General features: G+C 40.9%; 1 protein-coding gene across 3 annotated transcripts; it reads left to right on the forward strand.

Annotated features, from left to right (window-relative positions):
• The first annotated feature begins 9,863 nt into the window (after positions 1-9,863).
• MPPED2 (metallophosphoesterase domain containing 2) lies at positions 9,864-119,915 on the forward strand. 3 transcript variants are annotated; one of them, XM_049821128.1, is made up of 7 exons: positions 9,864-10,209; positions 15,332-15,575; positions 49,284-49,465; positions 70,510-70,735; positions 112,440-112,555; positions 115,253-115,366; positions 118,507-119,915. In XM_049821128.1, the coding sequence occupies exons 2-7, from the start codon at positions 15,448-15,450 to the stop codon at positions 118,623-118,625; spliced, it is 885 nt and encodes a 294-aa protein (XP_049677085.1). In that variant the 5' UTR covers positions 9,864-10,209; positions 15,332-15,447; the 3' UTR covers positions 118,626-119,915. The 3 variants fall into 3 exon arrangements, with proteins under 3 accessions (XP_049677085.1, XP_049677086.1, XP_049677087.1); XM_049821129.1 differs by lacking the exon at positions 9,864-10,209 and adding an exon at positions 11,467-11,488; XM_049821130.1 differs by lacking the exon at positions 9,864-10,209 and adding an exon at positions 12,516-12,575.
• Positions 119,916-138,652: the final 18,737 nt, after the last annotated feature.

Here is a 138,652-nt window from a genome sequence, read left to right on the forward strand (position 1 = left end):
ATCAAAAGATACATATCACAAGTCGGTGGAGCTCCCTGTGGGTGCAGTGCTCAGGTCACACTGATCTCTGGGAGACCAAAGCGCATTCAGCAACAATGCCACAGAAGTGTTCTATAAGTACACATGCTGTATGTACACATGTTCTAATATAAATATAGAATAACAGCATAGGGACTCTTACGACAATGTAACAAGAACAAAGTATTAAAAAAAAAAAAAAAGGAAATAAAGCAGTTTGCAGACTACGGCAATCTTGTGGCTTGTGGGCTTTAATCATTGATTTTTGCTTTGTTAATTTGGCAGTATTGAACCTAGGTAACTGTAGCATTCTGATGGGACAAATATGTGGAAAAAAGCACACTGAAAATCCATCAGAAGATAAGTGAATGTTTCAAAGTAACATGAGTGTGCATAGCTAGTCAGATTCTGAACTGAAAGTACTGAAGTGTGGACTGACAGCGGTGATCTCTTCCTTTACTGTTCATTGGCTAACACTATTCATTTTAATAGAGACCTCCAGATAGGAAGAAGTAATTTACCCATTAGAACTCCCATGTGTGGTAAATTTTCTTTTTAAGCTTACAGACTGCTTTATGATAGGCTAAATGTGAAAGAATAGAAAGAAACAAACAACAGTAGATGAAATAATAGGGTTTAATAGTTTTTGCATATGAAATAGCTGTCTAAAAAATCATGTATACTTAAAAAAAAAGCTTTTAGATCAACAGCTAATGTCTCAACTCAAATACAAGGGTCTGATCTCAAGGCAGGGCAGAACATCTGCTCCTTTCAATTCTATCAATTTAGCTAGAAGTGAAGCCAAGGATTTCAGTGGGATGAAGGTGATTCTGTAGCTTCTCCTCTCTAACCCAACAACAAGAAGTGCAGCCTTTAGTCTGAAGCTTGGGCAGAAGCTTAAATATACATTTGTCCAGGTTTATTCTGGATTTTGACCATCTTAAGGTTACCAGCTTGTTCTAAATGGGAAAGAGTCATTGTCAGACTATTAGTTTATCTTGCAACTGGGTAGAGACATCAGCTAATCTGGGGAAGTTTTGTGTCTGGATTTGTTTTAGAAGCTATAGAGTTTTGTAGGCTTAGCCCCGTACTGGATGTGCCACTGTGCTTGTAGAAGGTTGGGATCTAAGCCCATACTTTTTCCTTTGTCTTTTGCATTGCCATTTTTGTAGTTTTAATTTTTTTCCTTTTCACTTCTCCTTTCCAGAGGCGAGACATCTCAATGGACAGGTCACTGTGACAATGAGGCTGCTACAAACGGGCACTGTGACTCTGCTGCTCTCAGCTACTGCCAAAGGCTACGCTGTGTGCAAATCTGACTGCACAATAGGAATCCACGGGAACCCTAGGTGGACAGAAAGGTACCCTGGTTAAATTCTAACTGAGATTTATGAACTGATTTTGTAAACTGGTTTTCTTTTAGAAGGCATTTTTTACAATAAGATCACAGTTTTGAATTTGCAGTAATAACATCACAACAGATGGAATTGTGGTCAACAGGTCTGAGGAGGGGCAAGAACACTGATAGAAGGCTCCTCAAGTGCATAGTTTGGGTTAACAGTAACTGAGAGAGAAGAATGACTTTTTAAGACATAGGTTTTGAGATCACCTCATGGGAAAAGATGATATCAAAATCCATGGAAATCATGCCTAGATTAGTTTAGAAACTTGAATGTATTACCAGAAAATGCTCTCAGGATTCCACTTACCCTTTTTCCACTAAGCCTCCTATCTGTGTATTCCCTAATAGAAAGAAGTCTTCCAGATATTTGTTAGCACAACTTTCTAATTAGGCTTATTGATAATTAATCTGGATAAATCCATGTGCAGAAACTTCTCATTATCATTCTTCTAAAGCATGATATAGGACCTTCAAGAGATGTTTGTTTACAGACATCTTCCATTTCATAGTTTCTGCTATGTGCATGCCATGGTGAGATTGTGGGTATAGTTCAGTTAAATTTCCAAATCAGACTACACTTCAGAGAAATTAGTGCTTGGTATCCACTGCTTAATCTTGATGATTGCCTTTTGTACATGAAAATGTTGATGTGACTGTAATAAATGTCCTGACATAAATATTTTCATTTACAATAGCACGCTTTCTATCATTCCTGGGTCTTTTTGTTTTGTTTTGTTGTTTATTTGTTTGATTTGGGCTTTTTTTGTTACTTCCCGTTCTTGTTCAGCTCTACAAACACACTGCTAAGTGGCAGGAGGAATAACGTATAGCTTGCAGTCTATCATCTGCATTCCCTTTGCATTAGGTGTAACACTGGCATGAAAATCAGAGCCCCTGCTCCAATTTTTCCAGCTGTCTCTGTCTCCCTGTGATCTTTTAGTACAAATTTTCTGGCAAGTCTTTGAATATGCAAGCTTATATCCCTTTCTTGAGCATACATACACATGTTGCTATCTCAAAACATGGGCACAACTGAACAGAATCATTAATGGGGTTTTTTTCAGTAATTTGAGTGTTTACTGATGTAGGCAAACCCTCAAAACATACAATATCTTCTTCCTTTGTCCTCGTGCTCTCAGATTTCTGTGTAAGTTTGTTTTGTTTTCATTCAAAATGTATGAATAAAGCAATATCAGGATCTTTTCACTGCCATCTTCAGGTCTTATTTATAGAGTACTATTACAGCTTCAGGAATTGTTAACTTTTAGGCAATAAATGTCATCTTACTTCTGAGGTTACATTTGTTTTATTTTCCTTAGCAATATTATTGCTCTAAAACTGTAATATGTTTTCTATTTTGGTCTTTTTCTATTGCCCCAAGGGACTTGAGCTATAACTAGGATTTGCATTGGCCACGGTGCTGTTCTTATTCTGCACATGGTTACGGGTAGACAGGCGAGAGTGCCAGGGCCAAACGTGGTATTCTATTGGAAGAGCTTATGCCAAGATTTGGGCTTGAACTGTTTGGAGGAGACATGATGTCACTGTCTCCGTAAAGTGAATTTGGACAGGAATGTTGTATTGTATTTTGGGCATGTGTTTAAAAAATAACAATTAAAATAATACCTTGTAGGTTTCCTTAATTTTTGTATTTACTCCCTGGTTTCACAGTCCTCGCCCTACATTTCTCATGTCCTAGTAGTATTTCCGTTTCATTATTTTTCAAGCAGAGTTTGATGACACTGATTTAGCAGGTTCTCACAGTTCACTGCTTCAGTTTTCATCAAATTATACTTCTAGTTATACTAGACACTTTCATCATCAATTTCCATATGCCTCAAAGACATGCAGGGACCAGTTTGCCAACACTGAACTCAAATGCTAGACAATAACTGGAATACAGGATTTTTTTTCCTAGGGTGTCTGAAACAAAGAGTGTAGAATCCCTCAGTTCTTAGCGAGTGTTTTCAGCCTGGATGCACTAAAAATCTAGACAATAGCTGCTACGGAACATTGATTTTAAAACATCAAATCAAGGGATAAAAATTAACATTAACCAGAGATTATACCGCAAGACCGTATCCATTTCTTTCCAGAAGCCTATCTTACATTAGAGAGCACTGTATTCGAATTCAAGCTTTGCTCTTTCACCACAGAATGGGAGGATTCATAAGCACTCTGAGCTGTATTTTCAGTACAACAGAGTTTGATAATTATGATAGTTAACACATAATAAAGGTTTTGACTTCAGGCTCTAGGTTTACAAGTACCTTCAGCTCAGCCGTGTTCCTGGGGATATTCAAAGTGACAAGACTCCTGAGAATGACTGCGAAAGTCTTTTCCTTCCTTTAGGGAGTCTTGTTCTTAGCTTCATGCTCGAATTGGAAAGATCTCCATGTTGGAACACCTGACCCTTTTAAAGTGCTCATCCTACAATTCCCTACAATTTTCTATAAAGGGACCACACTCCTGACCCAAAGGTCATTTGCAGTCCATAAACTGGAACTAGATGTAGATGTGCTGGAGACCAGGGTTCTTAAGGTCTGTCAAAAGCGTAAAGTTAATTATGCAAGGCATGAAGTGAAGCTCTATTTGTTTGGATGTAAATAGGTTAATTCTGAGTAACTGTTGACAACAGTCATTATCATCAGATGAATTTGCTATTATAAATCGGTAGTCTTCAAAAAAATCTTCAAGATAGCATAGGAGTAATATTCTCTCTTCTGCACCACCATGTAAATTGCTTTACTTGAACTGTGAGCTCTGATCTATTTCAGTTCTGCAATTTGTTTTCCATGTGGAATTTTGACTGATGTTGAGAATTTCATACATAACTTTCAGTGCAATAGGGACCTTCTCTCAGGAATAGAGAGAATTTTTCTCTGTCTGCAGGAATTTCAGTTCGTGGAGTCTGTCATTAGCAGAATGCACTCAATGTGATATAAACCCACTTCACTGAATCCTCGCTCTACAATCAGAAGGACATGGGTAGAGGGAGAGTGTGGACGGGAAGCTGTCTGGCATCACTGTGACTTCTCAAAACTCATGGGGACACATTTCATCTTACAGCCAGGAACAGAAAGGTAGTATGGACAGAGTCTGCCACAGGATGAGATAATCTATGTGATCAAGAGGGAAGGGAGTTGTTGAATAAGTTAAAGGAAAAGGAGAAGAGGGGTTTGTAATACTCTTTACTGTAGTACCAAATGCCTGTTTCCTGACAGACCTTCAAGTTTTGGAGTTATTTGGTACAATGAGCTTTTGAGTGCCTGAACTGCAGCTGAATTAAATGGCTGGTTTTCTCAGGCATTGGCTTTCACTCAATGCACTGTAGATCACTTAAATGATAAAATGATCACTTGAGGAAAAAGACATCCACCGTCTCCTAAACAGATAAATTGATATGCAATAAATAGGATGTTTGAACACCTCACATTACTCCCACAGTTGTGTATTCCCTGCCACAGCTCATTGACCAGAAGGTGACCACCAAAAACCCTTCCTTGTACGGTGCCCTGAACCTTCGGTATCTGGGAGTTCCTGCAGTAATGTCTTTGCAATAACTGCTGTGCATCAAACAATACTTGCATCTTTATGGACATAAAAAACTGAAGTTACTGCCTGCTCTATTATGAAGGAGTAAATCACCCATACATCCTTCTTAATTTTCGAAAAGAAGGTTTGGTGGAATGTTCGAAACAAACAAAATTAATAGGAATGGTTTCTTCTCTAGGTACCTTGGCTAGCAGTTACACTGGGAGTTTTCAGAAGGGCAAATGATTCACCCACAGCTTTTTTGCATCATTTTTTATTTCTACAGAGGGTGAGTAGGAAAGTTCCAATCAGATATTTAATTTAATTTAATTTAACTTAATAGGGGCAAGGCAGCAGACAACCATTATCCTGTGACAATGTTCTGGTCCATCGAATATAAAAAGAATGCCCAGAAGACAACTAGTGATATTTCCTTCAGTAGTCTTAACTGATGGTCTATCAGCATTATGGTGATGTGCTTCTCTCTGTCTGCAGATTCTGACAGAAGGCTCACTTCGCTTTGAGAGTTGTCCTTTTTCTCTGAAGGCTGGTGCGCTTATACTGAGAGGCCATGGATTCTTCCTGAAGATGTAGTGTTTGCTGGAGTGTTGAAAAGGTTAGCGTGTGGGCCCATGTGTGTGACAGAAACAGATAAAAAATTGTAGAGATTACAAAAATCAAAAGCCAAGAGGCTTTTTTTTTTTTTTTTTTTTTTAGGATTTTTTTTAGGATTTAATTAGCTGCTAGTTCCAGTCTGTGATTTTCTTAAGGGAAAGAAGCTCTAAGAGCTAAAACACCAGTTTGTATCTTCAAAATTGGAATCCTGTTTTTTTTTTCTGTTTGTTTGTTTGTTCTTTGTATCTAATACCATGTTCTTCTGTTGTTTTCATGTTGTTGGCCAGCATGCACACCAAATGCTCCGTGACTTACAGGCTACAAATGGAGGAAGAGAGCAATGGAGAAGTCTTAATCTATGCAACTATATTCTGCAAATTTGGAATGTAGTATCTGCTCAGTGGGGCATGAAGCCTAAACTAATGCAGTTTTCTCCTGTTGTCTTCTGTTCCACAGTTACTGAAGAATTTCTGCTTTAATGAGGGGAACAAGCCTGTTAAGATTTGGCAGAATCGCAGTGGTCTATATTTAAATATGGTGAGTCCAGTGACTTTCAGTGTAGATTGCTACCAGTGGTTGTCCACTGGATCAAACTCTACATTCTTAAAATGTTAACAAATCAAAATATGTGTTGTCTAGTGCTGTACCAGCATGCCTCGGTCTCTGCAGGCTGAAACTGAATTCTCTCTCCAATACAAATGAGAACCCTTGATGCTCTGGTCTTAAAATGGCTAACCATCCACGAATAACATGTGTTCAAACAAACCAACCAACCCCTTCTGATACTGTGTCCAAACTAAAAGATAGTGTGAAACACAGTTCTGAAACTGTAGCATACCCTGTGCTGGTCTTGGACCTGCACTACAGTCTGTGGCAGTATCTATTATGCCAGCATAAGCATCCCAGAGTCTGTGCTGTGGACTAGTCTGGGGAAGTGATATGCCTTAAACCCCTTTTTGCCTTTTTGGAAGGAAGCTTTCTTTAAAACTGAGTTTGTTCTTATATGGTTTGTATCCCTGAAGCATGGGAGCAGAAGTAAGTGGCACGGTCGTGGGGCAGTTGTGGAAACACCCTTGAAATAACATCATTGATCATTTTATACAGTGACATCTGGCCTTGTAATCAGGTCTTCCTTCCTTTGGTCAGACGATGGAATATTCTTGAGCTTACTGTGAGACTACTCTCAACAAGCAACATGCAACAAACTGTGGAGCACAGTAATGCACCGCATGAGGTAGTACGTCCTGACCAGGTAAGGTCTGTATCAGGACAGTACTGTAACCACAGACCAATGTCATGGTATACACTTTGAAAGGTTTTTAGGTTTTTTTTTTATTTAATTCCTTTCTGTGTAAAAGGTCACTCAAAAAGTCTTATTATTTAAGGAATGAGTTCTCAGAGGTGGACTTTAAATGATACTTTCTTGTATTCCTTCACAGATACTTAGGGAAGATTTTTCTCAAAGTAAGAAAGAACAAAGTGAGATGGGTGCCCGTGGTTTACTCTGGACTACCCTATGTGTGTCTCAAAAGCTGTTAGCTCTGTCTTGTGCTTGGCAGAAACTGGAGACAGTGGTACCTATGAAGTGTGTTAGAGATGACACAACAGACTTTGAAGAATCTGTATGCTTTTTGTGATACTGTAGTGTTTTATAATTTTTAACATGCATCTGCTGCATCTGTACCTTTGATGATACTTTGGATTTGTAAAAGTGAAAACCAAAATCCAGCGCAATCTCTGAACTTGACTAAGATTTCATGTATAACATACACCTTTAACGTTACAAATAGGAAGTATTAAACAAAAGCTGCTTGTTCACTGTTTTGAATTTCACCTGACTAGAAAAATCAGTCCTGTGACACTCACAATAAGTTTTCAAATTTCTCTCTGAGCCCTTCTTGTTAAGTGTCTATTAATAAATACACATGGCAGCCAAAATAGAGATGTTTTCTTTTTCTGTGCTTACAGACTTGCATTTTGATGCTGCGCTTGTGAGTTAGAAAAAGAAGGCAACAAAATGCAACTCTTTCCCTCAGAAAACCCTTTAATCAATTTAAGAAAAATCCTTTTTCCTTCTTTTAGCAACTCCAGGGCCAGCAGGTTTCTAAAGCGGTTACATCTTTGGAAAGCATACTGTTCTCTGGGAAACAGAAAACGAGTAGTCTGTAAAAAGGAAGAGTTTTGTTATGTGCTCTTGACAGAAAGCGTTTCAGAGTTTGTCAAGTCATGTATTAAAAACAGTGGTCCTGATGACTGTATTACAGCTTGGTGTTGTTGCTGAACATTTAGTATTGCAAAAAAGACGTGACCTTCGAATCGGGTCCTACTCTGGATTCATATGAGCAAAACCCAAGTACCGCTAACTTTCAGGCCACATACCTTGCTTCGTATAAAGACTAGTGAATTAGGCAAGTGCTTATTTCAGTACTACGACTAGGGGTAATGTCTGATTTGTCTCGCACCTTACAAGGTGTCAGAGAGAAGGTCTTTAGGCTTTCCGATTCCTAGTCCAGTCACCTTACCCGGGCTTCTTCTACCCTGTTTCTCCCTCTGTGCTAGAAGCTCATTCCTGTAGTGCTGGGAGGTCTAGATGTATAAGGACACAAGCACAGGAAAAGTCCTGCTGCTGCAACTGCAGAGAAGAGATGCAGCAGGTTCAGGATCAAACCCACTCCTCCTCACCTCCCCCTGCTTCCCCCATGTTTTTATATTTAAGCTTGGCAGGGGTACCAATGAAGCTCTCCTGTTCTCTTTGTGTCCCCAGTTGCTCATCTCGCTCCCTGCCTTGTTCCAGCAGAAGCATTTGTGCCGTCATGAAGTGACCCACATCCAAACAGGCCGCTGGGGCTGACTGGATTGGTTTCCCAGGTGGGACTCCCTGTTCTCACATGAGGGCTAGCGCAGGGACGAAAGTGGGGTAAGGGGGCTGAATGCTGGATTGCTTATTTTACAGCTGTCAGATTAAGTCAGCTAAAAATGTTTGTGGAACTATGGCCTCGGACTCCATTCCAGGCAAAGATTCCCTGGAAATGTTGCTTTGATTTGTCGAGGAGGGTGACTCATCTGTGGGCCATTTTGTCTTGAAACAGGAATTCTCCTTTGGTGGTTCACAGCGCTTTACTCCCGTTAAAAGGAAAAATGACAATAGTAAAAAAAATCAGACCTAAAGGTCTAATATGGAATTTGGAAAAAACCTCACGCCGTTTAGTCTTTTTTTTCAGGTTGATCTTTCTTAATTTGCCATGCTTCTAAACAGGACAATCCATCCTAGTGGATTTCTCTTTGGCAATACTGGGGACCCTTTTCATTGTTTTCAACAACAAAGAAAAACCTGCCTAGTTGCCGTGCATATCGGAAGGTTGGCCGGTGTCAAAATGACTTATTTTAGATATGTAGGACACTACTTACTCTTAGAGGCCTGTTAGAAGCTTGTATTTTCTGTCGCCTCGATTATTCCAAATTATTTGGAATTTTTTGCTTTTCTTCTCTTTTTCCTTTTTTCTCCCCATTGTAAAGGTATGACTGCGGAAGTCCCCCCTTCCGTTTGCTGTCTGGAAAGTAAAAGAACAAACCCCTCTAATCTTTACTTTGTTACTGTCGTGGCCGTTGACACAATTGCTGTGGGTTTTGGAAAAAAAACCAAACCAAAACAAAAGACGAACAGTAACCTCCCTGATTCTACCTCCGCATAGAAAAGCCCCAGTCACCCTAAGACAACGTTCAGCCTCAAAGGCTAACCCTACAGTAGTGTTTCTTTATGTTTGTTTTTTTTTTTTTTTTCTTCTGCTTGCTGAGGTTAGCTTATCTACCGAAGGAGCAGAGCGCTGCATTAATACCTAACGATGAAAGGTGCGGAAGATGTGAAAACCTGTTTCGAGGATTTTTATTATTTTTTTTTTTTAAATTGTTGTTATTTATTTCTTTTATTATTTATTTAGGCAGAGGGAGAGCCCAGCAGCGATGCCTACTGCCGGGCCGGCTGTCTGTAAGGGGTGAGAGCCTGACGGGCTCCTGCCGCGGCCTCCCGGGCGCTGCCCCGCCGCGGTGGCGGCGGCGGGGGGGGGGGGGGGGTCCCGGAGGTCTCCGGGCACAGCCCTCCCCGCTCCCCCGGGGCTGTGGCAGCCGTCCCCCCCACACCCCCCCCCCCCCCCTTGACCCCGGCTGGGCGGCAGAGCCGCTGCTCCCTGCCGGCCTCTCCTGCCGGCTCGGCAGCGGGGGGGGGGGGGGGGGGAGGCTGTGCCGCACTTGGGAAATGCAGCAGCGATTCCTCCCTCCCTCCCTCCCTGCCCGGGGGGGTGAAGTGCGAGGCAGCGGGAGGAGCTGTGCGTGTGTGTGTGTGCGTGTGCGAGCAGCGCTCCGTGGCCGCCGTGTTTCCTGGTGCCTGCTCCCTGACCCCAGTGGCAGTCCCGCTCACTGCACCGCGCCCGCCCTCGCCGCCGCCGCCCCGCACCCGGAGCCCGAGCCGGAGCCAGACGCGGACCCGGACCCGGACCCGGACCCAGGCCGCCGCCGCCGGGCACCGCCGCGGGGTCGGGCGCAGGCTCTGCCCCGGCCGCGCCCCCGCAGCCCCATGGAGCGGCCCCGCTGCCCGCGCTGAAGGCATCCCCGACCCGCCCGCAGCGGCAGCCGGCGGAGGGAAGGTGAGCAGCCCCGGGTCGGTGTCTGCCTGCCGGGGGCGGGGGGGGGGGGGGGGCGGCGGGGGGCAGCGGCGCACAAAGCGGCGGGTTAGAGGTGCCGTGTCATGGACGAGAGCGGCGGCGGCGGCGGGGGGGGGGGGGGGGCGGCGAGGGGAGGGCGGGCAGGAGCTCCGGCGGCGGCGCCGGGGCCAGCCCTTCTGCAAACAATACTAAGGATAAAACTGGCCGCCGGTTCTCCCTTGCCTGCCCGCTGGGTCGGGTCGGGTCGGGTCGGTGCGGCCGCCCTTTCCCCGCAGCCCAAGCGGCTTTTTTTTTTCGGCGGCCGGCGCTGAGCGAGCCCGCCCTGCCCTCCTCCCCCAGGCCGTGCCCCCGCTGCCCTCCGCCGCCGCCTTGCGCCTCGGCCGGGGTGGGTTGGGGGAGCCGGGGGGCGGTGGTGGCTGCAGCCCTGGAAGTGGCCTGGGGGGCGGGAGGCGGTGTGGCGGCTCCTGGCTGGGGGTCGGGGGCGCCGCGGCGGGGCCGGGAGGGTAGGCCGGGGAGCATTGTGCTGGCTGGGGCCAGCGAGGGCGGGCGGCAGCGCCGAGCAGCCGGCGGGAGGACGGGGGACTCCGGGGCTCCTGGGGCGGAGGGAGCCGGGGGTTGCGGGTGAGGGGACGGGGACGGGGGGGGACACACACACACACGCAGACACACGCCGCAAAAGTAAGGAGGGTAAAGCGGGTTGCTTTGCCGTTCCCCGGCGGAGTTTCCCCTTCTGCCTTTCGCCGGCGGGAGAACCCGCTTCGAAACCCTGAGCCCGGAGGCCTCAAGCACTTGGAAACCTTCCGGGGGTGGGGGCGAGGGGCGGCGGACGGCGGCGTTGGCACTGCCGGAATAAAAAGCAGCCGGGCATCCCCCCCGCCCCGGCTCGCTGTGGAGTTTATTGCATATCCCCCCCCCCGAGCATCCTCCCACCCCCCCCAACCCAAATCATTTCGGTTCTGTGGCAGTGTGTGTGGGGGGGTGCGATGTGAACTTTGCGCGCCACGGCACGTAACGCACAAAAATTGCAAGAAATGCCCCCCCCCGCCCCCGGTGGCAAAGCCGGGGTTGGGGGGGGCGGGTAGGGCAGGGGGCGCGGGGCGGGGGCTGCGGCACACGCCGGGACGGGGCCGCGCCGGAGCCATTGGCCACCCAGAGCCATCAATCACCGGGGGGGGGGGGGGGGGGGGGCGAGCCCGGCGCCCCGCGGGGCCGCGGCCGGGGCGGCCCGTGAGGTGGAGGCGGGGAGCGGCGGGGAGCCCAGGTACCGGGGGGCGGCGGGGGGAAGGAGTCGGGGTCCGGGTGCGGGCCACCCCGCCCCCGGCCGGTGCCACCGCCTGGGACTCGGCGGGGAGGCTGGATGGAGCCCGGAGTTGGCCGCCAAGTGCGGCGCAGCCTGGCGGGGGCGGGGGGGGGGGGGGGGGGGCTGTCGGGGCAGGGGGTGGATAAGCCCCGGGGGGGGTGCGGGGGCGGGCGCCGGTGTTCGGGGGGGAGGTTGTTGCGGCGGCAGGTGCCCGCGCTCCGGGTGGGTGTAGCGCGTGTTGTGGCTGTAACGGTGTCGGGATGGTGGATGTATCTATCGCCAGAAGGTGCCGAGACGGGATTAACCCTTGCCGTCCCCTGCCTGTCGAAATTCTCTTTTGCAACCCGAGAGCAGCCGGAAGGCAAATTTTTGAAATTCAGATGAGGAAGGCGTAAATATTTTATTTGGGGGAAATGCGTTTTCCGCGTGCCCGTGCGCTTGGACGTGCGGGCGTGGAGCTGGTGCGCGTAGCCCGCCGTGAAATGCAACGTTGCCTCTTCACGTTACTTATCTGTGCGTGTTTTGTGGTAGCTTTTTTGACGCGGCGGTAGTATGCCGGTTTAAAATTAGCTGCGCTTGAGTTTGTGTCAGCCCTTTTATGAAAAAGTGCCGGTTTGTACCTGTAAAACCCAGCAGATGTATACAATAGCACATCTCCCGTCTCACGGTCGGTACAAATCCACGCTGGAAAAGGTTTGTTGCTCCCAGGACAACGGCTGTATGTGGGAAAACCCCAAATCTTCATTTAGTTTTTTAATATAGTCGTTCGTACTTAAAACTGCTACATAAGGTGTGGAAGATACCGCGCATTGCTTTACTTGACAGATGTGAAAAATAAGGCAACTTTTATTCTTTTGTACTCATCTCCTGTATGCGATCTTCAAAGAGTGATTGCTGTTGGGGGAAGGAAGGAGAACGGTAGTGATTCAAAGTAGACTTTTTAATTTTTTTTTTCTTTTTCTTGGGCCCCAAATAAATTTGTTCTTAAGGTTCTGAAGTGTTCAGCTTCTTTTTGATATTTTCTTCAGAGAAGTTCGCAGTAAAGAAGGTAATAATTAGATACTTCTGGTAGGCGAGCTGTAGTAGGTACTCTGTGGGGCACTAAATGGAAATGAGAGGATTGACACAGAAGCCAGCTTCAAATGTTACTGTTTTTCCAGTCCGGCATTTGTTGTTGAATTCCATTTTAGAAGAAGGCTTTGTCGGGCTTTGTCTTAATTTAAGTATAGAGATTTATTTTTAAGATTAAAGATTGGAACAATGGGAAGCAATTGCAGCTTATATACTTATGATCTTACTGAAAGTCAACTTTAAAGTATTTAATACAGCTATTCAAGTATCCCCTTATCATTTGTTTTATGCCAGTTAGTTGTAATTTCTTTCTGTAACATGGATTGTTATAAACCTTGTAAAAAATGCTTATTATCTTTATGTATAATTCACTCTCATGAACAAATGGGATTGTTTTTCCATGAGTGAACTATAATACGAAATTTAATGTTCTGACCTTTCTTATGCTAGATTACTGAAAATAGTGTGATTTAGCTTTTCTGAAAGCCCAAGCATATTTTTGTTGTTGGTTTAACGTGTTGTTTTATATTGTAGCTTTTAATTGCGAAAAAAATAACATTAGACATGTAATTTTCACACTACTTCTTAATTTATGCAGGCGTTAAAGTTCTTGCTGTGTAAAAGAAAAACTTAGTTGTTTTTTTTTTTTTTTTTTCCCTGGGAGCTTTGATGGCTAGCATTCTTGTTAATGACAGTCATTTCTCTAACAGGAAGATGTTTTCATTTGTATTTACTTTTCAGTGCAGGGCAATTATGCTGCTCTGTGTTGCACACTCTTCGTAGTTTCTATCTCAAAAGAATTACAGTACTTGGAACAGGACTGCAATTTGAAGCAGGTGTTGTGTTTTACTGTTATGCAAAATAACACTAAAATATAATTGTAAGGGAAATTAAGGAAACAGCTGCAAACTTGGTGGGGTAACCACTACATTATGGTTCGTGAGCAGTTGTTCCACGTTGCACGCATCTTGCATCATGTCTAACGCAGTAAAGATTTGGTTTAGTAAAGCTCACCTTGCTGATTTTTACTCCTGAAACTGTTGCGTTTATTCTTATGAGAGGGGATTAGTGCAAAGACCAGACCATAATCTTAGTTACAGAGATGTGCTGCCTCACTAGTGACTCAGTTTTAAAATGGGAACTTTATGGTTTAGTTTCATCTTCATCTTCCCCCCCCCCGCCAATGCTAAAGAAGATGAAGGATAGAACCCAATTACTGGAATGAAGGTTGCAGAATGTCTTAACCCAACTAACATATGGAAGCCTACACAGGCCTGAGGTTGTAAAATAGTAAAATAAATGGCCTATAGCAGGCCATCTGCCATTTGCAGGGCATTTTTATCGTGCTTCATGCCAAAGTGGAAATTAGTCTTTGTATTAAAAATATATTTTGAATACAAATCAAAGATTCCAAATGTTTAACGTTACACATGGCAAACACATTTCTATCGGGGAGCGAAGAGAAGTCCAGGAATATCACACTGGAAAAATATTGCTCGGTTTGATGCTCAGGGCTCAAGTCATTCTCTTTGCTTTCCTATCTCTTTGTCTTCCCAGTAAGCACTGGTGTACTTTTGTAAATTACACACCAGATACAAAAAATCCACTGTTGCGTATGGCAGCTAAAGGTAGTGGTGTGTGTGTGGGGGGTGTGATCAACTGATGCAAAGTGTCATGATTTCATATAAGTCCTTGCAGCTAGCTAGGTAGCGTGCTCCAGCTGAGGATCTGCCTCGTAAACAGGGCTTTTATAGAGTTGCTCATCTTGAAAATATTCTTCGAACATCAGCTGATCAATTTTCACAAATTCCCTCTGAAAGGAAGGCAGCTGAGGTATCCTCAGTGTATTGATTGAAGAAATTGAAGCTCAGATTCTGTGCAGGGAACTCAACAGAGAGGAGGTTTGCGAAGTTTCTGGCTGTTGGACCTGCACTCGTATTGTAGAATGCTTCCAGTCTTAACGCAAAATGTGTTTAAGAGCACTTTGAAGAAGTGAAAGATGGGGATGCGTAGAGAGGGAAGAGCATATTTCTTTCATCTTACATAGAAATATTTATACATAAAATCGCACTTAAATCTGTCAGATAAATCATTACTGTCTGGTGATGAATCCAAACCAGTTTCATTGCTAGTGCACTGTAACAGGGATATTTTGTTAACGTTGTCGAGATACTAGCCTTTCTCTGGACGAGTAAATACTTTGATTCAAAGGTATTTGGGTGTACCTTTTGCTATGCCATTTTAACATTTTCTGCTTTGCATCAGCTTCTCCTAAGTCTCTCAGATGTAACTTATTTTGTAAAGCTAAAACAGGGCCTTGAAAACAAGCCTGCGTATTTGTGGAAAGCCATTTGTCCTTCAGGAAACTGGGTCCACTTGTTAATTTTCATGGTTGCAATTAGCACAAGATGTTACTTCAAATAAAGAATAGTAAAGTAAATGCGGAGTATTTAACTGGAGCTTTCAACGCAGATTTTTTTTTTTTTTTTCCTGAAGATGAAGCCTTACTTTAAGCATTCATCCTTCAGATGTATTTAATGATGATGGAGTGAAATGATGAGGTAATTAAAAAAAATGGGAATAGTAATGCTTTGAGAGTTAGGTGATGGGTACATCAAAAATATAGAAAAGGGTCTTTGAATGGAAATCGGGAGAGGATAGAGTAATACGTCTGCATATGTTTACATCTCCTCTGAGTTTATAGCAGCGTGTGCTGTCTTTCTCTCCTGGCAGAGGTCCACGGAGTTGATGAGGAGCTGCTGGGAGTCGGGAGCTGCCTGGAACACAATGCCCTACCCCGCTCCTGGCCTTGGGAAGTTGTGAGCTGCTCATGTCCATAAGGAGGAAGGATGGCTCATGGAATTCCTTCACAAGGCAAAGTTACCATCACGGTGGATGAATACAGCTCCAACCCAACGCAGGCGTTTACACACTACAACATTAATCAGAGCAGGTTCCAGCCTCCGCATGTGCATATGTGAGTATTCCCGACACTGCCTTTGTGTGCGTGCGTGCGTGTGTGCGTCTGCGTGTGCCTTGAAAGTGAGAACTGCTGCTGGAGGGCTGGGTTGAAAGCTGGAGAAATTGGTTAGGCGCATCAGCTGATAGGCAAAACGGTTATGGGCTGTCTTCCGCGGGGTGTCTGAGAAAGACTGCTCCATCGTCTCCTGGAGATAGCTCTTTGCCACCGACTTTGAGAACCTTGCCCCGGCGATGGGCAATGGGGCACGTTTTCTGAAACTTGTCACTGTACTGATCTCACTTTGACTCGCCTGAGGGACCCGTCGCTTTAAAATTTAAGCTCCCTTCCCCCAGCCCTTACACTCAGCTGCGAAATAGGCCTAATTGGGACTAATTGTCCCCCCTGATCACTGAATCTTTTGTCCTCCTGGTTGCGAGTGGAACGTGTGCCGCATGCTGCATTCCACTCGCAACCCGCAGCACAAAGGACTCGGGGGGCTGCCCAGTAGTTCCTCCCAAGAAATACAAATAACGGCGTTAAAACAACGTCCCTGGCCCGAGCTTAAACCACCAAAAGCATGGGAAGTGGGGAGCTGAAGGCTTCTTGCCTCACCTTGTTATTCCTGGGTATTGTATGAGGCGCAGGATCGTTCTGCTGCGCAGCACCTAGCACAATGGTTTGTGTTAAGAGCTAAGTACCAGTTTTAACTCTGAATTTCCTTTCCATTGTTTAGTTAGGGTTGATCTTTATCTGTCGGTTATTTCTGTGAACGGTTCTTTTTCTTTTAACATTAATAGACTGAAAAGCACGTGAAACTAAAACAAAGACGACATCTCTTGACCTCCTGCGTGCCATTGTTAGTCAGGATTTTGAACGATGCCACACTATTGAATTTGATAAGGATTTTGCATAATAAGGGGGGAAAAGTTGTATGGTACTTCATTGCATTTTTGTTATGTAGAAGCCTGCCGGAAGAGTCACAATGTAGGAGTTCAGCACCTTCTAATAGGATTTCTTGTCCTTACAATCTTCCTAAAGCCAACTTCAGGAAGGATGCTGAAGAGTGTCTGTCCTGCATGTGACTTTTCAAGGTGGAAAAAGTTTTCATGAATTACGTTTGATGTATTACTACAACGATGATGTAACTCTTTTAGAAATATTTCCATTTCTCGATTCACTTTTCAGACCTTTCGTCAGGAAATTTCTGTTGCATGTTTTGCACTCCAGACTGCACTTCTGACTGACATTAAGTACAAATTGTATGTAGAGTATGAATTTGGAACAAACAGAAGAAATGCAGAAAGCAGTTTTAAAGAACCCCTTCTAACTGACGTTGATTTCAGTGGGAGCTGATTTTATAGGACTAAGTGTGGTGTTCAACATTGTAAAAATTGCCCATGCTTTGTTTCAACACTCCAAAACATTTATACAGCTACTTTTCTAATAATTTGTGTATCTCTTGAACGATAATGGACTTGACAGATGTCTTAAAAGATACATTACTTGTTTGGAGAAATTGTAATTGAAATAAATACTGAAACTACGAAGTACGGTATGATGACAGTATTTTAAAGAATTTTTAACTGAAAGACTGCAGCTTTCTTAAAACCAGTAATTTGGTTTCAAGGAAGGGTGTGGCATACTAAAAGGCAGATCAAAATTTAGAAAAATTAGGAAGGGCGTTAGTCTCAGATTTACAACGGAAGCAAAGAAAATTTGCAGTGCAGGAGGTGAGTTCAGGTGTCGGGCTGGATAGCAAATTATAGGGTTTAGAAAACCTGTTGAGGAAAAACTGACAGGATCCTACCAGGTGTCTAGAGTTGTGGGTAGAAGAAAGCAAGGAAGTGAAGATAGGACTATGGCTGTGGGTTGTGTGGTGGCAAGAACAGCAGAGTTATTTCTGGGGAGGAGAGACTAGATTGCATGGTAGCTTCAGAAGGGGTCCTTATTTGTCTTCCCAATGTTTTGTAATGGAAGCATGCATATTTCTGAAAGGAGATGTCATCAAGCGAGAAACCTGAACAAATAAATTGGTAAAAGCGGTATTAACAAAGAAACCATGATCTTTTTATCCTGTTGTATCTTTGCTAGGGCCACATTGCTGCAGCTGCCAGGATTGTTTGATGTGATTTGGTTTTACATTCCGTTTTGCTTTTTTGCCATCTTAAAGTAAAGCATCCATATTTTTTTTTTTTCTAAGAGGGAGTTCAAGGATGTTTTATTCTTCTCTAGTGAAAAATTATTTAAAAAATCATGGGAAGATGAGAAATGAGTGAAGCAACACGGGAGCTCAGCGTTATGAGGTGTATGTGAATAGCTGGGCAATACATTGTTACAGGGCCCTGCTGCATACCATAAATCAGTAGCTGGGTGCAGCTTAAGGACAATGTTCTTTTCAAAAGGAAATAATCTTTTTAAAAGCAATTTCTTCATGGATATGTGTCTTCATGTGCAAAGGTGAGGACTGGATTCTTGGTGTACACCAAGCTATTCTAGTATCCTTTGGGCCCAACTCTCGTCTCACATAGAGTGAATGGAGAGTCTGTGGAATATCACCAGCATAAACCTGGTGGTTAAGGCACTACTGGCGTTGCTCCGCCTGTTCTGTGGGACACGTGTCCCGCGCTTTTTCTTTGGCTTTCATTTTGTGCCTTTCACATGGCAGTGTCATGTAGTTTGATCAGCAGGGATACAGTTCTCTTTTGTCATCTTTATATGTATTTTTACACTAGCGCTGCTTGGTGAATCTGTTTAAGTGTACTGTCAGGTAAATAACAGTGAATTAAAGCTCCCTTTGCTTGGGCTGGCTGTGGCAGTAGTTTTGTCAGTTACTTAAGCTCTGGTCTAATTTAACTTTTGAATCAGTTTGTCCAGTCTTTGTATTTCTCTACTAATGAATGTTTGAACACGTGTTCTAAAGACAATTTTTACTGTACGATTATTTTGGATAAAGTGATATAATGTTAAATATTGTCATCTTGAAGCAATGCTCCCACCTACAGGTTTCACTTATTTTCTGAAGATGTTATAAAATGTTTGTATTTGAGTGCTTTCTACAAGTAGTGTTTACTTTCAGTTAGTTTTAATTAACTGCATCACCTTTGTTTGCTGCTTTAAAGGGCAGGTGCAAAATAATAACAATTATAATGTGCCTGCCTTTGCTTCTTAATGATTATTAATCTTTGGAAAGTCTTCGTACTTTCTTGGTTTTTGTCAGGAATTGTGACTTCAAAGAGGTAAATGCTTCTTGTTCTTTTTGGTGTAGTGCTGCCAAGTATTATAAAGTTTAAAAAAACCCCCAAAACTCGCAAGCCTGTTTAGACCCTTGAGATGTTCTGTACAAGGCTATGGTCAGTGGTGCCAACAATACCAGTGAGCAGCGGAGTAGGATGCAGCCTGGGGACAGGATGGGCACCCGCAGGAGGAGCTGGCAGCCTGGGGTGCAGGTATGCTTTAAGCTGTAGAAGGCTTCATCCTGTGAAACCGTGGCCTCAAAGTAGAGAGGATAGAGAAAATTTCCACTATTGTAAGCAAACAGTAGGAAAAAAGTAAAAATGACTAAACTTAAAAGATAATTGAATTCATCAGATATATTTGTCATTTGCTTAGGGTGATCTCTCTCTTTTTTTTTTTTTTTTTTTTGGTAAGACCATTTTTGGTTTTGTGGCTGGTGGTTTTTTTTCCCCCTTCTTTTAACTCAGCAGCTTTACAGCAGCCAACACAGTGGGTCTTCAAACTATTTTAATTTAACTGGAATTACTAAGGCTCAGTTTTGTGGAACCTTCCCATCTCACCTGGTGTTTTTCCTCAGTCCAGTGGAAAGGAGCTGAGAAGAAAGTGGGACAAATCCGAATGGAAAATTGTTCACTTAAGTTTTAACCAGAGGGAAGAATCTTTCTGTTTTGAGTACAACACACCATTTACTTTCACAGGGGAAAAAAAGGGGAGAGTGTAATAAACTTTGTGTATCTGTCATGGAAAAAGCCTTTTTGACAGGCCCAGCTGGTAAGAGTGAGGGGGTTTTGTGGAGATAAACTAGCTGTAGCCCAAGCTGCTGCAGGCTGAGCCTTTTAGAGGAGTTCTTCAGCTTTTTTCTGGTCTCACCAGAATGGCTTGGTGGCTTGTTTTTAGGATGCTTGGAGTACACATTAAGACTCTGGTATGGTTTAAATTCAGTAGTAGGGGAGTAAGAAAGACAGAGGTTTCTGTGCCAGAGCAAAAGTCTTCTAAATGAGTTTATGCATACCTGGAGATACATTGAACAATCTGTAACTGTATAATTTTACTGCCTTTTCTGTACTGGAGTAATTCCCCATGTGAGTATTCTTATTTTAAAACAAAGAGTCTAAACAGCGTTTTGTATTATTAGGACTATATATGTATGGTTGAATAAAGTATTTAAATGTATGAGTGTGTGTAAATGTGTATATATAATAATAATAGTAATATAAAAATATAGCTGTATAATCATGGAAGAAAAAACTTTCAACTGTGACGAAGCCTTAAATTGTTAAAACCCAGAGCTCTTATTAGACTACTAACCTTGAGAAATAGGATCTTGCATATTTTTTTTTCTTGGGGAAACCATCCTGCATTTAATGGGTTTTATAAACTCCCACTGAGATTAGTGGGAAATCATGCATTTGATTTGTAATACTCTCAACTTTTGTTTCATATAACGTGTGTGATATTTAGGGGGAGGGAGAAAAAGTTGGCATTAGTAGAATATGGACTCATTTGACATTTACAGAATAGTGGAGTTCGTGCATGTAATAATATCGGTTGAGAGAATACAGAGATTCAGTCTTAAGCTAGTTAGCTATACCTAGTGTGACTGGGCAGGCTATTTCAGCTGATACTGGTGTGACAGAGGATCACAGTTTTGGCGGAAATTGTTGCTTTGTCCGTTAATAACACTTCTTACAAAAGCATACATAGCTTGTGACCACCTGAGTTCCTTTTCACTACTTATTTTTCTAAATAAATTAAAAAAACCCAGTACTCCCTGAAACAATCAAGTCACATTTAAGCTTTAATTGTGAAAACATGAGTATATACTGAATGAGTGTAGTTAAAGCTTGAGCCTTACTTTTGGACACGGGGAATTTTACTGGGGTCGTGCCTCACCATCAGTCAGCTTACCTTTGTGCAGTTTCAGTCTCCTTTCCCTCTGTGGTCCCTCAATGGCTTGGGCTGCTACTGAAACACAGCAGCTTACAACCTGGTGCGTTACGTAAAACAAACCCGTTTTTCTGAAGCCAACAGCAGCAGCCCTTCAACAGCTGCCCCGAAGCAGCTGAGCTCTCCCTGCAGCAGCGTGGGGATTCCAGCAGAAAGGGGAGGAGGGCGACAGCTGTAGGTGAGAACCCTTACAGCTGTCCCAAAATAAATAGTCCCCACTCAAGAAGAGGGCCATTAACTGATTGCATCTTCTGATTCTCCTGCCATAGAACGATGGAAGCTGAGTTGCAAAGATGCTAATTTTAATCGTCATAAAGAAGACTCTTTTTACTGGAGTGTGTGCATATGTGTATGTCTGTGTGAGTTAAGATCTCTACTGATCTTAATGATTTTACATTATTTAAAGTTACTTATTTTGCCCAAATCTAAGCATAAGTTCTAAACTTGAATTTTACATGTAAAGTGAGAACAAAAAACTTTTTCATGAGGGTACACTTAATATTTAAAGACTTTTGAGATGCTGGACTGGAGCTTGCTGAAAGTGAAGTGTTCATACAGTGGTGATATAAGGCTCAGGGATTGCAGTTTCGTAGTTAAAACTCAAATTTAGGCCCCTTGTATTGTGTTTATGCTGTTCAGTCATAATATGCTAAACTCTCTTGAAAAATTGATTACGTTCCTCACCTCCCTTTTTGTCATTGTAAAAGGGAATTATACCAACCTACCTTTAAAAAAATGTTGGAAAATCCCTGGAAGGCAGATGCTGTAGAAGTGCCATTATTATAAATGTAGGACAGGTTTAAAATAATTTTTTTGGTCACCATTACCCTCTTAGTTACTATATATTTCCACATTGCCCTGTCCTAAGATGGAAGCCAGGTCTGGTTTAAATTGGTGATAAAACCTTTACCTCTAGTGGTGGTGGAAACAGGCTGCTAGAGCAGTCTCCATGCCCATCAAAATCAATCGGTCCCCTCCATATGAGCTATCGGCCTTGTGCAGTTACAGTTGTCTGAATGTAAAAGCGGTGCCTGTGGGTTACTTGCAGGGCTGGAAGGGGAGAAGTTCTTGATAGACAGACCTCAGCGCTGAACCTGGCGCATCCCAGCTGCTCGTTCCTGCCCCCGTGCCGCTCAGATTGCCACCTCCCCGGTAGCGTTGGCAGAGCCTTTTGCGAGGCTGCTGGGTAGATCGTACCACTGAAATGGTCTAGGTTAAAAACGGCCATTCAGTGGTGTGGTGGTGGTTTTTGTGTTTGTTTGCTTGTTTTTTCCAGTTAGATACTTTCAGCGGTCTCGTTTCAGTAACTGAGTACTGTAAGTGGAAGTTTTCATTACATGAGCTGATTCTACGTTATAGTATTGCCCATGTAGTTCATTTAGTGGTCAGTCATACTGAGTGACGGTTGACGTACAGTTTCATATCTATGTACAATATACAGTGTGTTCTCACCCTGTGGGAGGTGTGTGATGGGATCTGACCAGGAGCGCTTTCGGCAGCAGTGGTCCCTACCGCGGTACCTTGTGCTAGAGGGAGACTGCTCATCGAGGGAGTTCTTCTTTTCTCTGAAGTAGTTGGGCAAAAAAGGTCAATATACAGTACTGCCAGGATGTTGTACTGTCACTGGAAGTTTGTAGTTTCCTTTTTTAAAATATCAGGGCAGTAGGGATATTGTTGTGGGAAGCAGCAGATTCTTGCTTTTGAGTAATGCTTGAAGGGTGAGAGTGCGATCTGTCCTGTGAAACCACTTCTAGAGCCTAGATTTCCAAACAGGGAGTTAATACCTCACTAAATTTGCAGGCCCCACAGTGGGGGAATCCCATTGTAGAGTTTTTGGCTCATGGTTTTCTCCTAGTGGCAGAATGAGGCTGGTCCTCCCTGCCAGCAGTGATGAGAGGGCACGTTCCCTGTGACGGATGGCTATTCCAAACCCAAGGAAAGTGCTGCACCTACCTGGCGCGCATCTTGTTATTTTATTTTGCAAATCTTCGTTTGAATATCTCGTTGAACAAATAAGCAAAAGGAAAGCCCTGTAAACAATTCGGATTCAGAGGTCTGTGTTAAACTACTATATGCAGCTTCTTTCTTATGTTTGATGCAGCACTCTTTCAGAAGTACTGAAGTGTTGGTGATGAATGTCGATTTTGTCCTGAATGTTGCACGGTAACTTTTTGAGTTTACATTTCCAATCCTGAGCTAGCAGAGGTGGCTTAATTTCTGCGTCGGTTGACTGGCATGGGTATCTATGGAAAAATTTAGAAATGGAGGGCCAGCCTGTCTCCTTCCCAAAAGAGCATCTGACGAGTTTCGTTTTGAGTTCCGTAAGATGTCGCGGCATAGCTTGAGAAAATAAACGTGCTTAGGTGTAGTAGAAATACAGTGAGGCAGGGATATTTATTTAAAACGTGCATCTCTTACAGCAAGCTACGAAGTTACCTCTTTGAAGATGCAGTAAGTTTGGCGGAGGGGTCGGTTACTTGCGTTGCCCCAAGTGATGAATGGTAGCAGAGAAGGTGGAGTGCCAGTGTTGGACAGTAAGTCCCCTCAGTCTTGCATGGTAAAAACATTCACCTCTTAACTCATGCCAGGTTTTCCAAGTCCCTAGAAAGGATTCCATCAGGTTGTGAGTTTTGGTCCTTGAAGCAATGGCTTCTTGTTTCCAGTGGTTTGAATAGTATTTGGCATATGGAGTTGTAGCTTCATGGACTTCGTTGTGATTTTTTTCTGCTTGCGGAAGGCCTGATACTGGCTTTCTGATCTTTTCCGTAATGTGTACGTGCAGAGCAGTGCAAAATAGAGGAAGGAGGTAAGCATGTCTGCATATATACCTGCACATATTTCATAGAAGATACTTCAGAAGATATAAAGAGCTTGTTGTTTGATGGGATTTGGAAATTCAGGTCTTGCCTATTTACTTGCAGTTTTGATGTGGGCTGTTAAGATCGCAATTTTTAGGTCTTATGTTGCAGAGGGCAAGTTTTGTGATACTCTGTGTGGTTGTTCATATTATGAGGAAGCTGTGGCCAAAACGTGTGTGTTCAAAACACTGAAGTCAAACCGGTTCTATCCTGTAGTAAATGTGACGAGACTTCATTTAATGATTTTTATTCTGATGCCTTTTTCAAACAAAAAGACAGCCTATGATAGTCTTGTACCTAGTAACATGTACAGTAAACATGCCCAGAGCAGTATCAAGTGGTTAGAGCAGAAAACTGCAAGTCTGGATTCCAAACAATAAACTTTAGGTACCTGGAGTTGCAGTCGTTTTATTTATCTCCTGAAGAGTTGACCATAAAGCTTAGTCTTAACCTCCATAAACCTGGAGATTTCTCCTGGCACATCAGCTGTATGTGTCCTGCAGCATCTGCTGCATGAAGGTTGGCTGAAACAAAATGCTGGTGGATGAGCGTTGGTGTTGCATGCTGCTGCTGAAGCTTTCAGGCTGGGGGCAGAGAGGATGGCTAGAGAGCGAGTCAACGCGTAATCCCCAAATACAGTTGTCCTCTTCATAACTCTGATGGGTCAAGCCCATGTTACTTCTTTCTCTTGTCTCGAGGATCAGAATGCCATCAACAGTTCACCTGTGTACTCTTCACTGACAGGGAAGTGCTTGCCTCTATTTCTATACGCTCTATTTTATAATGGGCATATTTTCTAAATTTAAATCATTATGTTGAGGGGAGAGAGACAAATAAGAAAACCAGAAAATCCCAATTCTCTCCTCTTTTTACCAAAAGATTGTTTAAATGATTGTGCCGTGTGGTGTCTTGTGATTTTTTTTATTTTTTTATTTTTTTTTTTTTTGGTCACAGGTTGTGGATTTCATATTCCCAGACCCTCTCTTCCTTGCATGCTGCTTGACATTAGGGCTACAGAGATTCCACTGCATGTTGACAAGGAAAAAACAGTACTGGAGGCTTCCTTGCAGCAGAGTCCCCACTTACTGTACTGGGCATTAACTTACATCCAGCACATTAGACTTAAAAGCACACAGCCATTAAATGTAGCAGTCCCTTCCCAGGAGGGCAGCAGATGGAGAGAGAATGGGGGAGGGAAGGAGAAAGGAGTATGATAGAGGGACTTTATCTGATGTATTTGTAAGCCAGGAAACTTGCTATTTACCACGTTTACAATTTCTCTGGTATAAGGAATTGAGTGTAGTGACTGGGAGCATCAGGGTCAGCACATTACTTCTAAATGTTTAGCTATTGTATCAGTTTATGGGAAGGAAAAGGTGCTAGTCCAGTATATCTTCCCTCATGCTCCTTTTATATAGGGAGCACAAAGAAAAAAGTCATTACTTTTTAATTACTCTAGGCTTCTTTGTTTCTTAAAGCACATTCACTTTTGACCAGCAGTGAGAATTACCAAAGGGTTATTTTCTTTCCTGTGAATGGTAAAGTAGTAGTTTGGGGGAAAAGAATTGTTCAGAATTAAAATATCATGTGGTCCAGTATATTTAATAAATAGGAGCCTTGTCCTATACTTGTTAAATGCAGTGATCAGTGACAGTCTTAGTGCTTCCAGTGGGACAGGACTAGTCACTTAGAGATGCCACATTAAGTGACTCCCTCAATTTTAAGCTATCATTCTTTCAGGGACTTCTTTTCTTTGGTTGCTAACGAGGTACATATAAGATTATGGTAATTAACAGATATTAAAGAAGAGGGAAATTTCATCTTTGTGGTTTGTTTATATTGTAAATTTCAAGTCAGCCAGGCATTCGCTTTTCCTCCTGCTGGAAAGGAGTGAATAAATGAAAACTAAATAAATAGATAATTATTCATTAAAAAAATCATATAGAACTCGGGTGTAATTTTTGAAATTACTTGAAAAGTTTTAAAATAAATTGCTTTCATTTTGATTATATCTCTTGACATTAGTTTGATTTTCCATTGTCTTTTGTTTGTTAAACAGTGATGTTTGCAGCTCTGAAAGGAAGGCATGTTTACAAGAAGAACAAATTTTGTCCTGCTATCATTATTGTTCTATACCTTGAAAGCTTCCACTTAGGACACCCTCTTTGGGTTACTGAGGGAGAGTTATAAAGTTCTTAAGACAGTTTTTCTGGTAGAAATGTTGTGAGTATAATGAGGATGCACAGATCAAATACTGTAATACAAGTTTCAGAGAATTAAAATGATGATGACAGTCCTCTAGGGGTGGTATATGATTTTTTTTTTATTCCCCCCCCCCATGACCTTTGGTGGTGTTCTGCTTGGCTACTTTGCATTGCTGCTTTGTGAGAGTGCTGCTGCGTTAATGGAAGGATCACACATACTGTTCCTTTCAGAACCTGATAGATCATCTTGGCAGCAAAATGAAGACCTTTAACTCTTGGAGTTTTCATCATTTGTTGTTAGTTATCTATTACCATAAAATCTGTGCCTTCAAGAAAACAGGTTGTTTTTAAAATGTAGGTAAGTAGAGTAGAGCCTTCATTTTCTCTGAGCCAGAGGAGAAAGGAAATCCCTGGTATTGGTTTCAGGGAATTTTAAATGATCTCTGTATAGGGGGATTTTGTTTTGTTTTCAGGCTTATTCATTTTAGATATCATTAATACAGAGCTTATTTTCCTGAAAAGAATCCTTGCATTCAGTCTAGGTTGTCAAGAAGGATATTAATTTAAGTTGAAAATTAACTTTGGATCACCTGGCTTCCTTGATTATCTGTTCACACCATCGTTTAATAACTGTGATATGCAGAAGTCACTATTTTCAGTCAGTATTTCTCTTAGAAGGTTTTAAGACCTCATTTTACAGAAAGAGAAAGACCTTTTATGAATCATTTTATTCAGTGCAGAGTTAAAAGGTGTAAACTGAAACACATAGAGTCAGGAAGTTGGTAGAGGTTTTTTTTTAATTAATTAGTTAAAATTAAATGGGGCTATATAGAAGATTTGGTACAAGAAGTGGCAGTTTTCTGGATATCTCTTTATAAAGAGGCAATGGAATTTCTTTAGGGTCCAGACACTTGTCCAATAAAATAGAAGAGGAATGTACTGGAGGTGACTAATATGGAATAAATTGAAGATGAGAAATGGATAAATGCTCTCAAACACCCAGAAATAACTAGAGATAAGATGTTGGCCTAAACTATAGTTCTTAGCACACCTTGCACCTGCAGCTGTATTTCATTTGTTACGATTTTACTGTCTGCATATGTGTTTAAAGGCAATCTTGCTCTAGCATGAAGCGTGGCAGTAATATATGGCACATTATAGCTGCAGCAGTAGTATCACAGTCTGTCTTTCAGGTTTGTATGTGTTTTATTATTTTCCTAACAAAAGCTTTTTTGGATTTTGAGCTTCCAGACTTACGCCTTGTAGTTGTTCACAAGGGAATCTGGCAATGCTGACCAAGAGGTTATACGTTAACATACCGAGGCAAGGTCATCTGAACCTTTCAGTGCTGTGCCCAGAACCTAGCGGCTTTAAAGGCACACTTTTTTTTTTTTTTTTATTCTTTACAATTTTTCTTCTTTTGGGCTTAGTGTGCTTGTGAGCAGTGTCAGACAGTGCACTGGGAACAAATTCTCTTTTTCCACGTATGCACACAGAGCTATTGTAGTTACTGTTAGAGCTTCCCTCATAAGTTCCCCACAAATGACTGTCGTCTCTTACCTGTAGGGACTTCACGTGGAACCAGGAGGGTAGATTAGTCTCTGCCTCCATTCAAACTAGAGTTTCTTCAGAGAACACCAGTTGCTGTGGTGGTCTTTTTACGTGAATGTCTTTATAGGAACTAAAGCACAGTCCTTTGTGTTTTTTTTTAAGGCCCCAAACAGCTGTCGGGGGTAGAATTTCTGTTCATTTAGGGTCAGATTATTAGACAATGAGCTCTAAATGAAAAATCGGGTATACTGCTATCTATCCACTGATTCATCTAATCTTAAACAATATACTGTGCATTCATAGGGCATGAAGAGCGCTGACCAGTAGGTTCAAAGAATTTATGGATTTTAATTCCTCTCTATTTTCCAAGCAGAAAAAGGCAGAGAACTAGGAGTTAAAATGTTGGTTCCCTGATGGTGTAGCAAGTATATTATGTATCAGCTACATGGGTTTGCTGCTGGAGTTGCCAACCCCAGTGTTCTGATTTTAGGACTCTCCTGAAGGATGTTATCCTGCAGAAGGAACAGTGGAACGGAGCCTGAACTGCCTTAGTTTAAACTTCAGTACATTAGTCCAAATGAAAATCGGCTTCAGTTTACTTGAATTCTTTGACTTGAAACAGTGATAGTCAAGAACCATGGTATATGGGTGGCTATATCTGGGAGAAGGATGGAAGACAGAGTAAAACCTAGACTGTCCTTATTTAATTTGTTGCCAAACATGGGTCAACACCCTGGCTCAGAGTGGGCAATGACGCTTGTTAGCAGCAGTGCTCCAAGTACTCGCATACCAAAGTTACATTAGGCAGCATTTAAACAAATATTTTTAAATGTTTATCTGAATTTGCAGTTGGTTTTGGTCCAGTGCTGTAGAAGGGTTGTGTTACTATACATGTGACTACAGATGAGACTACCGGTGTTCTTCGAGCATGACGACGTTGAGGTCCGTTCTCCGTGAACATTGTCTGTTTCACCCGTTGCCAGTTTTCAGTAGTCATACCACAGTATCTCCTAGTTGCAAGAGGCGTTGTGGCTACTGCCGTTAGTTGCAACTTGAGATTTTGGTGATGTTGGTTCAATGGTCTTGCAGATCTCGTATCTGAAAGGGCTTTTAAAAACAGGTGGGGTATAGTATTAAAGCAGTGACTACATAGGGCCTAGCAAAAAATATTTTCTGTTTGTCTTACTGATGCTGCTGCCTGTGTTTTTGAAATAAAGTCTTCTGATCCATTACACAGCTACGCTTCTGCTTTCTCTGACGAGCCTTATGACTGTATTTTGGACATGTCTTCTGCAACGTGCGATACAGCTGCCAGTGACTTGGCAGCTTAATCAAGTTAGGAGTTCAACTGTACGAAGGAAAAAGAAACCTTATTCATTAACCTTCATGTATCTTTTGGTAATTAGTAAAGGTGGTATGGGTAATTACAAAAAAGACTTGAAGGTAAATTGAGACATTTTAGTAGGCATTTCCCCCACCGTGAGAATCTGACTGTGATGGTATGGGGGGACACCAGCCCACATGTGCAATTTAAATAGGTCTGGATTCTGCATTATAAATATGCACCGGATGCAGGGGAGAAAACCAGCACGTTCTCTCAGGATGCTGTTAGGGCCAGGCAGAATCTCATTAGGGACAACTTCAAAGATCAGTTCCTCATGTCCATAAAAACAAGTGTAAATTATCTTCTGTGAGCCTGCTGTTAGCAGTTGCACTGTTACATTATGCATGATTCTAGACTGCACATGGTATGAACAAACTGCACTATGTTTCATTAGTGTGTTTCATTTTTATGCTAAGCCTGGCAACTTTGCTATTTATTGGTGGTGTTTTGGCTAATACGCTATTTGACTTAGAATTTCCTGTTATATTAGCTGTCGGTAGTGACACAACACCTGAAAAGGACTTTTAAGGTTCTACAGTGCTTATGTTTTTACATAGCAGTAGCATGTAGACAACTCCCTGCATTGACACCTTTACTTGCTTTCTCATTCTTCTTGCTTCCTGCACTTAGTAAGAAGGTGGCTGGCTGCTCCTGACTCTCTTGGAGTGAGTCTTGAAGGAGCTTTCTGTGATGCTGCTTTGCAGCACTTGACCTAAATCTTTATGAAAATAATAAGACGGTAGAACTTCAATAACTTTTGCTTTCACTGAGCTACATACTCCATCATATAGATTTGAAAGGCCAGTTTGTAATGGTTGCTGGAGAAGTGTTTTGAAATAGTGACGTACAACCTCTGTGCCTGGAAGTTTTGTCACAGGTTTCAGCGAGATCAAGATTTTTCAAGTTTAAGTCTTCATTATCCTTGCAGGAACAGTAAGATGCTGTGGAATATTTTCCTGAACTGAGCTATAGTGCTAAAAAGGGAAAAAAAAAATGTAAATTTTTTTTTTTATTTGTGGCATTTCTGCCTTTTTTATATGGCTTAATCACTGATGAAACCACGCTAGGAAAGCATTCACTTGCACACTTAGTCAAGGCTCACCACTGCCTTCAGATGGGATGTTAAACTCCTGAACGGGTCAGCAATCCGATTTGCACTGTGGTTTCACAAAGACATGCAACCTGGGGCTGCTTTAAGCTGCTCAAACCAACATCCCTTGTAACATCCACTGTGGTTTGAGAGCTGGCTCAAGCCACTGCTTGTTAAATTCATAATGACAATGAGTGTGTGAAGCCACGGTTTTATGAGGGCTTTTTTGCTTCCTGTTTTTTTTGGGGTGGTGATACTGCCAACTTGAATAGCCCTCACTCCTTTGCACTGCTGTTCTGTTCTCCGACGTGTCTGTGTTGTACGTGTAACATAATTGGGAATTCAGAATAATCCCCTGGAGTGAGAGGGAGAGAAACTCTGTGTAGCCCGGTTGAGTTCTCCGGTCCTGTTCACCGTCCGTCCCTGCAGACAGTTGCTCTGGCACAAGAGGGGAGACTGCTGAAGCAGGAGCCAGCCACAGCGGGACAGGGCTGGGGGCTGCAGAGGCTGGCACTGCTGCTGGAAGGCAGGAGTATCAAACTGCGTACCCCCACTGGTTAGTAGTGGACTTGTGTTCAACCTACGGCTGACTTTGCATTTCGTTTGCAGAACTACTTCAAGGAGACGTAGCCATGAAATCGTTGGTTTGTGTGTCTTGTGGTGTCGGATGGTTTAGAGTTCACTGTGTAGGTGAATTGCAAAGCTGGAATGAACCCACGAGACTTTTGTGTAATTTCCAAACAAGATGTAAAGAATTCCCCGCTCTTGTTCAAAGCTACAAGAGTAATCTGAGGTAATTTCTACATCCTGAAGGGCCTGAGCGCCCCTATGGAGATCAGTGGGAATATGACTTTCTGCAGGGCCAGCGTAGTGCTTTAAAGCGTGGAGAGCGCTGAGCTGCCAACGGTCCTGCTGGGGTTGCCACAACGAAGGACGATGCAAGGCGCTGGTCGGTGCAAGGATTCAGAAGTAGTACCCCGTTTTGAACTGTAGGATAGCGTCTCTAGACCTTCCCTGGTACTGAGGCCTCTGGGGAGCTGCAGGCACTCAGTGTGGTCCCACTTGAGGCTGTGCTGATGGGATGGAATGAATGAAGAGTGGTCTTTGTCCTGTGCAGTCTTGGATAGGATGTTCTTCTCTCCTTGAAAACCTTAATCCTCGTTTAGAGCTCCTACCTGGGGCTCCCCTGGAGGAAAGGGCAGTTAGTCTGAACAGAGGCCAAATCTATTTCAGTGAAGTTTGTTAGTATAGTTCTAATGTTAATCATGTTAACAGATCCACCTAATGAGGACACAGATTATGCTGGTAAAAAAGGTTATACTCTTGACAGCAGGCAGCCAGATGGAGAAAAATTATGGAAGCAAAAGTTTTGCTCCTTCCTGGCTTTAGGGTTTTTTCTGTTTGTTTCATGTATATTGGATCTTTTACTGTTATAAAAACATTACAAAAATAATTTTCTCTAACTGACATCACTTTCTAGTGCAGAATTTTCTGAATTTTAATTAAATTAAAAAACGTTGAGTTCTTTACTCTGGAAAACTCCCAGCCACTTCAGCTGCCTTTGAAAATCTAATGAGCAAAAAAGCCTCCTTTAATTTTTATTTTTTTTTTTTCTGCTCACCAGGTGTAATAGAGGAGAATTTGAGCTTTTTTTCCCCCTGTGATTAAAAAACAAAGGAATCAAAAAACCCATGTGGTGTATATTTGTTTCTACATGTGTGTATCTATGTACATATACATATAGTTGCTGGCTTACCTGTTGCCCAGAGAGAATGTATACATGCAGTAATAGCTTTGCCGTTCTCTGGAAGCTTGCTTGCTTTCGACATTCTCTTGACTTCAGTTTTAAAGCACGTAAAACCCCAACGTGGTTTGTTATCTTGCTAAGGAGTGATCAGTTTCATTAGAAGTTCAAGACTGCATTGGGAGGAAGTCTTCATTTAACATCATTGTTTAGGTCTGGCTCTTTGTCTGACCATAGCAGACAATGTTTGAAACAGCGATAAGATAAGAAGTGGCAGTGATAGCCGTGCTGCAGGGTTACTGGAAGGGCATGAAACAGCATCTGGCCATAGGACTTTAGAGGTCTGATTCTTAGTTGTAATGGGTGATTGAAATGTTCTTCTCGTAGAGTTGGCAGTTAATGTGGCATTCATGTCAGGGTGTCCCTTAGGAAAAAATGAAGTGGTTGTAGGAAAACAAAAAAAAGCAAAGTCTGTAAAACTGAGCAGAGCATAACTGTTTTTCATATACAGCATGGTCACTTGCTGCTTGTAAAGTTCGAATAAATACATGAGAACATGTAAGGATACAGTTTTGTTCAAGGAAGTTACCAAAAAAAAAAAAAAGGAGTAACAAAAAAGTTTGGACGGTTAGGACTGAGATGCTGGGAAAGAAAGGTGTGAAGAAGGTTGTGAAATACAACCCCTTAGCACAATAAAGAAACTCCAGTCAGGGCTCTTATTATCTCAACATATTAAAGTTAATTGCTTTGCTTTTTTTTTTTTTTTCTTTTTTTCCTTCATTCATTTTGTTTGTTTGCTTTTAATTTGTCTGTTTAGGAAGTCTGTTTCCCATCCAACCCTAATACTATCTCTAACAAAAGGAGTCACCTAGAAGTCGAACATACGATGCGAGATCAAACTGTGTCTGGAAATAGAGAAAACTCTGATTAGACCAAGGAGATTCTTTTCTTTTGTCTTAATGGGAAGAAAAAACCCCCACTCAACATCTAGGAAAATTGCTCTGTTGGTCCAACACGCAGCTTCTGCTGAAAGGAGCGGCCAACTGCCTTCATTCCTGCTGTGCTCCAGTGCTCCTGTTGCTTCACTTGTGCTTGTACTCACCTGCCTGCCTGGTGAGCTGAATCGGCTTGTGGAGGGGCCACACACCTACCAGGGCAGCAGTCACACCGTGAGAAGTGGCAAGGTGGGCACAGGAGAACAGCTACATCTAGGTCTAGGTCTGCACAGCTGTCCTGTGAGGAGTTCCTCCTAGGCTGTGATGTTTTAAAGTCTTGACGTGTAGTACTGGCTCGAGACAGTGCAGCTGCACTGTGAGCGGGGTTGGAAAGAGGTTTGACTGAACACGTGCCTGGAAAGGAGGAGCGGCTGCGAGGACGTGGCCAGCCACCTGTCTGTAGGCTCACAGTATAGGTTCTGGGTTAGTGGAAGAGGAAGGTGGCCTTTTTTTCCCCTTTTTGGTGACAAGTACCTATGAAATAGTTCATGACTCGCGCTTCTACGCTCTGACTTTTAAGGAGGGCCAAGTCTGTGCTTGTGTATTTTACACTCTTAGCCTGCAAATAGTGGCCTTTACCAGATCTGTGGATGGTAAAGGCAATCGTCTTGATAGGCTTCCTGATACAAGTTGTTATCTCCCGTGAGTCAGAGCTTGGTGGGACACTCAAGAAAGAGAGAATCACAGGCTGGGAGCTATCAGGGAAAATCCAGGAGACAACAGGTCTTCATGGTTAACACTTTCTTAGTGGTGTGGAAAATCACAGCATAGTTTGTGCAGTCAACAGCACTTCCCTGCACTTACTTCAAGATAAAAAAGTTGGCTGTATGTTGTATTATCCTCAGTGAGCATCTCTGACATCTTGTTAAACTGGTGGCAGGCCATACGTAATGTCCCAGGGCTGAATTCCCTTTGTACCGTACTGCAATTGTCCCTCCACATACAAGCGTGTTCCTACCACGCTGGGACTGGAATTGCATTTTTGCCGTCAGGCTGGGAACTGAAAAATGAGTGGCACATGCTGTGAGTCAGAGACCTTGTTAAATTCCTGTGAGGTTAGACTCCCTTCGGATAGTTGGCTTGTCCCAGTGGAGCACAGATAGGCATACCCCTGCTTACTGAGGTCTTGGAGCTGATGGTACGTACACCTGGCAGGTCACCTCATACTGAGAAATAGTTCAATGGCAAGTCTGTAATTCAGGCTATTCTCTGGGCATGGTTATTTAGCAAAGGTCAAGGGCAGAGCGACTTACTGGATCATGTTTGGGGTGTGTGTTTGCACAGAGGGAGAGTGGCTTATAAGGAAGGGTATTGTCACACAGTGAATGTCACTGATCTACGTGGAAGTGATTGTCAGCCACTTTAATTAGCTGTTTTACAAAAAATATACACCTGTTGTATTTGCTGCTATCTTGGTGACACACTGTAAAGGGCATACAGGTATCAAATCATAGTAACAGCAAGGTATTACTTTGTTGAGAAACAGTCTTTGGGGAGATCGTGACGTTTCAGACAAGAAAAATGTCATTTGTGTGGGTGAGATGAGCATAGCTCTTTGGAACTGCATGATATTCTCTTGATCAGTTAAAGATGATCTTTATTTAAAAAAAAAAATCCAACATGTTATTTGACGAGGAGAGAAATAGATGTGATCCTTGTTACTATAGGTAATACCAATGGAAAAAAGCAAGTGCTAGAGATGGTTTCTTATGCAAGAGTAGTGGCTACTGGAAAGCCTCTGAGCATCTTACCATTTCGTTTCTACAGCAGCCTGCAGACAAAGCCATTCTTGAGGAAAAGTTACAATTGATTTTTGCAGAAGACAGGTTGACCAGAGCTTCTTAATACTCGAAAGAGACAGTTTTGCCCTTTAAGGGGTATAGTTAGTCTCAAGTCTTCACAGTCTGCAGAAGATGAAGGAGCTCAAGATTTTATAGGCCAAAGTAAACCAGTAGAGTAGAACTAGATGGAATAATCAATTGCAGAAGGGATTTCTGGAACAGACTGAAGTATCTTGCCAGTTTTGCCCTTAAGGGCAGTACTCGTTATGAAACAGTCTGTAAGTCTGTTCTTGATTGCCAGAAAGTTTGGAGGGAGGAAGGAGGAGAAAGGTTGCAGGAAATTAGTCACTTTAGTCAAAGAACTAAGAATCTTAACTGCTAATTTTGTTTAATATAGATGGCTGTTAAGTATTGATGTGAACAAAATAGTTTCACTTAGCTCACATTCCTGTACCGTTACGGTCACTGTGAACTTTGACTTTATTGACTTCAGTAAGCACGAGCACAAGCTCTTCGTGCTGTCCAACTGGAGATTTCAGTGGCAAGCCAGAATGCAGAAATGTAAAGAACACTAAAAAACAAATGGATCCAGATGTAAAGGAAGGAATGGTTAAGACAGCTGTTCCCAGGTTTTAACAGTTGTGGGGTTTTGGCTGGTTTTTTTTGTTGCTGCTGTTGTTTATTTTTTTGTTTCTTTTGGTCTCGTAGAGCAACTTAGTGAATTAGCCTGTTTCCTTACTTAGAGAATACCCTAATAGTTATACACCTGTCAAAAATGCCGGGAAGTTTTAGTTAATATCTTTTACAGAATGTCTAGTAATGATTTTTTTGCTGAAAACTCATAGAAACATATTTTTTGTTAAATATGAAATTCCCCAGAGCCTTGCAGAGCTGTTGTGGAATTCTGTCATAGTCTGTCCCTGGAAGGTATCTTTTCCTGCACCATAATGACAGGGAAAAAGAACTGGCATTTCATTTGCATGCTGAGAAAATTACTGCGGATGGGTAGGTGGGTGCAATTTTACACATATTCTTAGTGAAAGCAAAAATGGTTTTGATTGTTTAAAAAAAACCCACAACCCTCCCAAATTAGTATAACTGATGATGAGTGCACACTGATATTCCATGTATTCATGTATTTTGGTTTTGCCAGTTTGTCAGTTTTACAGTGAATTTTCAAGTAGCTGAAGCTTTCCTTAAGTTTTTATTATCAGAATACATACTAAAGGCATTTAAGTTACTTTTCCTTATAAGTACCGAGAGGAGTATGAAGATGAAAACCAAGACTAAGTATGTATCTATATAGGGAAACCGATTCAAGATAGTTCCTACAGAAAAGGCTGTTCTGCAGCTGGTACTCTGAAATTCCTCTTGGTGTTGGACACTCATTCTCTAGGAACTAAAGTGCTTAAGCTAAATCAGAAAACAGGACTGTGTCTAATAAATAGACTCCCTGTGGAGTCATACAGGAAAAGCTATGGTACTTTTAATTCACATAGCCTGTCTTACTTCAGAGTAACTTCCTTATATTCTCAAGCTTCAAGAAACCAGAAGATAAGTAAAAACAATGCAAAAGATTCTTTTGCATTAAAAAGGTGTGGGGTTGGTTTTGGTGTTTTGTTTTGTTGTTCGGGGTTTTTTTTACTCATGGTTTAGGGGATCTGAGGTATAATTTCTCTTTAGCTTATTAATGACAAGTTTGGTGGAATTCATCTATGTGCATGAGACCTTATGTACCATTGACTATGTGAGCTTAAGTGTTGCGTTATTCAGTTTATGCCTTACCAGCACCCACCGCAGTAGGATGAATTTCGCCCACCTTGGTTATTCCCATCTAAATGTGAAATGATGGTTTCTATTTGTTCTGCTGCAGATAGGCTGCTTCATAATTTTTACATGTCTAATGCATTGGTTGAAGTAATGAAAATCCCTCTTTTGTTTTGAAGTGTAATCAGTGAGATTGCATTTGCATCGCTTTTAACTGAATCACGTAAGTGAAATTACATTGCCCCATCTCATTTTGTATCGTAAAATGTTACGTGGTGCAGCTTGTTTCCCTCCCTGGAGCTTTTCATGGTGATACTCATTCTCTAAATTTCAAAGCTACAAAGTATTTGCTTTTTGTATTTGGGGTAGAAATTACTTTCTGCAGTGCACTTCTACATCTGCCACCTGAACCAAAATTTTGATAGTGTGTAACATATGGAATTTTCAGAGCTTTCAAGGTCTTGTGTTCTGTTGCATATTAAGTGATTACTAAGTAGGTTTGTACAATTAGCAACAACCTCTGAGTCATATGTGATAACGCCTTACTACTTACTATTCACATATAGAAGCTGCATATTAAGGCGTTTCAGCTGATTTGGCTTTGGAATTGACTTGTAGAAAATATTAAAATCAAAATGATTCTGTTGTTCTTCCCTCTGCCTTTGTTACTGGCATAGAAGCGAAAGTAAATGCATTTTTAAATTGAGTTTTCTAAAAGTATCCCTGAGGTAGATTTCTATCTTGACTATAATTCATTTTTGGATTTATTTGATTTTAGGGATACATCTTTGGAAATAAATGGTTTAATACAGTAAGAATAATTGCTAACTGCAGAAGTCAGTAACAGTTCTGATAAATATGAATGTCCCAGATACACCCACTGAGGACTTCTAAGTCATTAATTCTTATGATAGAAGTATAAGCAAAACAAAAATGTTCTAGGATAACCTGTAACACTGTGGTTGCCCACAAACCCTCTGCCTATTAACTACATTATTGATAAAATCTCCTGATCATATATGCAGCAGTGCTTCTCATAATATTGTCTAAATGTGATGTGTGTCAAATAAATGCCATAAACAAGTTATAGTGATGGTACAACAAAAATATTCAGTGCTGGTTTTTACCCATAAGATTTTTTTTCTTTTTTTTTCCCTCTCCTGTAAGAAGGCATTGGTGCTGAGTTCAGTAGCCTCTATCATATAAGTACGCATTGCTTAGGAGAAAGTGTATGAGAACACCAAGTAATGAGTGAGATTTGAAAAAGAAAATAAAGGGGGAAGAAAGTAAGTCAGAATGAATTGTGCATTTCTAAGGAGTATCTCCAGCTGAAGCTATATTAGTGCAGTGTTCTGCTAATGCATACATGAGACTTTATTTCTCCCCCTGCTATAGCTTTATCTACCAAGCTTTTTCTCCCTTGAACTAATGTTTGTATCTTGAAATATTGTGGAATGTATACTATTTGACCTGCAGTTTCCTTGTCATAAGTTGTTTAATACTGGAGAGAGAGAAAAGAGGGAGAAAGCTATCTGGTATAATCTTTTTAGCTGGGGATGTATTTGGCACAATCTGTTACAAATAAAAGAACCTGCTTTCAGTATCTACAGTACAGCACACTACAGCCCTCCAATCCAGTCACCAAGGAATTGCAGCATTTTGTTGATGGAATCCAGTTCTGTCTGTGACTGGGTTTCATGTTAGCCATGTATGTCAGAGAGACGGTGGTTAGCTGTAATGAAGACAATTGCACTAGTAAGATAAAGGACAGAAAGATAAAAGTGCAAAATTCTTTCCAGTGGAATTTGATGCCCAAAGTAATCTTTTATGTTTCTGTGTCTTCAGCAAAGTTACTGTGAAGGGTTCAGAGCATATCTAAGAGAACTTGGTTTTGGTGATTTTTTTTTTTTTTTCCCCCTCCATACTTAAAAGAAAATTATACAAAGTAAATTCATATTTTTCTATACATCCTGAGACTGATTCAGATCTCTTGCCAGTCTAAATTTAGAATTGAAGTTGAGCTTGAGAGGGATGACTGGTATCAAAATTTGTGGCAAAGCAATTACTAGGAGTTTAGAAATACTAGGCCAGCTGTGTGACTATGTAACATGAAAGCTTAGATATTTTCAGTCAACCATTTTAATATAGTACTGAGCTTTTTGGTAACCTGGATGCTGAGTAGGAACCTGTATTATGGTGTTGGTAGAAGCTAGTTAATAATCTCCTTTCTCTATTCCTATTAAAAACAAGGACTTAACTTTAGAAGGAGAGCTAAATTGCTGTCTATTCTTTGCAGAAGGCTTCTTAAACCTTAAGAGGAGCTAGAGGCTGAAAGCTTTGACAAGGGCTGAAATAATTCGTATATGTGAGACTGAGTGGCAAAAGGCCTTTTAAGACAGCATGGCTATTATGAAGACTTTCATTTAGTAGGAAAATAGAATTAGATGCCCAGATTTCAATGGGAAACATTTTATTACCAATATCTTCAAAAAGTTTGTAGAGCTAAGGTGCAGGAGAGACTATACATCCTAAAAGAGACAGATTTTTGTACTGGTTCAGATCCACAAATTGATTTTGTAGATACCGTACAGTGTCTGCCAATTTACTTCCTTAAAATAGTATCTCATGCTGCATGAATACTAGGAAATTTCTTTTTATTTGAGTTACATGTTCCACTCTGTTCACCAGTCTCCTACTGATATCAGTGACAATTTCATAGGCATGTTGATGGCACTCTATGCCCTTCGTAGCTTAAAAATGGGAACTGGTGGCGTTCGCCCAGCATGAATTGTCCTTCCTTTGAACAGATTTTTTGGACTCAGTTCATCACGCCTGTGGAAGTCAAATCATAAGGCAGAGAGAGCAGCAGAGAGACTCATGATTAGCACTCTGTTTAGGAGAGGGCTAACGCTTTGCTTGCATGGAAATTGAATTGCCTCTCATCCCTGGAGAGGGTGTTACCTTCAGGTCAGAAAGTAAAATGATTGATAAGGTTAAGTGCAGAGTTTCTTACTTGCTCTGTATACTTAACTTGTGGATTAAGGAAGAACACCACTTGTATTTCCTGAGCTGAAAGTCAGTGAAATTTCAAGTAGTTACTATACTTTAGACTAAATGTATGGGGGGAAGGGGGGGTGTGTGTGTGTGTGGTGTGAATCAGAACCAACCTTGAGTGATTTTCTGCAAACATTCTAGGCTTAATCATGTGGGTGTCTAAATGCTGAGTATTTGTTTCTGAAACACTGAGGTAGATTTCAGATTTGGTAGCAAATTCTAAAAGATAATCAGTTCTCAAAATCTTGTGCGCCTTCAAGTCCAGTTGTCCAGTTGCCTTATTGCATAAGAGTTACTGTGTATTTGCTGAATTTATCACCTCCAAGAAAAAGTACTGAGTTATGCTTATGAATTCTGTACATTTTAGGACATTCCAGATTTTATTCTTAATACAAATGGGCATCAAAAATGGAGTATATGCTGCACATGCCTATACAATTTTTTTTTTGACAGAACCTTGTGATTATAAGTCATCTCATTAGTTTTCTACAGTTGTCCCTCTGACCAAAATTGTCCTAATTTCTGAGAAAGATGGCATTTTTGATGTGTCAAGTTAGAGCAAAACCAATTAAATTTAATCTACCCTGGAGATCTGCTTCTCTTTGTTTTGGGGAGGGGTTTTTTGCATTACAATTTGAAAAACTGTTTTACTGTTGAAGCAAGGGCTAAAAGCCTTCTCGGTGGTTTTCACCCTAGAAATAAGTCCACCCCATTTTATGACTTGTGCAATTGAAGTGATTGGAGGGATACTACACATTAATTTAGCCTCACTCTTGCTGAGATACAAAGACGTCCTTTAAATTAAAATTGGATCTAAATTCACTTCTCTTGCAGGTTTGGGATGCCAGATTGTACTTTCTGAGTATATTTAATGGGTCTGTGTTTGTAGAGCTTATAGTAGGGAAATAAAAATTTGGTTTCAGTGTAGAGGGGTTATTGACATACCTTCCTAGTAGGTGCAGTTTTATCAGCAAATGAGTTCTTTTGGGATGGGGGTAAGGCATAATTTATAGCATTGCCACAACAACAACAAAAGAATGTGGGGAAAGTGCTTCTTAATGACTTTTAATTGAAGCCATACCAGCATAAAAATGGGAATTTACTGTGTTACTAAAATGAAACTTCTGTCTGGGCCCTCGAGTGATGCTGATACTGGTGTTGATACTGTTTTCAGTTCTGTTTTGCTTCTCTAACCTTTGGTATGCCACTTATACCTAAATTTTAGAAGGTATTTCATTGACTAAAAATTCGGTTGCAAAGGGATGATTATTAGGATTTTCAGAAGCTCTCAAGCAATTCAGTTTCTGAATTCCCATTAATATCAAAGGAGGTTAGGTACTTCAAAAAAGAGACCAGCTGACTATTTGCCCCCAAAGAACACCATAGAAAATCTGGATTTTAGTTGTTTCTGGTTTTATTACTGACTAGAATCTGGGATTAACAGAGTTTGGACTCTTAATTAGTTGAGGTTTATATCGGGCTGAGAAGATGTATTGCTACAAATTCCTTATAAAGGAGGGTTTTTTTTAAAGTTTGCCCAAATGATGACAGTGGATAATATAGGTCTTTTCTGTTTAATCTCATAAATCTCACTGGAAGTAAAGCAGCTCCAAAACCTGTAATAAAAAGATCCATCATTTCCCTGCAGCTGTAATTGTTGGAAACATTAGCAGTAAGCTGCTGAGTGGTGCATTGAATCCTCCTGTGGGCTTGTAAATGTAATTTCCCCCCCCCCCCCCCCCCCATTGTGCCGAGACACAATTAATGCTGTTTCTGAAATAAATATCAGACGTCTGTTTTACAGTTTCCAGAACTCTCTCTTAAGGTTTTGATGGGTGACACATGTACATGGAGGTTTCCAGAAGAGGTGTGGCTTTCTAGGTAATTTGGGGTAGTCTGTTCTTAGACACGTGTGCTTGTACAAGTAAGATCTACCAGTGAGAGTGTTGAAAGGTATTTGCATCCCTTTCTAGTCGGAGAAGAAACCAGATGTTTTCTTGGTGTTTGACCATACTGGAAGACAGAGTCAAGTTAACAAAAGCACTAATACATATGATTTAAACAATTAATGGCTGACAGTGGCCAAGTAAAGCAATACTATATTTTGGCATTCATTGTGTTTATTGAGAGAAAATGAGTATTTGGCTTTGTATCATTCAGCATGTGTTGTATCACAAAATCAGTTCTGTGTATGTGCATGTATGTATTTTTCTGGCTGGAGGTGTCTGGATATCTGTATGATGTGCTGAATTTATACCGTAAGAATTTGCAGACTGTTCACCTTTCACTGGGGGGGGACAACATGATCAGATAACCTGCCTGTCCCCTCCATCAAAGTGTTTGTAGTTTCCCTTTTGAAATCAGGAGATGAGTTATAAATACTGAGGAGTTAATCCATTTGCCAAACCATTTTATAAAATAGTCACTACAGCCTCAAAAATATTTGTAAAAGGCCTGTTTTGTTTGGACTTTTTAAATTCAAGTTACGAAGTGATAATAATTCTTGACTGACGAGAGTGAATTTTCAGGACCGCAGATCTTGGCACAGGAGCGTTAGCACAGTGCGTCTGGAGGGGCAGAACATCCAGTGAGCTCTCTAATGGGAGGCGGGTGTGGGAATGGAGCTCCTGGGAGGGGAAGGCAGAGGTGCCGAGGTGGCCATGTAGAGGTTGCTGACTTGCAGTCGTTTTCTTACCTGGTGCGCTGGCTTTTACCTCTCCTCCCTGATGGCAGGTGTTAGGCTGAAGCAACCGCTGCCACCTCTGTGGCTTGCTGTTACCAGAGTGTTTGCCCTGCTGGGTTTTCTTCCAGTCCCACCACCCCACCTGGCTCTTTCTCCAATTTGTTTGCTACCCTGTTGGCTGAGGAAAGCCATGGTAACCTGTGGGGTCTGGCTTTACCCACGGGTACTAGGATTTCTTAAGCAAGAAAATCAAAATGGTTATTGTCAGCTGGATGTGGTATTCTCCTTCACTTCTTCCCTGTTTGCCAGGCATGTACTTTTCCCCCCCCTTTTCATCAGTTCCTATGCCTGGGCCCTCATCACGTAGAGTCTCATTCAGGATTGGGATCTCCAGCTGTGCTTGGGAAACCGGCATCTACCCTGGCAATCACGGTGAGACGACTCGAGGAGATAAAGGTGCCAGGAGCTGTTGGACACAGTGTGCTGAGCCAGTTCAGGGAGCAAAGCCAACTGGACCGAGCAGCTGGGGAGGCACGGCCGTGCGTGCCAGGGCTGCGTCGGTCTGAGCATGGGTGGTGGTTGGACCTGCGGCAGAGGAGAGTGAGTGCTGGGTAAAACCTGGTGAGTCCTTGGAAAAAATCCGAGGTCTCAGTCACTGTCCCAACAGTCTTATAGCCTCCCTTAGTGTAATTTGCCCTTTTCTGGATTTTTTTTGTCACCTAAAAGCCTTGGTCTTGACTGTGCGCTGTCGGCTCTGGTGTGTGCCCAGCAGTGGCCCTTTCACTGGTGTTTCAGCGTGGTGTGCGAGGGGATGTGCTTGCTCTGCCTGGCCGGCCGTGGGGTGTCGGAGACGGGCAGCACGTGTGGGAAGGCTGTCCCCATGCGTGCCGTCGCTGCTGCAGCTCTGGCTGCCAGCGTCCTGCAGCTGGGGCACGGAGGGGAGTTGAAAAGTTGGGTGTTGAGTTGGGTGCCGTCACAGTGATAATTGTAAGAAATACAAGTGCTTCAGTAGAGGAAAAAAGAAAATGCCTGGATCTTCCAAAATGCCTTACAAATTTGGGAAACCGCATTCAGAACAGCTATGGGCGATGCAGTTGCAGAGCAACCCAGGCACGGAAAGCTTGTTTCCTGGTAGCTTTGGGAGAGTGGAGCAGCTCAAAAGATTTTGAGTAAGTTCTAATGAAGAACAGGGGCACTGTGTCTGCTCCACACTTGATGCTGGAGTTTTAGTTTTTATTCTGATGGTGTATGAAGTCTTTAGTAATGTGTCCATGTTCATATCAGCCTGATCAACTGAACTAAATGACACTGCACTGAGGACTTATGTTAACGTTTTGAGCTGAAGTCTTTGAATTCAGATGTTAATTTTTTGTTTCAAAATGGTAGACACATTTGCAGTTTGGTTTTGATATAGTCCTTCTGGTCTGTGGCATTAAAAACTGGTTCTAAAATTATGATGTTGGCCTAATAGTCCTGAGATTTTTTTTTTAAATAGGAACAGTTACACATCTTTTATTTCCATTCCATTTCTTGAATGTCTGCAGGGCATACAGATGCATTTCATGCATTTTTGTTCAACTGAGAGACTTATTGATCTATTTTGACAAAAATAATTAAGCCACAGGTCTCACATGATCACCCAATTCTAGGACATGGGACTTGCTCTAAAAGAAATAATAAATATCACAGTATAAGAAAGCTGTGAGATCTGGTTACAGTAGCAAATACTTTAAATACTGTAGCAAGGAGTTTTCACAGAAATTTGCATTCTTCTCTTCTCCTGAACTTCCCATGCCAGTGGGATCATACGTAGAGACAGAGGTACAAATTCAGAGAAAGAAAAGGCTGAAGAAGTAGAAAATATATTGCTTTTGTTTTCCAGTTCAACAAAATTCTCTCCTATAGCTGAGGAGGGGGAACTAACAGCACTTAGAAACAAACTTTTTAAAGTGTTTTTGCAGAAAATGTTTGTATTTTAATCCTAAAATAAATACACCAAGCTAATTGGCTCTTTGAAAAAGTATTTGGTTTACAAATTTTGAAAATAGGAGTAGCAGGAAGAGTATGAAGATTTTGCAAGAGGAAGCTAAACTGTAAATGAAGAAAACTGTGACTATTCATAGCAAGTATGAGTAGGTGTTTCTTTAAAAGCTAGTAATACAGATATGTTTTTAATATAGATCAGTTTCTAGATAGCATGTCTCCAAATGACTCCCCAAACAGTAGAGTAAGTGCAACAACACACACAGATTTTGTGTGGTACACAGGCTTGAAGTCTGTGCTTAAATGGATCTATAACGAATACTAATTTAGATGTCACAGAAAATAAACCCACAAATTCAGTCACACATATAACCCAATGGAGGAATTATTAGGAGATGAAAAGACAGCGTACGATGTGACGCAGTCTGGGAAGAACACGGGCCCTTACGTCACGGGACCATTCTTCATGCATCTGGTGAGCCTGGGAAGGAGTAAAGTTACGTGGTCTTCCGCGCTGACTGCTGACTTGTTCACCTGTAGGAAAGCCAACAGAACCATCTTAAAAAGTAGTGGACTGTAAGCAGTAATAGTGCTGGTTTGAGTTGTAGGGTTTGGGGTGGGGGGAGGGATTTTCGGCATCTGTAAATGTTTTGTCCGGCATAGGTGCTACATTCATCTGAGTGATTTATTCGACCCTGGGAACTGGAAATTCTTCCTGGCTTAATGTTTAAGATTTTTATTCCGTCTTCACGGATGAATTGGTTTCTTGGGAATCGTTCTGTAAGAGGGGATTTGGGGTCTGCATATCTCAAAACCCGAGAGAGCAGGGAAGTGAAAAGGCTATGAGTTCAGTTCTCTAAGCACAGGCATTCCCGGGGAGTGGCTAACCCAGGCAGAGCCCTGTATTTTCAGCATTCGAACTCACCCATGCAGAATTATCCTTTGCAATCAAAACTTTTATTTCTTTCAGAGAAATGATGCTTGTGTCTTTTCTAAATTTTCTTGGAAAAGAGGGTCTCGGTGTAATTCTGCCTGCAGCTATGTCTCTCGGAGGGCTGCACTGCCCGTTCTGTCTCGGAGGTACTTTCTAACGCTGCTGATTTGTGAGACAGCTATGAGTAACTAGCGTAAGCTTGGGCTGAAATACATAGCTAATATGTCTGTTCCATATAGCGTGACATCCTATATCAAATCCTTTGCCTCCGTGCATGTGAAGAGCCCAATGTTTTCCTCCTCTGTGAGTTTCTGAATTCAGCCCTCCTGCCTCACTGTCAAAATCTCCTCGATAACTTCTGTGTCGCTTATTGTCGCTTATTTATTTAATCTCTGCTTTTAAAGTGTAAAGCCGTGACAAAATTTGCTGTCTGATGGATGAGGGAGGGCGTACAACTCCAAATCCGTGCAGTCCCTGGGAGCAGTGCCGGGTGCCAGCAGCCCAGCCAGCACCACGCTTGGGCTGCTGTATGCACATCTGGCAGGGCGAGGGGCAGCACTCGGCTTGCTTGCTTACGCCACCCCGCTGTCTTGGAAGTGCCATGGGAACCGTGGTTTTGGAGGAAGATACTGGTTAGCGATAGCTGAGCAAGCCAAATCGGAGCCTGGTTTACGTTGCCATTTGATTCAGCTGCAGCAACGTGCGAGGAACTGTAAATTTGAGGTTTGTACCTGAGGGACTCTTACTCTAAATGAGAACAACTGGTGGTAAGGGCAGTTTAGTAAAGCCAAGTAATTATCTGATAAACAAGGTCCTTATAGAAGGGCATGAAGATTACATTGTCCCTTCTGATTTATAAACCCTTGTCATAAATGCATTAAATGTGACAGATCTTACATTACTGTCATGATCTTAGAAAGCAGTCATTGCTCAACAGCCTCACGGGATTTCATTCTTGGTCTTACATAAACTTTTGAAAAAACACTTAAGTGCCTGATTTTCTAAGGTGCAAGATATCTTAGGATAGACAAGTACCTATTAGCAGCTGTCTGTAAAGGAAGTTAGATGCCCAAAATAATTTACTAACTTAAGGCAAAAAATTCCTCGGTCATTTTGATACTTGGCTATTTTGTTAGGTCGTTTTCCATTTTCCTGATTGCTGTATTAATCCTAACGTGAACATTTAAATTATTCTGGAATAACATTTTCTGTGTCTTTCTGTGAGCATGCTTTTTCAAATGCAGTGATCAAATAATCTGTAAAGTGTTTCAGTCTGCCAGCTCAAGAATACTGAAAAAATAAAGTGGTGGTGGTGACGGAGAGTGTCAGAGTTAGGTGGATGCACTGTGTTTGGAGCAAATGGTAAAGAATATGTTGAACTTCTCAGGTATGGGCTCTGATTCAGCAGGGACTGGTGGTGGGCAGGTCTGAAATAATTTTTATCTCCTCTTGAGTCGCAGTGAGGGTCAGATGCATAACTATTACAGAGCTTTTAGAAATGCCCATCTGTAATCCCCAGATGTTGGGTTGTGAGGTGAGCAGACCACCAGAAGAAGGGATGACGTTCACAGCCCGGGTAGAAGCCTGCTAGCGAGCAGCAGTGTGTCGCCAAAAGCTGTGAAAGGGTAGCGCCTCGCCTACTGTGGCAGCTGATCTCAGAAGTTCCAAGGCCAATCCTCTCCTGATGTAGTGAAAAAGAGAAATCTCACATTACTGTTTGCCGTACTGTAGTTGTGGACAAAAAGAACGCGAGCCTTTAGGACTGGCAATAACACCACTTTTATTAAGTTTCTATTGAAGGACTATTTTGAGTAAGATAAATTGATGGGCTGAACACAATAACCTTCAGTATCTCACTTTCAAATACTTAGTAGGTAAGCACTACTGAATAAGAGATGAAATTAAGCTAAGATGTAGAAAAAAGGTTACTTGGCAACACCATAGTGTTTGTAAAGAGGAGAAGGAAGGGTCAGGAACTTAATGAGTTTCGATTATAGAATTTTCTGTAAGTCATTGCATGAATAGAAAAATCCTAAACCAGATTTTGGTGTCATACTCTAATAGCGGTTGCCGATAGCAAAACAGGTTTTGTTTGGAAACAAACTGCAGAGAATAGCAAAAGCATAGCTGCTGTGTACGAACAAAATTGGACTCCCCAGAGGCAGGCAGTGCTGGTCGTAGCTCAAGCAGAGACACTCTGAACAAGGTATGTGGTAGTGACGAAAGTTGGTCTTCATATTTTTGTGTTGTGTGGAGTAAACATACTTGGAAGTGTGGAAGTGTTGATTCGGAGACCCCCATGTTTACTGTTAAAAAAGTTTCAGCTTACTCTCAGTGGTTGGGAGGAAGACACCAAATACAAAACCACTATGGCCTATAATTACAGTTTTGCCTAGCTTGCCAGTGTGATTTCAATGGGTAGATGAATTTTCCTCTGTAATAATAACCCTGTTGATTTTTGACCCTTGCAGAGAACAAGAATCCATTGATTGCCAGAGTTCAGATTTTTGCAGTGGGTTTCTGTAGTGTTAACCAGTTGAATGGCTCATGGTGCCATGGGTGGAATAGGAGGTGCAATACCAAAACCAAAAAAAGTTATCTACTGAACTGCCCATTCCCATCCAGTCCAGCCTGCAGTAAAACCTGTTTTAAAGGTAACCATCATCTTGTAGAACCTGAATTTTGCAAATTAATTCAGTGGACCATGGCAACCAAATACGGTACGTTTATGGTAAATACAGTTTGATTGGAAATAATTATGGTACCTAGGAAAACGCAGTCTAACAAATAATATCTTCCCCCCCTTGCCCACCGTGCTAAAATTTTAGCTCTTGATAAAGATTCTACCAAATATAAAAGACTCAGTAAAATCTTGTTAGTAAGTGTGTTCATGTGAATGAACCACTATAAACTCCCCAGTGTAGGGAGCTGAAGGCTTTTGGTCTTTCGCACCTATGCAGGGAGCTGAAGTTAAAGACACTGGTAGAAGTTTTCACACAGTTCAGTGTATATTGAACACTAAATACTGATTTTGTTTACTGAAAACAGTAAATACAGTTCAGTAAATAAAGGAATACGTCAAAAGCCTATATTTTCTTAAGATATGTGCTTTATTTTCTATTACTGATCATACATCTTGTTACAACTATGGGGATTTAAGAAAAATGGATGCACAGTGATGTGTGCTAGTTACTTGTTTTTCTTTTCATTCAGTGTGGAGAGCAAAACTGATAAAACCCGTTTAATTTTCTTTTTACCTTCAGGTACTGGTTTTTGAATGTTGGTTGTGCTAGTTTGTCCCAATAAGTCTCAGAACAGCATTATTTTGGGTGCTTTAAAATACTTAGAGCTTGGTTTCACTGCTCTGATGATTTGAGATGTGAGTGGGCTATTCTGACATAACTCCTAAACGCCTCAGAATTTCTAGCTGAAGCTAAGCTCTAAATGTGCTCAAAGTGGCACATCAATGGAATGGGTTGGAAGTTTTGTGGAGTTGGGAAGGGGTTTTCTATGGTCTTAATCCAGATGCAGTGCTATTCAAATGTTGGGTTAAGTTGAGCAAATCAAATTACAGTAACTCTGCAGAGAATTAATTGCTATTCCAAGGTAGGCAATGGCTTGCCTTTTGTATTTTAAGTTATTCTGTTACAAATTAGAACATTTAACTGCTATGTATGCATAAAGCACTTCTCTTCCCTGTTATTTGTCTCTATGCTGCTTAAATTTACAAAACAAACCCCCAAACACCTCAAAACTAAACTTCTGTGATGGGTTGCATATAGTTGATAAGACAAAATTAACAAATGTAGCTTGCAAATAACCAATTGGACTAAATTTTTAACATCACTGGCTATAGAAAAAATGTTTTATCTATGGTTGCTTAGTGCTCTGCCACATCAGTTCCTGACTTTATAGGTTTTTGGGAAGATGAGCTCAGCATTTTGTATGAGGGTAAGAAGTTGTCATTAGACTCAGTTCTGCAATTTCCAGGCTTCATCAAAGCACTCCTGATTGTACCTAATTGTGTGTAAACAAATATTCCTGCTGGAATCTGTAGGAGTGCCTATGCCCTTGAACAAAATCAGATGCTAAGCTGCTCAGCTCAAGTGAGAGCCTGTTGCTGGCCCACCTGCGAGACCTCTTATTTAATAGCCTGTGTACCTGTTCATGTATAAGGTAGATGATGGAAAAAATATGTCTGAATTCAAAGTCTCTGAAATCCTTTTTTCCCAAATGTTTAAATGAACTTTAGTATCAGAAACTGGCCATATCTTACGTATTTTTTAATTTTCCTTCCTTACCAGGTTAAGTATTTAAGAAGCACTGTGGTCCCTTCTGGATTTTTGGCAGTGTTGCGTTATAGAGTCCTTTCTTTCAGCATGGTGTGTGTAAATGTATGTGTATGCGTGTGCATGCATGCTTCTGTAGAGATAGATCTGTGTTGATATCTGAAATAATAGATGTGAGGGTTTTAACCTTGTAACTGTTACGAGATCTTTATGTGTCTGCTTTAGGGTCGACCCTATCCCATATGACACTCCAAAACCAGCGGGCCACACGCGATTTGTCTGCGTCTCAGACACACACTCCAGAACAGATGGCATCCAGATGCCTTATGGGGACATCCTTCTCCACACGGGCGATTTCACCGAACTGGGACTGCCCTCAGAGGTTAAGAAGTTTAATGACTGGTTAGGTAAGGAATTACTGCATTTTGGTGACCCCAATTAACCTCTCCTGTCCAAGTGTCAGTCACTGCCTCCTAATTGAATTAGAGCACTTGAAAATCCCCCACCCCCCACCCTTACTTCACTTGTCCTCATGTGATGCGCTGTTTCTAGTCTCAGTATGATTCTGTTAATTAAGACAAATTTAGAGACTTCGCTGTGTTTCTGCATTATCCTGGGGGAAAAGATTCTGTTATTCCACAGTAAGGACTGCGTAGCCTTATGTGTGTGCTGAGCGGTGGTGCCACCTCATATGAATGCATACGGTGTCCCATTAGTTGATGCAGTGTGGGTTTATATCCACAGCCAAAACTATTGCTCGCTGTAATTTGGATTTACCATAACTTAAAGCAGTGCTGAAAGCTACAGTGTATTTGGAAGTGATAAAAGTCCTTCTTCCCACAATATAGGATGGCAAAATCAGTAATACTGTTTGGAAGAGGAGAATTTTTTGGGGGTGGTATTCACATGATTGCCCTTTTGAGTTAAGAGTACTGGCATTTTAACTTTGAACGCAGGCACTCCACGCCTCTTTGGTAGAACGCCTTTCATGTGCTGCTGTATTTGATAGCAGTGCCCCTATAGTGTATTGCTACAGTTGAGGGCAATTAAACTGCAACAGCAGAAGACAAAATGAAGTAGGGGAGCTTGTGCTGGATGCTCCTGTTATAAATGCTGCTGGTAGGCTGGCTGTGCACTACCATGTCACCACTTGCACTAAAAATACTTAGAGTTGAAGGTGACTTGAGCAGCTGATCTTCAAGAAATGTTAGAATGAATTTACAGCATTATATAAAAACCTGTGAAAGCATAGCTTTGTTATCAGGCTTTACCTCCATCACTGCAGTCTCTCTTGCCTGCTGTATGATGGCCACATCTCTACATGCCTTTAATAGCATAATTTTATTCCATTGGAGTTCCTTGGCTGACCCTTCAAGAGATAAGTAAAGAACATTTGGATTTACAAAAGGAATTTTTAAATAGAAGAGCTTTCACATTCTCTGTCTTTTCACCTTCCTTTGCAATTTCTCCATACTGTTCTTTTTATCTTCCTTCTGACCTCCACTGATCTCCACAGCCCAGTTTTAAAAAACATTTTTCCTTCTTTTTATTGCTGTGCATGTGGGATTGGGGTTTCCCGATACTGCCATGTTACTGTAACTTAGTTTTATCATTCTTATTTCTAGAAAGTGGTACTAGATTTTATGGGCTCAAAACTATCCTTTTTCTAGGAATGTAATCGCAGGACTGGGAAGTAAGAAGAGTAGGAGAAGTAGGTGGATATGTACATAGGTTGAGGGAAGAGACACGGTAGGAATCATCTTCCTCAACTTTGGGTGTTTGTTGTGATAACCTGTGGATGTTAGTGTTGCAAAGGAGGAGGAGCAAGCAAGGTAAGGGCAGTGGGAGGCTGCACAGCTTTCCTGGGAGGTGGGCTGTGTGGTCCTACCGAGCTTCAGTCCCCATAGAGAATTTGGGCACCTCTGCTGTTCAACGAGGTTCAGTTGTTACAGATGCCAGGCAGCTCCAGAACAGGAACGGCTTTCTGGAGAGCGGAGACCTCCAAAGTCTGCCCTGAATGCACTGCTAAGAGCAGTGTCTGGCTACCAAAGTTCTTCTTTGGACTTCAGGTCATTTCACAAGTATTGCTTTGATATAGCCAAAGCCCATGCCCAGTGCTTGGCATTTGAAAACGCTCAACTCAGTACTGCAGAAAGAGAAAACGATTAAGCTGCTAGTGTGTTTTCACCCTTTCATGGGGAATCTTACAGTATTGGCAGCCACTTGGCATTCCTTTTATTTAACAGGTGTTTCACAATGATGTTATTTTATCACATAGATCCTTGGTTTAACACTGGCAACAGAAAAATTATAACCCTTTGAATAGGTTTTGTTCCAGCCTCAATAATTTACCATGGGGCATTCTTAACATATATATAGTTCTTGTAGAAGTCAGTATGGTATTTATCTGAGAAAGCAGATTTTTACGTTCTTTGGCAGTCAGTGAAACGGGAAGCTTTGACTGTGCCAGAACCTACTGGTGTTGGCCTCAGGCTTTCATATTTCAGGTACAGAGAAAACCCCCTTTGTGGGGTGGTTTGTTTTTTTTTTTTTTTTTTTTTTTTTTTGCTGGTTTTGGGGGGGTTGTTTGTTTGTTTTGGGTTGTGAGGTTTTTTTTGTTTGTTTGTTTGGGGTTTTTTTGTGTGTGACATGCACAGAGTCCACTTGCATTTTCATATATATGACAATACCAGTTATTACATTTCTGGCATAAGGTCAGGCAGCAAATTGATTTTCCTGTGTAATCTTGTTGCATTGGTGAACACTTGCTCCAGTGCTGTCCTCTCCTCATCTGGAGTCAAAACACTGTGAAGTCAGGCATGCCATTTTGCTACTTTATTTCAGGCTCCTATCTGCAAAATGGGAGTAATAATGTTTTACTGTTCACTATGTATGTTGTGAAGAGTAATACCTTCAAGGTTGTGAGGTGATGACATGTAATATTTTGAAAAATACATACTAGTGGCAGGCAGGAACAAGCAGGATTCCTTCTTCTTCTGCCATACAGTGGGAGGCATCTTTTTTCATCATAGTTGGTAGGAACGTTATTCCAAAGCCATGCATTGAGAACTCCCATGAAATACAGCGTTGTCCTTATAGAAGGGGGTTTTCATATCTTTTGTGCGCATGGTTTTCTCCACTGGCAATCGTGTTGTAAAGCAGTAATGAAGACAAGGCATCTGTATCATTTATACCTTGAGGGAGAGAAGCGAGATCAAAGCTAGGCTTCATTCCACAGCTTATTTTACCTACTCTGTGGTAAAAAACCAGGGCTTCATCTCCACTAGGATTAGATAATGGGATAACTAAGGCACAATAACTGTCCATAATTTTCTTGGCAGTAAAGCCAAGGGAGAAGTTAAAAGATGATTATTCTGAACCCCTGCCTCGCTTATACTTCACTGGGTGTTACATATGCCGGAGTTATACAGGACTGAGAGCACTTCTGTCAACCCTGCAGCTATGTATTTTGTGGGTCTTGCATCCCTTTGCAGCTCTTTGAGCATCTCGCCTGAGCAAAAAGTTCAGCATCTTGTCCATCCATTTCATTAACATTCATCCTTCTTCCCTGTCTCTGTAGCCAATTCACGGAACATGTGTTCCATGCTCTCTTTCCCACTCCTCCTAGCTCTTGGCCCTTCCTGCAACTTTTACTAGTACTCCTGCTTTTTTCCCTTTGGCTGATAAATTTTCATTATTGGTTTTGCATGAAAGTCGTCTGGGCTTATACATTGAATAACCTCTGTGGTCACTTAGTGATTACATACACTGGCTGAGGTAATTTATTCACTTTGTTTTGGTGTGAACACGTCCCTTGGGTCTTGTAACTGCTGTAATCACTTGACCTTAGTGACTGTTAAATGCTTTAAACACAGTTATTTTAAATTTATAATTGTTTTCATTAAAAATCTCTTATAGTAACTTAACTGACCTTGCAGTAAACACAGCATTATGTGCTGAGGAAGAATTAAGACGTTATTCTATGCCCAATATATTTCTTACTGAATGTTTCAACACACTATTGTTATCACTGTTCATATTTTCCCCATCCATTCTCATTCAGTCATATATGTGAAATGAAATACAGGATTATCTAATTATAGCTCTGTCTTCATAGTGCAATATTTCCTTTCCTGTGTGATGGGAAGTGATTGAATAACTCATAAGAACTGAGGAGAAAGCAAAGATAAATTCAGGCAGATAGATCTTTAATGAGTGACGATATGTTTATTGTGCTCAATTAGTATGGGCCTGATTGTACATACAACTTACTTCTGTGAATAATTTGCATGTGGTTTAGTCATTTTTCTCAAATAGCCGGTTTTGTTCTTTTTTGTCTAGTGGTTATCTCTTACTGTGTTCATTTTCGGTTCAGGGATTGTTTTCTTCCATGCAAGATTTCTAGTATAAGACATATTACTGGATGAACTAGGCAAAATTCTGTAGTGGTAGATACAAATAAATCCAGTAGGTGAAGTTACCGCTGGTGAATGCCTGTGGAGCTGAGAGGAGAATTTGGCTATGTTTTTTCTGAGTTGTTCTGGGACTTAGCAACTTGACTGTTTCATGTTTTTTCTTTCATGTCTTGCTTTGGCTTTGAATGAATGTTGCTTTTAATTTCTGTGGGATAATGACTTGAGGAACTTTGTGAATGGTTTAGTGGCCAAATACATATGGGTTCGTACTGGAACAAGTATTTCTTTAGCTGTAATATTTGCTTGCCTTTAGTATAAACTTTGCTGATAGAACTAAAATAAAAAAATCAAGATTTTTTTCTGTGGTGTAGTTCCTCCATTGTGTTACTTAAAGTGAGAAGAATGATTATACTATTTTAACATAGAGGTTTTCTTGTTACACTCTGCGTATACGGACGTGGTCCTCAGAAATGTATTGTCAGTTCTTTTAAAGTTCATGTTTGTGTGAATGCTTAGTTACTGAAAATAGCAGCTTCAGTTTGGAATTGCTGGCTGTTACATGGAATAGATGACAAGATGGGAAGAGCACTGGAAATGTGTTCTTGCTCTCAGAGGTATGGACAGACGCTTGGTTGTAGTCTACAGTTAGATTTCTGCTTTAGTACTGTAGAAATTTGAAATTATATTCAAAACTGTAATCCAGACACCTGCTAAAATAGTGTTTGATCTTGAAGATAGTATAATTTAATCTGGGGGGAAAAATTCCCTGTAACAAAATAGTATAATAATAAGATCAAGCTCTTTTTCTTATCACTGTTTAAAAATTCAGGGTCACATTGTTCTTGTATCCTTTCTCAGTCTCTTTGGTCTGGCTCAGTTGTTCCCTCATTTTATTGAGGCTTCATCTTTTCTCCAGGCATATTTCATTTAGGGTTTTGTGTGTGTTTCTTTTGCTAATGTACACTGAAAACAGTTTCATTGTGACAGAGTATTTGTTCTTGAGAACTTTTGCTTTGTAAAACTATATTTCTAATGTGAATTATTTTAGCATCTGACTTGACCATTTTTTGTAAAACCAAACCAGTAAGCTCTAAATTTCTCCAAATTCAGAGGGATATTAGCTCAAAGTATTCTGAACTAATTTAGAACCAGAAGGAAGCTTATGAATATTTTAAAGTAAAATTATGGCAATAAAAACAAATCTCTTCCTATTTTTATAAATTGATTTATTTCTGATTTGTGTTTTTACCATCTGGAGCATATTTTGAACCCTATATTGCTCTACTTGTTATAGCTAGAATGAATAATTGACTAAACATAAAACACCATTTTGATGAACGAAAATCTTAGCACTTGAAAAAAAATTGCATTCATTGCAAGTGAAAGAAAATGCTGAGGTAGCTTTAATCCTGTAAGTATGTATGAGTTTTGCACAGCTGTTCTGAGAGAGGGGGAAGCAACTCCCTGGAAAATCTATTAGTCTGATTTTGAAAACGGCTATGCTTTCTGTGAGTGGCTCTGGTGAGGAGCTTCTGCAGGCTTCAGATACTGGAATGGGATACACTTGTTTTAATAAGAGGTTGAGCTGGCTGCTGAAGACAGTTGACTCTTCTGTTGGTGTTGGCATTCTGGTATCCCTCTGATACCGTTAGGAGTTTGATGTGATTTGCAGGATTCAGACCACGTTGGCTGCCTATGTCAGAGATGCTCTGAACTGGAGAATAATGGAGACCTGAAGGTGCACTGGCAAGCCTGTACAGACAGTTTTATTGCGTCTACTTACTTATTAAATCTAGTTGCTAATAGATGCTGAATATGATGAGTTTGGAACATGTCGATGCAATTTCATAAAAAAAACCCACCCCAGATTTATAAGATGAAATCTAGAGTCTTTGTGGTTTTTTGGTTTGGTGGTTGGTTTTTTTGTTACTTTAGTGCTCTGGGTTATGTACCTCACTCTGTCTTTATAGTAAAGGCTTTAAAAGCTTCTTCCAAGCTTATTTAGGTTTTATTGCAGTATCACTACTTAAGAATATTTCCTTTGCTTTTGTTCTGACTTGAACTGTGTTTAATGCCATGGTTAAATTCTCATTTGTACTTAGTTTTAAATTCCCATATGGCTTGACTAAATTAATCATCAGTGCTCAGCTGTTATTTGCATACACCTTTTTTAGATATATTAATACTAATTTTAATTTTTTCTTCTCAGAGGAATAAAAATAATAATTTGAGCATTACATTTTATTGTATTTATAAAATAGCAGGGAAATAGAGCCATGCGGATTTTTGGTAGTAAGCTGAATAATGTTTTCCTGATGTAGGAATCTACAGCGAAATATGAGGACAAAAATAGGAAAAAAAGTGTAAAATTCTACTTTTGTGCTATGGTTATTATAGTTGCTTCTTCATATTTATACTCTGCTCTGAGTCAGATACTAGATGCTTTGTGGAAAACAGAACCCTAGAAGTATAACTTAAAAGGTAAAATAGAAGAAATTGTATAGCAATGAGTGTCAAGATACTAAAATTTCCACTAAGAGCAGTTTAAGTTTATTCATATCTGTTCAGTTGTTTCTTGCTTTGCTTTTGTTATTCCTGGCAAATTTTCTTAAAGAAATTTTACAAGAAACTATTTTTACTTTCTGTTAAAACTATTTTTACTTTCTGTAAAGAACCTTTGAGGTTATTTAAAACTGTAGTCACTAATTTACTAGAGATAAAGTGTAAAATTCTCTATACAAGTTGTCTACTACCTGCCATGATAAGTCAATCCAAAGATCAGCGTGTTATTTGACGGCCATTAGAAAACTTGGCTCACGTGAAATGTGCTTTCAAAGAGAATAATGTTTTGGACTGAGTGGCTCTTTATATGTTTAAACCCAACATATTCATTTGGGATTTTTCAGTGAAAGAAAGGAGCCAGTGAGCACTGGAAAGTATTGCACAATTCTTGGACAGGACTTTCAATTACAATAATCCGCTTAGTCATTTCTTGGGTCTGCTTCCCTGGACTGCTGTTGTCTTAAAAGGGGGTGGGATGATCAGGTTTCAAATAACAAACCATAACCAAAACAAATTTATAAAATAACCAAAACAATTCTTCTTTTCAATTCCCTCTTTCCCGCCAATCCACTTGAAAACAGAACAGAGAATTATGATTGTTGTATTGACCAGGCATGAAACAAGTAATGCCACGCAAATAGAAAGTTTTATAGACATTGTCATCAGATTCTTCCTCCAGCATTGCTGCTGCAGCCACATATCATAATATGAGAATGATTTCAATGGAAAGCAAAAGTATGTATTCTTTGTACACCATAAATTTATTTTGTCACAAATTTATGTTGCATCAAAAATACAAAGTGCAAAAATACCTCTCCCAAATTTCCACATCACGCACACCATATTAACAATATCTAATTAAAATAAGAAGTCTTTCTGTTAGAGCATCACATTCCTGCCTAGAAAGAACAATGGTTTCAGGGTGGAGGAGTTGCTTTGAGCAGAGAGGTTGGGGCTGGGGGGAGAAAGCGCTGCAGATTTTAGTACAATGTGTAGTGTTCAAAGAAATTTTATTTCATCATAAAGATTAGCAGGGTGTGTAATTCAATTTAAAGCTGGTTGGCAGTGTCCTGTCTATTACAAAGCCTCTTTTTTTTTTTTTTTTTATCGCCACTGGTTTTTTTTATGTTGTATGTGACTACAGAACCTAGCAGACAGCAGGAATGATCTTTGGGTTTTGTGCTTCCCACCCCCCTTCCTCTTTTCATTTCTGCATGTTAGGAAATGTGTGAGATTACCTTAAACTGAGCTACAAAACGGTATCTCAGTGAAATGCCATCCTGCATTTTTTTGGCTTGTATATGACATGATTATTTTTTTTGTGGCCAAATAGCCACTGAGAGTGAAGATCTGCTAAAAATGTTAGACTGGGGGGGTTGAATCAAGCTTAAAACTCAAATGCTAGCATTTATTCACACTGTTGTGAACATTACTATGCTGTAGAAAAGCAACATGCAGCAATTTACGTTAATGCAAGACTGGCAGACCTTTATCTTACAGTAATTGCCTATACTAGGGGGTTAATAAATGTTCCAAGATTAGTGACTTCTTTTTTTTGTTAGAGAAAAATAGATTATTGCTTCTTGCTGGCTATAACCAGCCTGCATAGCTTGTTAATTAACCCTCTTGTTGCAGTGGGCTGAAGCTGAGTATCTGAGCTCGGACAAAGTCTGCATGCATTTTATGTATCAGGAATGATGTGTCTTGGCACAAAAGGGCTGCGAAAGAAAGACCCGTGCAACTCCACCTCTCCCATCCACCCCCGTCGCGCCTGTTAGAAGAGCTTGAAATCTTTATTGACTGTATTTGGGGAGTATGTTGATTTCGGAGGACGGGCGGCACTTGGGTACCACTGGTGGGGAGAAGGAGGAGAAGGGAACCCCTTCTTCCAGAGCTAAAGGAATTTGCGTTTTCTTTGTCCTGCTTTCTCGTCCCGATCCTGACAGCGTGAACGACGGCGCTCGCTCCGTAGGGTGGTGACAAGACCCGCAGGCAGCACGTTCTCTCGGTTAAACCCTGGTGCGAGGCTGGGGGACCCGCTCTGCTGCCACGTCCCGTGGTGCCGGGCCGGTCTCGGCGTTTGGCTCGCCTGCGGGCTGGTTCGCGTGGCCCTGCCGCAGCTTTGGGATCGATGGGAGTTCCTCAGAACTTGAGGTCGCTTTGAGGCTCGGGTCACTTCAGTGCCTCACTTCACTGAGCTGTTCTGGCCGCTTTTCTCATCCTGCACCCCAGCTGTGAGGTAAAAGTTACCAAACCCTGACTTACTATTGATGGTACGTTTAGTAGAGGAGGAACAAAGCGGCACAACGGGGGACAGCAGTGTAAGGAGAGAGGCAAGAAGATGCGAAGCCAACACAGAAGAGAGCAAAATAACATCAAACCAGGGGAGGGACGGTGGCTTGAAAGAAGAGAGAGTCAAATGAGAGCACAGGGATGTAAAGTCGTGGAGATTTACCTGCTTTTTCCAGAGCTTCATTTCTCCCCAAGTACATAAAATTAAGAAATGAGGGCTCAGGAACACACTGTACTTTGAATTTCCTGTAACTGTTGATAAGTGAACCTTGAAGACCTCAGAATTATGTACGTGTTTTCTAATGTACCAGAATCTTTAATATTAGAGGCCAGGCTGGGTATTGAAGTGCAATAGCTCCTTTTCTCCTGAATGTTGCCATTAATTTTTATATTTTTTTTTTTTTTTTTTTTTTTACCTGACCAGCCACAGATACACACAGAGTTTTAGTTTAGAACAGAGCTGCAAATAAAAAAAGTTACCCACATTTTCTTACTTTTACCTGAGCTGCTCTCGCCCATACGTTACGCTTAAGGCTTCCCGCTCCCTATGCAGCACTTGGCGTTTGCGCTCGCTACTGAGAGGTGAGTAGAAAAACTGCAAGGCAACCCTGAGGTTTCCTGCATTTTTGTGCAGATGTCTCCTGAGCATTGTGGGGAAGGAGTTCGTTCCTTCTGTTCTCCCCTGTCCCTGCCGCAAGCTTCAGCGGTCGCTGAGAATAAAATAACGTATCCGTAGCCGTACCAGTGGTCCGGAGAGTAAAGGTCCCGCGCTAACGTCCCCTCATAAAAACCCCACGTGAAGTCATTCCCAGACGAGCAGCGTCGGGAAAAAGCCGTTCGCCATTTGCAGTCCGCTGGTTGTAAATTATAACCCTGTGCCATTAGCTGGAGCGTGGAAGGCGGGGAGGGATTGCCCGAGCGGGGCTGGCTGCGGGGATGCCCTGCTGCCGCAGTCCCCGGGCTGCCCCGGGGACGGGGGGAGCAAGAGCCGCGCTCTGGTGACTGACGGCTCTGGCTATGTGGGTTAAAATGGGTCCCGGCGTTGGAGCGAGTTACTAGGGAGGATGTGTGTACAGTTATAGTGGAAGCAATATAGCCATTCATAAACAAATGCTTCCGTGAAGCCAGCTGTAAAAACAACGATGCTTGCCTTGGAGGTGAAAGGGCAAAACCTTAGCAGAAAGGAGTATAAATAAGAAATAAATTGTTACCTTTGTGTAAGTGACTGAAATAGCTGTTCTCTGAGCGCTCTTTGTCTTGATGACCAGCTCTGATTAACTACAGTTGTCGCTTTATTCAGCAAAACTTAAGCTCTGCGTATCGTGCCTTTTTACAGCAGTTTTTTCATTCCTTTTTTTTCTTTAAGTCTGGAAATGATGGCCAAAATGTGCAAGTCAAGAGAGACCCTACTCTGCAGAAAGCACGCTAGATGAAAAATTGCAACTGCTGCATGCCCCAACAGTTAATGACAGCGTTTAATTACAGAGAAATATTTATTCATGTACCAGAATCCTCAGTGTACTTCTGTATACAAAAGGAAACTACAGATACTGCATCATACAGATTTTGCAGCACCTCGTGAAAACGTTACTGTAAATTCAAATGCACAGGTACAAGTACCATAAATCTCACGAAGCCATTTAACTTGATTTAAAAACATTTCACTACCTTAGTAGGTTAGGTGCTTAGTATTATTATCCTTATTTTATTAAGGAGCAGGGATGGCTGCAGCAAAGGGCCTATGTACTTGTACTAACAAGGATAGGAAAGATAAAAGTTTCACCTCAATTCCGTCACAAATAAAGCACACAAACTCTTTATATTGCAGAATGGAGTTTCCATTGCATATACTATTTTTCATTCATGTGTTTTGTCCTTCCTTCTGTGGAAGGGCAATTGGGTGTTTTTCAGCACATGGGTTTGCCCACTGAAATTTGAAGAGTGGCACCGTGGATTTTGAAAAAAACCGTCAGTGTGAACTCTCTGTCATGAGGTCCTGGGATGCTGTAACATAAATAATTTGGTAATTGATATTCTGCAAAGCCAGATGAGAGGAGGTGGCAAGAAATAGTAGCAGGGGTGAGATTTGGAACTCAGAAATCACTGGCACCATTTTCCATAGTTACTGCTCTAGACCTTTATCAGGCTTGAAGTTTCCTTCTCTCTCTCTCTTTTTTTAGTGTTCAGGGTCACTCTATGTGCTTAAATTTAGAAGGAAGGTATCTGAGGCTATGTGCCATTCTGCTCAGGCAATTCTAGATGGCTAGGAAAAAAAACAACAAACCTGCATAAGAGGAATTCAGTTCTTGTAATACCGTGATACAGCTGAAGTGACTTGGTTGTCTCCTTTAGTAGCAAAGAAATCTCTCTGTGGGCTGGGTTATTAAAAGGAATTTCCTTACAGGGCTCAGGAGGTTCTTCTTGAAAGACGAATGGAATGTTTAGGTTTATTTAGAATAAAAAGTTTAAATGTGGGATTCAGAAAAGAATACTGGACGTTCATGAAGACCTGCTTGAGTATTTTTAGTTGACTGTAATTTGTGTTTGCGTTCTCTGTGCATTTTCTCTTTGGTTTTTATCTTCTGTAAAAATTTCAGGAAAGGACCGTGGAGGTAGTTCTGAAATACAGTACATAGTGCTGTCAAATGGATATCAGGCTGCTTCTAGAAGAGGAGTTTAGTTCAGTTTTTAGATTTCTCCTCTTCCGACTTAGAAAAGGAAGAAACAATTCCCAACAAACATCAGCATCGCTATCTAACAATATGCTTAACGCCTCTGAATATCAAACTTGGTTCTCATACTTAAATGTTTACAAGTAAAAGAACAAAACATGATCACAGGGTAGAATTTCAAAAGCAGCTAATTGCTTTAGCACACTGGAGAATGTTACATCCTCAGAGTCAGCTGTTAACTGAATAAAAGCTGTCCTGCTTTTAGACAGTAGTCCATGCTTTTAAAACTTTTGGGATATTTAAAGAATATTTTACCGTGTTCTTTTTCCTTTCAGTTTCTTTTCCTTGTGATTATTCTTGCCGTCCCTGCTTATTATTTTTACCCTTATCATTATGGGAATTTATCCACGTTGTATTAGTATTGGTAGTCAGTGAGCCCCAGTATGTTTTGTAGTTTACCAACGATGTACTGAAAAACCATAGTTTTGAAAGAAAGCATTTCAGTTCCATGTGTAAAAGTTGAAAGGTTATGTCAAACATACTGTATTATAGAAAGAAAATTAAAATAGTTATCAGAAGTTCCTTGTTGATGTATTTGAGATTTTTCTTCTCATAAAAAAATGCTCTGACCACCTTCCTGGAATACAGAAAAAAGGAGGCATTTGGAGGGATTTTCTCAGAAATATTGACTAGGCTTTACCAGGCTGTGAGGTAGAGGGAGATGTGTGTCTCCTGCTTCATGCATTTGTAAGCCTCAAAGACTTTCATTTAAAAATGAGAAAACAAATAATGGCAACAAGTTCAGAGAGGAGGGAAGCAGGAGAATGTTTTTGGTGATTGTATGTGTTTCCTGATTGTTTTATTTATTTGTTTATCTTAAGACAGGTAGGTAGATACTGGAAGTATCCTGATAGAGGTGTGTTTTTCAGTCCTGTGGACAGAAAAGGAGGTTCTGCTGCTCACATAAAGGTCGCTGTCAATAAGGCAGAAAAATTTAGGGCAGAATCTAGATCTAGATCTGGGTCCTGCATTCATAATTCTTGTTTCCTTCAGTAAGTTTTCCTTCAGTAAGTAGTGAAAAATTGATATCCAGACTTGTTTCTCTTTTAAATAAAGATTTTTACTTTGTATGGAAAATCTTGTCCTTAACATTTGCTGGCCTTTTGCAGTGTGAAAATATATGTACATGAAAATACCAAGACGTTGTCTGTGATAATTATGATTAGCTTAATTACTTTCTGTATAATTGTTTCTCAAGATGACCTCCTTTTTGATGGCTTTTATTCATTTATTTTAGGAAAAAAAAGACTTAATTGGAATTGTAAATTACAGAGACAAAGGGTATGTTACGGGAAGTAGGTTCAGATCTGTTTGTGTCAGTGACTGTTAGTTTTTATATTCTTAAGATTCATGGAGAAAAATCATTTAAATTGATACAGTATGTGCCTGCACAAGGTAATATCAACAACCAATATATTATTTCAAAATCTGGTGAGTTTCTTTATAGAGGATTAGGTTATATAGTGTGTGGGGACTCCAAAAAGAAAATAGAATTGTGTATTGATGCCTTTAGAAATATTATTTGAGGGCAATAAAATGTTCTCTGAAATTCCCTCCTGAGTGGAGAAAATGGAGTTTGTTTGCAGTAATTGCATTTTCTAGCATTTGCTTTCGCACTTTCCAATATGAGTTAAGCCAATTGGAACCTGTGATTTCGTTTTGCTTATTGGCAAAAATACCATGTAAATTGATCTGTGATGCATTTATAGAGAATGCTTTGAAAATTTTGAAATAGAGATGGCTTTTTCTTATTAGATTTAGATAGTATTAGGGTTCATTTCTATATTTTAGCCTAATGTAATAGTAACCAAAAATGTTCCTTTTCAATTTAGTCTTAATCAAGTTCAGGGAGAACATTTCTACTTAGCCCCACTGGCACTGCGAAGGGAGAGTTTATGTTCCCATTCTTAGCCTTGCTGAGTTCAAGATCTGAGCCATTTGAAACCACACCGAGCTGAAATCGGTCTAAGACTTGTCAGCCCTGGTACATTAAGATCTTGGTCGCAAGAGAAAATGTAAAATTCTGTTGGACAAAATACAACATATTTCTATGTATTTGCAGTATACATGCTCTATAGACCTTAAACTACAGGGGGTTAGATGCAAATCTCACTGTAAGTGTAAATACAGGGTAATTCTGTGTAGAGGAACACCCTTCAGCTCTGCCAGACAAAAGATGTTCTTGCCTGAAAACCTTATATATTTTCCCAAGTGAATGCTATTTCATTTAAAGGATCTCTTTGACAGTGTTCACATAGCACCTATGCAGTCATGGTAGTCCTTTTTGTATTGCTTTGCTATGGGAAAGGGAAGCATAGCAGGAACTACCATTTCTACAAGAAGCATTTTTTTAAATGAGAGAGAAAAATAAGGCTATTGCGATTTCCAGGGAGGGTATTGTTTTCATAATTTGTTAAATTTTAAAGGGAAACTTGATAGCTGTCAGCTTTTTTGATTTTCCTCTTGAAAGCTCTGTCTTTTAGGTTATATAATTACAAGCCTGAAAAGAAAGCCTTTCCAGGGACTAGCAAGCAATCTGTGCTGCTTCTGTTTCAGATTTCATAATTTTAAAGTCAATTTGGGGGACTTTTTACACCTAAAGTTGGCAGTGCTGCGAGCTGCAAAATCTGGAGGCTTTTTTGTTTTTGAGGTTAGACTAAACAAAAACTTTAGATTCTGCCTGTTTCAAAACAAATAAATGTCACGTATTAATTGATTAAACTTTAGTGAAGCTTTCCATGTTTCAAGAAAAAATGTTTCAATAACAGTAGCCCAGTGAAATTCAAAACAACTTTGAGATCAAAACCCAACACAAGTTATCTCAGAATAATGCTAAGGAAGCCGTGGAACACTGAAGTGAAACAAAAGATTTGTCGCTTACGTTGTGCTACATTTTCTCTTTCAACAGAGAGGAGAAGGATATTAATCACAAACAGTTACATTAGAATAATGTTATGGTTGGGACATAAATACATAAAAGCAAGGAATTGTTACCAATGCAGAGCAGCGTTAAATCAGATCCATAGTTAACTAGGTTCTGCAGTGTATATGGCCCCCTTGTAGGGCTCGTACTGCACTTGGCGATGTTACGGCCCAGTGTTGCGCAAAATTCACTACGTTTACCTCTGGGAGAGAGAAGGAGTGGAAGCACTTGGTATTGCTGCCGCTGATTCTGCAGTATCGGACTTCTCCTAAGTGCCCATATAGGTTGGGTAGTGCCTGTACCTGCGGTCGCATGGAGAGGACCGTGTTTGCTGAATGCCTTGGCACTACCTAGCTGAATTACAGGTGCTGAGGCAAGATTCACTCAATACTTCCTTGCTTTCATGGGTTTATGACTCAGCCTTGGCATTATTGTAACGTAGTTTTTTGTGTTTAATGTTTCTTAGACTTGGTTTTCCATTGCCAGCATGGAAGAAATCCTAATGCATGAGTTTCAGAGGAGAAGGTAGCAGTCTGAACCTGCTGTGTGGCTCGATCCGCAAGTGTGAGTATTAACGCTAGAGCTGTCAGGCCTTGTGAAAATTAATGAAGCCTGACGGTTACAGAGTGAAAGGTCAGAGGCAGAGCTTGCACTTACCTAACATTTCTGTTTTGTTGTGTCTAACAGCGTTTTCAACAAAGAGGAGCTTTAATGTACAAGCTTTAGATTTATCACAGGAATTCAAGGGTCTCAGCCTTTGCATCTCCCTGTGCTGTGGTCTAATGTTTTCTTTGCATAAAGGCAAAACAGTTAAACTTTCATTCATCTACTGTTGCTGTGTTGCCCATGTGTATTTTGCCTTTGTTTTTCCTTCTCCAAAATTTTCTTTTGGAGGGGGGAAAGAAAAAAAGGCGGCATCTGAACTGATGATAGTTTAAAAAGCTGGTGGAATACTTTTCATCAAGAAGATTTTGAGAGATCTCGTACTTCAGTTATTTGTACTTCTTTAGAAGCGTGTTCTGATTTTGTGCATGTTCTGTCTTTTATTTGCCTGCTTTAATTGTTTCATTCTGTAGATTTCTAGACACAGAGAAGTAAAATGTATAGAAATTCATGGGCTTATGTTTTCAGCCAGTATGTTGGTTGACATCAGTTTTAGCTATTCCGTTGAGGACTTTTTGTGAAGGCTGGTTGATTAAAACAGCCAGAATATTTTCACAGTCAGTCAATCTCACCCTAGAAAAGATGTTTGTTTTTCCTACCCAGTTTTGTATCTCAGTACTTGCAGTTGATTGTTGGTGAGAAAAGTCCAACTTACCATTTGAAAGCTCGAGTCTATATAGCTGTACTTACACAGTCTCACTCATTTGTCAAAGGAGAAATCGGAGCCTTTGAGATATTCTGTCTGTCTTTTAAAAAGCTGAAAGGCGTCTGCGTGTGTTGGGATTGTGCCGTAAATGCTGGGAAGAGAGAGTAACTGTGGTCCTGAGATGCAGTGGGCTTTCCATGAGAAACCTCTGAAGAGTTACAGAGCTGCTGAACAGCAGCAGCTTCTGCTGGTTGCCCATCGGTGGGCAGCTTGGGGAGCTGTGGCCTGGCAGCTGATAGCAACTGGTGGGGACTGGAAGGCCATAGGAACGACACAAATTCCGCTCTTTCAGTGTTTATCTCTGGATGTGTACGTGGTTGGTAATAGGTGAACGCTCCATGACCGGTTTGGCACTTTGGAAGCATATATGATACGCCATAAAATTGGAAGGTGATTCACTTGCACAGGCATCTCGCTTGTACAGATTTTCCTTCTTTTTGAAGGGACTACGATTTGTACTTCAAGGTTTCTCAGCCCATTTCTCAGCATATGGCCAAAGGGTCTATGAGGCTATGAAATGGGCATGAAAACACTTCACGTTTCATGGAAGTGTTGTGTGGTTTGAATAGTTAATACATGCGTACGCATATTCAAAGCTTCACATCAAAGGCACTTGCATAACGTTTGTGTGTAAATACAGGTTTCTACCACTACACAGACAGCTAGTATCACATTATTTCTTATTCCCCTACTTCCCTGTGGGTTTTGTAGGTAACAGTAGTCAAAAAATAACATGATTTTCTATTTTTATAGGGACTCAGCAGTTAACATTCATTGCCAGTCAGACTCCTTTTCATGTCTGGCAGCTCTACAGAACTTGGGTTGTGTGACTAAATTGTACTCGTATGAAGCATGCCATTAAAACGGGAACGGTTGTTCAACAGATTAAGGACTCCTAGGATCAAGTACTTGATGTGAACTTAAGCACTGGAACACCTACTTATATAGGTTAAAAAAACCCAACAACCACCCCCAGTTTCCCTACCTCGTCCCATGTAATAGGTGTATTAAAAGTCAGTTGTTCAGCTAACAGTGTAAAGTGATGTAAGTAGTTGCAGCCAGCAAAAGAAGTTCTGCCTTACCGGTGTACACAGAGCCTCATTCCTTTTTTGCTGCATCAGTTTTCAGCCGGATCAGTTTCCTGATCTGCTGTGCTCTGCAGCCACCAAATCCATGTGTTGGCAAAGAGGTGCGGTGGCACAGGAGTAAGGGTGAATGCTTGAGGGACAAAAGTACGTGGGACTGTAGCTTGAGGGTTGACTTGTTAAATGAAAAGTCACAGAAATCTTCTGAGACTCCTGGATTAATGTATTTACTATAAACAGTTTAGTATTTACAAGTTATGCACAGTTAACTATCTTTGCTTTTATTTGACCAAGAGTGATACTGACCTTTTGTCTTCCAGAAGAGAACAACTTGTCTAATTGCAATATTTTCTTAATCAATGATTACATAGTGCCCTTGCTACTCTACTGTTGAGGGCAGATGTCGAGAAACATTTTAGACGAAATAATACAAATATATATTGAAGATACACACGCACCCTGTATGTGTATATATACACAGAAATATATAGGATTTCAAATACTCCAGTATAAGTGACTTTAATTCACAGGCTTTGTGCCCTAATAATTTTTAGTAGCTGTAGTTTTAGGATTGTGTTCTTACCTGTTAAACATTTAAATATTTTTAAATTAAACTCGGTTATTACCCTGGGAGTTGATAATTGGGGTTTCTGATGTGCTTGTCCCAGCAAACACATCAGACTCTTTTCCTAGTCTGGAAAGTGATAATCCTTTCTGTTTTCCAGATTCACAGTATGAATTAGAGTGAATAATATTACTGATGTGGGATGGAAAATTTAATAGTTAGGAAATGGGACTAATAAAGACCAAATGTAGCTAACAAGAATCTGGTGAAGGAAAATGAGGAGGCGCCTTTCAACCTGTGTATTGTGCTACATACAGCATCTGTCTCTGTACAGATAGCATGGATGTAGGTATGCAGAGATTAATCTGGTCAAGATGAAACTAAAATACCGTGGGGTAAGAGGTTGCGTGTCACTGTTTATGCTTCCATATTAAACAGAGAAGGTTAGCAGCTTATAGACAAAGGGCAGGACTGCCAAAAGAAAGCACACCAAAATACTTCATAAATTCTATCAGGGAGAATGAATGTTGTGCATTGCCACAGGGCTTTTCAGGAGGGGAAAACCTGAATGCGATGAATAAATAGCTAATCTGATTGCAGGTAATTTATTACTGTGATTAGTGCTATGTAGTCTTTCCTCGGGGTAGAGGAAAGAAATGGATGAGTCTTCCTCTTGCTGCTCCCCTTTGCTTGAGCCTGGCTTTTGATGTGTTCGCATTTTGATGAGTGGTGTTGCTCATTGCTGGCCCCCAAGCCAGCTCTGGAAAAGGAAAGCAGAATGCGACTGGTTGTTATAAAGTCGGGGAGCTCGGTGGGGAGCCTGGCCAGACCTTGGTGCCCGTCCTATGGTAAATATTGAAGTACGTACAAATACGGGGCGAAGCACATCTCGTCTCGTTGCTGGATGTGATGGGCGTGCGGTACGGCGGAGCTAGAGCTGACGGGTGGATGTTGGTGAACTTGGGTCCCCGTGGGGTTTCTCCTCTGGGGCCTGTTGTGCCTTATTCCTCCGTCCTGGTGTTGGTCCTTAGGTGTCAGTGGTGGGACCGTGCCCAGGTTCTCAGGAGCTGACCAAGTGAAGCCTCTCTCTCTGCAGTCTTAATAAAATCAGCGGCTGTCTTGGCACCAACTGCAGTAAATACTGTTTGGTTTTCCTTACTGACTTCAGGTGCTTATATAGCACATATAAAGTTACATTTACACGTTTTAATAATCATTGATGCCACCACCGGTTTGTCTTTTTGTGTCCTGTGTGTCTTCATACTAAGCCCTCTCTTTTAAGGTGTCGAGATGAAAAAACATTGACTTCAAGCCAAATGTTCCAGACTTAATTGGACATAATACCAGCAAAATGTGCTGATTTTCAAATCTATAAAACTAAATGGGAGAAAATGTAAAACCTGAACATTTATCCAGTAAGATGAGAAGTTTTCTCTGCTAAAACTGGCAAATGTTGATAACTTGGCAGAAACCTGAATTTAACTTCTCCATCCTACTTCTCTGAGAATTTAATCACATCTAGCTTGTTTTGGGGGATTGATAGTTATGACAAGTGTATCAAATTTCCTGCCAGTGGTATCTTTTATGTTTCCTGAGAGAGGAGAAAATAGCAATTTTGCCTTGTGCCCAGGAGTCACAGAGAGCAGGAATTGTAGGTACCTGCCACATCGAGTTTTTAAATAAAAATGAATTGCAGAGCAGCATGTAGCAGAGATGGGGAAGGGGAGGGAGAAGAGTGAGGCATAAACTGTAGAGGAGCATTTATTGCATCTCCCCCAGCTTTTAATCTAATGCAGCACCGCAGAGAGTTATGAATATGTATGATCTGCATTTTGTTCAGATGTGAGGTGTTTATGAAGATGTCTGCTTGGGTTTTTTTCCTGGGGATTTATAGCTTTTTGTTTTTCTTTCTAGAATTAACTAATTTTGCAAAGATGATGTTTATATATATATATCTCTCTTGTGTAATTCATGTTTCTGTGCTGTAAATATTGAAAAGCAGAGGGTTTTGACTGGTTCCCCTTACGTCTTATTTAGGGGAAAGTTAATCTTGTTGTAAATACTTACAACTTTACTTTGAAACTTAATATTTACAAAAAACCCAAACCACCAAAAAGGTTTTGAAAGTTGAAAGACGAGTTTTAAGCTAGCAAAGCCGCATCTATTTAGGAGAACTGTATTCAGGAGAAATACATAGCATCCGATTCAGTGTTCCTCGAGGCAGATGTTGGGAGTACCAGAACTGGAAGATGGACCCATAGATTTGCACATACTTTTTGCTGCCTTTATTAAAAACCAAAACAAACCCCACCAAACTTTTCTAAATTATTATTAGAAATATACACAAAAATGAACGATTTGCTATAAGACTAGGAAATCAGGCTTATGGTGACGGTAGTAGAAGGGAGATCTATGTCTGGTTCAGGTTTGATGCAAACTTATGTGTGATTTTTGGCAAGTTACAGAGGGACAGATTTTGTAAAGTAACCTAACTTCTGTGAGGACACCACAGTATGGGACCATATTTTTAAGGGAGCTTAGCACCCAGTATGTTTGTTTGGAAGATCTGGCACTGGTTGTTGGTACCAAGTGCTTGAAAATCTGTCTCTGAACTCCAAAACTCTGGCTCTGTGGGCTTGATCCATGCCTCGTTCCAAACAATGAAGATAGTTGCCCTGACTTGAGGTGATCAAGCCTGTACTCTTTATCTGTGACCCTCATGGTAAATTAATTAACCACACTTCGTTTTTCCTACCTGATGTCTTACTTGCTTGAGTTTCATGGTTTTTTCTACACGTGTATGTCTTACTAAAAGGAGATAATTCCCATAAACGGAATTATAATAATAAAGTGAAAGTTCATTGCAAGTGAATTGGGGTTTTGAAGAACAGGCTAAGTCTGGAATAACTGTGCCACTTCTTGAACACTTTGGATTCCATACAAATGAATCCAAATAACTGCATAATTTAAAAACCAGCAGCCTAATTCAGTTACCCCATGCCTGGAACCCTCACACCATAGTTGTGAGGCATGCAGAGACTGCAGTCGCTGGTCCACCCACCCACCCACTCAGACACGCGGGGTATCTCGCTGCATGTCACTCCTGTGGACTGGGGCTCGGACTGCTGACTCCGACCCAGTCCCATGAATTAAGTGACAGGACTGAGTATCACATCTTAGGCTAATCTAAACCAGTGTGTCATCAGTTGAAAGCAAGGGAGCAGTGGTGCTTTATGCCACCTTTGGAGCTGGTTTGGTGCCTACCAGCTTGTTTTGTTTAACTCTGCAGCACACGCTTTTTATTATGACACTGCTTTCTGTTACTTTACATTTTAACGCAGTTCCATTCAATGGAAGAGGAGCAGCATTAATAACTTTTGCTCAACATGGAGATGCACACAGATCTTGGGTATTTCATTCTGTCACTGCTAGCTGTCTACTTATTGTGCCAGCAATGCTGGTGTGGGAGGAAAATGTGCTAATTAAGTCCTCTTTTTTGTTATTTCAGGAAACCTACCATATGAATATAAAATAGTGATTGCTGGGAATCATGAACTGACATTTGATAAGGAATTCATGGCAGACCTTGTTAAACAAGATTACTACCGCTTTCCCTCTGTGTCCAAATTGAAACCAGAGGACTTTGACAATGTTCAGTCACTCCTGACAAATAGTATTTACTTACAAGATTCAGAGGTAACAGTTAAAGGATTCCGAATATACGGTGCCCCGTGGTAAGTCTCAATTTAAACTTTCTTTGCTGTTTATTACTTGATCCACAGCAGGAATCATTCCTGTTGAAAATGCATGAAGCTGCTTTGTTGCATTGCCCTGCAGAACAGTATCAAATTTAGCTGTAAAGCACCCTGAAAAAATTGCCACATCTTTTTTTGTGGATAAATAGGCTATATTTAGCCACGTGTGTGAAATAAGACAGAAGGAATTGTAATTATTTCTATTCTGCCTGCTGAATGCACTTTAAAAATTGTGGACTCAATATCTACTCTGTGCTTGTGGATTAACTGCAGCGGCATCTAGTATGTATTAGGGAAGCTCCATTATATTCTGTGCCATTTAGGTATTTGTCTGCTGTGCTAATAGATTACTATGGTAGCATTTAACACCCCCACAGCACGAGGTTCAAGGCAGCAGGTGCTTTAAGCGTTACTTCTGATCAGTTCTAGGCATTGTTTTCTTTTGCTTGTAGAGTTGCGATAACAAAATTTCAAACCAGTTTTGATCTCGTTCCACCCCTGTACCAAGCATATGCAGGAAAAATTGCCGTCCGGTTTTGTACTAGGGAGACTCTTCCTTGTTTTTTCTACACGTTGTTTAATTGTGATGCCTGATACCTCTGTGGAGTCTTGGGTACCACTTGTTTTAAATTCTCTTGGTAACAACAGCCACAGTCCTTTGAGGCTCTACCAGAAACTTGAACTTCAGTGATGGTGATAATCATTGTGCTACTTGGCATTCTCAGTTGTCAGCTGAAGTACTTAGATGCTAATTTATGCACACCTATAAGAAGGGTTTATTATAAGCTTATAATTTACATCTTTTATGTTAGGCTTGCTTTAAAGGTGAAAATAGGAGAGGAAGGGGAAATGGCAGGGGTTGAACCAAAGAATGGGGCAAACCTGTACAGACATTAGAAATTTTCCTCTTCGTCTTATCTCTTTTGACTGTTCACTTGGCCTGCAGACCTTGGTGATTCATACAACAACACACGTGTTGATGCTTCTGACAATGCCTTTTTTTTTTTTTTTTTTTTGTCATATGTGGACATTAGTGCTGGCTAGAAAACTGTGATCTAGCTCTTTATCTCACATTCTTGACTTAAGCTACTGATTTTTTTAACTTAAGTCATAGCCTTTAGATAGCATCATCCTGACATTGCTTAGCTAAAAAAACCCAAAACTCTAGATCCTGCGGTATCAGCTAATTGGGAAAGATTATCTTAATTCAGGTTAGGAATCATTTCTTAAAGACATTTCAAAGTAATTTTTTTGGTATAGCAGCATATAACACACAGAAGAACACAGGGCATGTAAAGGCCTTGGGTATTGTGAGGTGGATTTGAGACTTGGTGCAAGGCGAGCAGCTGCGCGAGCTGAGATTAAGATTGTGTGCAGCTTCTCTCGTAGCTGTGTCTCGGACTCAGAGGGCTTGTATTCTGCAGGCATCCAATGATAACAAAGCGTAGGCATCTTTCAGATTTATTTGGGGCAAATTTACCTGAACTCAGCTTGCTACAGAGGTGCTGGAGAGATGTGGAGAACGTAGAATCCAAGTCTTGGGAAGAGAGCGCTTGATATTCTGAAATGGAGAACCATGTGATATGCCTTTACATGTACGTTTATATGTACTGGCAAGTTGTAGTGATCTTTTTTTCCCCTCTTCTGCTTCCCGAATCCATAATGGCCTCCAGCTGCATTTAGAAGTTCTTTCATTTTGCAGGTATACACATGGATTTAGAATGTTTGTTCTGAAATATTAAGGGATGCCACATCAAGTAACAAGTTTTAACCATAACAAGTGAATGGCATACATATTCTGACCTAGTCATGAAAGACAAATCTTAATTATTCCTCCCTATAATCCACTGATAACTGTATTTTTCCAATTGGTGATCAGTGGGAAATAAAGCTAGATTGCTAGAAAGGCACACTGAGCTCCAACCAAGTGCAGACTTCTCCTCTCTCGGAGGATGTTTCATTTGTCTTCAGCTGTGAAAAACTGTTGTCAAAGCGCGTTTTGAGCAACTGTTGATGTGGACTTGAGGCTATCATTTTGAATACAGCTTTTTAGATCAGCTAGTCTGTGTTTGGAGGATAGAGATACTGTTCTTCCTCTGCGCTGCACCCCCCCCCCCCCCCACCCCCCCCCCCCCCCAGTTCCTGGAAAATATGAAAATTCAGCTAGTTTCCTGCATTTCAGTTGGTCTTTGAGAGGAAGGAAAAGACACAAAGTCACATCAGATACTGGAAAAATCTGTTCCAAATCTGTTCTGTGGCTGGAAACTGAGACAGAATGATCAGACAAGCCTGTTAGCACTACTTAATTTTTTTCTCCTTCCCCTCCAATCACATCTCACTCTACTACTATAAATCTTCAGATTACCCCAAAGGAAGAAAATTTGTGGGGGTTTTGTATGTATTTATGGCCTCCTTACCCCAATTAGTTCTGTCACAGAAGTGGAACACTGGTCATTAACCCAGAAGATGCTCCAACCCTAAAATGAGATAAGTTGGCATGTTCAATTTATGTGCATTTTTGTAAGTATTTCCAGAGGGAAAAAATTCTCATTTGCTGATAAAGCTACTGGTTTTAATTTAAAAAGAGGGATCAAACCAAGAATAACAGCTGTGATTCTGGAGGTTTCAGCCTGTCAGGGGTTTCTAAGAAGTAATTGCCAGAAGACTGGGAAAACTGGCTATAAGTCATCTATCTATTTAGAAAATGTAAATTGCCAACTCAGTGTAACTACAGAAAAGAAATATCAGTCCATATTCATTACATGTTATTACTCATGGTACATCTGAAAGCTTTCTAAAGACCCAAGAGAATTCAAGTAGTGCCTCCTAACTTACAATTTAGTAGAATTTGTATGTAGAAAATAACTTAGAATACACGGGAGCATTCATGTGTATTTGCAATTGGAATGTGCGGTGGTGCATATCAACAGCCTCTAAGGAGCAGAAAATTTGAATTTAGCCTGATGGTTCTGAGAGTATTAAATGGCATTAGCTGGAGGGGAGTTGAAAACAGAGTATCAGCCCCTAAAAGGGAAAAGACCAGGGGTGGGACATGAATCGCGCTCGGAGCTCTGCTCATTTTCAGAGGTGGAGAATGTAACTGACATTTTCACACCTTAAATAGGAGATTCTTTGATGTACCTTGAAGGAGCAAAACGGCTGAAGATTCTCTATTTGGTCTATAGATAATCCACAAAACCACTTCCCTCCTTTCTTTTCCTTCTGACTTTGCCCTATGAACCTAGGTTGTTTGGTGGGAAAATAATTGATAGTTTATACTTTATGCAGTCAAAGCTCTTAAAGATTCCAATGGAAACATTTTCTCCTTTGGAAATTTGAGATTGAGGCTACTTATTGAACAGGACAAAAAATAAAAACAGTAATGGATATATGAATTTTTAAATCTTAAAACTCCCTTTGTGAAGATTACGTAAGCATAACTCATACTGATCTATCTGTAAAAGGGTTAAGGAGAGACAGTCTGTTTTTACTGCAGCTTCGGGTGCTGAATATGTATAAGTTAATATGTATAAGTTTTATTTAAATTCAAATGTTGTTATCTTAAAATAAGTATATTTTTTTTACATTATATTTGAAATTGTTCATCCGTGCTAAGGACTGAATTTACTATAGTATGCTATAGATGTTTGAATACAAATATTCTAGCGTTGTCTGTTTTCTAATGAAGCTTTAAAAGCATTCAAACCACCAGAGAACTGCAGTTAACTGGAGCCAGAATTTGTTTAAACCACGTTTTGACAGAAACAATTGTTCAGGGAGAATATTTTTCTCTTGCTTTATTTTGTTCTGCTGTTCAGCTATATAGGTAGCTTTTTTGATTTGTTTGAAAGAAAAAATAGCTGAAATGAAAAAGTATACTGATAAACTTCTGTGTACACAGAAATTTATGGTAGTTAATTTCATGAATAATGAGGAAATAAGCTTATTTATGAATTTTAAATTTTGCTTTCCATAAAAATTGCACAAAAATGTCACAAGCCATAAGTATAAAATAATTGAATAAAACAATTATTTACATTATTTTTAACTGTTAAAACCTATGGGTGAGTTCCACCCATATCTAGCAGAATGAAAAGTAAAACTGAAGACCCAAGACTTTCAGTATATATATTTGTTTAGATAACTATAGATAGTTGAATCTTTTTGAGGGAAGAAAATGTTTAATATAAAAGCTAATTTGATATAAATCAATACATTTTAATGGTTAACAGAATCAACTTTATGGAAATGACTGAAAAGCACAAATGTAAAAGATTAAAATTGATTATAATAATGACTGAAATCTGCGATCTGCATCATTGTGGTGAAAATCAATTCATCCTGAATGAGGCTGGGAATAAAGCTCTTCCCTTCTGACAGGAACAGCAGCATTGTTCAGCAGTATCCTGCACATTTGTCAAGTTGTAGCTTGTTCAGGTCTCAAGAACAGAAGCACAAAGCTGGCCTCCCAGTTGCTTTTAATGAATACTAGTGGGTTTTTCCTATGTCCAAGAATTTGATCTGTAGGGTGATCCAGAGGTCAAGAACAAACGGCTCACTATCGCTCACCTCTTCGAAGCCAAGGCTTTCATTTGCTTTTTTTAGTAACTCTAGAGGAAGTGCCTCAACTCTTTTTCAGAAGTAAAATTTTAATTGGCATAGATAATGTAGCCTTAAGAAAATATAGACAGGTTCAGTCATCTCCTTGAAAAACAATATTTTGTGCAATTTTTTCTTTTTAGCCCAGTGTAAATCTGGGGGCTTTCATTGAATGGTTTTGCACAAGTTTAAACTTATTTCTATAATTCTTTTTCTTTCATTGCTTCGTTTGCAATCATATTTTAATACAAGTAGCTCTAAGTTAGTACATCTCCCTTCTTCTGATCAGTGTTTTCAGACTTCGTGTTTATCCTGTCAGAAAAGCGTCAGATGTTGTTTTTTTTTTCTTTTCAATTATAAGTTTTGTAATGCATCATGGATTTTGCTGACAGTCTTCAAGTTCTTGAAATAGCAAGCAAATTAACAGCAGATATTGAGCGTGAGGACTGGAAAACCAATTGGCAACTCACATGATAGGATTCAGATATACTGATGGGTTGGAATGGATCTCATTTCTTTTATTTTCATAGTCTTACTTGGCAATTAGCTTGCGCCTAAAGAAGGGAGAAATAGAAATTGGGCTACTCAGCAATAAAGTTCTTCATTGCTATTTAGCAGTAAGGAAACCAGGGGGAGACTGGACAAGACTGTTGGTATTGTACCAGTTTTTCAGGAATTCCAGCATTTATGCGGTAGAAGTCAGCAACTGAGAAAAATATTGGCAAAGACTGAAGTCGTCTGTCTGCGTGTTAAACAAACACACCAGCACTGTAGCGTGGTTGTGTTTAAAGGTGCAGGCTTCTGTTTCATTTTTTTTGGCATTTGTCCTTCAAGTCTCTCGTTTTAGGATCGAAGAATGTATTCCCCTCGGTCTAGAATTGCAGCGGTTTGTTTACATTTTTTGCCTTGTTGGGAATGTCGCTGATTTTTCTTCAGTCTTCTTGATACCAGATTCACTTCTAAGTAAAAAATTGTCCTGTTGACTTTTAAAAGCTAGCTAGCTTGCTTTCTGACTGTCTCTCTGACTGACTCTCTGGTGGTGTCTGACTGATTGTCTTTCTTTTTGTAATTCTAAATATATTATAAGTAATTTTTAATACTATGATGCTACCCTGTCCTAGCTGCTACTTTGAAAAGTTCTGCATCCTGGCACTGGGGCAGATAATGAAGTCTTAACCTTTCCTTCAGGCTTGACTTCAGCAGGAGTAAGAACTTCAGAGTGTTCATTACTAGTGTAGCACACAAATTGTGCCTATTTGTGGGTAGAATTCTAGCCAGTTAAAACAGGCATAACATGGTGGCTCTCCTAACTCTTTTGAATCCTTCCTAGTGTGGAAACAGGGATTTGAATTCCTTCAGAGCAGTACCAAACAGATGATTGTGGGAATCTGCTCTGTGTCTCTAATTACTGCTCCATTTTCCTGGAGTTCAGTAGGTGCTGCGCAAAAAAGCAAAGAGCCTTAATGAGCATGAGCTGTGCTGTTGAGGGACTAATTATTTATGGTGGTCTCCCGTCTGTAGGCTGAAGTGTGGTTTGGTCAACAAGGAGGTCATTTCAATATATAAGTTGTGTATACAGAACACACAAGTTGTGCTACTGTTTGTAGTTTTGCTTTGGTTTTGTGTTTTTTTCACTTGCCAGCTGTCCAGGAACGGGAACTTTGCTTTCCTTTGCTGAACACTGGAATAAGGCAGTGGTCAGTGTGGTGGTTGTGTGCCTTGAGCAGGCTGAAAGCATTTGCACCCAGTGAGGAGTTAGGAAGAGTAGGGATTAACTAGAATACTACAAAACTCCTGAGATTTTCAACTCGGCTGCTAGAGACTTCATCTTGGGAGGAGGTGTGAACCCCCTTAAAGAACAGGAGCTGGGGGAAGAGGAGGGAAGGTGAGAGTTAACCCAAATGAGGAGATGTGCTGTTCCTTACAGGGTTGGGCTCGGCGCGGTGTGTTGATGCTTGCTTGAATAAATTCTTCTGTGTGGCTTCCGCGCTTCAGGACTCCTACTTTTCCATTTTCTTCTACCTCTATGTGTGCCGTACCTCTTTGTGGTGGTCTAGTGCAGAAGGGAAGAAAGACAAGACTGAAAACGCCATGCTGTTAAGGTTAACTGAAAAATTGCTTCACTCGAGGACAACCACCTTCACAGCAGGGGAGTGGAGAAGAGAGGGGCTTGAGCTTTGACGAGCTGACATCAGAAGAGATTTTGCATTGGATGGTGCTCTTCAAGCCCTATTAGTTTCTTTCCTTTGTTGCCCCTGTACCCTAAGCAAGAGGAATTAGGGAGCAGCTGGATGCTCTGACAGGCAACGAGGCAGTTGGAGGATGTGTGGGTGAGTGCAAGCCAGGGCCTGGCTGCTGGAGCACAGAGCAGGAGGAGGTGCAGGACCCACTGGAGAAACTGGTGAGCCAGAGAAACCAGAGCTGGAGCCAGGAACTAAGTGGGAGACCAAGACTTTGCTGTAGGGGCAGGCGGACTCCATAAGGGCTGTATGGCTGGAAGGGCAAGGCCCGTCCAGCCCAATGTGCGTGAACGTGTGTGCGTTTCCAGCAGGGTATTCGGATCGAAACAACACACGGGTGCATTTGGCGGGGAGTTACGAGTTACGAGCAGTGCTGCCGGTTTAAAAGCACTGGATGCATGAATCATTTCTCAGTCAGGAGTTGTGACCCTGCGTGAGAAGAGACTACATGGGCCGATACCTTTACAGTGTGAGCGTCAACCTACACTGGAAAAATGTAGTGAACACCCCCCCCCCCCCCCCCCCCCCCCCCCAACTTCAACAATGTACCTAAATGTGCCAAGTTTGGGGCATGGGTAGTTTCACCGTCTCAGTGAGATTCATAATAAGCTTTGACTAAATGTACCATTATCAGTTACATACAGATATACATATTAACAGCTTTGCTGAGTTAAGCTGTAATTGAAAAAATAGGGGTACTTTCAAGTATCTTCAGAAGATGTGGTGAAATGAAGGAGATAGGGGTAGGGGGGTGACAAGGGAGAAGGCAAGTCTTGTCCTGTGTACTGTCAGGTGTGTGAAACAGGTGTAGTCTACAGGTGGTTTGCTTCATAGTTCATCTGTTCAGGACAAACAGGAAAAAATTTGGAAGAATTTACACTGCTTCAGGTAGAGCTGATGATAAAGCTCACATGATGTGATGGGGATAAAATGCAGTAGAAATGGAAGAGAAATTATGTTTGAAAAACTGTATTTGGTTTTAATATAGAAGTAAGTCAAGTAGCAAGTGACTAGATATTGTTAGCTCACAGTGAAGGATAAGATTTCTTATGACTGTCTTCAAGATGATTTGGGTCATATTTATCTAATACTTATTGATCAGAATGCTAACTTTACCCTGACGTGTATAAAATGCCTAAAGTAATTCACAGAGGCTATGAAATAAAGCAGAAATTGCACAAGCACTTCAAATAAGAGAACACTGATCATGAATCTGAGCATAGACATAAAGGTCAAGAGTGACAGCTACATTCATCAGGTTTTCATGAGAATCCGTTCAGTAGAATAGATCTGGCACCTTATTTCAGAAGTGGTCAACACTCATGGATTCAGTTGAAAATCAATGAGACCGCTAGGTATTTATTACCACCTCTAAAATGTTTAGGTGCTAGTCTATATTACCGTTTGTGTGCATCTAAAGTATGAGAGTTGCTGACATTTCTGACTGCTAGTTAAATATCAAAATCTTAATATGGCTGAGAGCTATGTTTGTATATGTGCACACAGAGAGAAGGCTTAAGCAGTGGTTTACAAGCAGGAGGATGTCAACAGCTTATCATTGTGCCTTCGTAGACGTGGCTGAGTTGCATACGCCCTTGAGTAAGTACAGAAGGCCTCACAAGCTGTGATGCCTTGCTGTTCCCTCGGTTACTTCGCACAGACAAGGACATCGTTTTACGGCCTGCATGCACCGTGTACCTGGGCGAAAGTAATGGGAGTCGCCACCTAGTAACTCCATTCTGTGTTCCTCCTCGTTAGCGTTTTAGGTAAACACTAAACACAGTATCCTTTAATATACGTGCTTAGCTGTTTGCCTTACATACTGACACGCATGTCATGCTTGGAAACCCTGTGCCTGTGGCTACTTTGTCAAAGGAAATAATGCTTCCTAGAAAACGAGCTCGTGATGATTTGAAATCATCTGACAAGTGTGTCATCGTATTTATTTTGCAAGTAATGTTGTGAGTCCTTGAGTATTGTTATCTGCAGACCTGCCAACCTGTCTATCCTCCGCTTCTGGAGAGCGCTCGCCTTCTGTTTTGATACTTCAGCAGCATTTGCTGGATGGGTAGGACTGACAAGAAAGTTGTGTGGTCTGGTTCTTCAGAAAGCCAGTTTATTTCTGTACATATGCGAATCAGCGTATCTCACTGACAAAAGCCGATATTTGCAGCTGCTAATTGTATTGCTCTCTTGAGTAAGGTTTACGGGTTGGTTTGTACCCTGGGAATAAACTTATGGCTTGCGTATCGCCTCAAACTTTATATAAGAAAGCTTTATGTAAGAAGGAAGGATGAATCTTTCAGTCTCCTTTTCCTGGCACAGATTTTAATGCATCTTGTTTCCAAAACTGGGAATGTAATAAAAAGAAACTGCAAGAAAGGTGTTCTCTTTAACACCTCCCTTGGTGTTCCATCTGGGCTGCTTGGGACACTTCCATGTCCTGCATCGCAGGAAAATGGAGGAGAAAGGCAAGCAGTCTGAAAGCTGTAGTCCTAGTGTTCCCTTTTTTAATATGGGATGCCCCAATACACTGTAATCTCCAGGGTTTTGGGCACCTGGATTTGTTTTTTTCAGTTCTTAGTAAGTTTGTCTCCCTCTTCTGTTTGAATACAACACAGGTTTTGTGTTTGTTGAGAAACCTAGAAAGTACCATTTTAAGGAAGAATGTCTTCCATTGCCTAGCCTGAAGATCCTTTTTTATAAAGTCCTAGATTTTATAAGGTTCAAGGATGATATTGCTTATGGTTTTGTGTGTATAGCATTGGAAGAGGTAGAGCTTTTGGGAAAGCCTAGAAAATTTGAAAATAAGGCAACTATAAATCACTCTGAAAATATTGTCTAATCTCTCTGTAGATAAAGATACTCCGTCACGTAAAGGATGAAATCCATCCTTCCTGAAGTTAGAAGGACTTTGCTAGTTCATTCAGGATTTTGGACAGTTGCACGTGTTTAATGAAGCACTGACTATGAGTAGTACCTGCAGTTGTTCTTGAACTCTGAAGCAGGCACAGACGCAGCATTTTGTGTTGCCATTATCTTCACTACATTTTCTTCTAGCAAATAAAATTGAACACTTTCAAAAGCAGAGAAGCAGTTTTCCTCAAAGGCATGAAAAAGTTCCATTATTTTCCATATGGTATTTGTGTAGACACTGCACATAGTTTGTGCATAACTTCTAATTGTTGAACATTAGCAAAACTCCAGGTAATGAAAAATGTACATTATCTTCGTTTCATAGGGATTTATTTGTAAGAGTTTTCTCTGGCTGAGTACCTTTTCCTCATGTGGTGGAATCCTGCTCAGGGCCAGCAAAATCCGCTGGCCAGGATGGCACAGCAGGAGCAGCACACCTCCTCGCAGGGTCAGATGGGATGTGTAGGATCTCTGCTGGGTCTTAGCATCTGCTACCATATTGCAGTGGCAGCAGCGTTTTGAGTAACAGCCGTTCGTTGTACGCCAGTATTGTATTTGCTGATCCGTGTATGTATAACTGAAAAGTATAGTTCCTGCAAATTTTATAATCGTCTAATATCAACAGAAGTGTAAGTGATACTTAAAGTGTGAGATGAAGGTATGCTTTGTTTCAGAGAAGGATTTTGTTGTGGTTTCATAAATTTTGGAGTTAAAACACAGATTAAAATATTCAGAGATGCAGAGGCTGATTGTCCATCTGGAAGTGAGCTGCTTTAGCACAGAACAGCGAGACCTCACCATAAGGATGTGCCTTTAGCTGATAATTACTAGCAGTCAAACTACCTAGAGTGTACACCTTTTCTTATTTATATTCCAGTCCTGTAACCTTCCCTATTCTCTTGTGCCTTTGTTCTATTAATCTACAAAACAGGGCTCGACTTGTGATTAGTCCTTAGAGGTTGTTTCTATTAATCAGGCTGCAAAACAGGTCTAGTTGGATGTTCTGTTGCAAGTGTTTAATGTGCTTTCCTCATCAGTCCGCGGCACAGAGCTTCTAGGGTTGTCTTAAATGGCAATGAAATCAGTGATGTGTCTGCTGCACTTTCTTTGTGTTTACGTCTTGATTGTGTTGCTGTAGGATGGGGAAAATAGAAAGAGGAAAATAATTGCAGTCCTGTAGAAAATTGCTTAAGTTAGCGACATTGGTGGCTACATGTTGATAGAGAGCTAAGCGGCAGCTGCAGGACGGATCCTGTCACAGCAGAACCGCTTGTTAGGTGTGTTTTGAATGAAAAGAACCTGCCCCATCTTTAAATGGGAAGTTTGAAATTCAAGCTTTGACCACAGATAGGGGCCTAAGTTTTAAACTCTCCTGTAGAGTTTTAAAGACGTATCTTTCCCCATAACATTTGGAGGGTCATTTAAGATAGTGCGTATTTTTCTGCAGTACGTAGAAAGCCAGACAGATTTCTGCTGATGTATATATAACAGAAAATAATCTAAGAGTTGGCGGAATATAAGGAAAAACCCCCAAACTGAACTGTTCTGTAACACTTCCATTATTAGAACTTACCGTAAAATTTGAACAATAAACAGCATATGTAGTGAGAAACTAATCTAGTTTCATTATAGAAGATATTACTAACTATAAAAGCGTAATGATTTATGCTTCTAATTAAATACAGTATTTCCTCCCTGTAGGAGGAAAGTATCTATTTTTAAAATGTATCAGAAGAAACAAACCAGACCCCTAGTTATTTTTTCTGTACTGTTCCTTAGGTTTTTGGTTTTGTTTGGTTGGGGTTGTTTTTTTTTTAAAGTTTTTGTTATGTTGATTACGTATTTCTTTGCCAGCTCAATAAAGTCTGTCACTGAACTAAAGAACTTAGGCTGCTGTCTGGAAAAAAACCTGGCCCTGAGGCAGCAGGGTTTGTCTCAGCTGCCGTGCTCGCCTCTCGCTGCGTTCCTGCCTGTTTTTTCTGTATTCCCATGGCACATGCCTCAATTTCTCTAATGCACAAGCTTAAACTACCAGCCTTTGCAAAACTGGCCCAGTATTGCCTTCCAGTGAAGTCCACACCTGAATTCGCTGGCTGTGCCGAGAACTGGTCCCTTACCGCCTCGTGCCATCGTTTAGCTGCTAATTCGAAGGGCTTTGTGCTGCCTCACCCCCAGCGACAAACCGCTTCATTAGGCGGTGGTTTGTCCAGTTTGACCTTCCGTGGCCTAAAGAGCAGAGTTAAATGCCAGCGCGACACCTTCTTCCTTCCCTGGGCTGACGCAGCGCAGATGCGATGCCTTCGGTCGTGACACCAGCAGCCGGGCGAGCGGCTTACGCGCACCCAAGGAACCGATTTCCTTCACAGCAATTAAGGAGGAGGCGTTCCCCGATGTATCGTGCCTTGCAAATCTATCGCGCCCGCTCTTTGTTGTGTTGTTGAGGAGGAGCTGGGATTCTGGGTTACCGCCACCTTCTCCCTGCGGCAAACCCGAGGTGTTACAGAGGGCTAACCGTTTGAGGGTGCCGTATAGAAAAGCCATTTTTCAGAGGTTTGCAGGCTAGTAATAACAGTCACTTAAGTTAGTAATAGTTTATACCGTCCAAGGTGATTTTCTTTCCAGTTCTAGCCGTCTTTGGATAATGCGGTTTCAAAGCCACCACTCTGAAATTTTACATATGTTGTTCTTATTAGGAATTCAGAAGAAATAGGCCCCCTAATGTGGTTTTCTCTAGTCCCCCTTTGGTAATTTCATTTTCACCAGCTACTTCTACTGGGTTTTTTTTCCTTCTTTCTTCTTTTTTCCTCCCTCCTTATCATTTCCCCAATTATCAGAGAAATCACTCTTCCTGCATTGATTCATTTCGACCAGAGTCTGGAAGGCACAGAGAATCAAATTAACTAATATTTTACTTTTGCATGTGATTAATGCTAATGCTTACAAAGAAGAAAATACTTCACTGTGATTTAATTTTCATTCTCTGGTTGATTCCCAGTGATTTAATTTTGCAGAGGGTTGTCTCTCTGCTTATTGTCTCTTATGGAATCATTGAAGTTAGAGATGGAAAAGACCTATTAAGTCATTCTACCATCGCGGGATTGTCTCCTACACTGTATTTTTTTCATGTTTTCCCCCAGTTTTAATGAATAGAGAAAAGGAGTTTTAGGTAATTCCTTTCGAGATTGTTCCTTAGCGTAGTAAGTGTTACTAATGGGAACTAATATTACGCTCATGTTCTTCCTATGTTCGTTTCATTTTTTTTAAAAAAAACAAATTATACCAGGTTTGTTGAGATGAGCCTAAAGGTTTCTCGTACATTTTGTGATGTTTATATTCTTGTACCTTTCAGGAACTGTGTCAGTTCCGTTAAATACTCAGTCTTTGTAATCCTTTCAGATTTTTCTCTCTTGCTCACTCTTTGTCTCTGGTGAGGTTTTTGGTTTTGTTTTTTTATTCCTGGGTATTGGGTTTTGGTTGGTGGGTTGGCTGGTTTTGGTTTTGTTTTGGGTGGGTGGGAGTGGTGGTGGGTTTTTTGTTGTTGTTTTTTGTTTTGGTTTGGTTTTTTGGGGGGGTGTTTTTTAATTTTTCATAAGAGGCTCAGAACCAAACCCCAGTATTCCTCATGGATATCACTAACGTACTGTATGTTGAATGGAGATACTTGTCTAGTTGCAATGCTGATGTGGTATGGTGACCATATGATTCATTGCTTCTGCAGAAAGTCTTGTGTCACACTGTCGTCTTGATGTGTTGTGTTACATCCATGTGTGTAGCCCAGATCATTTTATTCTTTTTCCCCATTCATGTTGTAAGCTCATACATAATTTGATGTCAGCTGCTGCCCCTAGGTCTTTTGTTTTAGCTTAACGGCTTTCAGGTTTCTTCCTGTCACTGATTATTTACTTTTTAAAATTCTTCTCAGATGTATTAGCCTGCATGTTTTTCAGAAGGAATCCTGTTTTCTTACTTGTCTCAGTGTTTCTAGCCTCCTTTTGCATAATTTCTTTCCCTACTGTCATGTTTATAACACCTCTCACTATATTGAAATCTGTGAATTTAATTAATGTACTGTTTACCCGTTCTTCCAGATCATTAATAAAGATGTTAAATAAAACTGATCCTAATACCAATCCCTGTGGCAATCCACTAGCACCTCCCTTGTGCTGCTGCAATCTATTTGTTTATAGCCCTTTAGCCACTATTCATCCGTGTGATAGTCCTCACAGGCAAGCCAATTTTAGGTTTTCGAAAAGGGATTGTATCACATTTTGCCAAAGTCTGGAATGATACAATCTACTCTATTATTTTAATCTACTGACTTGACTGAATTTAATATATTTACAAAAATTAAATGTGATGAAATAGACCTATGGTTTTGGAGCACTTTGAAATCTTCGCAGCTGAGTAGCTATAATTCTCCTTTATTAGAGCAATTACACCTCCTCCACCCCCACCCACCCCTCACCCCAATTACACCGTAATTTTATTCTGTGCTGAATTTAGACTTACTAGGAGATAATTCTCAGTATCACTCCTTAATTCACAGTGTACAGATCAGCACAATTCACAGTGTACAGATCAGCACGATGTTTCTCACTGTTTCTCAAGGATCTGATTGTAAAAACAAAAGTACCCCAGATAGAATTCTTCTGTTAGTATTTCAAGCTTTGAATTGTCTCTTGCTTTTTTGTCAGCGGTCATCATGGGCAGAGCTTTATTTTGTAATTTTATTCATATGTCTATTTGAAATTTCATTCATCTGTTTGCAAAAGCAACAGTAAACTCTTGCCTTAATTTTAAGTGCACACTTTCATCCTTGTGAAATTTTTAAGATTTATGTGTTTGCTTAAGTTCAACGTGGGTTTAAGTGCTTTCTTGCTGTGCAGCTTGCGGGTATGTATCACTTGGTTAGTAGCCCACTGAATTTATATTTCATTCAAATTTAAAGGTAGTTTAAATTGCAATAGGAAAAATCTTTGCTTCGTGACTTTTTCCCTTTACATTGTGTGCATCTAGATGAACTTGAATAACGTGTCATCAGCAGTTGAATAAAAACAATCTTGGGAAATTTCGGTTCCTTTTACGTATGTTTGGCTTGATTTTACAAGCTCCATGCAAAAATCAGTTTTTGCATTATAAAGTGTAGTATGGAGACTTTATTTGTCACAGTTTGGTTGGAATGGCATGCTGTCCAAATCACAACTGAATCATCATAACTGGGAGAAGAAAATGTATTAAAATATGGGTCACAGCCCTGATTTATGACTGTGCTAATCCAGAGCTATAGTAACATAAAACCAGAGCACTTGTTATTACCTTTTGGTTGATTAGGGCTGGGGAGTACTGCAGTCTGAACGAAAAAAATCACTCGGGGCGTGCGTGGTGCTTGTACATCAGTGACCACACTGAGCTGGGCTTTCTTGCTTCTCCTTGCTGAAGAGAGCAACTTCTCCAGTGGTGCTAAGCAGTGAGATGCTGTATTAATGACTTTAAACACAGTGATTTTGATGTCGCCCTGCAACCATTTAAATCCCACCGAAAGTGGGGAAGGGAAGGGAGGCTGGGAGACAGCTTATTCTCAGTTCCACTATCAGTAATACTGGATCTGGGCTCTGCCATATTACCCATTAATACAGATTTCCTCCAAGTCAGCCACGTTTCCGATTCATTCCCCAGAGCATAAAATAGGGAATGTGTGGTGACTGCAGGAGGAACACAGTTACTCCTGCAGTCGTGCTCCAAATTTTGAACTGGCCAAGTTTATACTGGGTAAATGTTTTGCATCTTGTTGCTGCAGTGCTTTGGTTTGGGGGTTTGATGGAGGTTTGATCTCGTGCTAGGTACACTGAAATGGGATTTACTGTCTTGTTGAACAGTGACTTCAGAACAGAATGAGTACTTCAGTAAGATCTGCCAATAATGAATAGGGAGAGATGGAGTGACAGGTTTGGTGTGTATCTTTGTACTTCCGTAAACATAAGGGTGTCCCATTTGAATCAAAGTGCCTTCTGTATAAAGCAGGTAATGGAACGTGACCATGATATATTTTCAAGCAGTGTTGACTTAGCTGGCATATATCCTTAGTGTGTTGAACCCTTGAGGAGAAATCCATTAAGAAATTACTGTAGCCTCTCATCAGAAAGCCGTGTGATTTGCACTTGCGCGTGTACATGAAAGGCAATTTCACGTTGGTGAGCGCTCTGGAATAATTTTAATTCAGACATATTTCAGAAAGATAAATGGGCCAGAGGGTGATAGAATAAATGCATTGGTTTCTTCAGGAGGTAAATTCTTGGGTCATGGGTTCTTGGAGTGGAGGAGAGAGAATGCTCTAGAAAGGTGTCTGTAGTTTGTGAGAGCTAGTTACGTATGCATGTCAGAAATGCCTTTAAAATTAATAGTTAGCACAGTTACAATGCTAGTAGAAGAACGCATATCTTCCAAGGAGATCTGGTCCTTCTGCTTCTGGAATGATACTGTGCTGGTACGTATCACAGTTCAATGATATGACTATTTTTAGTTACAGTATTTGATTTATATTAATTGCTGCAGACTGTAGTAATCGGTGGAACTGAATTTTTAAACTTTGTTTGCAGACCTGCAGACTGCTAGGCAGCTGCTGCGTATGCTGACTGTGCTTCCAGTTAGAGAGCCACGTGGATGCCAGAAGGATGGAGCATATGGGTGAGGGAACAGGGAAGGGGAGTCCCAGCTCTGACTCTGTCTCACCGTACGAGGAGCAGGAAGGAACTGGTTTCTTTGCCTTAATTTCTTCATCTGCAAATGAGGCTCCCGATATTTATATTCTTTCCCCACTGCTTGCCATTTGGACAGTAGGTTCAGCACGTGAAGCACTGTGAAAGTGCCAAGTATTAGTGTTAACTTATTTTTAGGAAGATGATCCAGCAAGGTACTGAGCAGATCCAGACTTACTTTCATGAATGATTTCAAAGGAGCCGGTGGGACTGTTTGGCTGCTTGAAGTTAGTGTACTTGCCTAAGTGCTTGGCTGGATCATTGCACTGGAAAGCTAAGTAGGTGTCTATTTTTTGCGGGATAAGAAGGGGCGTATTTGAGATACTGTTGAAGTGGAATAGATAGCTGTGTTACTTGAAGTGGGAGCTGATAACGTGTGATTTCAGGACACTCGAAGCCCTCTTCTCCAAAAAGAGGAATGTTAATAAAAACCATGCACTGAGTTTACTTCCCGAAATTTCTGTTTGTGATGGTAAATGCATCACTCATTAATAATTAGTTTGTTAAGAAAGATTGAAAGAATGCAGACAGGCTTCAGTCTGTACTGCAGTACAATGGAGTCGGGGAAAACCATCTCAAATTTTTTTTTGCGGGAAATAACCGTGCTCTCTTGTTGCTATCCAAACCCAGCAATGGGCTGGCTAATGTGCCTTTACTATAGGAACTGTTCCTCAGGCTCAGTCTGTACCCGAATGCCTGTTGAGAACTTCTCCCAAGGCAGCAACGAGTTGTCAAAGACCTGGGCGATCCCAGCCTTCCTCTCCCCAGCCCATTTGTTTTCCACGGAGCTACTAGGATGTTGCTTATTTTTCCAATAGACCCACCTTGGCACTGATTATCTGTGGGGAAGATATTTAGACTTCAGAGGAATTTAGACCTTCATTTGAACTTGGGGGTGGGCCACACATGAGCACCTGTGGGAAGAAACGCACCTTTGTACCTCACAAAATAACACTAATACTCATTCCTACCTACTCATAACCACCTTTAACCTGCTCTTTATTTAAATCAGACTAAAAGTAGAAGATTGAATCTTCAATCAAAGACACTTCCCAGGTATTTGAGAAAAGAGTCCTGCAGTCCAGGCAGTGAAAACCGATACTTCTTCTTACCTTCTGTCAAAAGCAGTGTTGAAATGTAGGGCCTGTTATTGTATATTTATTCAGGCATCAATCACAATCAAGCCTCCTGCTAGTTCATCTGTAAGGGCATTGTAATCCTATTTTTATCAGTTCCTTCCTGTACAACAGGCTGTTAAAATAGCATGAGTAGGGGTCAGAAATATCTTAATGGGTTCGGTTCCCAGAGATATCGGTGACCAGAGGAAGAGTTTTGCCGAAATTTCTTCCTGAGCTGATAAGGTAGATAAACAGGGGCAAGGTGCAGAGAGAGGGCATGCTATGGGAAGTAGAGCATTGGATGGCACTGTAAAGGAGCTGCGGAAAGATTAGGTAGAGAGCATTACTTATGGAAAAACCTCGGGAGCAGATGAAAAATAAATGTTACTGTTTGCCAAGTTACCCATTGTAAAAGAAAGTGTTTAATTTTTTTCAGGGTGGGTGGGCTGGTTTAAGTCTTCAGTGATTTTTATGATTAGCTTTACTCCTGGTTTCGCTGTTGTACTTCTTAAAAAATCTACGAGTGATTATATATTTGAAGAAAGTTGATTGTCGCTGATTGGCAATGTTTTATTCTTGTTAACTTTGGATGGTATGCTACTGACTTATTTAAATAACGACATAGCTTACTATACATTAGAGCCATTACATTTTTATATTACATTTTAACACTTTATATTTTTTGTACATACATTTAAGATTTTTTCAGGTTGTGAAGTGATGAATTATGCTTTTAAAACTTTTTTTGCCATCAATTCAATCTGTCTTTGAATGCAAATTATTAGAATTAATGTATGAATGAACACAGAGAGTGGTTTAAAATTTGTTCACTTAACAGAATAAAACTACCTGAGAACTTCTAAATAGATAAAGTAAGTTCATTACAGCAAATTTTATCTTACAAGACAAAGTATTACCTTTGTCTCAGTTTTTAAACTGATCTATTGTTCCTGGTCAAGCTAGTCTTTCAAGATTGCAGAGACAATGGACCTAGTCTTTTATACTTAAGGGTTTGGGTTTTTTTTATTCATAAATTGCAGGTGGTACCTTTGCTTTTCTGATTCCCAGGGTTTTTTGCTTTCGTTTGGGTGGGTTTTGGGTTGGGTTGGGTTGGGTTTTTTTGTCGGTTGATTGGTTTGGGGTTTTTTTTTCCTTCTTCATTTTAATCAAAAATTAATATGGACTACTTGTATGGGCTAAAATAAAAAATATATTATCTTCTCCAAAAGCAGAAGGTAATCCTGTAAAACCTCAGGAGCAATTAAACTTTGCTTATTTGTTTAGGATATTAATGATTTTAATGTATTATTGTAAGTGTAGATTTCGTGTGGGTAGTTACAGATTGAGGGTGAAAGTTAAAAACAATTAGCTGTCCAAAACAGTAATAATGACTTAATATAAACTAGAATTTGTTATGTAAAAACTCAAAATAGAAATCCACGTTAATTAAATCAGAAATGTCAGTTTGTCTCCCCACCACCATTTGTTGTTTGAATCTTAATAATTCTGCTGCAAGTTTGTGATAAACTTGCTGAAGAGAGCAGAGAAGCCACATGTCAAGCTACTTTTCTACTTAGTAGAGTCTTCCCCCCCCCCCCCCCCCCCCCCCCCATTGTGCTAGGGGTTGCAGCTGCTTATGACACTTGGTTTTATGTTTAGTTACACAATATGAGAAGGTTACGCTCACAATGTACTGAAGATTTTGAATGGCATTCCACCATGTTTTTAGTTTAATTTTAGTTGTTAATTATTCTAATTGTGTACTCCAAATTATCCTCTCCCATGGAAACTTATTTAAAAGAAATTGCACAAGAAAGCAACCAATCAGTAAAGTCAAAAATATTTTTGGAGACTGAATGCTTTTTGCAAGCGTTAAAAGAGCGAAGGCGTCAGCATTCTTCCATCGTGAATAGCGAAAGCTAGCAACAAATAATAGGAAGCCATCCCGCTTATTGCAAGCTAAAAATGCATACAAAGTGAGTTGGACTTTAGTATTTCTCTGCTTCTGGAGTTGTGTGATCCTTTCTGGAACACACCTAATGCAAATGGAGATGAACTCAGTGAACCTGTGTACAGCTGCAACTTCTGGAAAGCTGTTGTGCTCTTCCCAAAGTCTGGAGAAGCTCATGGGGATGGGTGGTGCTTGTGCTGATGGATTCAGTCCATCAGGGCTGCTAGCAAGCAAGCACTGCAGGTAAGTCATCCCCAGGGATCTCTCTCACAGATTTTCTTGTTTGCCTCTTTGTTTCTGTAATGGAAGTTCCTTGTGTTTTTCAGCCTACCTGTCAAGCAGTGGCCTTCCATACCGAAGCGTCGTGCTGAATTGTGCGTTAAAAATCTTAGATAATCATAATTTTGTAGCAGCTGACCTTACAACATGAGCAATTAAATCTTACTGTTTGAGGAATAAGCTTCAGTGTTCAAGAAGAAATTCTGCACAGTTACAATAAACTAGGTTTTCCTTTTGTTGCTGTTCTTAACTATCCTTTCAAGAAGTATTAATCCTTTCTGGAGGCATGGTATGTAAGTTAATTTAAAACTTGGTCTGACTTTTTTCCTCTTATAAATGACAAGGAGGTAAATATTGGTGTGAGCAAAAGATGTTATTTTAGTTGGAATAAATAGTGGGGGCGGAGGGGGTTGTGACTTTCATATCACAGCTTTCATGTAATACTTCTGATTCTAATTATATTGCACTTTTCCTCTCACCCCACTCTGATGGTTATATTTCAGGCGAATTCATTTTAGTCCAGCAAAAGCTGACAAGAAAGGGCAAACTTGGCAAAGGTATAGAAACCACCCGTTTCTGATACTCTGTTCCAGAAAATAGTTTTTTTTCATTAGCATGGTGATTTTTTAAAACAGCTGCCCTCAAGGTAGCCAAGCAGCACAGGGAGCTCCCCAGGCTCTGAACAGAAGATTTGTCTCATGCTGCTGCTCGATGGCTCCCGGTCAGATACACTGCACTTGTTAAAACTGCTCAGGATTGAAAAGTTGCTGTTAAAACTTGAAGCAAAGAAGTTTACAGACTGTGGTTTCTATGCTTGATTTCTCAAATATGCGATGAGGTTGCTGAAAGTAAGCAGAGGAGCCCATCCTGCAAATTTTGGTGTGAAAAATTTGATTTGTGAAGAAATGGCTCCCCTGAATGCGTGTCAGTAATTGTGCGTGTTTGTGGAAACATGATCTTCCGTTCCCGCTTCCTCACTGTGTTTTCACCGTTCATATCTACTCTTTTACATTTTGTTCCATGGGGATTTTATATAGATAATCAGTAACATGCCTCTAATCCTTTGTGTAAAATTTTGCTAGCTCTAAAGAAAGAAGATGGTGCTTTGTAAGCAAGGTATGATCCAGAGCTCACTTCATCTTTCCATTGACTTCAGCGAGAGTTTGGTCCAGTCCTTCTGATTCCACCTTCATGGATTTCCAACATTTTAGTATCGTTATCATTAATGAAATATGTTTTGCAATAACTCTGCGTTAACGTCTTGCCAATAGTCACCCAGAATTGATACAGTTTCAATCAGTGGGCAAATTTCTCCTCGTTTCAGTGGGAGATGAAGTTTCAGTCCCTGTAAATGACTGTCAAATCTGGGCTGACAAGCCAGAGGACCATTTTTCCTCCCAAGATGACAGGGACTTGCTCTGTTTTGATATGTTTTGCAGTCAAGCAGAAGTTACTGTATAAACCTTGCATTGTATGCCTGATATTCTCCAGCTAAAATAAGACATTGTCCTTGCAGAGGCATCGGTAAACATATGTTTAAAGGTTAAATGGTAGATTATAAAACAGAAAATGGCAACTCATATTTACCTATGTGCATACATAGCTCTTGTGAGACAGCACACTAACCTGGGTGGCTTTGGACGAGGAAATTGATTGCAGTGGCTGTGCAGTATTGATAGAGCAGAGTGTGTCTGGATTTTAACAGGACTGGACTAACGGATTGTGGTGATTTTCAGTCTGCTCATGCTAAAGGAGGCTTTTTTGGTTATGAAGTCATATCTGATTTTGGTACCATGTTATAAAACATGGCACTTATTATAAATAAATCTACTGTAGTCATCATAATGAACTATCAAATAATTATCTCTGATAGTTACCCTATGTGAACTGGTTTTCATAATTTAATATCTTTAAATATGCTAAAAAAGTATATCTGTTTCCATGAATAGTGTGAGCAAAAGGCCCTGATAATTAAGTCATTTTCTCTTTGGGAAGAATGGAATTACCATCTAAAATATTTATAGGAAATATCTCAATGACCATATAATGTATCAAGTCCACTTTGAAGTCACCATTTCCTATAGCTTGAGTTCAACAGAAGTTAAAATATCTTTGCATAACACGAGTAGAAGTTAAAAGTGTTATTAGTCTCTATTTTATCATGGAGTTCTGTTGTCAAGGATAGAATTCCCAAGTGTACCAGAGAGGGGAAGGGGGTGGGGGGGAGGGGCAAAAAAGGCACCAGATTTCCCAAGAAACAAAGAATAAAGAAAATGTCTGATGAGTATAGTTCAGGATAGGAATGTGGAAAAGTTGAGAGGAAACCTAAGAGAACTAGAAGTTTTGATGCTGAGCTAGCAAAATTGGCATAGTTCAGCAGAGAATCTGTTTGTTTTCAAAATCCATGTGGAAAGCACCCAGTCATAAAAGTGTCTTCAGCATCTGCAGAAAGGCTGCATCGGTGCTTTGGAAAACTCACTAGATGCATTTTTAGGCCCTAGATAACTTTCTGACTGTGGTCCTCTGAGTCTGATCCAAAGTTTATTGAAGCCAATAGGATTTTTTCCACTGATCTCAATAGACTTTAAATTATGTGCTTGATGCTGAAGTTCTTGGACAACAGATGAGAAAAATTTAGATACTGTACTTGGAATTCTGCCTGATTAACGACTACAGATTTACATTATGACATACAGCATACAGACTCAACTGTATCTCCATCTTGATGGTGGCTTTGGCATCTAAATAGCTTAGAAAAACATACTAGAGTCTCCAGGCCTAATATATGAAAGTGGCTTTTGCTTTATGCCTGCAAAGAGTCCTTCATTGCAGCTATAGTCTGAAAAGTTATGTGGGTGCTGGGTTTTCCACAGTGTAGATGTGTTCTAATATTTCAGTGTATTATTTTCAGAACTTCCTTACATTGAGCAGGTATCAGTTCATTATACAGATAAAAATAAAAGATTAGGGATCAAAGCCAGCTCCTTCTGAAATCAGTAGCTCTGGTTCCTCAGTTCTGTTAAAGCCAGGATTTCATTTCAAAAGTCAGTTCAGAAGACAAAAGCCTTTCCAATCAAAGGCATGGCAAATACAGTTTCATACTAGAGGACTGAATAAGTAGAGGACCCTTCTAATTCCAACTGCTTTTCAGCTGTACTGTTACTTGCTGGAGATGTAAATATAACTGTTTGAAATAGTATGTGAAATTATTCCAAATTTCTTAAAACTATTAAAACTTTCTCTAATAATTTTAATTCTAAAAAGAAATTGTTTTCAATTTTTGCTTGTGTTTGTGATGCAGTCCAATGCTATCACGCTTTAGAAAGGCAGATGGGAAGGATAAGGGAAAGCATGAAATCCACACACCACCTTTATAATAACCCTATTTATAATGTGGGCTGAAGATGGAGAGCTTTTTAAGTTAAATTGTGTGGACTTGAAAGCATCAATGCTGAATATTTTATGTGAAGCTTGTCAAGGGCCCTTACTAAAATAGCTTAAAAGCAGTATCACAGTTGCCTTCTTATAAGCATTGCACACTTTCAAAGAAGAAACATGCTGAAGGGTTTTCAATATTGCCAGAAGTTGGTATATATATTCTTTTAGGTGTCAGATTTTATATGCTGCATATATACATGCATGCTCATGTGAACAAACACCTTTCTCGCCACGTTTTTGCAGAAGCTTTGTTTTATATAATGCATGGTGTTCCTTAAGGTATAGTAATTTGTTGTTGTTGTTTTTTTGGATTTGGAGGTTTGATGGAGTTTTTTTGTATTTCAAAGCTGATAGTTGAAGCTAAGCAAGAGTTCCTCAATTCCATTTGTAGTTCAAGGGGATAGAAAGCAGCATCTGCAATCCATCCCAGCTGCTTTAAACATCAGCCTGTGGACAAGTTGCACCCTTTCCAAGGGCTTGTCTCCATTGCCTATAAAGGAGCCCAGCAAACTGGCTTGTACCAAACATTTGACTTTTGAATGGCTAAATTTAGCTGACAAGGACTCTAGTAGTAATAGACTTGCATTCACTGTACTTAATAATAACAACAGGACATAGTTGTTCCTGATTCATTGTAAGAAATAAAGCTACAGCAGGGATAAATTTACCTCAGTAAGGGTATTGTGATAGTGATTTAGGCACTGGAAAGTGTCAAGCACTGTGGAAGACTCATCCCTGATGACAGCAATAGCTTGTATTTTAAACACTTTGCTAATTCATCTATCTGAATACAAGTTGTAGTTAAGCAATTAGACATTGAAACAGAAAGTTAAATACTGCCCTTCCTTGTAAAAATTCATATTTACAGGCAGAAGTTGAACTGCTAACATTTGGTGAACAAAGTTTGATAAAGGACTTGTATGTTTTGATATACATGCCAAATTATGGTAATTTTCTATGCACTTTTTTACTTGATTATAATTGCGTAGCATGTAATATAGCATAACTCATTCATATATATATAGATGAAAAATATATATGCAATGTATTATGTATATGTATGTGTGTGCTTGCATGCATAGAGTTACTGGCCTTGCCTGTACAGGATGGTGAAGGCTATTCCTCTACGTTTTTGTTTGTTTTTTTTTTTTTTTAAAGAGTATTTGATTCATGTCTCCTCAATGCAGAGGACTTTCTGAGGAAGTTTTTTAACCACTAGAATATTGAATAAACTGAGGTCACTGTCCACAGTCTTCTGCTTCTCTTCCCCCTTCTTTTTCCCAGCTGTAGCAAAGGAATGGTAAGCTAAGGGAACGGCACAGGCTGTGTGTCCTCTGGGGCCAGGTAATCTCCTGCATCCGTGGAAGAGGAAGGTTTCAGGTGCATCCCACTATCGAGTTCTGAAAATATATCCCCCAAATACGGTATATCTCACTCGTATCATCTTGGTCATGGAAGATTCTGATCATTTGGGGCCCCAGTTGTGTACTGTTAAAGAAAATAGTTGTATAGATTTACATCTTCAGGGAAACTAGCCAAAGTGTGGTGCAGAACCCTATTTTTACCCTACCTCTACTACTCAAAAGTTTGTTTCCTAATGCTTATAAGAGAGACCACTGTGACCTCAGGTTTTTTTACACGGAAGGTATTGTGATAGTCAAAATGATTTCTTCTGAGGATAAAGGCAGGTAAAGGCTGAATAACAGCTTGTATCAAAGAATGGATGGCAGCAAGGCCTTATAAAGAGGGTAGAATGTGAAGTTTCAAAGTGGATGTTGCTAATAGAAATGCACCTTTTCATATCGTCCACGCTCTCAGAAGCAAAGCAATATCAAAGAGCAGAACAGCGAGAGGTGTCTTATTGAAAAATAAATCATGGGTGAAATTTTGAACATTGACTTCAATGAGACCAGCATTTCACACACATTGATATGGGTGCTGGATGTTTCTAGATGGAGGTTGCTGCATACAAATGCTCGCTGCTCCATTTTTAGCGTCGCTGAGAAGGAGTCATTGCTGTGAGTGGCAGGTCTTCCTATCTCATTGAGGTGAGATAAACAGGAGTGTTATGCAGAGTGAGCAGTTACTCAAAAGGAAGAGAGTAAGCAATATTTAGGTGTTAATTGGTAATACAATCCCATCTATTTTTTTTCTAGTTGTTACCAGCTCTATGACATGAGCAAGCCTATATAAAGAAGTTACCTTTTAAAGGCAGAAGATTATTATTTCAATACAGCAAGGAAAAGAGATTTAGAAAAGAGAAACCCAAGTTCAGAGTTTGATCTTGAAGTTGTCCTTGGAACAATTCATTGTAGTTGTAAGTTAGGGTAATGATAAATGTTACCATGGTCTTCTCCCCGCTGTCACTGAAAGGACGTCTTTGCAGATTTGGAAATCCCAGTGAGCAAGAGACATCATTTCTTAAGCAAAAGTTTTCTGAAGGAAGTTTTCTTTATTTTTTCTTATCAATACCAACCAAGCCTCAGTCTATTCATCCACATAAAATACGTATTATGGCCACACGGTTCAATCTTCTGTATTGCAGGGGTTTTATTGCTGTCAGTCTCTCACTAATCTTAGTGAGAGAACCTGTGGTGGTAAATAAAATATATTTGCATGATTTGGCCCTTAGTGGCATTTTAAAATAATGTGTGTATATTTATACATACACACATAGATGCATACAAAGTTTTCATAACCTGTGCTCTGTATTTCATCCCGTGTGAAGTCACATTGCAGAGCTTACCCCTGTTACCTTTAATACCTGGGAGCAGGCCAGGAGCCAGGGGCAGAAGTAAATTTTCACATTTGCCAGGCATGGTTCATTGGAGAAACCAGCTCTGTTGCTTTCTTGTGCCTTTGCTCATCTGTCATTGTGGCAATACATAGTGACATTTCAAACTGCTAGCATGGAAATAAGATAAAAAGTGTTTAGGACAACTGGGAAATTTCACTTAGACAGAATGTCAGACCCTAGTCTCCAGTGAAAATACTGTAGGTTTACCATGTCCAACTTTGCGATATCATTTGATGTGAAATTAAATCAGAGGCTGGCCATGAGAAGGAAAGCAGTTGAGCCTGTTCAGTTTTAGTTTGTCATACAGTTCTTGTTCTCCTGATCTCTGTTCCTCGCAAGAGTAAGTTACAGTGGCTAACGGTTTATAAAGGTGTTTTAAAAGCATGACTCTCACAGAAATGTCTTTTAATTGCATTACCTTGAAGTTTGAAAGTTAGTTAAGTCTTTATAAACCTTGTTCTGGCCCTCATTGTTCTTGTGGATCGAGGTCATGCTGGCTAATAGTTACTCTGCTTTGCACAGTAACCTAACACTGGTATTTCAGGACAAATAGGCACCAGCGTGGCTCCTGAATGGGCGAGTTACATGTATTCATAAGCCATTCCGTTCATTTCTCTGACATGGAAAAAAGGGTAGGGCTGCTTTCATCCTGCTGCCAACCCTTTTATCTCTAAGGAATCAAATTTCAGGAAACCTTTCTGCCTAGGTCAAAAATTTCAAAGGGATCCTGTAATATTTTAAAAGTTTAGCATCTTAATTCTCATAGTTTTACTGGGAATGTTTCTTTTCCCACTGAGAAGACAAAACAAAGCAGCCCCCCAAAACAAAACAGAAACTGATGAAAAAAACCTAAAGCAAAACACAGGTTTGGAGATGTGGGGGTTAGTAAAAATGCGTTTAGTGTTACTTCACTTCCTACTATTCAGGACAGTGCATTGTTAAAACTGAAGCAGTGTTCATACACGTTGTGGTTATGGCTATAGTTGGGGCTATTGTTGAAGGATGTTATACAGACATTTATCATAGTATGTCAGTAAACCCATTGTAAAAATGTCCTAGTAGTTAAATGAGGCTTAGATTTAATGAGGCTGTAAGAAAGGACCATTTTTTTTATCATACTGTAAATAAGGTTCCTATAGCAATGTCATTGGGATTAACGTGCAGATTTTGTTTTGTTTCACAATAAGAGCAGTATGTCCATGAAGTTAGGCAAGCAATTTAAAGACTACACTTTTACAAAGCCTTTGAAGAAATAGTTGCTTGGTCATACTCTGACTACACAATGATAGTAGTAAACAAAGGTGTGACATTATAAAAAATTCAGACTTCTCCCACTCCCGGCAATAAACTAATAGTAAACTAGGTAATAAAATCCTAACACTAATAAAATACTACGTTAATGGCTAAGTAATACATTGTTAATGGCAGAAAAACCCTCTTCAATACTTTTAAAAAAGATACTTAACATAGTTCCAAATTTTTATGCTACTTCATATGCTAATGGTGAACTGACTTTAATACACGTTTTTAACACTACTGCCACTGAGAAATGTGAAAATGAGGCTCATAACCATGAAGATTTTACCCAGTAACGTCTGTTTTTCTGGTAGCTGTGAATACGGCCATCTAAATTTCCAAAAGGTAGTGATTTGGACCACACTTTAGCTTTCTGCATTTATTTTCAATCTGACGTATTTTCTGTGAAGTATAGGAGGCATGCCTTGCGTTTTAATTAGAAAGTATGAAACCGTAAGAGGAAATAAATACAATTTTAACCATTGGAAAGGACATTGTCAACAGCAGAAGATTAGGAAGGGAAGAGTGTCTTAATTATTCTTCATACGTTTCTTTTACGGTAGGTGTACATTGTTATCTTTGAAGCTGTAGTTTGATGGTAAAGCTTTAAGTGAGTTTTGCCATCAGAGAAGCAGTTTCTCCTGCCCTGAATAACCAGTCCTGAGCCCAGTGCTGCCGTCCTCCAGTCCCGTATTTGTGCTGTTGAAGATTCGAATCCTGTAAAACCGAATAACTGAAGAGGTGTTCCAGTTTTTTTGAAACACGGGTGACATCAGTGAGCCCATCTCAGTCTCACCAGTACCACCAGAAGGGAGCGGCGCCTTGTGGCATGGAGGAGCAGGGAAGGCTCAGGAGAGAGGCAGGAGGTTTTCCAAGTCGTTTTGCTGCCAAAGAAAAAATACCTTACTCCAGGCATCTCTCTCTCTCTGTAGTCTTTGTAGATCGAATTGTGCTAGTCTGTTCGTGAGGGCAGAAGGCAGGACTACCCTGGGATCCTGCCTTCCCGACAGCCTGTTGTGAGCTCCAGGACGGAGCGTGGCTGCCCGGGAGGCTGACTCACCCGAGTGAGAGGCACAAAACTCAGTTCTGCATCATTCGATTCCAATTTTAGTACTGCTGGCTTTAAGAGGAAGATCCAGACAATGGAGTATTCTCAGGGAAGAAAAAAAAAAAAAAAAGACCATTCAGGATGAGGATATTTGGATCCATGGCAGCGGCCATAAACACAACAGCTTTCCTCTTCCACCAAGAAAAATTTCGACTTAGTCAGGGACTTGCACTCTCCGTCAGTGTCCAAGGTTCCCCTTTGGCAGCACGTTTCCTTTCAGCTGCTACATTCTTTGCTTAAACCTTTCCAGGGGCATTGCTAGGGGCGTGATTCTGAGTGCTTTATCCTACAAGAGTAGATTCTTGCAGCTCTCTATTTAGAAGGCTATTTAATGTTAGCTCTCTATTCATTTGGAAATAATGGTGTTGGGGGAAAAAAAATTAATTAAAATGGCTTCAGAAAGTAGTTAATTATAAAGCCTACCATGGCCTGGAGTATGAAATACATTGCAGACTGAGAAATCACGTAGGGGTGCATTACTAAAATAATTAATTTAAAATTTTACATATATCACCCACACAGCAAATGCTGTGGCTGCTGCTAAAATGAGTCCAGTGCCCTTCAAAAACTGTGAGCATCTCTTGTATCTCCCACTCACTCCCTTTTAGATACGCTTGTTTTGTTCTTTACTATGGGCGTGCACTTTGTGTTAAAGAACATCAATTTTGTGGAAGGGCTTTGGGTAAGAAATGAAATCTTCGCCGCATTTATTTTAGCATTATCGTTGTATTTTGTGGGGCCAGGGTTTAGCTCATCGAGTGCCCAGTCTAACACCGGCAAGAGGTGCACAGACCTAACTGCTACCTGTGCCGTGCTTCCTTCGTCTGGCGCAGCTTCGGCGTTGATCTGGATCAGTTAGTGTCAGCTGTTAAACTAGTCTTAGACCATTGACAGTCCTGCTAGTTCTCTCAAAGGATAACGGAGGTGTAGAGCCGCACCAGCATGCTGGCCTTATACCACCATGGGATCCCATCAAGGCAATCCTTTAGGTTCAGCCCTGTTGTACCAAATTTAGGGCTTTTCTGTGCTAGTGCCGCTGTGTTTGCCTGCATATGCCAAATAGGAGTTAAATATTGCAAAGCCTCACCTTTAAGTGCAGGAAAATAGCTGGTGGGTTTTGGTAGTTGGGGAAGGGGGGTGGTTTGGGGTTGGTTTTTTTTTGTTTGGGGTTTGGCGGGGTTTTTTTGTTTGGGTTTGGGTTGGTTTGGTTTTTTTTGCTTTACTTTTGAAGAACCAAGAACGTGTCCTGTGCAGGTTCTGGTTTTGTGATGACATCCAAACCGTACCTGCTCTCCTGTAGCTATCAATATGCTGAGATTCTTGCCTCTTGTCAGTCTAATTTCTAGTTGGCGCAGGTTCTTGACATTCAGCGCTTTATCAAACATAGGCTGCTTGGCACCTATTACCACTGATCTCAGCATTGCTAATAAACAGCAACATCAAGGCCATATTTTCTGGTTCCTGTCAGATCACTGCTTTCCTGGGTGAAATAAAAGTCCTATTAACATGCTCCTCCTCATTGGCTCTGACAGTTTGATTAATTAGGCCCCCTCTTTAGATGACCTCTGCACTGACACGACAAGGAGGTGAATATAAAATGAATAGTTTGCCCACGTAATGGCGTACTGCAAGTTTCAGATTTTTATCAGATCAGACTGAAGTCCGGGGCCGGTACTGAAACCTACAGCGTACAGCGATATACGGCTGTGGGTTAAGAACCACAGGCTTTACAGCAGGGTTAAAGAATTCAAACCAAAGCAATCCTAGCCATCCACATATATTGACTTTTCCTCTAAGAATTAATCTTCCCTTTACTCTCTTGACCATACAATACAAATCTAATTCGTTTACATTATCAAATAAAATGACCTTTTGTTTTCAACAGATTCTTTATTGCCAGAAAATACAGTATGTTAACTCTGTGGTTATTCAGCCTCCCATAAAATACTAAGGTAAAGCCATTATTCTAGTGCCACTCTATTTAAATGTCAGTCTGCCTTTCTATTATAAACCACCAGCTTATAGGCTTGTAACTCATCAGTAAAAAATTTACTTTGGGTGAGAACTTGTAATACGAGCTCACAACTTTTCTTTGGAAGTGTATTTTTTTTTAAATGTGAGTGTATATGATCCAAAGGCATGAATATGTAATTTGTGAACCAATAGCACAGCATTTGCAGCACCAGAAACACCAGATCATGCCAGCACGTTGCCCACCGGCTGGTGTCCCTGACTGGACCAGTGCTTTGCGGTTCCAGGAGAAGCAGTTTGGTCAGCCGGCTGTGCAGAGGCTTTTGAACTGCGTTGCAATTCAACTAGGAGGCAGCTCAGGCTTTTCTTCGTGAAACCTGGAGTTTTGACTGATGGTCAATGAGAAAGACATCTTCCCTATCTCTTTTTTTTCTGCTGCTTGCTTGCATTTAATTATGTTCTATTAACACCCTTTTGAGGGGAATTAGGTGTTGCATGTGGCCTTGAAGAGGTGTGGGGCTCAAAATCCTCTCTCCATCAAGGTGAGAACTGGAAAGAGCATGAACAGCATTTTGTTGATCAGGTGGAGTCATGGTAGCAAGGTATTCTACAACGTTGGTTTCTAATTAAAGTTTTCATGTTAGGTTTTTTTTCACTAGAAGAGTCAAATTAAGTCTCATTCAGTCTGTGGTAATCTGCATCTCCCACAGACCTTTGAAGGGACAACATGGTGGGTGAGCCTAAGATTAAACGTTGTGTAAATTGACCTGCATGTAATCTGAGCTTCTCGTTTAATGATCTTGAAGCCAGCAAAAGCGAGTGACCCATGCTTAAACAGATACTTTTCAATTAAAATAATGCTTTTACTTCTGTGATGCGGAATGCTCTCTGCAGTCTTTGCAGCAGCTTCTGCTTCTTTTATGGCCCTCGTGTTTTTTCCCTCAGTCTCTTCTGTCATTTTTTTTTTTTTTCTTTGTGTTCATCTGTTGATCAAGTAACTGCATTACTTTAACTGATTTGCTAAATTGGCTCATACATAAGACAGCTCCTCCAGGTAATAACCAGCAAATTTTAGCTTATATTACTGGGGTCATGCTTGAGTGCTACAGCAGTTGGAGTTTTCATTGGTTTGGGAGTGCATCGTGCCATTTCTTCAAGTTATTTGTTGGACTCCTTGTCACAGGCAGAGCAACAAGAGATAAATGTATTTTTATACATATATATACACACACACGCACATGTTGTATGCATGTAATATTGGGTATAGGTTTTCTGTACGTGTGAACTTAGTTTGCATAGAAGTCTCCTGAGGTTTTCTGAGCTGAGAAGGAGGTGTGATATGCATTTGGAGATCTATAATCACCCCTTTCCCCAGATGACTTCTTTTTTTTCATTTCTTGCTTGACAGAATTTGACAAATAAAGTAACAATGTTTTTGGATGAAGATTGAACAGGAGTTGCTAACTTTCCGTTCCTGCACACTCCAAAGTAGAATCACAGTTTTCAGTAAAGGTGAAGTTTTGAGTAGGTCAGATGTTAAATTTCTGTACAAAGAAAAGGCTGTAATAAATGAAGAAAATGAAGCAAATCTGCATATATTTTAAAGAAATGACATTTCTTAAAACTTATAATTAAATTATAAGTTATAATAAGTATAAATTATTGCTTAAAGTCCAGCCATGATATTTTATACTCTATCTAAATGTCAAGTAAGCATGTATTGTGACATTGGAAACTCTGATTGTTTTGGCTTTTTTCACCTGGTTAGCAAGGGTAAGCAACTTTACATCCAGCTTCAAGAATAAGCTGAAACGGAAGGTAGCACAGACTTCAAACAAACAAGAAATGCTGGGAGTATCCTGTGGCCTAATTATAACTGTTTCCATTCTTTTCTGTAAATTTTCAGAAGATTATCTTACATGTTGCTACAATTAAATACTGTGGGCTATGTGTGCATGGAAGACTAATATATGTGAACCTTGTTTGGTTTTCCTACCAGGCGTTCTGGCAAGTTTCAGTTTCTTCTTGAAGAAAGCTAAGCAGCATTTTGAGCAAAACATAAACAAAAATAGTGATGGTATTTATAGATAAACAGCACCATCTGGCAATAAGCAATCTCAGTGTCTGATTTTAAATTATAGGATTAGATAAAAATAATTGACTTATTGTTAAAGACTAATAGTGAAGATCATGGAGGGTGGCATTCTGTGTCTACCATCTGATTCACTTTAAGCAAGTTACTTAGGCATATATTCTGGCAAATTTATTCTTGGTGTAGTCAACCTAGTTCTGCACAGTACCTCTATAAACAGTGCTCTATCTAGACTGTTCTGAGGCTAAATTAATTATTACTTGTAAGGTACTTGAAAAGTCTTTTTGAAAGCCTTCGAGTTCCTGTGATTGTGATGTAGGTTTGTGCTTAGTGGATTTTTGGGGTTGTTTTTTTACTTTTCAGAAACAACAGACTGGTTTGTTAGCTCTGGAAATTAGATCACGAAAAGGAGGGGCAACCTAGACATCCAGAACATAAGGGCACAAACACCAAAATCTTTTCTTCTTGGTGCTATGTGCTAGAGAATGGGAGTGTGTTATATGGAAAGCTCTAAAGCAATGCAAAAGCAAGAGCTAAACTTGGCTCTAATGTAAGCGCACTGTTTGAGAGACTTTATAACTTGGAGTTCTTTTTAGGTGTTTACTAACCATAGTTTTACTGTGAAAGATTAAGAGTAGCAGCGGTGGGTTTCATTCCTAAGGTGACTCAAAACATAGATGTGATATGTAGTAGGTATTCCTGTCAGCATAAACCAGCAAGTCACTTTTTGCGCAGGTTTACCTTCAGAGAACAACAGAGTGAGAAAAATGACTTATTTCAGGTAGCCCAGCTATTGCTTTTTCCTCCATCATCTGTGGCTGGGTTTTGCGCCACGGCTTACAGAAGTAGTGACATCGTCTAGTGTTCTCCCTCGTTTGTTAGTCAGGATTCAAATAGATAGGGCCTGCAAGAACTGGACCTGGTGCGAGGACTGGTGACGAGTGTATGGGGGGGCTGTGGCCCCCTGGGCAGCGATGAACTGGGACGTTGGTTCGGCGGGTATTGGTCCTCAGCCAAAACCAATCCTCTGGGGGAAGACTCACCATGCATGCTAGAGTCATTAAGGTACATGTATTAAGAGCAGTACGGGGTGAGGATGTAAAGTTACGTAAAGGTGCTGAAACACTGCATAAGAATATGTATCTGGAATTCCTCTGGTTTGTGGCTTCAGCATTTTTTACTGAATAAGCAATCATGTTGTTCTCTGACCAGTATAGCCTCTTGGAGGAACTACAGAGACTCTCTAGTGATGCTAAAGAATTCTGTTTTAAGTGGCATTCAAAACCACAAAGCTTCTAGAGGCTGTTTCTTAGGAGCAAGAGCCAAATTCACCAATAGGGCAGGCAGGCAGGCATATCTTCTTTTGAGTGTTTTGTTGTACTGATTTATATCCAGCAACGTTTGTTACACAATTCACTGAAAAGTAGCTTGCTTTGTTTTAAAGGCAGCCATCTTTCAGTTAGTGTTTTCCAAATGCTACTTTTATAAATATATAAAATGTTCAACTGAAGGTACTGGATATAATTACACCTGTACAGATTTTGCTTTTTTACATGTCAAACACACACACTACCCTAGCGGATCGAAATTATGCACAAATAAGTCTGTGTTGGGGGAGAGGTCTTCACTTCCCTTTTGCTTTTGCTCTACTTTAATTTGTGTTGTCATGGCAGAAAGGGGGCTACTAGTAAAACCCTCTTCCAGATCTACCTGGGGTGGAAGCTTTGCCAATTTACATTTCCTGCATGGATAATAAGAGGCATATAGAAAATTAATTTAAGATGCAATAAAACTAGCATATTATGATCACGTTTACTAGAAGAAACCAAGCGTTCAAGCATCATTCTGTAACATGCAAGTTGTTGAGCAAAGTTGAATCAAAATTTCAGCCAGCTGCTCTTTTCCCTTTTGTCTTCTCTTTCCCTGTGCTTCAGAATGGACATGCGATTTATGTTGGGGTGAGCTTCAGAGCTCCTTCCTCTAGATAGATATTCCATGATTCTCTGTGTTTCTACATGGACCCCAAAATTCTGCTGTAACAATTCAAGGCATTCAAGCTTTTCTCAATACTGCAGCATCCTTTGACACTTCAAGGGTGCATGTACCCTGCACAGGGATGCAGCGTGGGAATGAAGGGGTGAATGTGCCCGCTCTGGAACAAGACGCGGTTCTGCTAATCAGTCCAGCATGGTACTTCATAGGCCTGAGCTGCTGCCCCAGTGCTCCCATTGCCATGCAGGGAAACGCGGCGTACTTAATGGTCGGACCCAGCTGAGGCTGGTGCTAGCTTAGACCAAGTCTAGCCTTCAAGACTTCCTCAACCATATGCAGCACAGAAATACGCATCGTCTAATACTTGCTTCTATTAGTAGGCCTTTGTAATTCTGTTCTTTTTAAAAGTAGAATGAAATTAGCCCTTGAGTCAAGTTTGAGTTATTTTCATGTTTTTGGGATATTACAATATCTCCCAGATCTCATTAAGTAAAGCCCTAAATAAAATGATTGCAATACAGCTAGGGATTGGAAAACCTCAGAAGATTTGGAGGAAGCTTCCTCTTTGATGAGCAATTCAGATACTTAAACAAAGGTTGCCCGAGTCCTGAACTTTAAAAATTCTACTCCCTTCCTCTTCTTTCCAATATCCACTGGCTTCCTGGTGTCATCCCTTCCTCTGCTTCATTTTATATTCTTTCCCCCCTTCCTCAGGGGGGAGGGGGGGCCCTGTGCTCTTTCCTCCATGACTGCCGGCACTTGAACCTCCTTTCTGCTCCTTTGGCCTCAACTTTCTTAAACCCTGGCATGTTTTTGTGTGTTTCTTTACACAACTTCCTTCTGTTTTCCTTTTTTTTTTTTTAAAAAAAAAAAAAAAATACATCTTCCCGACAGAAAGATGAGTTGTGGTCTTAAATAACTGTCTGTGGTGCTCTGGTATTAATACAAAGCATATGAACTGAGCAGATGTTTTATGTTCCTCCTTCAAAATGCATCACTAGCCATTCGAGACACAGGATAGAAGATGTCAGTGGTTGATATGGGCCACCAGAGAAAGCAAATACTGAAAGGTATCCACAGAGGTAGTAGGGTTTAGATTTGGGGACCAGAGCTCAGTTACCTGTCAAAGTTGGGGCAGCCTGGAGGCAGCAGAGAGGTGCGCAGAGAGTGAAGAACTGCAAAGTGCAGGAGGGATTACTTTTCACATACTGTTTTCCAGCCATATGGAGGGCTAAAGCTGCACTTACTCTCCTGTATCTGCCCTTATTTTAGGCGATAACATGCTGGATGGCAGCAGTCGAGGTCCTAGCTCTTTCTTACCTCTCACAGATCCAAGCACGGGTCTGTCTGACAGGAGCCTTAAGCTAAAACCTCCATTGACCAGTTTGTACAATCTGAGGTAGAAACTGAGAACACCTCGGTGCGAGGAGTGTACCAGGTCACACTAGCTTCTTGGGATGAGGTGGTTGCTGCAGCTTTTCATTGTGGCGGACCGCATCGTAGAGGAAAGGCGTTATGTGAACTCTTTCCCTCCAAACACGGTGGATGTGTGGGGTTGTGTTTCTCAAATGTTTTGTCATTTAGACAGCCAGCAAGTGTTCGGAGGTTGTAGTATGTAAGTTGAAAGAGAGAGAGAAAAACCTGCAAAAAAAGAAAATTACCAGCAGCTGTTGAGGCTTCAGGTTTTTGTAATACTGTAAAAATAGCAGAACTATGTTTTAGAGACTGCCTGACTTCTGTGCGGGTCAGTAATAAGGAGATACATGCAGTACATGGCTGACATAATCACAGTACTGGTAACCCACTTTCATGAGAGCTTCAGCTCTTTAAAGATGCAGGGTAAGCAAAATCCCAAGGAACCAGACCCCATGATACTTCTTTCGGTTGTGTATTATTGTCCTCACTTTCTAAATGGGACACTGAGGCACAGCAGGTAAATGCTAGTGGGAATGAAATACAGCTCGAGCCACCAGCCTGTGCCTTTTACTGATACCACAACATTACATATAATTTCGGGAATTATTTAGCCTTTAAGATTTCCTGCTTGTTGTTACATTATGAAAAAGCGTTTGAATATTCACTGTAAGAGCGAGCTTAACCAAAAAATGCTTTTATAGCACTGAAGGCAAGTTTCAGAGCTTTTATAGACGCTCTTATCATGTAAAACGTGCTTCCTTAACACATTGCGCACTTGCTCTGCTCAGCCTTTTGTTTCCATGATTGCACGCGCTCTCCCTCTTCCCCTTCGCCCCACGCTACAATCCCTTTTTTGTGTATTCCCACTAGGCACGCTCTGTCCATTGACTGAATGGAGACGGGCACGTGTGTGCTGCTCTGCCCTGGCCAACGCTGGAGCCTGGCGTTCGGGGCGGAGGGAGGAGGATTGAAAGGCTTTTCTTTTCTGTGCACAAAGGTCACTTCTCCCCCCTCCTTTGCAGTTTGTTCTCTGCTAGTCCGCTGCACTGCTGCAGCTTTCATCTAGGACCCTAGCAGGTACTTTGGGGATACGTTCGTAGGCTCGTGCTGTAACTGAACGAGTCTAGGAGCGCGTCTCGGTGTCCTGTCCCACCGTTTTTGTCCTGCTGATGGAACTGTCTCTCTCCCTCGTAAGCTAGGTCTGTGTGTTCAGTTTGAATGCTGTCAAAAAGAAAGAGCGTTTCATTACTGTTATTAGTTGCGTTGAAGTGCTTTCTGCTGCGGTGCCTTCTAGACGCCCCCTTGGCTGTTATCCTGTGGAAGGAAGCAGACTGAGATTTTTGCCTCCTGTGCACTTTACTCATTGGATTAAGGATAAAATTGAAGCTTTCCTAAAAGACTGGGTAGCCTTAAAAATGAATGAATACCGGGGATTAAAAACACGTGAGATCTAAGCCTCTTTAGAAGTAACTATTGAAATAAATGGATTTACTGGCAGAGGTGAAGGGAAAACCTGAATCTAGAAGATCTCATTGTACATTTACCTTTTGAGTTGTTGAACTCTGAGGATCAGGTAATTAAATTCACAAGACAGAGAAGAGATGAAAGTAGGTAGTAGGAGATACCAGAGTTGAAGTTCCTGTATCGCCTGGGTGACCTTGGCCATGGCCTCGCGTCTCCCATTTCCCCACGTGACAGTGTTCCTTCTGAGTGTATACACCAAGAAGTGGTTGTGATTTTGTGTCATAAAATAATGCTCTGTCCCTGTGCTCTTTTTTTTTTTTTTTTTTTTTTTTTTTAAATGTAATGGTAAAATACTAAAACCATACAAAGTTACTTGAGAGAAAAGAGATTCAATCACCTGCTGAAGAGGCAGCTCTCTACCATTAGAAGCAGACGGATTTGTGTGTCTTGTCAGGCAGTTCTCCCAATGTACCTGCAAAAGGAGGGCGAGTCTTGTCGCGAAGCTTAAGATCCCCTCCTTCTTGGTATTATGTCAAGTGATGCCTGCATCTCCTGCAGCACAAGGTGTGAAGATAATACGCAGCCTACTGCCTAAGCGTTCTGTTAATTGCAGAAAGTGTAACTTCCAAAATGCCAGGTGGAGGGGGATCTGTGGGGACTCCTGTGTAGAAATGAAGAACTGAAGAGAGTAACGATGGGCCAGGTGTCTGCCTTCAGTGAGGATATTCCCTGTGTCACATCTGGTGCCAGCATAACTGCTATCCCTAAATGATACGGAAGTTTTGCAGTCAGGGGAGGGCTGAGCTGTCAGGTGAGCCAGGGATCAAGAATTATCGTGAGGGTTTGATGGCACGTGAAGATGCTGTGAAGTGCGGCGTGGTTCCGATGAGCAGGAGCTCAATTAGGTTCTCCCAGACACGGGCTGACATGCCGGGCAAGCGGGACCTGCGTCATGCCAGGCATCGGGTGTGAGGACATGTTCTGGTCCATCAAACATAAAATGACAAAATCATTTGTAATCTCTCATTACTAATCCCTGTGGTTTTTATGTCTATGCCTCCCTTGTGGCATTATTCAACAGCTGATAGCTTTCTTTTCTTGCCGTCTACTTAAAAGTGAAGTATACTAATAACGGTTTTAGGAGTTAACTGAAATCTTTTTACTGAGAACTTCATAGGAAAGAAAAATAGGTCAGATCTTAAATATGGTTACCAATGACTAAGTAGCCCTTACCTAATTATTTGCACCGGATTGCAACTTACACAGGTGGGTGCAGCCAAAGTTCATTATAAATATTTCTTCCTAAATATGAGGTGGTTTCTCCCAGTAAGTAATCAGCTTGAGAATATGTTGCAGAAGGCATGTAACTACGTGCACAATTTTTTTCCTCGAAATTATTTAGAAGTTGAGAGCAACTCTAACTCTTAAGTATGCAAAAAAGGGCACTAATAGGAGTAAAGGATCCCTCCCCGATACCCCTTGATAGGATGCTACCTACCTACAGTGCAGGCTTTGTCTTTCCTGCACACATTTAAAGTTTGCTGGGGGTAAACAGCTATTCATCTGTCCACTCACGGGATTCACAGTACATCAACTCCATTTTGTCTGCACTGCAACACAGCGTAGTGCAAACATCGGATGACCTTCCTTGTGATCTCATCTAAACCTGAATCTGTGCCATAAAGCTGTTTTTTTCTTGGTGGTGTTCTGAACACGTCCTTTTTCCCCTTGGCTTTCTGATGAGGCCTGAACCACCTCAGAAACGCAGGGACTCTCAGTTTGTCTCGTCAGGGCTCAATACTCGCATTGAATATGCAGGTTCGTGTTTTGAATGCCCGAAACCTAAATCTGTAATCCAGGTGTTCTTCCAGTCGTGCCTGCTCTTCTCTATTTATTCATTTCACATGAAAATATTTAGTATATTAAAGAAGTACTTGACCATTTTGTGCACATGCTGCATAATGGGGAAGGTTTCTCCAAAGTTTTCTTACAAGTGGATTCCCATGTGGTGCCTGTTAGTCACAGCTAATTACAGAGGCTGGTGAATGAAGAATATATTGGAGCTCAGGTTCCCCTCCTCCTCTTCCCCCAGTGCTTCAGAAGAAAATAAAATAAAAAACCTGCAGACAAATCCAGGTTTTTCTGTGGTCGTAGTCTCCAAAGAGCTCCAGAGAGATCACAGATGTGGTTTCACATTTCAGGTTTAACTATGGTGTAATAACTACAGTATTATCTGCAGGAGAAATGCAAGTGGGGAAAGAATCATTAATTGACAGTGAAAAGTTCAACCTATGCGCTGTGTGTTTGTTTTTTTTAAGCAGCTGAATGTTTAGCCAAACCATGTTTTAACTTTTAACTGCAGTCCTGAAGGTTACTATAATCTTGATATGTTAAAACCTAGGAACATTACAGGAAAGGAAATTCAGATACGTGTTTCAGAAAGGTCAATCATAGTAAAGCAGAAACACTTGTGATTTAGCTAAAGCTAAGCCACACGCTTCAGTTTTAATTCAGTTGCCTACAAACCTCTGGTGAGGTACGCTGACCTTATTTTACAACATAGGAACTTTTTTTAAATGTTTCAGTGGGTGCAGAGTAAGCCAACAGTGAGAGGTGAAATTTCACTGCTATGCACATGAGGAACCCATAGCTTACATAAAATGTTTAACAAACATCTAATTTTCCTGTCTTTTCCTAGCGTTCATCCAGCATCCAAGAAGTCTGCTAGGTTGAACAAGTTCCTATGTATGTGTGGTATTAGTTCAGTAGGACTATGTGGGATATGTCTATTATTTGTAACTAAGGCACCAGTGACCTTGCTGCCACTGTATTAGCAGTGCCTGCTGTTTGCCCATACTGCTGATCGTCGGGAACTCAGACCATACATATAACTGGGTATACTCTTCACTGGTCAATGATTGTCTCTGGAAAAAACCAACTTTAATTACAAAGAATAAAAATCAAGACATGTAATCTTAGCAGGAAATTTCCACTTAAATACACGTTTGAGGCTGAAAAAATGCATAATTTAGCGGGTACAGGAGGCAGATTACATAATGAAATGATGTAGGACTCTTTTTAACAGGTATGCTTTTCTTTAAGGTTGGTTTGTAGTTGGTTTTTTTCACCCTATTTTTATTTTTATTTTCAAAACTGAAAGATTCTGAAACACAGAAGACTGCAGGAGTAGCTTGAACTCTCAGAAAGATACCCCCAAATGACTAGGGCTAGGACAGGAGTATCCTACCTAGAAAACGAAGCAATCCAGTCTAAATCTGGTGCCTCAGCTCCAGGAAACACACACATGGATGAAAATGCTTAAAATTAGTACAGTACTAACAGCTGTGTAAAAAGTTGTTAGAAACAGGTGTAAATACTACAGTGTCTCTTCAGAAGAATTCCCCTGTGTGCCTACCTGATAAGGAAAGGCTTTATTATAATATACCTGCATCGAAATGATTCAACTTGGCTGTTATGCACTGAAAAAGTACTCCTGGAAGGTCTGCTTTTCATTACTACGTCCCGGGGTTGATGGATAAACCAATGTCTAAAACAGCATTATGCTATGATGGTGGAGACTGAGGATATCCGTTTTCCTTAATAAATACTAAATTAATTTTAAATTATAAGACCTATTGAAGAAGTCATGTGAGGCTAAACATTGTGTGCTCAAGACCTCGAGGAGGCTCAGGAGTTCAAAGCCAAGTTATGTGACAATGTTCTGATATTAAAAGTGCTAAAAGGGAGCAAGTTGAGTTTAGTGAAATACCGTAGTACAGATGGTGCTAATAACAGCAGCATCATACAGCCTTCCTGTTGAACTGTTAGCCACTAGCTGCCCCGTGCTGTGAGAAGTTGACTCTTGCCTCCAAAAAACTTCTGGGATTTTTGCTTGTTTTGATAGGTGACGTAAGGAAGGAGCTCTTATGTTTGAACATCCCCAAACTTTGGAAGAAAGCTTTAGATTTAGACTGTGTTATTGTAACTTTTTTCCCTTTCTCTCTAGTGAGTAAATGTCCCCAGGACTGAATACTCTTGAAGTACGATAAGAGCACAGGATATTAATCTAAGTTCAAATGTATAGTTAGTGTATGTACGTATTTGAGCCAGTTTGCTTCGGATGCATCCCCTTCAAAAAGGCTGTCTGCAAGTAATCTCTGAAGCACTGAAATTGTTTTAATTCAGAAAAATTGGAGAAGGGAAGAGATTTTTATTTTACACTGATGCAGTTCATCTTATTTTTCCCCAAAGGACACCGTGGTTTAATGGATGGGGCTTTAACCTACCCAGAGGTCAGTCTTTGCTAGACAAGTGGAACCTTATTCCTGAGGGAATTGATATACTAATGACACATGGACCTCCCCTTGGTAAGTGAAACAAAAACGGTGTGTGATTCTTTGCATGAGAATTTTACTTTCAAAATAAGCAAAATTAATAATGCTATAAGCTATACTGTAATCGCACCCTACCTCAAAACTATGAATTAAAAAGCCTTTTTGGAAGAAGTGTAAAGTGATTAGGCTTAGCAGATCTGTTGACCTTCCAGATGTTTTCTTAATAAAAACTAAATTATTTGTTAAACTCAAGCTAGGGAAGATCAAATATCTGACTCCATGGCCGTTATAGTTTGACATTTTATTTAAGAACAGTATTTCATCTGTCAAACAGTTTCCCATCCCATATGATTTTTCAGAAATTGACTAAAACTTTTAAAACATTTTTCCACTACAATGGCATGTTACCTTAAGGTTTTAGAGTATGCAGTCAGGAGTTCAGGAGTATGTAGTCACATATTCTCTTTGATAACGTCCTTGTAAACTCAGAATATCTAACAGTAGTTTTAAAGATATTAATTGGCTTATAGCAGATTTGTGAAGGAATAAAATTACGTTCTCAGATAATTGTTCCTTACTTGAACTAATGACAGGTGAGCACAAGTCTATGAATGCAGAATTTGTTTTTTCATTAAGTAGTTGAAGTTTTTGATTTAGTTAAATTTTGCTTGCCTTGTAAATGTGAGTAATTCACTGATCCCCATTTTAATTCTACATTCTAAACTAAGTTCTGATGGTCTCAAAAAGACACTAGGATGATCATTCAGCAAAGACAGGAGTATCCAGTTTTGGCATATCTGAAGTCATTAAAGCCTGCACTAAAACCATTTGAAAATTCCCACTATTTTTTCCCTGTCCTGTACCCCACAAGATAGTATCACGTATTATTTACTGTTTTCTGTAAGACACATGCGGAAAGCAGTCTAGGACTCTATTTCAATATTTCAGTTGATTTTACAAGAACTGAGCCTCTGCCTTCTATAAATATGGCTTCTCAGGAAAAGAAAGTGTGTCAGTCTCCTCTTCATTACCGTGATTGTTAGTAGACTGTGATTTTGTCAGGGTTTTAGTAAGCTCCTGAAATCCAAGGGGTCAGATCATCGCATGATCACATGAAGTCACTGACTTTTGAGATGGTAGTGAATATAAAAAAAACTTCTCAGGATTGCAAGATGCCATTATAAAACAGCATTTAAGTGCTACCAGGCTGGCTCAATGCTCTCATAGAGCTTCTCAGTGACCGTGGAGTCAGGAATTAATGCATGTTTATGTTTTGTAGCACATTTAAGTTTAAGAGTCAGCAAGCTAAGCAGAGCTAAGGGGAAAAAAAAGTCCAGAAAGTTTTTGACCAGTAATGTACTTACCACTCCCTTTATATCCTGGTTATTCTTCTAATACGGCTTAGAGAATGTTGTAAAACGATCTGCGAATTCTCTTTAATCTTACTAGAGCTACCAGCGTGCTGCTTTGATAAAGCAGCGATAACACCATCCACTGATAGCGGAGCGCACCGGATATTGAAAACCAGCACTTTGAATAGCACTCTTTTAATCTGTTTGTTTTCCCAAAGAAGCAAAAAACCCCACAAGCATGTTTGTAATGTTTCATGGGTGCTGTTTTAAATGGGTTGCTAATCCATCTGCTCTGAAATGGGTTCATCTAGAAATACTGTGATGCTGCAGACACTAATGAGTGCTTTAATTGAATAAGCGTGCTTAAATTTTGGTTTCGATGGAGATAATGAAGTTCAATTTCAAAAGGTTGGCACTGTATTTTAACTACAGACACAGATTAGGTGCTAGTACTGTGCCTACAAGGAGGGCGTCTAGGTCTCAGCCTGCATGATAATATTGAGAAGAATGCAGCTTTTTCAATTACATAAATATTAAGGGAGGTAGAGCTGTAACGGGACTCTTTGTTCTCTCCAAAATTCATTCAAGTTCATGTCACAACATGTTTTTACTACCTGGGATAAACTTGGCACAGGATGTAATTACTCCGAAGTCAGTAGAACGGTGCTACAGTTGGATGTGGCTCCTGATTTCCCTTTTACTCCTCCTCATTTGTCGTGCCCTGCTGATCCTTAGTGGTGCCAGTCCAGGCAGCAGACTTCTGTAATAACAGACGTCCTATTTGTGCATTTTTCCATATTGTCCGTAGGACCGAGCGGCAACGTAGTCAATTAGCAGTGGCTTGTTGGAAGCTATTTTGCTACGTTGCTTGTTGTTAGTGACCGGGGGCTCAGAAATAAGCTGACACTTGCAGACTGTGGTCCTCGGGAACTTGTGGGAGACTGTATTTGAAATCTTTGGGGTGGCAGAGGTGTCGGGTCCTAGGTAGCTGATCTTCCTGAGGTGTTTTATTTCTGGAGTAACCACATAGCTGGCTGGGGAAGCTGACTGCTGTAAGAGCCAGGGGAAAGGGAAGAAAAATCTGCAGCAGTGCCGGGAATAAATGTCCCAGGGTTTCAAGGTGGAAGATGGGTTTAAACCTATGGTTTAAAAAAACAAATCACATCCAGAAAAATATTAATGCAGATGGAGGGAGGAATTCTTAAGGAAGACAAAGTGACAGCGAAACATTTCTTAAAAGCCATTGTGTGCTTTAATGGAGAAGTTACGACTACAGATAATGTAATAAACCTTCTGTGAATTATGACTTCCTGAAAGACTATGTGAAACCTTACCTGAATAGAGAAAATTAATAGTATTGATTGCATTTTGCCTTCAGGTTTTCGAGACTGGGTTCCAAAGGAGCTGCAGAGAGTGGGTTGTGTGGAACTGTTGAACACGGTGCAGAGGCGAGTAAGGCCCAAACTCCACGTCTTTGGTGGGATTCACGAAGGTAAGGAGCAGCACTATTCCCCTCTTCGATCTCAGGCTGATTTCAAAGCAGCACATTTTGATGGTGTGTTGCAAAGGACGGATAATGGCATATTGGACTAAAGTAGGGAGGGAATTGAGGGAAGTGATTGCGTGCACAGCACTTCGTAAATTTATGCCAGAATTAAACCAGACTTTTTCAGGAACGTGTGCTACATTTAGCCACCTACATCTTTCACCGTGCAAAGGTTGTTCTATACAGGTTATTTGAAAGCAATTCAGATTTTGACAAACTTGGTTAGAGAAACAGATGAGATTCCCCACACTTGCAAGCCAAAATGAAAATTATCGCCATTATTCCAAGCACAGGAGCCAAGAAAGGTGCTAGAAAAAGAAGAAAATCGAAGACAACTTACTGTCTCAGCTCACCTCCCTCGGTGTATAAGGAAAAGCAGAAAGGAGGGCATCTCGAGTCAGACATCAAGAGGAGAGATTGCCAGAACTCACTTTGCATACATTTCTAAAAGCATCCTGTAATACAGTTTGTACTGTGTATGTTACCTTCCAGCGGTCTCATATTTTAGAAGAGCTATTTCCCCACTGTCAGTACCAGATCAGGCAGAGTGTGAGGCTTCAGAAACAATAAGCTCAGTTTGTGGAAGTGGAAGAGGCTGAGAGATTAAGTACATTTTGGAGATACTTAAATATTTAATACAATTTTGTAGCTTTCATGTGGCTGAGAGACAAACACTAGGAGTTCTGCCTGAGAGGGAGTGTAAGACTTTGTGACCCTAGAACTCAAAATTACACATTAAATGCTTTATATTATCCCCCTGGAGTGTTCTCCATGGACTCCTAACTAGGTTCTCCATAGGCTTAAAGATTTGGAGGACTTCATAAAATAAAAATAAAAAAAGGATAGCTTTCTCAACTAGTGTTGTTGTTTTTTCTGAAGCCCTTGTGACTTCATACAATGAGTTTCATGCTGGGTATCTGTAAATAAAGAGTTTATAATGGAAATACTGACATGACCTTGAGTATAGTGGCATGAATAGCAGTCTTTCAGCGCACCCAAGAGAAGATTGGATATTTTGTATAAATATTAATCCTTGCATATTAAGAATAAGTGAATACAGCAAGACTTCCAGCTAAAACATGTAAAGTGTCTACAACCTTTGTAGGCACGCTGGATGATGAAATTTCTAGTTGTAGTAGTGTTAAGTAGTGGGAGAGGAAGGTACTTCTGTGTACAAGATCATTATTGTGAGAAAGCACCGAGGAACCACATGAAGCACCTTACATTTAAGTCTCACAGGAGAGGTGGTAGCACATATTAAAAGTGAATGTTCAAATAAATTCTTACAAGAATACTAACAAAAAAGTTAAAATCCTGTTTAGTACTTACGCAGAAGACTTAAGAACGGCTTGTTTCAGTACAGAAAGAAATAGCCAAGTGTTAAGAGCATTATCTTACAGTGCAATTAATTCTCATCCAACTCCAGCTGAGATGAATGAACATGCACCACATTCCATTAAATCCACAGAGGCTATGCACACATTTTGGCGATGCAGGTTTTTTTCCTGGTTGACAAGCACGAACAACCACAAACAAGGTTTTTCCCACCATGAGATGATCTAAATCAAAATTGCCAGTCTAAATAAATAAAGTAATACAGGCGGACAGTGCAGCAATTCTGAAGTGATTATTCTTTCTGATAGACACTGTGGGTAGCTGTATTTATCTTAGCTTTCAGGCAGCAGTGATCTGTACTGTATCATAATGGTATAAAAGAAAAACATTTTTCCCCTGTGGGTTTGCAATGGGAAGTTCTCTTCCTCCATGAAACTGATATTTATTTTTTTTTATTATTATTATTTTTTTAAAGTACATTTGGTGCCAAATTCTTCCTAGATTTTTTCTAGCTGCTTTGTTAGCTTTTTGTGGATGTCAGCTGAAAACAACGGCAAAGCTTTCACCTTTTGCACTGGTGGAACTCCGGCTCCTATCTCCTTATCCTTGAGAGAAATTCTGTAAGAGGAGAGCTTCTACCTTCTCAGTATCTCTGTACTTCAGTTATCATTTGTTTTCTCACATCACATTTGCTGAATGAAGACTCAGCTGTGACTCAATTAATGTGTCGCTATAGTTTGCTCCACTTGCCCAAAATTACTGGAGTGCACAACCCTCCGTTATGTCCTAGTCCTGTGCGGCAAGTGGGAGAGAAGGCAGAGGCCGGCAGAGAAAGAGCGTTGCTGCTGGGTCCTCAGACGCCGTCTGAACGAGAGCATTGCTGGCCAGATGTTTAGAAGGTTGAGACCAGTCTTCAGCATCCTGAAACTCATGTGATAGTGTTACTGAGGAGTCGAGTACTTGGCACGCTGAAAAACCTGTGATTAGTATTTGCTGCTTCTGGCTTTTTGGTTCGGGAACAAGTTACCAAGTTCCCTTTGTAATGAAAAGCAGTCATCTGTTTAAGCTTCATCGCAATTTTCTGCTTAAGCCGGGGGTCATCCATTGACCTTCAGTGCTCTGTTGTGTTTATAGCAGGAGATTCCTTTCCTTGGTCGTGATTTTCACTGGTAGATAACATACATAAAGTAAATACGTATGCGTGTATATTTTTAACCTGCTAATGAGTTTCGGAGGTTTCACAAGCCAGCGTCAACACCGGCTTGGCAGTCCTATGCTGAGGAACTGGATGGTGAGGGCTAATGTGGGGAAAGCTTACTGGGTTCGGTTCATTGCCCAGAGAGGGGGTTTTGTAGGTGAAACCAAAGTTACTTCTAAAACTTTTTCTCCTGATTGGTCTTTTCCTTACGACGGACATCACAGGCATGCAAACCACAGCTCGCTAATTAAGTAATTAGAAAAAGTACACGTGTGGTTTTGTCTCTGTTTCTGCTGTATCCAATTGCAACAGAGATTTTCCGTGGGGGGAAAAAAGTTTGTACGTAAGAGCATCAGTTCTTACTTCAAATACTGTACGTTGTATTTTTTTTCAGTCAGTCCTTTGTGGCAGCTTTCAAGAGCTTGTATCATTTTGAAGGGATGAATTTAATTTTGTTCCAAAGCATTGATCCCACAACAAGGTTTCGGTGCAGCTGCCCATGGGCAGTATCGTTTGTTTATATTACAGTAAGTGTGACACATTCTCCCTACAGGTTACGGCATTATGACAGACGGTTACACAACGTACATCAATGCTTCAACGTGTACAGTCAGCTTTCAACCAACCAACCCTCCAATTATATTTGACCTTCCAACCCCTCAAGGATCATGAAGCACTACTGCACATTTGGAACTGGGGAAGGTCTATAAACTGCCATTTTCTAATTATAAAACTTACATTCTGTTACATGTTTATTTCAAAATTGGTGGGGGAGAACTTGGGGGAAACCATGGGGGTTTTTGTTTTGGGGTGGGTTGCGGGTTTTGGGGTTTGGGTTTTTTGGTTGTTTTGTTGTTTGTTTTTTTTTGTAAATTGCTGGTACAAAAGAAACAAGAAGAAAAGTTAGAGGTTGTGCTTTTTTGGAAATGCAGCATTCATTTTAAATTGATAAAGCATTGTGAATTTGTAAAATTAATTTTGTTTTTCAATAAATTTGCCATTGTAAATTGTTATAGTGTTCTCAAAAGGACAGCCAAGCTTTCTTTTAATAAGTGAGAGACCTTATTTTAATATTATATTATAAGCTTAAAAATAGGCAGCATTTAAAAACACCCAAATTTGCACAACTTATGTTATTGTCGGGGTTTTTTAAGTGTCTTCTTTTTCCCTAGGTCTAAATGTTAGCTTTTCATCTCCATTTATATCAACTTTTTTTTAGTAGCACAAACAATGTTTTGGGGTCCATTTTACCTCTTGATATGTGTGCATGTGCTGAAGCTTGTTTCTGTTAACAGTAGAATGCAGCAAGGGGAGAATAGACTTCTCAGTTGTTTGTCTCTACCTGCTTTATACGTTAGGACTGATATAGATAGCCACAGCCTGTATGTGATATCTACCTTTTATTGTTTGTTTTTAAATTATTTTAGCTTTAAAAGACTGGGGGTGAAAGCTGCAAAGAGCAGGTATTTCATGCAGTAAAAAAAAAAAATGTAAATGCGGACTCCTTTTAAATATGAATTTATATATATATGTATTTTTTGTGCATTATAACTAAGCTAGGATTTAATATTGCCAGTATAGCATCTGCAAAATTATGCTGTACAGCACATCTAAATTATGAAGGATGTGACACATTTTCCAAGTGCTCAAGGCCTTCAAGAGCCCGAGTTAAATCTTTGTCGTAGTTCAGGCATGTATAGAGTCAAATGGATACAATCAAGCCTAACTAAAATAAGGCTTAGTTGTCCTTTATATTTAAATATTCTTCTTGTCTTTTTTATTTCCTTTTTCTTATTTTGCACTGTGTGTAAATGCAATCTCGCTAGCACAAAATATTGTTGCAGATAGTTATTTCTGTTCTACCACTGTAAATGCTATTGAGCTTTGTTCTGTTTTATGTTACCTTGTTAATGGAATTTAGAAAAGCAGTTGTTTCTTTAAATTTATTGTGATATTATATCTAGCGGCCTTTATATGCAAATAAAATTGCAAGATTTTTAAATATGTGTTTTAAGGGAATTTTGCTTTTTTTTGTGGCATTAACAATTTGGGGGGACAGTGATAAGGGTGAGTAAGAACTTTTCTATTTCTCAATAAATTTTTATTGCTTACCATTTATAGGATGTCAGTTGGGTCGATAAAGCACTCAGACTTTTCCTTCCGTTTCTCTGCCATCCATCTTTCCCTTCCTTTTAGACAGAAGAGATTTTTGTCTTCAGATGTTATAATTCAGTGCAACCAAGTTTGCACAGTTAAGCCTTGTAGGATACTATTCCAGATGACATAAGGAAAAATTGATTAGGCAGTAACCTTTGTACTTCCTCACTTGGCCATTAGTACCGAGCTGCAGGTGCCTTATGCTCATCCACTATGGGTTAAGAAATGAATAGTCATAGATGAAATATATCACTTTTTATCTGGATTTCTACTCAGTTTTGTGGCTACAGTGGGATCCACCACTGGGAAGGGAATTGCAGGGCCACGTGGTTCAGTGTATGCCAGTAGAATGGCAAACACAACAGGACCTGCTGGTATTGCAGCAATACAGTTAAGTGTATAATAAGAGTCTTGTTCAAAACTAGAAGTTATGGTGGTAAAAATCCCATTTCAAACATGAGAAGGTGAGGCACTGTTTTTCATGAATCAGAATCTGCAGTAACATGAAACAAGACCCAGAGAGCCGCAGGATATTCCCATTTATCTTAGCAGGTTATTAACTTCTGACATTATTTTGCTACAAAGCTTATAGACAACAAATTCTAGGCTCTTACAGCAGAGTGCTGCTTATGTGTTTTGATGCAATGCGCATTACACATAACTATGGAGTTAGGCTGAAATTTTCACGTTTATAAGGCTGCTATACTGAAATCTTTTCTGGGAAAGAAGCTGTTGTACCTCTTAAATCTGTCTGGTTCTTGTTTTGTATGTGGAATTTCTTGTCAGGTTTCCTTACGGAATAGATAGGCGCCTTGACTCTTTGAATGATATCTGCCCTGCTTTGCTTGCAGTGCTGGTTATTTTGTCAATTGAGCCAAAGGGAAAAAAGTCACCGAGTATCAGTCCTTCCTTTTGGATGTAAATGCAGGATCTGTGTTGTGGATTTTTTTTCAGCCGGCAACAGGAAGACTAGGGAATTGGTTTTGGCAGCCGTGGCTGTTTACTGGCAAAGAACATGGCTACATTTAAGATGGCTGTGCTTCCTCAGATAAACTGCTTTCTTGGAGCACGTAGAAATCATATATATAGCGGACCTTAGCTCATTCTCTTTCACTGATCTGTTGCTTGTTGTCACTGCATGAGGAGGAAATATCCATCACCTGGGATGCTTTGTAGTGCCATGAACTTCAGACGAGCAGAGAATAGCCGCGCCGTCTGGATTGCCCTCCAGCCTTCTGAAGGACCTGGTACCTCTTCACTAGCTGGGACAGGTACAGTCCATGGCACCAATCTGTCATTCTCCAGGTATCTGCCTCTAGTGAAAACTGGGTTATTCCTAAAGCAAAAAAAAAAAGCCAGCAGCTTTGGTCCAGGATTTGAGCAGCCCGAAGCCTTCTGGCAGCAGACGGAGCCAGATGAATAAAGGCTGGCATGAAGTCAGCCAGGAGTCTGCCTTGGGTAAGACTGGTAGTGAGAAAATACCAGAAGCAATGCCTTGAAGACGCAAAAGTCTGTACCAGACTCTGCAATAAACTATAAACTGGTACATGCAGCTGTAGATGTCCTAAAGGTGTGTATCTTTTGGTTTCAACTGTTCGCCATGTGGCTTTTTGGCTGTATGGTGCATCAGGTGTGCTATCAGGTAGTTCTGTACTGGGATATGAGGGCCTGGATTTGTAACGACAGGCTAAGGCTCTCCTTCCATTTAGACAAGCATCAAGGATAGTCACTGCTTTGTCATCAGTTAGCATTGGTGCTGAATACAGCTGTTAATTTGGAGAAATATCTAATCTTCAGGGGTGCTTTCTAAGTGTGCGTTTTCTCTTGTATTTTTTTTCTCTCTGGCTCTGTCAGCTTCACCTTGCGTACCACTGGTTGTTCAGCACTGAGCTTGTTCTTCTCCATGGCAGGGTCTTTTTAATTTTATTGCCCCTTTAATTTTATTCCCTCTCTTTTCCTTCATCCTTTCAGAAACTGATCTAGCTTTTCCTCTTCTGAGAAGGCTATCATTTTGGCTAGAGGCAGTTACAAAAAGACCAGGAAAACATTAGCAGTTTGGCACTTTTTCTTCTGTACTCTTTAGAGATTTTGAAATGTACATGTGTCTGTCTTTGCTGTCACAGGCAGGTAGTTCTCCTTTGCTGGATGTCGACCGTATCTGACAATCAGGGTAAATGGGACGCAGTATGATTTGAAGAAGTTTGATTTCACAGGGAGGCAAAAGTGTGATGAATCTGCTTCTTTTCAAGGATCCTTCACTACGAAAAGTAGCTCGATATCTGTATGCAGAATAAACCTTGGCTAATAAGTCTTTCTCGGGGTCTGATCCAAGCCCATTGAACTCGCTGGGAGTCTTTCTATTGACTTAGCTGGCTTTGGATCAGACACCTGGCATCTATCTGGTTTGTGTTTCTGTCTGTTACTCATCCTTCAAACTGGAGGAGATGGTCCCTGGTTAACATGCAAGAACCTCTTGGCAGGAAGAGGGACGTACCTATTCTAAGTGCTGAATCTTTCCAAGTGATTGATTAACAGCAGCGTAGTCGATTAACCTTTCTTCTTCTGAGAGCAGCTTTCATCTAGTCATCTCGATAAGGCTGAAAGCAGTCAAGGCCTTTATCAGGGGAGGGCTGCAGAACAGGATGTTCCCCAGAGGTGATTGGTTCCCAATTCTCTCTGCATAGTGAATTTAGTGAATTCAGCAGACCTCGAGGTCAAGCATTTATTAGGCTAAGAGACTGTCAAATCAATCTGGTCCACTCCAGGCAAGTTCTACCAGGAGAATGGGTTTTGCCAAGACTCTGTCTAAGAAATAGATTGATGACTAACTCCTGGTTGAAGCTGCCTTTCTCTTTTCCATTTTCTGTGAATCAGATTTTTTCCCCTCACTGACACCAATATTTTCTCCCTAGACAAATTTTATTAAGGAAACTCCTGGAAACCATCTGTAATTTAAGTCGCAGGGAGACTACCAAACTCTCTAGCCCTTCCATTCTGTGTTAACTTGACCCAAAGGCTTTCTTTGAGATCTTGCTTTTGACCGCACCTGATTGAGTTACATTTCTGGAATTTTCAGCCCTTCTCTCCCCCCAGCCCCCCCCCCCTTTTTTTTTTTTTTTTTATAAACTTGATATTTTCTAGCAGTTATAGACAGACAGGATCCTGATTTTCCCTGCCCAACATGATAACTTCTTACTGGAAGGGGAAACGCATTGTAAAAGCTGCATGGAACAAAGCCTGCAACACAAAGCAGTCTTTTCTCTATTTTGAGATGGAGATCTTAACTTTCTTGCAGATTCCTCATTTGCAGTAACCAGTCTTTTATGCACCATCATCGTTGCTAACTCGCATTCACGTGCTACTCCGATAAAATCCTGTTATGAGCAGGCTTGGACAGCTATGTCAGCTGTCAGCCCCGTAGGACACCTTGTGCGGTTTTGCAGGAATCCCCAGCCATCAAAGCACTGTCTGACCTAGAGAACCACATAGAAAGGGACTCTTCATCAATGAGTACAGGCGAAGGGCAACATGGAAGGCTAAAGTTGGGTCTTAACATTTTTACTTTCGGTTCCTGTCGGCCTAATCAGGAGAAAATGCAAGAGAAGTCTGAGTGAGTTTAGTGCACTAAATCAGTTTTCAGTCATCCATCTTGATTTATCAGTTTTTCTCCATCTAGTCATCGCTTTCCATACCTCCATCTCTGGCTTGAGCCAGCCAGTTTTGTAACGATTCAATTAGGATGTGGCTGTAAGGGTGCATCTCCTTTTGTTTTACCTCTGAGTTTTTCTAAGGAAGTTTTCCTCGGGCTCAATTTGCTTTTTGTTGATGATAGAATAGAATCAGAGTCCTTCTTTTCTTCTGGGCAGCATTTCCCTGCAACGGTCAGTACACAGTTTGGTCGCTTATTTTGTACCTAAGGTTCACATTCATGGAAGAGGGTCTGACAAAAACGTGTACCTCAGTTTAGGGTAACTGAATGAATGGCCTAGATTCATCTCTTCTTCAAACAGTGGGTAGTATTTATCTAAGTGGATGGCTCAGTGGTACAATAGGACTTGTCAGTTTTATGAACTGAGGATTTAGGACTGCAAAAGTCCTAGGAGTTTAGATAAACTACAGAATACTCAGAAGTAGACTTGAAAGTATAGACTTAAAAGTATAAAATAAAAGACTTCCTCAAATCCCATTAAAATGTATTTTTGTACTATCATTAATATTAATATGGCTCAAACGTGTCAGTTTGTTGCCAAGGGCTTTCAGTGATGGACTGTTAGAAGAGGAACAGCACAACAAATTTAAGTTTTTTTGCATACTGTGTACAAGCACTTTCAACATTCGCTGTCATGTGAGTATTTCAGCAAAATTTTTTTTCTTTTCTGGCTGCTGAGAGTCACCGCAATTGAGGAAGAGTGTACTTATTTTGTTGTTAATTGTCCATACAGGTAGTGTTGCTTAAATTCAGCGTGGATCTGGTTGGTTTGGGAGCTCATCACACACATAACAAGGGATCTCCCATGTAAGGCTGAGGCTAAAGGGACAGGATGCTGAAAAGGTAGGAGAAAAGAAGTCTCTTAACAGATTGAAAAGCGATCGACTTGCCCTAGATCACGCAGGAGATCTCGCAATCCTAAGAACTAAAACTGTATCTCCTGAGCAGTGTTCTAGCTCCTTAATTACACTTTCCCTTTTTGTACACTTTCCTTTGCGGATAGATGGAGAAACCAGTTCCTTTGTTACCCCAAGAACAAAGCTGCTGCTATGAAAATCATCCTAGGATCCTGGAACACAGGCTGGCTTGTGACAGGGGAGACTTACAGCTAGACAGAAAACAAAAATCAAAGCCAATTCCTGCATTTTTAATCAAGCTAGAATAGAGGGAGGATAAGCAGGTAAAACCAAGCTCTTGGTAACAGAACAAGCAATATCCGTTAGACGCACAGCAAAACATTTTATCAATCATCTTAAAGTGTTAAAGTGCATCTTGGTTTTTTTCTTCAGCAGGCAAATAAGTGATGAATTAGCTTAGTCTAAACTCTCTGAAGATGATCACTATTGTAGATTCTTTAAAAGGTCTGAAGCAGGTACAAGATCTTTACATTACTGTAAGATAGAGACTGCAGCTCTGTCAGTGACACCACATTGTTATTGGCTTTGTGTTATGAGGTATCTAGAGAATTTTGGAGACAACACATTTGAGCATCGTATTGACGCTACGAGGCATCTGGCTCAAGCCCAACTGAGGCTGGGAGAGTGGCAGTTCCTAAGAGGAGCTAAATTGTATCGATTAAGGTCTCCTAATCAACAGAACAACTTCTTGTACAAAGTGCTATTGAATTTGCTGTAGACTTAAAACTACAAAATACATAGGCTTATTATTCATAATCAATTATACTAGATCTAAACTATGAAATTCCATAGCCGTATCAGCTTAAAATAAAACTCAAGTGGTTTAGTTTTATCTTTGATTTGGGTTTCTAATATCACATTGAGGCCAGATTTTCAGATATCTTTACGTTGCCAAGAACATTTGAAAAATCCTATTGGACACCCCGTCACTTCGGTGGCATTTAAATCCATCACCTTATGGTATCTAGCAGTATGTAAAAAAAAATAATCCAGTTTTGTGACATGTCCTAATGCAAAAAATCTTACCTGTTGCTCCAAGATTTTTTTGGAGCTGCTACAGTTACCAGTTAGACTTAAGCACAGTGGATAGTTGCAGATAGAATTTACTGTTCTTAGCAAAGTACCCTACAGCAAACAATCAGCTATGCAAATAATAGCCGCTCAGAAAAGCTGCTGCTCTCATTTGCATGACAGTGGCACTCCAGGCAAGGCCAGGACCTTCTTGACTTGGTGTTACATTTCCAGCATGGTAAGAGAGTCCCTTTACTGTGAAGCCCAAGTCAAGCAAGAGTCAGGAAAGCAAAAAGCTGTTAACTATGATCTTTTTACTGTTGGAGCAGCTGTGAGACAAAAATTAAGCTAATCAGCCACAGTCACACCAGTGACCTGTGGCCAAACTAAGGATTGAATCCTTATTTCCTGATCTGACAGCTTGCTGCTGTTCGGTTCCCCACAGCTTTTTATTTGGAAAAATCTTACAATGAGAACGAGCCAATTTCCTAATCCTAAGTCAGAGAAACAAAATAATTTAAAAATGCACAAAACATTGCACGTTAAAGCTATCATTTGAACCAGTGATAGCAAATAGATAGCAGAAAGGGCACTCTGAAGGCATTCTGGATTTCCAGGCTTAAGTACGTAGGCTATCATTACTGCAAATGTTAGACAAACAGTATTTTGTGACTTGTTTACTGAAATCTTCCTTCTTCTGATAAAGCTTACAAGGGTGTGTGCCAAAGTGCCCAGGACAAGAACAATGTTAAGACCATCCCACCTCAGATTTTTTGTTGTTGTTTGGGTTGGGGGGGTGGTAGGGAGTTGGTTGTTTTGTTGGGTTTTGTTGTGAAGTAGTTCACAAGGCACTATTCCTTGGGTAGGAAGTGCTCTTTGTTGAAATCTTGATCCAAGTTTAATTTTTTTCAGACCAGCCAGTTGGACTTCTGTACGCCGTGCAGTAAATTTTTTTCTTAGACTGTGTTTTGATAGATTTAGCTCCCTGCTGTAAAGACATGCTCGAACAATGGGGGCAGGTAAGCAGCATGGTTGCGCTGATGATTTAGAGTTTGCTGGCTTTTATATGGAACAAGAGGAAAGCTGGTCTGGTGTCAGCAGTCATTACCTTCTGTCTGTGATGTGCTTTCCCGACACAGTGGCACTTGAGAGACTGCTTTGTAACTACGTTACTATGAAAACAGACTTTTCCAAGGAACGAATTATCTATCTGGAGTGTAGTAACCATATGCAGACAACCCCAGCTGTAGCTGTGGCTTTCACTAGTACCGTTTACAGGCCTGAATATTTGTATAAATGCCAATTAAGCTGTGGTAGCATTATTTGTCACAGAAAGCTTGGCCATATTCTGAAAATACCTCCGTTTCTGTTGCCAGACAATTTGAAGAGGACTTTTACTGCAATAAATCAGCCTTGCGTGATTACAGAATTGCAGTAAGTAGTTTAAGCGTTTCTGTGGATCTGACTTTATGAAGTTGGTGATACTACCGGTGTGGGTTAGGGATGCAGCAGTGGGTGCTGTGAAATCATTGACAAAACAGCAAGACCTAATGGCTTATAAGAGCACTTCTATTTGATGGAACAATCTTAAAGCCCAAGAATATGGCAATGGACAAAAGACTGGAAAGGTGTTTAGAAGGAGATAGCACAAAATTTACTCCCTCCTCTGAATATACATTCAAACAAGAACTTCTTGTCCAAAGTAAGTTTGACCAGCAGCAATTATGGCACTGGTTTTAGAAATTAATAAGAAACACAATGCACGTGCCTATGAAGCACCTGAATCATCCTGCGTATTAATTTGTCTATTTAGTTGCTGGAATAGATGTTTATACTTTTCTGGCCTCTAAAAATCAGTGTGTAGCCATGCTATCGCGTATTTGTTACTGTATGCATAGGCTGACACTGTGATGATAATTTGATACATCCACGGTAAGAAGTAGGTGACCTGCCATCTAGGTCAACTGGTTCTTTTTCCTTTGAGACAAGATAGTAGCTCTTCATAGCAAATGAAGCCTCTCTAATCTTCAACCATTGTCCATTTACACATGAGTAAATAGGTTAAACTGTTCATAAAATGACAGAATCATACCAAAGAGTAATACAGAGTGGCAGTAGCAAAACTGAAAAGCAGTCCATTATATTCTGCTTGGGCTAGTACCTGCCAACATACTGAAGACTGAGTGCGGTTTTGGATAACGATCAAGTTAATGGCTATGGGGAAATACAGTTATTCAGAAAACAGACTTGCCCTCATTCGTCCTGCCGGGGGACACGAGGGCTCTCACGATGGCTCTCCAGAGCTCAGTGCAGCCGTTCTCCGGTTTCCCGCAAGGGAGGACCCTGCCCCAACAACTAAATGGCCGTAAGGAAGTAAAACCTGCCCAATGAACACCACGGTTGCGTCTCTGCATAAAAGAGTAGTGAGTTTCATTACGTAATTAGTTCTTATTTTCCTGCCTACTTCCTCGTGGTCTGGACGGAACGGTATCCTTTCAATCACGGCACGCGTCCTCCTCTGCAGCAGTACCTCCGAGGTTTGCTCCTGCTGGCCGTGGGGCCGAGGGCTGGGGGACGCCACGGGTGCCCCTCGCTGGCACCCACCGTCCCACGGGACTTGCCTCCAGCAGTGGGAATGGGTGCCTGAAAGGGGCAGGAGGGAGAACAAACGGCAGGCAGTAGCAATATGTTCTACGGTATGTTCGCATGCACAGCGGTGTGGTATTCCTCTAGAATATAAATAAGCATAAAAGAGTATCGCTGTTGCTCTAGCAAGTAGGAATGATTAACTGAGCGAGCAATTTCCCAAGTCCATCATCGTCCCTTACACTCTAGAAAGCTGCTGTGATCCTATAATAATCACTGGACGTTATCTTTCCATTTGGGTAGTTTGTCCAATATAATTCAGCCAGGACTTATGGCTCATCCCTGCTGTAATAGGTCACCATATGCTTCACATCTGGTCCTACAAAAAAAGCCATATTACACATACGATGGCAACTATTTTAGGGGACAGTCTCCAGAGACCCATGAGTGTGACTAGCAGTCTTGACAGTTTAGCAGTTTCATTAATCAGCATTAAAACCTCATTTTACTATTACAGGCATAATTACTACTAGCTCAAATGATGACTAAAATAAGCAATTTCATGAGTTTTGTTATTTAGCCAGCTGATATAGCCAATTTTTTTCTAAGACGTAGGCACTTAAAAAAAAGCCAACAGCAAGTCCACCACTTTGTCTCATCAAAAGTCACTGGACCAAATTGACCCCATCGGCGATGATAGAGTAGAAGTGTATTTAATCAGAAAACGAGAAGGATGTAGACTTCGTCATATTTATGTTTCTCAGAATTCAGATCTCTGGTTTGTCACGGGAGAAACTGCTGCATTAGGATTGCCTGGAGTATCTGCTGTTAGGTGAATGTTTCCATTTACACTTCGATCTAACTAGCTTTTATCTGAGAGGGGGAGGGGAAAGAAAAAAAGAATCCAGTTTGCAGAGAATAGTATGCAGAGAAAGTATGGCTTCTCTTGCCTCACACACCACATCCTGGAACACACTGGTATTTAAAGCTTGAAACATTTTATTTTCTGTACATTCGCTATAGAGGGTTGAAACTTGATACAAATTCTGTACTTAAAATACTTGAAGTCTTCCTATGAGGGTAAAACACAGCAGCCTGGATTACTCACTGACTGTCATGTGCAATTCCATGTATGTGTCTGTTGTTCTTCTCCGATGTCCTAACAGCCTTTGCTTAACATACTGGTAATCCTCTAAAACGCTAGTAAGAGGAGGGTACAGGGTGGACAGGTACATTCTAACTTTCAATAGTTCATACCGTGAGACAGCTGCCTGCAAGAAAGCAGCCTGGCAAACTGAGAAAAATGCCCTTAAAAAGAGCGAGAGCATAATAATTTGGTTCTCTTCTCCGTTCCCCACCAAATCAGAGTTCATCCTGTGCTCCGTCCAGCACAGCTGACGGCTTTTACCTTCACCAGCTCCAGGTCCTCAGGCTGTGAGAGGACTCCCATGTATGCCACCACCGAATGGGCCAGAAAAAGCAAACTCCGTCCTCTTTAAGGCAAATGCTTTCTTCTTTGCTACTGGAAGAAGAGTAACTTTCCATCAAATTCAGTGAACATTTGGGATTTCTAGACCCCAGATTCAGTGTAGCAGCAAGGTATAAATACTGCCTTAAAACCTTAGTAGGGTAAGGGCTAATTTCCAGGTGGTTCACTGTAATGGGAAATCCTCTAAAAGTGCTCTGGAATTGTGGACGTGCCCCTGCCCTGCATGTGTCCTGTGGGCACCTCTTCAAGAACAAATAATTCCTTCAGCACTTGCAGCTGAAATTTCCCCTTTTCCCGCTGATAAGCAGAAAGTTGTTTCATTCTCCCAACACAAGGGTGACTAAATACGTTTTTGGTGGGCAGGTTTTGGGTACTTCGCATCGCAAGGTATGACGTACCCATTTTTAAATGAACGGTGTTACAGCTACAAACCAAGGAAAGACTCTTATCCCAGGCACTGCAGTTAAACCGGGTTTACTCCATGTCCCACCTTTAAATAAGCCAGATATTGGGGTAAATGAGCAGGGATGCTGGCCCAGAGCTGCTCCATGAGGTCCCTTTAAAGGCCACCCGCTGTCTGTCCTGGCTGGCTCCCTGCCAGGTTAGAAATGAGAGCAGGAGGCATTGGAAATCCCTTGAAAACTGTCATTTTTTTGAACTGCCAAGAACTGTGATGCTAATCAAGGAAAACAAGGGAGATGTACCGGATACTTTACATGAGCGGGTCTCCAGGGTTGAAATTTATTTTAAGCTGGTGCTTATTTTTAGAGAGTTTCTTGCTGTTGTTGTCAAACCTATGCTAAAGCAATTATTGTCTGCAAGGGTCACCTGGAGTTCAGTATTACTGAAAAACTTACAGTGGGGCTGGGAATGGCCTGATCAGCTCAGCAGAGCAGCCTGCAGACTCGGTCACTTAAAGAAACAGAGCAGCTTCCTTCTCCCCTCCCTGACTTCTGCCTTTTTTTGTTGTTTGGGTGGGTTTTTTTAAATGAGAAGCAGGTTTGAACCCTTTTCTTTAATTACATCCAGCCATACTGCCAAAAACCCCTCCCCACTCCAACCAGCCAACTCCCTCCCCAAAGGCAAACCTTGTACTAGGGGGGCAGCTCCATCCTTCTTTCGCCTGGGCCCTCAGGGGTATTGAACAAGCCATCATTAGGTTTCAGAGCAACCCACTCAGACAAGATCTGTTTTGACATACTGTCTAAAATGGATGAACCGAGATATAGACAAAGCTACAGGAAGTGAAAGCCAAAACAAGACACAAACAGAGCCATCAAAGGAAACCCCTCAAATGTGCTTTTCCCCCTTGATCAGCTGCTGGCCGCCAACTGCTCCTTTTCTGTCCAGCCAGAGCAGTGGGTACAGACTTGTGCTGCTCCAGCCCGTGTGTTACTGCTGCGGGAAAGCGAGCGCTGTCTGCCGCCACCATGCAGCTTCATTTTAATTTTCACATTTTCTAACTGTTACACAAACTCTTTTCTTAAATAACATCATTTTTACATTTAGTCGAGTTAAGAGACTAACTTTTCGACTCAGTCCCTTGGCTGGGGAATTACCGAGTAATGCGAGGCAGCTGTTCCTGTATTTGAAAGCTCTAATACTAAGAACTTACACAGAGAAAGAAGCCTGCGCTAGGGAGAAGGAGTGTGACAGAAACAGCAGGAATCCTGGGCTGGCTGCTCAAAGGAAAGTCGAGGATTTTATGAAGTTGTGTCAGAGCACCTTAGCCATCCTCTCTGCTGCAGAAGGAGGACTCAACAGCCCAGGTAAGTACTATATTCCTTGTGTGAAAGCCATATTCTTTGTTTTTCTCCCTGCTATAAAAAAGCAGAATACATGTGGGGCCAGAGCTGTCCCAAAATGTGTTATATTTTGACAGTTATGCTCCAGAGAAAAGCAGGATGGATGTAGCTGTTAGTTTTTTGAGGGGAAGGAAGGAAGGATTTAAAAGCAAACAAACAAAAAAATCAGAAAACTGCCTTCTTTCCTTACTTATCTCGTGCATGTTTTGAAGCAGCCCATCGGCTTCTGTGATTTGCACACTTCGCTGAGGGCTAAGGAGCTAAACTGCTTCATTTATGGCAGCTGCAGGTGGAGGCCTACTTTACATAGGTGTGTGTATTTTTATATGCATGTATGCATACAACATCGTCATGTTTTCCCTTTTATATGTCTGTGTGTATATATATATATACACACCAAAAATGAAAGCGCTGGTGCTTTGTGCGTTGACAAGCATCCACAGCTGTTAAGGCAGCTGGTTTTATGGGGTATGTGCACACACACAGACTTTGGGGACCGTTCTCATTATACCCAACCAGGAGGGTTTTTAGTAACAGGGCTCAAGAAGTTGCAAGAGAGATTTATTTTCAACTTCTCTGTCACTCATGAAAGATACCTGCTCGCAGATAAACCTGTTTATTAACTCAAAAAGTCATGATTACAGGAAATCCTCAGGACAAATCTCTTGGACAATACAGAAATGCTGCAATTGTCATCACGAATGGATTATATTAGGTACTGTGGAACTGCAGAAGAGCTTGTAGAGGCCTGATCCTGCACCCAGTAGAGGCAAAGGTTTTGCCGCTGATCTCAAAACTGCAGGCGAGCTCTGGTACTGCTAATGCTAGTCAGCCACAAGAGTTTTATTTGGTAAGAGAACAGAAGCAAAAGCAGAATCCTGATACCAGCTTTTGGTGGAAAGATAATACATTTTGTTCTCTGATCATCACTCTCATATTTAATAATGAGAAATATGTGTACCAGGTAAGCACAGCTGGATCAAAATAATTCCCTGATGGAGAGACGGAGGCCTTCAGGAAAGGGTCAGTCTTTATTGCCTATGAGGGGGCTGTCAGCATAAATAATTATCATGAACTTCAACTTCAAGCAATCAAACTTCATCGTATTGAAGGAGCCCCATTAAATGCTCAGATTGTTCTTAATTTGATCTAGTGCAGTCAATTCCTTAGGGAAAGAGAGCCTGCAAAAAATCAATACAGCATCGCAAAGGAAACGGAGGTGTCTTGGCCGTGTCTGCCAGAAGAAGCGGAACCGTCTGAAGGAGAGGACTTTGTCTCCATCCCACCGAGACACAAGGGCGATAAAGCTTGTGAACTGCTCAGAAGCCCTCGAATCGCTTGGACCAGATGACGAGTTTCGAAGACAGCTCAGCTGAGGCAAATCGGACTCAAAGCAGCATTTCTTCTAAACCTCCGCTGAGATGGCATTAAGCTCCTCTTTCAGGTTGTCTCGTTTCCCGGTTCTTGCCCAGCCAGTTTGCGTGACGGCATCTGGTCTGCCCTGACGATGCTTTTCCACCACTCGCTGCGCGCAGCCGGCGGGCTGCTGCGGCCGTCGCTGCCGCCTCGCCTGGGGTTTAACTTCTTCGGTCTTCGGAGAGAGGCAAAGAGCGATGCAGGTTTCGGCGCACCTTCTGTTCCCTCTGTGTTTATAGTTCTGCAAGTCAAAATACGCTGCTGGTTTCAATTTATTATTATTATTTTTTTTAAACTCTCCACTCATCACTTTCTTCAGAGGTGATAGTGAAATACTGGACATTAAAACAGAAAGATTCTGGATTTGTAGGCAAAACTGATAATCAAAATCTAACCCACTAGACTGAGCTTTAATATTCATAATATTTAGACTTATTTAATTATACCGCCTGGACCTGTACAAACATCGCCTCCTAAATAAGCCCTTTTTCCTACCCTCTATATCTTGCACTGTGAGCTGCTGCTACGCTAACTGTTGCAACTATTGTGAGAGGGCACTAAAAGGTTGAAATAATCGGCACAAATTTTTTTGTTAGAACTACTCTTATCTCTCATGATTTAAAAATTACCCTCTGTCACTTTGTAGTTATTCTTTTAACCAAAGTTCATATTGAAATATTTCCAAACAAAAGAACAGCTTGTTGTAAGCAGATTCCCCCCCCCCTCCCCCCCCCATATTTTGATCATAGGATTGTGGGAAAAAAATTAACTTAAAAATAAAAAAAACACAGAAAAATTAATGAAGCCAAGGTCACTTAAAAGTAAAATGCCTTTTCATTTGAAAGCTCTCTGTACCTGCCCACTTAGAGGAGTGGGTATAGCATGTGTGCGTTGGGCTTCAGGGATTCGAGGTTTCCACCAAAAAGAGAATGGGAGATGCTTCTTCTAAATTGTGCCTCAGATAACTAAATTAATTTTAAGTCAGAGATTTTGCAAATTACACAGATCAAGATTTTTACAAACAGATTTAATTATCTTTCCCTTTCTCACTGCTGGTTGAATATTAGGAAACTTGACCTAATTCAGAGTGGGAATAACAACCCCTACTCTTTCAAGTGGGCTTTGATGGACAAAAGATGCCTTGCTCCTACTCCTCGGGGGTAAAGAAAGCAAGCAGGCTTTCACATCGCTTTAGCCTTTTCCCTACAGCAGGTTCAGAGCAGACGCTTAAATCTGCAAGGGGAGGATGCCCAGCTTTCCCTTTCCTTTTCAAAATAAATGAACAAAACTTTAGCTTGCTCGTACCAAGCAGCCACCTTTTTGTGCGGCAGAAGATGATAGCTTTTGACTGACTGACACGGCAGGTGCCGTCGGAGCCAAGACAATTCTGCATTTCAACCGATTGTTGTCACTACCAAAGCCTATTATCTAGGGTAATAAAGTTTAAGATTAAGGGGATTCTGCATGTTTGTGCTATTCTCCACAAAGCTTATCTTCTAATAGACCAGCTGCTTTATTACACTTTGCCCGCCACTTCTCATTGTCTCGAGAAGCCACATGTACGAATGGGAACGCGCTGAGGCAGGCCTTGGCTACCAGCTGGGAATATCGTATTGCCCTCAGTCTCAGGGAATATTAAGTTACCAGCAGTTGCCAGCTGGGAACATCGCATCTTCCACCTTGCCTAGCAAAGCACATCGTGTTATTGTCAGGCTTCTGCCAAGACCGTCACCCAGTTGTGTTCCCGCTCTTCTTCTTCTGGACTTGGGTGCTCCACGTGCAACTGCTCTGGGTCTGCTGGCCCACGGTGACCATGCCTGCTTCGTACTAGAGATGCAAGTATTCAGATGAAAACGTCTCCTCCTCCTATTCTCTGGCGTGTGCCCTTGGAAAAAAAAAAATGTTAAACATCTGTAGCAGAAAGTACTCAAATGAAACTGCCAACCATTCATCACTCGGAGAATTTATGGATGTCTTTCCCTCGAGTCTTAAACCTTGCATTCACTGAAGGCCACAACATTGAGATATTGCCACATATCTTATACCAAACAGGGACTCAACTAACCTCAGGTCAGGGGGGCACAGAGAGATATTCTGTGTCGTTGTGTCCCCCCACCCCGCTTTTTTCTTCTTCTCTGGATATATCCCAGATGCATATTAAGAAATAGGATCTGCCAGTGTAACATCCTGCCTTCCTCACAGAGTGTGTGGGAACATTAAAACAACATTAGCATTTTACTTTCAATACAAAGATCTCGGGGTGTTTCAGAGGGACAGAAGCCGACCTTCCAGAATTCAGCAAGGACAAACACAAAGTCCTGCACTTCACAGGGACTAGCCCAGTACCATGATATGGTACTGGGGAGCAGCCCCGCTGAAAAAAAGCGGTGGGTTACGGGAGGCAGTGAGCTGAACATGATCCAGCAGTGTGCCGTGGCAGCTAAGGTGGCCGACAACATCGGGGCTGTATTAGAAAGAGCACGGCCAGTAGATTAAGTGATTAGACCCCTGTCCTCGGCACTTGTTAGACCACATCTCCACATCTGTAATATTGCATCCAGTTCTGGGGCCCCCGACGTAAGGAAGATGAAGAAACTATGAACTATGAAAACGATTTTATCCGGCTTCTGTATTACCATCTGGTTCTGCAATAGGAGTGTCCATAACAGCCCCCCTCGTAATGCCATGGCGGGGAGCGCAATAGCATGTCCATCCCAAAGTCCCTGTCCTTCATTCAAGGCACTCGGTATCACAGCTTATGATACCTTACAGCTCCAAAATGAAGACTAGGGCTGACAGTTTTGGTCTTTGGGGGTGGCATTACCTTTAATTAGCAGATAAGACTACCCCTAACTTAGAAACTGAGTTGTCTTTGGGATTGACATAGCAAAGCCAGAATAAATTGTCCTGAGGTTTGAGAACAGCTTCAAATATCACTTATTTCCATCCCTGATTCAGACACGCTGTCTTCACGTTGGCTCAAGAAAGCAAGCACATCGAAGATCAATATACTTTAGGGAGCAGGTGGGAGGAAGAGAAGAAGAGTAATGGTGAGATGATTCTCATATTTCTTTGAGGCATATTAATATTTCCTTGGCCACAAAACACGGATCACAGGTGTCCTAAACTCCAGAATGAGGTAGGTCTTTGCTGCTAGATGCGTAATACTTGTATGAGCTGGGAGCCCTGCAGGTATCTTTAACAGGTACCAAATATTTATTGGGAAAACAGGATGAAAGAGTGGCAATTGTGGGCCAAAACAGTCTGCATAGATGGGACGATTTGGGCTCTTCTCCTTTTCAGGGATATCTGCAACGGTAATATGCCCTAACAAACACAGGCAATGATGTGCATCGCTCTGCAAACTCAGAGCCGTAGAGAAGACGACTGGGTGAGAATTAAGCAAGTATCAACAAAAAAATGTGGAAGGGTATCAAACAGGATATTTTCCCTTCAGTGATTAATTTTTGGGAAAGATCTAGCTGGTCTGACTAGACCTTGAGATCAGAGCACAGAGCGTACATGCGCTATAGTGACAATACTACAGTTCACACTCCTGTAAGCTGCTTTATCATAAGGCAACAGCACTTAATTTAGCTCTTAATAAAAAGTGTCAGAAGATTAAGACCAAGCTGAACATTTCTACTGCCATCCTGGGATTTAGAGGTTATGCTGAAATCATTAATACAACCACTATTTGAACTCTTTTGATCACCAAGTATTAAATTCATCCATAAGTACATAAATCCTAGGAAGCAGGAAAGCAGAGCTACCCAGCATCCCCTGTCCTTTTTCACTTGCTTTTCTCATCATTGCCTGTAGTTGTAATGTCTTTCAATCATCTCCTGAATTGCATAAAGAACCAATACTGCAGTCCCTCCCCATAAAATGCCGTCCTAAATTCTCTTAGAATCTCCGTTTTCTTCTTTCAGACTCTCTCAGAGCGTGTGTTAAAATCCCAGGTGGCTTAGTTCCCTCCCCAGGGCTCCGGGGCATGTTTTGTGCCACCCTGAGCACAGAGAAACAGGCCTGACTTTGCCCCCTGCTCTTTGTAGCACGCAGGTATTTCTCAAGCGCGTTTAGATGATACCGATGAGTCTAGATCCGTTTGCGGTATCCCCAGATGCGATAGCCCAGCTGAGCCAACGCAGTGTGCTGGAAGAGGGTGAGACAAATTTCACGGGTCAATACGGGAATGTACTTCTGCATTCCCCTGGGAAATTCGGGCACATTATACATTCCTGCACCGAACATCTGGCTGTATGTTCGGGGAGGCTGTGGGATGGGGTGCTGCCGGCCCTCCTTCCTATCCCTGCGGGCAGGAGCCGAGTCTGGCTCAAACGCACGGCAGGGCAGCTCCCGCTCTTCCCAGGGTTTCGGGTTTGGTTAACGTCAGTCCTGCTCTTTCATGCTGTTATCTTGCTGGCATGTGCGGCTTTGGGATTTAACCCTGAAGATTTTATTCTGTGTTGCATTAAGTTGTTGTTGAGTCTATGGCGATGAGTACTCGTCTGCTGGCAGAGCTGACTTAACAGGGGTGTTCTGGCTTCTACGTGCCACCCTAGTAGGTCTGGTTGTAGGTCCAACGACCTTAACCCTGTGCTGCACTGATAAGGAAGAAAGCCTTTTTTTTTTTTTTTTTTTTTTAATAAGATGAGTGACTAATGTAAAACCCACCCCCTAAAGCCAGAAGACCTCAAACCGTTTATTAAAACAAAATCTACGTTGGAAGTGGATGAGTTAGCACAGCAGTCAGGGAACTCTAATAGCAATTTTTTTGTTGTTGTTTTAGAAGTTCTTAACAAACGTTTCTAAATCAGACAAAGGATATGCTAATGAGCCTGCTGAGTTGACACTGCCTTCCCACAGCCGCAGCTTTTAAGACAATGGCCACGTTTTCTTCTGAAACAACTTCCTCATTAAAAGAAAGATCTCCAGAACACACCGATTCTCGCAGAGAAACAATTCCTCTATTTATATTTTCTATTCTGCTTTAAGGAGTATTTGGATAAAGCTGTCACTCCGCAATATTATGCCATTGTTTCATATTCTTTCTTTTCACATCCTTTTCTACCCTTAAAATGAAGATTCACATGAAACCTCTACTTACTGTTGCAGAAAACTGTTGGTTTGGGTTTTTTTTAAGCGCCCCTCACCGCAGTGCTGACAGCTCAGGTTAGATTACAGGATCTCTTAGGAGGTGAAATGGTCTTAGTAATGCTTTCGACTTTCATTACTCAGCCAGATTGTGGAGTCTATCAATTATACCTACATTGACACGCTGGTGAATTAATTGGTGCGTTTGACAAGGACAGCTATTACCCCGTGTTGTTCTGACAGCTGGGTTTGATATCAGAAATTTGTCAACCTTCCCCTTCACGTGAGCTGCTGGAGGAACAGTTGAGTAGATCAGGCGAGGACATTGCAAGATTTGCCCCCGCCGTACAATCTCAACATCTGGTGATAACCTAAACCCTAAATAAAATCACGGACATTCATAACATCAATAAGCAAACAGCATGCCAGACCTGTGCTATAAAACAATCTCCTGTCTGGGCTGACAAAGCATTCAAGGAGTGAGAAAACTAATTTATTATCAGAAAAGTTAG

The sequence above is a fragment of the Accipiter gentilis genome, chromosome 17, assembly GCF_929443795.1.
Source record: "Accipiter gentilis chromosome 17, bAccGen1.1, whole genome shotgun sequence".
NCBI classification, from domain to species: Eukaryota; Metazoa; Chordata; class Aves; order Accipitriformes; family Accipitridae; genus Astur; species Astur gentilis.

Bases quoted from the DNA above. Each gene is read 5' to 3' on its own strand.
- MPPED2 (XM_049821128.1), top strand. From the start codon at position 15,448: ATGGCTCATGGAATTCCTTCACAAGGCAAAGTTACCATCACGGTGGAT. The intron at 112,556-115,252 runs GTAAGTGAAACA...TTTTGCCTTCAG, and splicing joins GACACATGGACCTCCCCTTG to GTTTTCGAGACTGGGTTCCA. The intron at 115,367-118,506 runs GTAAGGAGCAGC...TTCTCCCTACAG, and splicing joins CTTTGGTGGGATTCACGAAG to GTTACGGCATTATGACAGAC.